General features: G+C 39.4%; 2 protein-coding genes across 11 annotated transcripts; one reads left to right on the forward strand and one right to left on the reverse strand.

The window, feature by feature from the left end:
- Nucleotides 1–32199: 32199 nt before the first annotated feature.
- On the reverse strand, nt 32200–66962 carry SAFB2 (scaffold attachment factor B2). 4 transcript variants are annotated; one of them, XM_036752669.1, is made up of 21 exons: nt 66684–66962; nt 65862–65949; nt 58876–58940; nt 58582–58788; nt 57313–57375; nt 55350–55377; nt 53917–54424; nt 53438–53487; nt 52708–52808; nt 50559–50708; nt 50361–50473; nt 48330–48445; nt 46631–46722; nt 44806–44942; nt 42704–42997; nt 41252–41389; nt 39954–39996; nt 37131–37255; nt 33137–33249; nt 32900–32966; nt 32200–32572 (listed from the first exon to the last, which is right to left on the reverse strand). In XM_036752669.1, the coding sequence occupies exons 1-21, from the start codon at nt 66867–66869 to the stop codon at nt 32440–32442; spliced, it is 2817 nt and encodes a 938-aa protein (XP_036608564.1). In that variant the 5' UTR covers nt 66870–66962; the 3' UTR covers nt 32200–32439. The 4 variants fall into 4 exon arrangements, with proteins under 4 accessions (XP_036608564.1, XP_036608571.1, XP_036608590.1 ...); XM_036752676.1 differs by lacking the exon at nt 58582–58788 and having other exon boundaries at nt 66684–66934; XM_036752695.1 differs by lacking the exons at nt 58582–58788; nt 58876–58940 and having other exon boundaries at nt 66684–66771.
- Nucleotides 66963–67246: 284 nt separating this feature from the next.
- On the forward strand, nt 67247–114108 carry LOC118834437 (scaffold attachment factor B1-like). 7 transcript variants are annotated; one of them, XM_036741888.1, is made up of 21 exons: nt 67247–67600; nt 71193–71280; nt 74025–74092; nt 74197–74403; nt 75757–75819; nt 78898–78925; nt 79888–80395; nt 80823–80872; nt 81947–82047; nt 83698–83847; nt 83970–84052; nt 85943–86070; nt 86218–86306; nt 90654–90760; nt 93679–93969; nt 95356–95493; nt 95957–95999; nt 96414–96532; nt 99902–100011; nt 108823–108889; nt 113714–114108. In XM_036741888.1, the coding sequence occupies exons 1-21, from the start codon at nt 67415–67417 to the stop codon at nt 113829–113831; spliced, it is 2742 nt and encodes a 913-aa protein (XP_036597783.1). In that variant the 5' UTR covers nt 67247–67414; the 3' UTR covers nt 113832–114108. The 7 variants fall into 7 exon arrangements, with proteins under 7 accessions (XP_036597783.1, XP_036597781.1, XP_036597784.1 ...); XM_036741886.1 differs by lacking the exon at nt 113714–114108 and adding an exon at nt 109255–109564; XM_036741887.1 differs by lacking the exon at nt 113714–114108 and adding an exon at nt 109255–109564 and having other exon boundaries at nt 67323–67600; nt 74028–74092.
- Nucleotides 114109–123444: the final 9336 nt, after the last annotated feature.

Genomic DNA, 123444 nt, shown 5'->3' on the forward strand with positions numbered 1-123444 from the left:
TCAGGAAAGAAGTGATGGGGGGCAGCTAGGTGGTGCAGTGAGTAGAGCACCAGCCCTGGAGTCTGGAGGACCTGAGTTCAAATCTGGCCTCAGATACTTGACACACTTACTAGCTGTGTGACCTTGGGCAAGTCACTTAACCCCAATTGCCCTGCCAAAAAAACCCAAAAAAATTAAAAATAAAAAGAAATTATGGGGGCCTGAGTCACTAGGTGGGTAACATTGAGAATAGAGAGACAGCGCAGGGGTGGAAGACTTCATGGAGGTAGAATGAATAGAACTTGGCTGTGGAGGGAGATAAAGGAAAGTCAGCAGTGGGACTCAATTTCTTCCTCTTTAAAATGAGACAACTGGCTATGTTCCCAAAGAGATCAAAAAAGAAAAAAAAGAACCCATGGGGAAAAAATATTGATAGCAGCTCTTTTTGTGATGACAAAGAACTAGAAAGTGACGGGGCACCTATCAGCTGGGGAACGAATGGCTGAACAACTTACCATATGGGAGTGAAATGGAATACTATCATGTTGTAAGTCACAGAGATGTCAAACTCAGGCTACAAGGGACCCACAACACCCAAGAATGAACCCAATTAAAATGTAATTGGGAAATGTTTGACAAAGTAAATAAAAAATACAACACAACATAGATAATGTTGATTTGTGGTTTTCCAAGTCAGTTTGCAGCTCTGAGGGGCCCATTTGCTTTTGAGTTTGACACTATTGCTATAAGAATTGGCAAAAGGGATGGGTTCAGAGAAACCTGAGAAAACTTGCATGAACTGATGCACACTGAAGCGAGCAGAACCAGAATAATTCATAAAATAAAAACAACATTATAAAGGAAAAAAAATAACTTTGAAATACCTGAGAACTGAGCAACACAATGACAAACCATGATTCCAGAGGACTAGTGATAAAGGATGCTACTCACTTCCTGATAGAGAGGTGATGGACTCGGAGTAGATTAGGAGACATGCATTTTTTCAGACACGGACAACAAAGGAATTTGTTTTACTTGAATGCATATTTATTACAAGGCTGTTGATTTTCTTTGTTTCTCAGTGGGGAAGAAGGAGAAAAAAATAGATTTTCACTAATTAAAAATTTAAATTAAAAGTATAAATAAATGAAGTGAAACAGCTGGATTAAACGATCTCTAAACTTCCTTCCAGCTCTAAATTCTATGATGATCCTTTGTCTCTGAGGTTTCAAGGCAGCATTAACGTATAGAGGGGTGTGATGGGAAACTACCAGCTATGAAGTCAGAATGCTAGGGTTCTCGTTCCGGCTTCACTACATATTAGCTGTGTGATATTAAACAAATTCCTTCCTCTTCCTGAGTCTCATTTTTTCCATCTTCAAAACCAGGGGATTGTACTTCTCCAGCCCTGAAAGACTGTGAGCCTACGATCGAAGAGACGGATTAAATCCCCTCTGAGATCCCAGCCCTGAGATTCTCTGACCCCTGGAATGCCCAGTCATGGGGGGAAGGTGCCTCGGCAGCCACACTGCCAGCCCACTTCTCTTTTCTAATACCTTTCTCCACTAAGCCCACCTCAGGCTGAATCTAGGCTCTCCCACCAGGGGATGTGCAGCCTTTTCCTCACTGATAAATTGAGAACTAGGCTGACAAAAAGCCTGACTTGGGTAGCATAGTCATTTGCATAATCATTTGCATAGCTCTACATGAGTTACTCATCAAACTGTTCTGTTAAGTAGACAGACTTTTTTGCTCTCTTTAGATCTATTATTCCTTGAAGTTCCTCCCTTCTCTGCCCACCTCCCCACCAAATCCCTTGTGGAATTCCCAAGCAGGAGGTGATATCATGAGGTTTACGGTGACACTATGTGGTGTGGAAGCCCAGCTTTATCAGAGACATCAGAGGGACATTATGCATTTGAGCAGGAGAGTCTCAGCACTTAAAGGAAGATGGGACCTTGAATTTCATCTTCATTTTACAGATGTGGAAACTGAGGCCAACGGAAGGTGAGCTATTTAGGTCAAGTTACACAGATAGTAGGTAGTCAAGTCGTAATTCGAACGCAGGCCTTTTGACACCCGATAGTAATAATAGCTAATATTTATATATCGCTTACTGTGTGCCAGGCACTAAACTAAGCACTTTACAATTATTATCTCTTATAATCACCGCAATAACCCTCTCGGTAGGTACTATTATTTCCCCCATTTTAAAGATGGGGAAACTGAGGCAAACAGGGGTTAAACGACTCTGCTAGGGTCACATAGCTTGTAAGTGTCCCAGGCTGAATTTGAACTCAGGATTTCCTGACTCTAGAGCAGCACTCTATTCACTGTGCCTCCTAGCTGCCACAAATCTAGTGTACCAAGGCGCTAATAATAATAATATTAGCTAGCTGGCATTTATACAGCACTTGAAGGTTTGCAAAGCAATTTGCAAATATTATCTCGTCTTATCTTCACAACAACCCTGGCAGGTACGTCCCCCCATTTTACAGATGAGGCTCAGAGAGGCCAAGTGACTTGCCCAGGGGAATACGGCTATTGAGTTTCTAAGCTGGGTTTGAACTTGGGCCTTTGTGATGACAGGCTTGATGGTTTATCCACGCTGCCACCTAGCTGCACAGGCCAAGGCAGTTGTACTGCCATAGTCCTCCTCTCCCCTCCCTTCCCCTTCTCTCCCCTTCCTCTCCATTCACTCCTCTCCTCACATCCCAGACCTTGTTTCTTCCTCACCCCCAAGGCAAGGCTTATTGTACCCATTTTCCAGGTTGGAAAACCAAAGCCCAGGGAGATGAGGTCCCACGGTGAACCAGTGGTAGAGCAGGGACTGGAACCAAGGCTTCCAACCCATGTCCTGTCCCTGTCCACAACAGAAACTGGGAAAGAAGAATGGAGAGTCGCTGAAGATTTTTGAGCAAATGAGAAGATCAACCAACAAGCGCTTATTAAGCATTTACTGTGTGCCAAGCTCTGTGCTAAGTGCTGGGAATTACCAAGAAAAAGCAAAAACAGTCTGAGGAAGTTTTAATGAACTATACGTTCACTGCGAATCAATTTAGCAATATGGCACATTCAGGCTATGTTAAGTAAATGGAGGCATAAGAGATGGTATGGTGTAGGGGCTAGAGTGTAGCTTTGGAATCAGGAAGTCCTAGGTTCAAAGCCTGTCTTTAACCCATATTGGATTAGTGACTATGGGCAAGTCATGACCTCTCAGTGACACAGGTAACTCTCTAAGATTCTTAGTCCAGGGCCTGGCATACAGTAGGTGCTCAACATGTGCTTATTGACTTGGAAGTTACAAGACAAGTTGCCAATGTACCTCAGTAGAGGGAGTGCCCCTCCTGATGAAATCACAGTCTCAGACAACAACCCCTCCCCACAACAGCTTCCCACCCTTTACCCTGGTCAGACCACATCTGAAATATTTTGCTCAATTCTGGGTTATCATGCATAAGAGAGATTAAGATTAAATTTCTCCTGCTTTGGCCCAGAGAGCAGCAGCAGATTGGAATTGCAGAGTGGCCGAGTTAGACTCAATATAAGGAAAAACCTAAGAGATGATTAGTGCTATGCAAAAATGGAACGGGTTACTTCTTAAGGTAGTGAGTTCCCCATCCCTGGAGGCCTTCAAGAGAATTCTGGATGACTACATGTAAGGAATGTTGCAGATTGCATTCCTGTTTAGGCATAAATTGGACCAGATGCCCTCAGGGGCCCTTCCAGCTCTGAGATTCTGTGAAGATTTACAGGAGCAACAGGATAGAGGTGTAGTGGGGTGGGGGGGACTGGAGCAGAAAGCTTCTATGAGAGTCAAGGTGAGAAGTGAGGAGGAGCTGAACCAACATTTGCACTGGGAATGGAGAGGAGGGGATGCAGAAGAGAGAGATTGTGCATATTGAAATAGCAGGATTTAGGAACAGATTGGATCCAGAATGGGAGTGGGGGACTGTGGGAAGAGTCAAAGATGACTTTGGCTGAGGTTTCCAGCCTGGATGACTGGGAAAATGGCAGTGCCCTTAACAGAAAAAGGGAGTCTTGGAAGAAAGGGCAGGGGCAGGCTGGGAAGGGAAGGTGAGGAATTCAGCTTTGGGCAAATGGATTTGGGGGTGTGGGGAGGGAGCAAAGAGACCTCCAGCAGGGGGGTGGAAATATTGTACAGGAGCTCTAAAGAGAGATTGGCGGGGGGGGGGGGGGGGAGAGATATCAGTTTGGGAGTCATAGGGAACAGTGTGCTTAGAGCTGATAGGAACCTTAGCAAGCACCTGGTCCAAGCCCTGTTTTTTTAGGTCTACAGATGTCAAGTGACTTCCTTAAGTTCACATAGGTAGCGAGGGAGATTTAAAACTAGACCCTCAAATTCTTAATCCAATGCTATTTCCCCAAATCATCTGCCTAGCAGTGATAATTGAAGACCAAGTGTGAGGGTCCATGGGGAGGGAGGAAGAGAATGTCTCAGACACAGAGCAATTTTGAGCCCTGGGGATGGCAGCGGAGGGATGAGGGGACAGTCTGCTACTGAATATTACCATCTAGTGGCCAGGTCAGTGTCCTGCAGACGTGTGACTCCACCTAGCACAGATTACTAGAGGATGAGGTTGGGAAGGATAATATGCAGGGGAAGGGGGGTGAAATGTCATAGGCCCTGCTGTGATGCAGGTCGGAGAGGGCAGTGGCACCTCCCCAGGCAGAGATTTCAGCTTCCTGCCTCTGGAGATTTCCAAAGACTTCTCATCAGCCCAAACTTCCTGAGGGCAGTCGGGAGAAGGGCTGTCCAAATGGGATCTGTGGTTGCTATGGGACAGTGTTGTCAGGGAGATGGAAGAGAGACAAAAAGGCAGAGATAGGCAGAGGGACAGAGATTAGTGAAGGCAGGGGGAGAGGAGAGAGAAAGAAACAGAGACAGAGAAAATGGGGAGGAGGAGAGGCAAGACAGAGCAAGACAGAGCAAGACAGGAGAGGGAGACAGAGACAGAGACAGGGGCAGAGAGGCAAGGAGAGAGACAGAGCTGGAGAGATTGGGAAGGGGGAGAGAGGGAAAGGGAAGACAGAGCAGAGAACAGAAAAGGGAGATAGACAGAGAGATAGAGAGACAGAGCTAGAAAATTTGGGGGAAGGAGAGGGGGAGAGGGGAGATGGAACAGGGAAGACAGTAGAAAGAAAAAGACAGAGAGTTTGGGAGGAGGAAGGAGAGAGGAGGAAGAAGAGGAGGAAGAGAAGGAGAGGCAGGAGGAGGAGGAGGAGGAAGAGGAGTTGGAGGACAAAAGAATGCCCAAACTCCTTTGCTTAGCATTCAAAGCCCCGTACAATCTGATGCCACCTTCCTTTTCCAGCCTTCTCATATTACTCCCCTTTATACACCCTGACAAATGGGATAACACTCATTATCCCCTTTCCCCTACAGCTCTCCAGCCCCCATGACTTTGTTCACAAGACTTTTCCCTAAACCTGGAATGCCCTCCCTCCCCCTCTCTGCCTGCTGAATTCCTACTCATTTTTTAATGCCTTTAAAGGATCCTGTGGCTTCTCTTTGAAGCCCAGTTCAGAAGCCACCTTGTCCAGGAAACCATATCTTTTTTCCTCTCCTTTTTGTGGATAATAACCTCTCCCCCTCCCCAACCACAAGTGGCACTTTGTCCATTGCAGCTGCCCTGTTCTTGTACCACTGCATAGTTTCATTTTCTGTGTTTCTGTCTTAACCCATACTGGACTGTGTGAGTTCCATGAGGGCAGGGGCTACATTTTATCTAGACTCTGTATGTCCTCCAGCACCCAGCATGGGGGTTCTCTGTACAAGAGGTGCTTAATCAATGACTGTAGACTGTATCTGAGAGACAAAGAGAGATGTAAAGGAAAAGAAGAGGAGAGAGAGAAAGAGAGAGAGAGAGAGAATGAGAGAGAGAGGAGAGAGAAAGAGGAGAGAGGAGGGGGAGAGAGAGAGAGACAGAGAGAGAGAGAAGACAGAAGAGGAGAAGAGAGGGGAGGGGAGAGGAAGGGAGGGGAAAGAAGAGGAGAAGAGAGGGGAAGAAAGGAGAGATGAGGAGAGAAGGAGGGAGGGAGGGAAGGAGAGAGGGAAAGAAAGAGACTGGGAGAGAGGTGGGAAAGGAGGGAAGGAGAAGGACAGAGGCAGACAGACACAACAGAGACAGGACAGAGATGGAGAGAGACACACAGAGAGAGGTTCTGGACCCAGTGCTGCTTGGTGCTGCCATTGCTGTCCTGGTCACCTTGCAGACAGGTCAGGCTGGGGAAAGGGCACAAAGATATCTGGTCCAGGGTCAAAAAATCCGCGAGATGACTCAGGTTGTGCCCAAGCAGGAGACCCTGCAAGAGCTGCAGCTGCCAGAAGCAGGAATTTGGGAAATGGAGCTTTGGAGAGCAGAGTGTGACTCTTTGGCGCCACCCGATGGGAGCAGGGAAGAAACGCACCTACTCCCCAAAAACGCCCCTGCTGCCGAAGCTTTGGGCCACCTTGCCCAGAGCTCAGGTCAATCTGTCCTGCCAAGGTTAATAAGTGGCCTGCTCCCACCGCTGCTACTGCCCTTCTCCATAGTGCCCAGAGCTAGGCCTCGGTGGGGGCAAGGGGGAGTGGGGGGTGCAGAGAGGCATTGGAGAGCCTCCTCCCTCTTTCATTCTTATTCATTCTCCTTTTCTCTCTCTCCTTCTACTTCTCTCTCCCTCTACTTCTCTCTGTCTCTCTCTCGGTCTCTCTGTCTCTCTCTCTCTGTCTCTCTCTCTCTGTCTCTCTCTCTGTCTCTCTCTCTCTCTCTCTCTGTCTCTCTCTCTCTCTCTCTCCCTCTTCTTTCTTCGTTTTAAGTGAAGGAAAAAGCATTGAGGACCTGGGCTCCCGGCCCTGACACTTACTGACTGTGCAATCCTGGACAAGTCACTCCAACCCTCTAGACCTCATTTTCTTCATCTGTAAAAAATGAGGGGGATGGACTCAATGAGCTTTAAGGTCTCCTTTCCTTTCTGTAGTTCTCTCTATCTCTTGCCTGTCTTTCTCTTCCCCTTGTATCTTTCCTTCCATTATTTCTTCAACACCTTTCCCTCTTATTTTCTAGTCCTTTCCATACACAGTCTCTCAATCTCTTTCTCTGTCTCTCTCTGTCTCTTTCTCTCTCTGTTTATCTCTCTGACTCTTTCTCTCTTTCCTCCCCCTCTATCTAGCCATACCTTCTCTCCCATCTCTCCCCCTCTTCTCTCTCTGTTACATGCCATCTCTTGTCTCTGTCTCTGTATCTCTCCTCTCCCCATTTGACCATACCCAGAGCTGCTCCCAACCAGCACCTCCCGGAACCTTATGGTGTTTTCCTTAATCAAAGCTAATTGGGAAGGGGGGTTGTCTCCAGTCTTTGCTGGCTGCCTCTAATCCATGGCCTGGCAGTGTTATTAAGATGGTATTTTAGTATTTCCCATCATCCTGGTGCTAAGTGACTCAGCCCCAGGGGGAGGTGTTGGAGCAGAATGATTAACCAAATTAGCATTTTGGAGACACACTTCACAGACTCCCTTTGGCAGAGATTAAATTCTTCCCCTGCCAGCACCCTGGCCCTGCTGAGAAGATGACATGGTGGTCCCCTTTTGCCTTGGTCTCCCCGGCCCTGTCCTTCCTTCCTTCAACAAATGAATCCCCTCATGTAGGCGGAATCCTGTGCTGAATGCTGGAGGGGACACAAAATTTAGCAAGACCTGAGCCCTGCCCTGATGGAGCTCAAGTAGGAGTCTAGGAGGAGGATGTGACATACAAAGAAATCATTTGAATGTGCGTTGTCCCATGACTGGTGTATCAAGAAAACACAGGCTAGCCCCAGGCTGTGGCATCAGTATAAGAGGATTTTGCACGCAGGAGGTGATGTAGAGGAGAGCATTCAGGACTTACAGAGTTGGGAAAGGAGAGATATTCCAAAAGGAAGGACGAGAGAGAGAGAGAGAGATATGTTGGACTGGTACCTGGGAAATCTAAGGACACCTAAAGGAAGGCTGCCACATCATTGGGTGGATCCTCAATGGAAAATTTATAAGCGAACAGAGAAAAGAACCAGCAAGGCACGAGATAAGAAGGGGTCCATGCATTATGATCCCATTCCATCTCATCTTCTACAATACATTGCCTCCTCTATCATCCCCATTTTCTCATTGATTTTCGGTTGTTCCCTGTCTACTGGATGCCTTCCTACTACCTACAAATATGCCTATATCTACCCCACCCTACCAAAAAAAAAAAAACAACCCACATCACCTGGCTTGATCTGTCCCTACCCTCTAGCTATCATCCTATATCTCTTCTTCCTATTGTGGCTAAACTCCTTGAAAAGACCATGTACACTCACAGTCTCCACTTCCTTTCCTCTCTCTCTTCTTCATCCTGTGAAGTCTGGTTTTCAATCTCACCAATCAACTGAAACTGCTCCCATCAAAGTTACTAATGTCTTAATTGCCAAATCTAATGTCCTTTTCTCGGTCATCATCCTTTGTAGCCTGAAAACAGTCACCTGTTCCTTGATATGCTCTTCTCTTTGGATTTTCACAACACTTCTCTCTCCTGGCTCTCTTCCTACGTGTTTGACCACTCCTCAGTCTCCTTTGTGGGATCTTCATCCAGATCACACCCACTAATGGTGGGTGTCTCCTAAGGCCCTCTTCTCTTCTCCCTCCATACTCTAGTATGTGAAAGGGAATGATTTGGAAGAAGACTCAAAAGGTGGGAAGGGACCAGGTTGCAAAGGTCTTTAAGAGCTTTACTTCTTTTTTAAACTTTTACTTTAAAAGCTAAGCAGAGAATTTTATATTTGATCCTGGAGGTAATAGAGAGCCCCTAGAGCTGATTATACCATAGACAGATCTTCACTTTATCAGTTTGACAGGTGATAAATCAATTTGAAAGGTGAGTGGATGGTGGACCGGAGTGGGGAGAGACTTAAGGCAAGGAGACCAACCAATAGCTCTATGCAATAGTTCAGGTGTGAGGTGATACGGGCCTGCAAGGTCAAAGGAGAGAAGGGAGTAGATATTAAAGATATTACAAAGATAGAAAGGAGTGAAGTTGGCAACCAATTGGATGTACAGCATGAAAGAGAGTGAGTGAGTCATGGGCTCATCTGGATTTGATGTCATATGCAATGGCTATGGATATTTATTACAAGGGTTTTGTTCTTTTTTCTTTTTTTCTTTATATTGGGAAGAGAGAAAAAAATATTCATTCATTGGAAAATGAAATGAAATAAAAACGAAAGTACTATTTTTGGTCCAATACCAAAAATGGAATAGGGAAAATCTCCCTGGAAGAGGTGGGGTTGAGCTTTAAAAAAGCTGGGCAGGAATGGGCCAACATGGTGAGCCAGAAGGAACAGTTCAAGCAAAAGCATAGAGGTGGGAGAATATGAAGCATGGGTGGGGAGGTGGGGGGAGAGGAGAAATAGGGCGTCATCCCATTTGACTGAAACATAGAATGTTTGAAGGGGAGCAGAGGAAAGTAAGGCTGGATAGGAAGAGTGCTACCAGGTACTTGAAAGGTTGTCTTGAGAAAGAGAGATTGGATGGTTTGGTTTCCACCCAAAAGGGTAGAACCAGGAACAAAGGAAGGAAGTCATGCAGAAGTAAATTCAGGTTGATTTCAAGAAAGAAACTTCCTAAGAATTAGAACTGTCCCAAAGCAGAATGGCCGGCCTCAGGTGGTAATGGATTCTCCCTCATGGGAGGTCTTCTAGCAAAGACTGGACAACATTTGCCTGGGATGGTTTGGAAGGGTTTGGATTGCATGACCCCTGGAGGTCCCTTCCAGCTATGAAATTCTGGGATTCAGATCATAGAAGGCCTTGAATTCCAGACCAAGGAATTTGAGGTAATAGAGAACCACTCAACTGATGATCAGTAAACATTTATTAAACACTCACCATGTGCAGAGTCTGGTGCTGGGCATTGCTGATGTGAGGGCAGACGAGTGTTTCTAGAAGGGTAGATGAGGGCAAAGAGAACAGGAAGTACCCTCCACGAAACCTTCCTCATCCTCCTCAAGCTAGAAACGGGCCCTTCCTCCTAGAGGTGCTTGGTTCTCCTTGGCGATTCCTTCCTATGCAGGTAAATGTTTCCCAACTTAAACGTATTGATGTACAAGCTTCCGATGCCCACTAACCTGGGGGCTGGGATTCTGTTGTTTTTCATCTCTGTGTCCCCAGGTAGGCTCTCAAAAATGATTCTCTGTGACAGACCTTGAGTCGAACACCAGCGTAGAGAACACAAGATCCTACTGCGCTTATTGCTTGGTGATTTTTTGAAAAAGCATTTGATTTGACCATACAAAAGGCAGCCTCGAAAGCCCTCCTCCAACAACGTGCATGCATATGCAAAATCATAGGAATCTATAAATGCAAACACAAAGATAGCTTTGCTCAGTGACTCAAGCAGGGCACAAAACAGGGAGGTTTTTGCTCACCAAAGATGTTTGTCCTCATCACGGAAGATGCCTTGAGAGTATGAATGGAAGAGTCAGTGCAGAGAACAAGTCTACCAAATATTCCTATTTACGGAGGACGTTGCTCTCCTTTCCTATAGACACCTCAAACTCAACATGTCCAAAACAGAACTCATTATTTTCCCCTCCAAACCCTCCCCTCTTCCTCATTTTCTTATTACTGTAGAGGGCCCCCCATCCTCCCAGTTGCCAAGGCTAACAACCTAGGTGTCATCTTCAGTTCCTCACTCTCTCGTCTCCCATATCCACTCTGTTGCCAAGACCTGTCAATTTTGCCTTCACCACATTGCTCTCCTCTGACACTGCCACCAGCCTGGAACAGGCCCTTATTATCTTACACCTGGGCTATTGTAGTAGCCTACTGGTTAACTGAGTCCTCCTGACTCAAGTCTCTCTCCATTCCAGACTATCATCCACTAACCAGTCAAACTGATCTCTCCCTGAAGTACAGGTCTGACCATGCCACTCCCCTCTTCAGTCATTTCCAGCATCTCCCTCTCACCTCCAAGATCAAGTATAGAATCCTCTATTTAGATTTTAAAACCTTTCGTAACCTGACCCCTTCCTGCTTTGCCAACCTTCTTAGACCTCAGTCCCCACCACACTGTCTACAATCCAGTGACACTGGTCTTAATGCTGTTCCTTTTGCCTTCTCACAGCTCCAGATATTTTCACTGTCTGACTCCCATGCCTGGACTGCTTTCCTTCCTCATTTCTACTGGCTTCCCTGGCTTCCTTCAAGACCCAGTTAAAATCTCACCTGCTCGAAGCCTTTCCTGATACTCCTAAACACTAATGCTTTCCTTCAGTGATTTTCCCCAATTTGTTCTATGGACATCTTGTTTGTACATAGTGGTTTGCATGTTACTTGCTCCATTAGACTGTGAGCTCCTTGAGAGCAGGGGCTGGTTTTGCTTTTCTTTGTATCCCCAGCATTTAGCACAGTGTCTGACACATAGTAGGTGCTCAACAAATGCTTATTGACTTGATTTCTTATTGCATTAAACTCAATAAAACTACTGAGCTCCTAGATGAGATTCTTGAACACTCAAAAAAAAATAGCTTAACAATCCATACCGGAAAAACCAACTGGATGAGAGATGCCTATCAACTAGACTTTGACTTGGAGTTGGATGGACAACTCATTGAATTAGCAATCAGTATATACATGCACAATGAACTGGACCTAAAACTGAATGTGAAAAAAGGTACAGGCTGGACCACATTTGAGAAATTGTACAGTGTTTTTAGTAACATTGAGCTTATTCCTGACATAAAACAAAGCTTTCTAAAACCAATATTCTTCTAATGATGCTGTCTTCCTGCAAATCTTAGGAACGCTACAATCTCCAAAGAAGTAAAATGGCAGATAACTCCAAGATAAATAGTGGGCACAAATTGTCATAGTGCCAATGAGGGCCTCTGCATAAGAAGTGGCATAAATGATACCATTAAGGAAATGTATGGCCAAGAAAGGAGGTGTGGCTTTTGTGTAAAGAGAATAAAGGATAATAGATGGAGAGCCTGAGTCTTGTACTGGTACCCACAAAAAAAAATCAGCTAGGTGGGGCAATAGAAAGAGCACCACCAGGCCTGGAGTCAGGTAGACCTAAATTCGAATCTGGCCTGAGACACCTACTAGCTGTGAGGCCCTGGGCAAGTCACTTAAGCCTGTTGGCCTCAGTTCCTCATCTGTAAAATGACCTGGAGAAGGAAATGGTAAATCACTCCAGTATCCTTGCCAAGAAAACCCCAAAAGGGAGTCACAAAGAGTTGGACATGATTGAAAAATGACAACAACAAAAAGAAAAAGGTCTCCTGAATATTGGGACACTGTGGACAAGAACTGGTTAGTTGTTGTCTTTCATTCTCAGAGAGGACCAAAATGACATCACTATGTTAGAGTCAAGTTACAGTGTGTCCAAGTGTGGCTGATTCAGACCAACACAAGCTCAGAATGCTTCACCACAGGTCAGGTACAAATAGTCCATGTGAACATTTGGGGTGGATTCTCTAAATATGCACATCTCACTTTTCTTTTGAGCTACTTCCACTCTGCTTTGCTCATAGAGCACAACACCTTCTCTGATGAGGTCACGCCATGCTGAGTGGTCCTGTGCCAGTGTCTCCCATGCCACACAATCACTTCCAAAGTTCTTTACCTTGACAGTGTCTTTGTATTGCTTCTTCTGACCACTATGTGAGTGCTTGCTCTGTGTGAGTTCTCCATAAAATAGTCTTTTGGGCAAGCATACGTTTTGCATTTGAACAGCATGGCCAGCCCATCAGAGTTGGGCTCTCTTCAGTAGAGTTTGAATACTTGGTAGTTTAGTTTGAGAAAGGACCTCAGTGTCTGGTATCATATCCTGCCGGGTGATCTTCAGAATCTTCCCAAGACAATTCAAATGGAAGCAATTCATTTTCCTGGCATGGAGCTGGTATATTATCCAGGTTTCAAAGGCATACAATGAGGTCAGCACAATGGCTTCAGTTTGGTAGTCAGTGTAATACCTCTCCTCTTCCACGCTTTCGTTCAGAGTCTCTCCAACACTGAGCTAGCTCTGGCAATGCATATGTCAACCTCATTATCAATGTGTACATTCCTAGAAAGTATACTGCCAAGGTAAGGGAACGTATACACAGTATTCAGAACTTCTCCATTTGTTGTGACTGATGGTTTCCACATATGGATGGTATGGTGCTGGCTGATGGAGCACCTGTGTTTTCTGGGTGTTAATTGTTAGGCCAAAATTAGCACAAGTAGTAGAGAATGGATCCATACTTTGTTACATCTCAGCTTCAGAGGCTGCATTGAGTGCACACAAAAAAGTCATATACCAACACTCCCTCCACTTTAGTCTTGGCTGGTAGCCTTTTAAAGTTGAAGAATTTATCATCAGTGCAGTAGCGGACCTTGATGCTGTGTTGTCCTCATTGGAGGCGTTTGACAACATAGCTGAAAACATCATGCTAAAAAGCATGGGAGGAAGCGCACAGCCTTGTTTCACTCCACTGGTGACTGGGAAAGCATGAGAGCGCTGTCCATTATCCAGAACCTGGGAAAGCTGTCATGAACTTGATGTACAATGCTGATGAACTTCTCTGGGCAACCAAATTTTGATGTAATTTTCCATAAGCTCTCACACCTGATAGTATCAAAGGCCTTGGTCAGATCAAATGTTGTGTACAGAGCTCAGTTCTGCTCCTGGCATTTCTCCTGGAATTGTTGGGCAGCAAACAGCATATCAACTATTCCTTGGCCCTTTCTGAAGTCACGCTGGCACTCAGGTAGATGAACATCATCCAGGTAAAAGATCAGCCTATTAAGGAGGATTCTGGCAAGAACCTTGCCAGCAATGACTAAGAGACAGACCCCACCCTGTGATTATCACAAGGCTGTCTATTTCCTTTACCTTTACAGAGATGGACAATGGAGGTGTCCTTGAACTGCTGGGGGATAACCTCCTCTTGCCACATAACCCAGAAAATTTCAGTCAGCTTTTGTATGAGCAATGGGCATCCCACCACCCCCCCCCCCACACACACACACACCTGGTAAATCTCATCTGGAATAGAATCAGCACGAGGTGCTTTTCCAATGGCATTCAAAACGTCTTCTTCAGTTGGAAGTTCAGCTAGGGAGGGATTGACTTCAACCTGAGGTAGTCAATGGCTTCAGCATGGATTGATGACAGTCTTGAGAACACTATGAAAGTGTTCAGCCCATCTCTTTAGGATCATGTCCTTATCACTAATCAATGTGGCTCTATCAGCACTGAGTAGTTGAGATGCACCATAGGCCTTTGGCCCACAAATAACCTTCAGGGCATCTTAAAAGTGCTTTGGATTGTTACTATAAGCATAAAACTGAATTTCATCTGCCTTCCTACTTAGCCAAGAATCCTGCATCTCTCTAAGCTGTGTTTGTACCTTACTTTTGATGGAGTTAAATACTTGCTTCTTAGAGATAGATGAACTACCCTGCCGGTAAACCCTGTGGAGTTTTTGTTTTTCATTTAGCAGCTTTTAATTTTTTCATCAAATCAGTCTTGATGCTTGCAAGTGTTCTGACCCAGATGAGCAAATGCAGTGCTGTACACCAAATCTCTGAAAGCTGCCCACTCCTTTTCTGCTCCACTGTTGCCAACCGTGTGTTGGCTTAACTCTCCCTCCAAGTTAGCAACAAACGGTCTCCCTCAGAGAAGTGTTCTAATCTGTTGACATTAATTCTTCTCATAGTCATTTTGCCTTGAGACTGCCACTTTTGTTGAATGTGAATATTTAGCTTGGAGAAGATAAGTCTATGATCGGTCCAGCACTTTGTGCCACACACCACCTTCATCACTCTCACATCCTGTCTATCTCTATTCCTTACAATGACATAGTCTATTAAATGCCAATGTTTGCTGCAAGGGTGCATCCAGGAAGTTTTAATGCATTTAAGTAAATGGGAGACACTGTTAGTGATGAGAAGGTCATGAGATGTCTTCAGTATTACATGACCATTGTTGTTGCTGTTTCCATTTCCATTCCTTCCTAGGACTCCCTGCCAAGTCTCATAGTCTGCGCCTACTCTACCATTGAAGTCTCCCAGAATTATAAGCTTGTCCTCTTTTGGCACATTGTTCTCCAGGTCTTCATAAATTTTTTCTTTGTCCTCATCAGGGGCCATCACAGTGGTAGCAAAGGCACTGATGATGGTGGCTTGGTATTTTCCTGCAAATGGCATTGTCATGACTGTTGTTCACTCTTTTTGGTAGACATGCAAGCTTGTTGACTAGATTAGTTTTGATTGCAAAACCTATGCCAGCTTCATAGTGCTTCCCTTCACTGAGGCCCCTCCAGAAAAACATGAATCCAGCTCCAACTTCAGTAAGCTGGCCTTCATTTATCAGTCTGGTTTCACTCAAGGCTACTATCTGGATGCAATACTTGCTGAGTTCTCTTGCAACAAGAACTGTTTGTCTTTCAGGTCTATTGGATTTTGTGTTGTCTATAAGTATATGCGCACTCCATATGCTGATGGTGAGTGGAATCATCTTTGCAGAAGTTTTTGTACATTTTTTTGTGTGTTTTGATGACAGGGTGGGATCCTCACCTACTGCAATAATCAGGCCAGGATTGGATAAGTAGATAATTTTCAGGGAAGCTTCTCTAGCCCCTTCCTCACACCAGGAGGTGAGCAGTGCGATCCTTAAAAGGCTGCTCAGACACCCAGGGGGCTACCGAATTCCACTGCTGCTTCCAGTGAGATGACCCTATGGCCTGGGCTGCCTGTGCGCAGGGTTGTGACCACAGTTCCCAGTGTATCCACACCTGCTTCTTCATCACTCGCCTATCACCGCAGGACTCTGAGATAGGTAAAAATGGTAAAATGGTATGGATGATGTCTTTTGATTCATGGAAAAATTGTATTTAAGTGAGGCAGAGTTGCACAAAGTCATTGGCCTCAGTCTGTCCTCCAGAGTCATCACAATCCAGTCAAGACAACTGGTGATGGTTCAAGATGCAGCAGATGACCGTGGCGTCTTCGATGTCTAACCAAGCTCCAAGTGCTCCACAGCACCTGTTTAGCTGCCTTCATGGCCATTGCAACAAATTGTCCTCATTCACCTCTTCCACCACAGGAAGTCTTCACACACACCCCCCCCAACTTACCAATGGCTTTGAGACCCCTCGGTTGCCCTCAGCTTGGTTTAGCCCATTAGCCAAAACAGTTTACTGGGGTGTGTCCGCTGCACATGCTACAGCTTCTTGGAGCCACAGGTGAATGCTAGGTGGAACAGGTGGACAGCAAAGGTGGAAAGCAGCCCTGAAAAGGGCTCAGCAGCCCTGGTAGCAGAGGTACTAGTCTTCCCTGAACACACCCTACACCCTGGACAAGAACTAAAGGGGATGGCAAGACATGGAGCAATTAAAGCTGGTCGTGTGGAAAAGATTAGCTTCCTTAAGCAATCCTAATACCCATAGCAGTCAGCATTGGATAGTTGAAAGAGCACTGGACATGGACTCAGGAGATGTGGATCCAAATCCCAAATCTGACCCATACGAGCTCTATTACATTAATTGAATCACTTCGTCTCCTTCAATTCCATTTTCCCCATCTATAAAAGGGGAGCAATAACACCTACATTAACTCTTTCCAAGGGTTGTTGCCAAACTGCTTTAAAAACCTTAAAAAGGATCAGGATAAGCACTAGACCTGTGATTTCATTGATGCAAAATGCAGGTGGGCACCTTCTCCGTAACTGGTGGCATGAGTTGCCAAGAGCCTTGAGAGATTAAATGATTTAAAGCATTGTAGAAATGGGAGTTATTTTTAGTAATGGTTATTGGTTGAATTGCAGAGGGGCGGGGGTGGGGCGGGGGGAGTCAAATGGAAGAGGACCAACCTTCCTCACGCTCCTTCAGGAGAGACAGTGAAGCAGAAGGAATCACAGACAGCTAAGCTGAGAAAGACCTTAAAGATTGCCCAGTTCAGGAGGTCTTCACCTCGTTTGTGTCCTGGACCCTTCGGGCAGTCTAGTGAAGCCCCTTTTTAGAATATTATTTCTCAATGGATAAAATAAAATTCATAGGATTGCAAAGGAAATCAATTACGTTGAAACAGTTATCAAAATATTTGTGTGTGTATATATCTATATATACACACATATATATTAATTGATATAATTCACGGACCCACTAAAATCTGTCTATGGAAATCTATTGAGGCAGCTAGGTGGTGCAGTGGATTGAGTACTGGACCTGAAATAAGGAAGACCAGAGTTCAAATGTGGCCTCAGATACTGAGTGACTGATTCAGCCTGGGCAAGTCACTTAACCTGTGCCTGTCTCAGTTATCTCATCTGCGAAATGGGCCTAATGATAATAGCATCCGCCTTCCTAGGGTTGTTGTGAGGATAAAATATCTGTAAAGCACTTTGCAAACCTTAAGGGGTTATGTAAATGCTAAAAATGCTGTTATGATTAGTTATTATTCTCCTCTATGGTTCAACATGACCTAGTTCAACCACATATGGAATATTTTGCTCGGTTTCGTTTTAGGAGAGACATTGATCCGAAGAAGAGTGACCGGAGTGGAAAGGGGATTGGGGATTATGCCATAGGATGATTCATTGATGGAGCTGGAGCAGTCGACCCTGGCAAAGAGGAGGCCTCAGAGAAGCCCAGTCACCAGTGGGATCTTGTCTTCTGAGTGTAATGGAGGTCTGACTCTTTCCACGTGGAAGACACTTGCTTCTTGGATAATCAAGCTGATGTGTAAGGAAGGTACTTTGGAGAGACTGTGGACTAGGGATGGACATTCTATAACTGATCCTGGTTGGTTTACCCAGCTCATGTGATGAAGGAGAGGCTTTTCAGCAGCAGCAACTAATTCTTCTGTTGTCTTGCTGGGTCTTGAGGGATCTCAGTGACTTTTTGCTCACAGCATCTGATGAGAAACCATGCAGTGAAGAGAAAAGATCTTGGAGCCTTCTCCCTTCCGAAGTCATGCTCTGATTTCTATGATTTCCTATGCTTCAGTATCTCTTCTAAGGCAAGTTGAGAAAGGTTGGTCCCCTTCCATTCGCCCTCTCTCTACTCTTCTCAATTCAACAAATAATCATTACCAACAATAATTCCCATTCCTAAAACAGCCCTAAGAAACAGGCCTGTGGTGCTTGACTTTTTCATATGTTCTCAGTGAAAGGAGCAAAGTCTCCAACCTTGAGAGTTTCAAATGGTTGAGCGAGTGAACCATAGAAATCTGGGAGGCCAGGGTGGGTGCTGTGGCATCAATGCTCCAGCGAGCAAGAAGTAACCTTTAAGAAGACCTCATCCCAGTGGAAGCTGAAATGAGTACTTAGCCAACAAAAAGGTTACCCCTGGAGATGAACTTGGTGGTACCAATGCTATGTAGGAATTGAATTAATTTGAGCCTACTGCTCTAGAGATTGAGGTGATGATGCCCTCGAGGTATTAGGGAAAATGTACATTTATTCTGGCTATGTCTTTGGAGTAAATATCTTTTTCATAAAAGCCACTTGATATTAAGTGGTTAAATGGAATAAGGGTGCTAATCATTGGCCTCTAACAATAGGGGAAGCACAACTATTCGGGGTACAAGCTGATGGGAAGAAAAAGAGATACCTTAAACCTTTAGCTATCCCTTGGAATTTAAGGTGGGCAGCTAGGTGACACAGTGGATAGAGAGCTGGACCTGGAGTCAGGAAGACTCAGCTTCCTGAGTTCTAATTCAGTCTCAGATATTTACTAGCTATGTGATCGTGGGCAAGTCACTTAACCATTTGCCTCAGTTTCCTCATCTGTAAAATGAGCTGGAGAAGGAAGTGGCAGACCATTCCAGTATCTTTGCCAAGAAAACCCCAAATGGGATCACAAAGAATCAGATATGACTGAAAAATGACTGAACAGCAATGACAAATCCTAAGAGGAAGATAGAGTCCACCCAGTCAGAATGCATGTGTGAAGCCTCATTTGGGATGAAATTGGACCTTGTGCATTTATGGGAACCCCTAGAGAGAACCTCTACCTGAGACTTTGGGTTTGGGATATGCTAGTTTATGAGATCCTAAAGAAACTGGCAAAATAAATAGATAAATAAATGTTTAGTCTGTAATTATGCAGTTTTCCAGCGTGCTCCCTCACCAGTTAGTACCTTTGAAATGATTTTGTAAAATGCCGTTATTTGTTGATGCATTGAATGTTTAAATCCTGATAGTTGTTGTATTACTGCATACTTATCGATATCAAGTCTGATATTAGAAGCATGGAGTTTGCACTGCTAGAGCGCTGGTGCCCCGTTGAGAAATGTTCACAATTCTCTGTGTTTAAACAGACCTAGACTTCTCACCCTATTGTTAGGTCCTCACGTCCTGCAAATCCATAGGGTAAGGTTTGCCTGTGTGTCTGGAAACTCCAAGGAATCAACTCCTCTGGCCTAATTCTTTCCTTGTGGGAGTCTTGCCTATCTTTGGGGCTTATTTGAATTTGTTTTGCTATTTTCTTTAGCTGAGGCTTCTTGTCCTATTGAATGAGTTTGGAATTCCATTTAGATTGTCCTTGCAGTGGCAGGGATCCATTGGGGGAAATTTTAGGAGCTCTTTGGAATGAAGACCCAAGAAAATATACCTGAACTTCTAAGGGGATCACCTATAGTACAAGTGTCTTTGTGAAGTAAGTGCTATTATAATCTCCACTTTAGAGTTGAGGAAACTGAGGCAGGTTTAAGTTGACTTTAGGTTAAGTGGTTAGTTATAGGTTATATAGTAATATATAGTAATAGGTTAAGTGACTTGTCCAGGGTCACACAGCTGATAAGAATGTGAGGCTGTGTTTGAACTTAGTTCCTCTTGATTCCAGGCCCAGGGCTCTAACCATTGAATGACACAGCTGCCTCTTTTGTGAAGATAAATGAAATCTGTAAATGATATCTGTAAAGAGCTTAGCATAATGCCTGGCATAGAATGGATAGATGGTCACTAAATGCTAGTTCCTCTCCCTTTCTTTTTCACCTTAAAGAAATTCTGGTGTGCCCTGTGTAGAAAGGAGCCACTTGGAAATTTTGCCCAGACCTCAGCTGGACCCAGGACTTATGTACCGGTGGAATTATGGTAGAGTTTTCACCCAGAGCAGTTGGTTTCTCACCAGAGGGCAAGGGGGTGGACTTCCAGTCAACTCCAGTTTCTTAATCCCCATGTGAAGAATTCCATGTGTTCTGGCATTGTTTAAGGAGTGAGTCTTCCTGAGTTGGGAACCTTGATTTTCTTTTTTTAGGAGTTAATTACTGAACCCATTCTGTGGGTGCAATTCCAGAGCAGAGCAAGGAGCAGGAAGAGTATGAAGTACTCTAGCCCTTGGCACCAAGACAAGTCGGTTTGGTTTCTTACATGAGAGTGAAGAGGTGACTTCCAACCTAGTTACAGAATGTCTATATAAGATCCACTTTTTCTCCAAGTCACTTCCCTTGTATGTCATCATGATTCCCCAGAACCAAGCTCCTTAATATCCTCTGCATGGAAAGGTTGCATCAACTGGGCAAATAGGATCTAAGAAGTTTCCAGAGTCCCCCATTACACAAGTTTTTAGACAGCTATCATTTGGCAGAATGATTAGCCTGAATAAGGCAGACCCAAGAAAAATGGGTAGGAAGAAAGACTTTGGCTGCATGTAAGGCAGTGATTCTTAACCTGGGGCCCATTAATATTTTTGTTTGTTTTGTTTGTTTTCACTCGATAGATGTATGTCAATATAACTGGTTTCCTTTGAAATCTCATCTATTTCATTTTAATCATTAAGAAATAATGTTCTGAGAAGGGGTTCATGTGCTTCATCAGAGTGCTAAAGGGGTCCATAATACAAAGAATTTAACAGCCCCTGATATAAAGGCGAACTTGCTAACAATTAGAGCTTCCTAAAGATGTATTTTCTTAGGAAGTAAGAGATTCTCCATCACTGGAGATCCTCAAGCAAAGGCAAGATATCCATGTGTCTGGGATGTTGAGGAGATTCCAGGTCAGAAACAGATTAGACTAGATATCCTCTGATTTCCATTCCAACTCAGAGGTTCTTTGTTGTTTTTGTTCAGTCATTTTAGTCTTGTCTGACTCTTTTTGACCCCATTTGGAGTTTTCTTGGCAAAGATACTGGAGTGGTTTGCCATTTTCTTCTCCAGATTATTTTACAGGTAAGGAACTGAGGCAAACAGGGTTAAGTGATTTGCCCAGGGTCACACAGCTAGGAAGTATCTGAGACAGGATTTGAACACAGGTCTTTGTGGTTTCCTGACTTCAGGCCATGGCTCTACTCACTGTACCACCTAGCTGCCCTAAGAGGTTCTAGGAGTCTATGATTTGGTCTGGCTGCAACAGGAGTGACAGGAATAGGGTAACAATCAATATATTTTATGAGGTTTGACACTGAGGACCTATCATAGAAGAAGTGCAGCTAAGTTCCCTTCCAAAATACCTCCAAACAGATCTAGAAAATGCACCAGATCAAGTCCTAATCAGTAAATCCAAGAGAAAAGTCATAAGCAGTCTTTTTTCAGGCCAGGTCATCATAGAGAGACAGACAGAGAGGTCTGCAGATACTGGGAATGGCTCAGGAAGAGGCTGTGAATCAAGGAAAGAAGAGGTTCCAAATCCAGCAAAAAGGAGTCCATCCTTGTGCATAGTACAGGAATAGATGCCAACTTAGGTTCTCTTGCTGACTACCATTTCTGAGTCACAGATCCAGGGCTGAATAAGGAAGGGACCTGTGTCTAGGAGTAGTATTCCAGACTGAGGTATAGTCACAGGCCCTAGACTGTGTACCAAACAAGGGGCTAATTCAAATGCTAGCAGCAGCTGTATGGTCCTGACCCTAGGAGAGTGGATCTGAGTTCTAGCCTCTAGCCCAATTTGATGCCTATAGTGAAGTAATCAGTGCAGGAACACCAGACCAAAGAGGGGCCTATAGTTCTATCCCTCTGAACCAGTAGAGCTTTCCAGCTGGTTGATAGTGGCTGACTACAGCAGTAGTCTACTGGAACTCAAACCCAGAGAAAGCCCTCAGGAATGTTGTGCAGACCCAAACCCAAGTAAGGAACTTGCAAAGCTCACACCAAGAAGGCAGTGATGAAACTTTATCTTGGATCAGACCACTTTGGGAACACTAAAGGCTTGCAGGTTCCCAGCCGTGGCTGTCCCTATGATCCTAGAACAGCACAACATTCAATATCCTCAAGAAAGCAGCAGCAGTACCAGCACAGACATTCCTTCCAGAAATGCACATAACTTGGCCTTAACATAAAGTCTGAAGTCAGGAAGTAAGTAGGCTGGAAGAATGGACAAGCCAAGGTATAAACCTAGAAGAAGAGAGTAACTCCAACACATCTACAAACAAAGCCTCAAAGAAAAACACAGCCTGGGCATGAATTCAACTAAAATTCTTGCAAAAGATAAGGCAAGTGTTTTAAGATGACTTTTTAAGGTGTTTTTATAAATGAAATGAGAGTACTAGAACATTTATCATAACTGTTAGGTTCCAAGCAGTTTTCCAATAAGTTGCACTCAAGGTATCAATCTCAAGGTTGGAGAAAACAGGAAATACTCAACCACCCAATCTGTAGCACATTAGACTAACTTTGTCCAAATTTGTTGTCTGGTTTGTTTTTATTACTAAGGCAATACCAAAGATTTTCAGGGGCTGCCCTGCTGAAGGACATCAAATTACTACTTCTGAAAGGGTCTCTCTGATGCTCTAGAGTTCTCACTAGCTCGCTATTACATAACCCATCCAAACTTAGAGCTCTTTAATTTGGCTTTCAAGGATCAAAAGACCTTAGAGCTGTTAGAGATTTTAAAGATCATCTATCCCAACCCCTTCAGCTTGCAACTGGAGAAACTGAGGTCCAGAGCTAGAAAATAACATGCCCAAAGTCACAAAGGAAAAGTTTGAACCTGAAAAGGAAAGGAAACAGGAAACTGCCTGTGTGTATGCACCAAGATACACACCATAGAGCTTAGCACAGTGTAGGAAATATAGCAGTAGGGACAGCCTATCACAGGAGACAAAATCCAAAATTGGACCCAGTAATGAAACCCACAGACTCTGATTTGTTGCTGTTGCGTCATTTTTCACTGTGTCTGACTCTCTAAGGCCTTATTTGGGGTTTTCTTGGCAGAGACACTGGAGTGGTTTGCCATTTCCTTCTCCAGCTCATTTTACGGACGGGGACCTAAGGCAAATAGAATTAAGTGACTTGCCCAGGCTATCACAGCTAGTAAGTGTCTGAGGATGTATCTGAACTCAGGTCTTCCTGACTCCAGGCCTGGTGCTCTATCCACTGTGCCACCTAGCTGCCCCTGCCTTAAGATAGATTAAGCAAAAATAACCAGAGACAAATATCTTTACAGAGGAAGACAAAAATTCTAATTTTTTTGAGAGGGGAGGGTAGAGAAACAATATTAAAGACATATGGAAGAAAATATAAACCTAACTCTCATAACTTTAAATGTGAATGAATTAAACAAGCCAATGGATATGACTGAAAAATTACTGAACAACAACTTCTTGACTCTAAGCCCAGCCCTTGAAAATGGTTCTATTTAGGGGTGGCTAGGTGGTGCAGTGGATAAAGCCCCGCCCCTCCCCCCCTTCCACCTGGAGTCAAGAAGACCTGAGTTCAAATATGGCCTGAGATACTTACTAGCTGTGTGAACCTTGGCAAGTCACCTAACCTGTCTGCCTCAGTTTCCTCAAAGGTAAAATGAGCTGGAGAAGGAAATGACAATAACCCTGTTCAATGACCATCTATTCGTAAACATAAGATGGGATGTAAAACAAGGAGATGTATGCTCATCAAAGGTGTTCACCACTGTGGGAGGATATGCAAAAAAGAGTCCAAGATGAAGAGAAATTTCTTGTGGTAATGAGGTCCTCCACATGCTTCTATTTCCAGATCACATATTGGTTGCGTGAAGCCCTGGAATATTGGAGAGCCTCCTGGAGGAGATCGATAACCACTCAAAAGAGTTAGGTTGGACCTTCCATCCAGGTCAGATCAAGTGGTTGAAGAATGTCTATTGCCCAGATTATGACAAGAGCTTATCCATCATTATGTATATTTGGGACAGATGGTGCAGTATAGCACAGAACTGGACCCGGAATTAAACAGGGGGAGGGAGGAAGGTTAGAATGCCTTTAGGAATAAGCATTGCTTCTAAGATCAAATATAAGCTCCTCTATTTTATTTTTAAAACTCTTCACAATCTGGAACCAACTTACCTTTCCAATCTTGTTATACACTACTCCTCTTCCAATGTTCTACAGTATGGCCAGAAGAATAATTTACATACCAATTTAAGCTTTGTGAAACACTTTATCTCATTTGACCCTCCTCATAAGAAGGTGAAACATTATTATCCTCATTTTATATATGTTGCAACTGAGGCTGAGAAAGGTTAAATGATTTGCCCAGGGTCACAGAGTAAACATCTGAGGCTGGGTTTGAACTTGGGTCTTTCTGTCTCCAATTCACTGTGTCCCTGATCCCCTAGCTGCTAGTGCCTTCTCCTCATACATTTACCTGGCATTTATTATCTCTATATTTTGTATATTATTTCTTTATGTACACAGAATTACAGAATCTGAAAGGTAGAAGGGACCTCAGCAGCCATCTAGTCTAACCTAAACACAAAAGGGATCCCCACCATCACATATTCTACAAGTGATTGTCCAGCCTCTGCCTGAAGACCTCACCATCTCTCAAGTCAGCCCATGCTGCCTTGGAGCTCCAATTGTCAGGAAGTTTGTTCATGGCTTCAAGCCTCAATTTGTCTTTTTTCAAATTCTATCTCTTGTTCATAGATATTTGAAGGCAGCTATCGTATCCTCCCTCAAGTCTTCTCTTTCCTAGGCTAAACGCATCCATTTCCTTCAATGGTGCCTCTAAGACGTTAGTAGGCTCAATGCCCTTCCCCATCCTGGCTGCCCTCCCCTGGACACACTCTAAATGATCAATGTCCTTCATTAACCATAGAACCTAAAACTGAACACAGTACTCTAGATGAAGTCTAGTAAGGACTGACTGCAGTGGGACTATTATCTCCTTAATCCTGGAAGCTTTGCCTCTTTTAATGCAGTCCATGTCGTCTCCCCATTTAGAATAGAAGCTGTCTGAATGCAGGAATTGTTTCATTTTAGTCTGTATCCTCAGCACCTAGCAAACCCTTCTTTCCATTCTTGCTTCCACAAGCTTGGTGTAAGCCCTCAACACCTCAGTATAATAGCCAACTGGTTGGTCTCCCTGTCTCTGGCCTCTCCCTACCCTAGTCCAACCTCCATTCAGCTGTGAAAGTGACCTTCCTAAAGCCCAAGCTTAATCATGTCACCTCCTACTCAGCAAACTCCAGCAGCTCCCTATTAATTCCAGAATCAAATATAAAATCCTCTGTTTGACTTTTAAAGCCCTGCATAATCTGGTCCCTTCCTACCTTTCCAGTCTTCTTACACTGTAATCCATATACTGTATGATCCAGCAAACACCGGTCTGCTTGCTGTTCCTTGAATAAGACACTCCATCTCCTGACTATAGGCATTTTCACTGGCTGTCTCCCATTCCTGAAATTCTCTCTCTCCTCATCTCCACCTTCTGGCTTCACTAGCTTCCTTCAAGACTCTCCTTAGATCCCACCTTCTACAAGCCTCTGGTCTCCTCCACTGGTGACTGCCTTAAACTCTGAGTTTACCTCCTATTCACCCAGTTGTTGTTTAGTTGTTTTCAGTCATGTCTGATTCTTTGTGACCCCATTTGGGGTTTTCTTGGCAGAGATACTGGAGTGGTTTGCCATTCCTTTTCCGGCTTATTTTACAGATGAGGAAACTGAGGCAAACAGGATTAAGTGACTTGCCCAGGGTCACACAGATAGTAATGTCTAAGGTCAAGATGAGTCTTCCTGACTCCAAGCCTAACACTCTATCCACTGTGCCACCTTGCTGCCCTATACATTTGCCCTATACATAGCTCATATAGATGTACACAGTCTCCCTGAAAGCAGGGAATGTATTTTAACCTCAGTATCCTCAGTGCTCAGCACAAAGTAAATATTTAATAAATGCTTGCTGTTGTTGACGATGATGACATATACCCTAACTGAGGAGATCACCAAGCTCCTTTAATGACCCACAGCTTCACCAAGAAAGAAGGCCCATCCCTTTAATACAAACATTCTAATGGTGGTATACAGCTGCCGGACATGAGACACAGCAGTCTCCAAAGAACTGAAGAGGACTCCCACAGAGAAGGCAATGGCAGGTGCGACATCTCACCTGCAACCTATCACCAGCGGAGAACGTCAAAGAATGGGAGCAGGAGACAGCGCCCAGAAAAAGCACGATAGGGAGAAATCGAGGAAGGGCATCCTTCAGCACACTGGCCTCACCCATTTTTGTGAGCTTATGGATGTGGACAAGAGTGACACAGGATGGATGGGTTCCCATCCACAATCAGGAGAATTACCAAGTAGACGAGAGCACAGCTCTATTTAAAAGCTTAAAGAGTATATACTGTGCTATAGGAAACGATGAATAGGCGGATTTCTGAAAAACCTGGAAAGACTTACATGAACTGATGCAAAGCGAAGTGAGCAGGACCAGAACATGGTACACAGTAACAGCAGTGTGATGGACTGTGAATGACTTAGCTATTCTCAGCAATACAGTGATCCAAGACAATTCCAAAGGACTCATGATGGAAAATGCTGTCCACCTCCAGAGAATGAACTGATGGTTTGATTGCAGATCAAGGTATACCCTGTTTCACTTTATTTTTCCCCCCTTTGGATCTGTCTTCTTTCATGACTAATATGGTAAGTTTTGCATGATTGAACATGTGTAGCCAATGGTAAATTGCTTACCGTCTCAGGGAGGGGGGACGTAAGGGTGGGAGAAAATTTGAAACTCAAATTTTCAAAAAAATGTTAAGAAATTGTTTTTACCTGTAATTGGGGGAAAAAATAAAATATTATTTTAAAAAACTTCGAGAGTATAGTTTACCAAGACTGAGTCATGTAGTGGGAAGAGCATTGCATCTGGAATCACAGGGCCTGTATTCGAATCCTGGTTCTGCTCCTTACTATCTTTGTGACTTCAGGCAAGTGTTTTCACTTACTTCTCTCAGCCTCAGTGGCCTCACCTGTGAAATGACAGGTGGTAAATGATCTCTAAGGTTTTTTTCTCCTCTTAGTCCCAAGATTCAGATCAGTTTTCTGACAATCATTTTGTGAGGCTGAGAAGGGTATTGTTATCCCCATTTTGAAGAGGAGTAAACTTAGGCTCCTAGCAGTAAAATCACATACCCAAGCTTACATAGGATGTGGTATAGGTGGGCCTCAAATCCAGGACTATGCTGTCTCTCATGATTCCCTCCATCCTACCTGAGGGGAGTTGAATAATTAAAGATCTGGTGATGAAAGGCGACAAGAAATCACAGTGACTTACCTGATGTTCCTTGTTCATGATATTACATTTCCCACCTCTGCACCTTTGCCCAGACTATCTCCCCATGTCTGGAATGCTGTCCTTCTTCCTTACTTCTACCACTTGGAACCCTTAGATCCTTTCAAGTCTCAACTTACTAAGTGCTACCCCTTACACTGGGCCTTCCTTGATTCCCTCAGTTGTTAGAACTCCCACCAACCTAAAAAATTTACTTAGCATTTATTTTGTATTTACTTGTTTGAGTGCTTGTGACTTCTCCCAATAGAATATAAGCTTCTTGAGGAGCCTGAGGGTGGGACTGCTTTATTTTTGTCTTCGTATCTCCACTGTGCCTAGCACAATACCCAGCACATAGTAAATGTTTAACAAATGTTTGTCAGACTGCATTGATTTGAACAATATGACAGCCTTCCAAAGGTTGGGAACAGCAGGCCAAATCCAAGTCGGTCATGTAGTCAGTGAGTGTTACTGGTCTTGCAGTTTTAGCTTTTTAGTTAACCAAAGCTCCCAGTGAGAATCCAAGTCTCCCCTTGGAGACAAGAAGGAATTATTTCCAAATACGCAGCAACCGTAGAGTGAGGGATGTTGAATTTAGTCAGCAATGCCTGCAGGCTTTCCTCCATGACATGGGGCTCAGAGCAGAGCTCTCTCCAAAAATGACTCAGAGCCCCCATTCAAGCAGGAAAGCTCAGAGAATTGCTACCCACCTCAATTCCAACCCGCAAAAGCTTTGTGGTGTATCCACCAACCTGCTTTTAATGTTTTTGATTTCACCTGCTACCTGGGGAGTGGATTTTCAGATTCACTTTTAGATGAAACATGCCAGAAGGAAGACCAGAGCACTTTGTGAGGAATGACAATTGTTCGGGGAGCTCAAGCAGGGACACTGTCAGACTTGTAGGGATAATGGAAGGGAGAGCCAGGTTTCCAGGGTACTATTTGGGACACTTTTAACTCTCAACTGCCTGGAAGCAATTTGGCCCAGGGAAAAAACTAGGAATACATCAGTTCTAAAACCCATCAAAAGTATGCATCAGCTACAGAGAAGTATGGGAGAAGGGTATGAAGCACTCAGTTCAAGACGTTATGACATCCATGGTAGATGACACCTTGGACCTAACTCTGGAAAAATCCCTATTCCTATGGGATTTTCAGGTTTAGCAAACACTTTTCCTCAAAACCCTGTGAGATAGGGAGCGCAAGTACAATGAGCTCTATTTTTCAGAGGGACAGAGATACTGACTCATCCAAGATTATAGTTAGTGTCAGCGCTGAGTTTGAACCCTGGTCTTCTGGTGGCAGGCACTGTGGTAGTGCCTTCCCTGGGTCAGTAGTTAGGGCACTGGGTCTAGTTAGAGACCCTGGTTTCAAATCCTGCCTTTAAGACTTAGTACCTACCCGTGTAACCTTGGGACAAGACGCTGCTGAGCCTCAGTTTCCTCATCTGCAAAATGAGGTTGGCCTGGATGCTTCTGAGGTAATATCCAGATCAATGATCTCTGAATCCCAATTTTAGCACTCCTTCCCATGACACCACAGAGATGAATGGTTAGGGATGGCCAATAAGAAAAGTTTCCAGTAGTTTAAATCAAGCCATGAATAAACTGACACAGTGATAGATCCATGTGCTAATCAATGTAGTTACTCTCTCTGATGGTGCAATGTAACTCATCCATAACTTTCCATAAATCTTCCACAGGTGATCCTCCCATTGGTGCCAAGAGCTTTCCTCTAGTCTATATCTAGTTTATTCTATTAAATAATCATTTACTAAGCATCTACTATATTCCAGCCTGGTTTAGTGGACAGCAGACTTGGAGTTCACATCTTGTCTCTGGCAGACTAGCTGTGTGACCCTGGACAAGCCATTTAACTTCCCAGTGGCTTGGGAAACCCTCTGAGACTGTCCTACAGTAGTTGCCAATCGGCACTGGCAGAGTTATTTTTGTTGGGAGTTCTCAACAATGAAATCATAGGTACATACCAAAAAAACAAAACAAAAATCCGTGCGCTGGGTGCTAGGGACACAAATGTAAAAAACCGACAGGATCTTTGATCTCAAGGGCTTTCCATTCTGCCGGGGGAAGACAACCTCTGCATAAATACATGCAAATTAAATACAAATGAACGTCACGGGGTAGGAGAGCGCCGCTAACTTAAAGGATTAGGAACAGTCTTTCTTAAGAGGCAGCCCTTCGCATTTTGTGGGTAGTGATGGATCACGAGGCCATGGCTGTGCTTTGGTGATACCTTGAGGTTGCCCACCCCTCTTCCTAGTCATACATTGGCTAATATATTTCATGGTATTCGGCCCAATGTTTCCTTGATAAACAGCTTGCAGCCCACTCATACTAAGGATGCATCTCTCCCTTGTCTTTCGAATGACCTGAAACTTTCAAGATTTCTATGTTTTGTAGCCATCAAGTTAACAAGCATTTATTAGGTACCTACTACACGCCAGGAACCAAGTGGGGATACAAAGCAGCTCTGCAGAATTAGTAATTTAAAAAAGATGAACTTCTGTTCTGGGAGAAACTTGGAGTTATTAAAAGCACTGCACTATTTCCCAAACGGAATCCAGCCTACTCTCCTATTACATTTCGGGTCCAGTTCGTTGTTCACTGGCAGTCTCTATTCCAGATATCTGTCCTGATGGCCAAAGCTATAGGCTGCCCCATCCAACCGTATATTATGATCTCTAGGTAGTAAGCTTAGTTGTTGTTGTGTAGCCCTTGGGTGCCTCATGACGACTTTCTAAGATTAGAAATTACTGATTTGCAGTGATAGGTATTTTGTCACTGAAGAACAGACCCATCCTTCCACCTTCCCCCTCAAAATGATTTTTCTAGGCATTTGGTATTAGCCCCTCTCTTCACATACTATGGACAAAAAGTATTACTCCAATTCACAGGTGTGAATGCCAGCTGTCCAGATTCTAGCTGTGTGACTTGTGGCAAGCAACCTGAACTCTCTAGACTCTTTCTTTACCCTTAAAATCGGAAGATTGCACCAAGTGAATTTAATACTGTGAGCCTATGAAGAAGGCAGAAAGTTATCAAAAGTCCTAGGTTTGCAAGCAAGGGACTGGAGTTTGATCTTGGAACTTGCCATACAAACCACAACTTCCCTTGCCTTGTTTTCTTGTGTAATGACAAGAGCTGTCCTGGGTCTAAGGTACCTAATTTGAAACTCAACAACTTAGACTTACGCGCTGTTTCCACCTCACCATAACACCACTTTAGACCTCAGTACAGTCCTTCAAGCGAAAGCTGGATGACCACCAATCTGTTATTGGGGATTTCTGTTCAGGTAAACGGGTTGCCCTGCATGGCCTCTCAAGCCCCTTCCAACACTGAGATTCCAGGGCAAGCCTTTGTCCAGGGTAAGGCTACGTCAGTGAAACACACGACACCAAACTGGAAAGGCTTCACTTAAGGACTTGGGAATGGATTGTCATCTGAGAAATGGTCTGAGGAATCATGGGATGGGAAGGTTGAGGCCAAGGGTTATTCTTTGATCTTAGTAATGAAAAAGATGTAAGAGATGCAGACATTTGTAGCTATTTCATAAGAGGACGTATCGATGCCAATAAAATCCCAACCATCTCTGAAATACTGAAACACAAATAGTTGTCTCAGTAAATGACCTTTAACTATCCTATGGTTTTCATCACTTGAAACTGTTCGCTACATAGTCCCTGGGGTGTCTAACCACATACTTAAAATTGTGCTCATTTACTTCTTATCCCAAAGCTAATTTTTAAAGTTTTAGATTTCTAATGGGGAGAGCTGAATAAATACAAAACCTCATCATGCTTACCAGAATTCTGTTGTAGGAGCAGCTGTTTAACAAAGACACAAAAGAAGCCAAAGTACCAGGCCCTGGAGACATTGCAAACCTTTTAAAGATTACATGATTTCTAAGACACTTTTCGGCTCTAATTTCTGTGATCCCAAGATCCAATCACCAAGCAGTGATTAGGCACCTACTATGTGACAGGCACTGTGCAAAGTGATGAGGATGCATGGATAAAAATCAAGCAGCTCTAGTCAAATAGCTTGTACTACTGGGGAAGACATAGACTACTTAGGAACATACAGAATAAATTCGGGGGAGGTTAGTGAAAATGGGTGAACACTAACCACTGGGGTGGAAGGGTGGGCTAGGGAAAGGCTGCATGCACAAAGTAGTGTTTGAGCTGTTTTGGAGATTCTATGAGGCACAGGTATGTGAGTTGGGGAAAATACACCATCTGATGTATGAGGACAGCCAGCTGAAAGAGACAGGAAGCAAAGCATTACTGAAATCAAGGTAAAACTAGATAGAGTGCAGGGAAAAGGAGTAATATATTAATGAGGCTGGAACAGTAGACTGGAGCCAGATCACAAGAAACTTTAATAGTCAGACATAGCTATATTACCACACATCTTCCTAACAAGAGCTTTTGAAGTTTCAGAATATACAGGGAAAGGGGAATTGCCTGGGTTTCAGAAGATCTGGACTCCAGGGCCACCCACTACCACTGACTTGCTTCGTGATGTCACTGGCAACCTTTCCCCTATGGGTCTTGGTTTCCCCATTCATAAGGTTAAACTGAGCGCTCAGCAGTGAAGAGTAGGAGCAAAAGGAGAAGATCGTGTAAAACATTCAAGACAACATGTAGTTTCAGCTCCTAACAAGTAAATGATAGGGCAAGACAGCATTTTTGGACATCAATTGTGTAATAAAGCTTTGTCAAACTCTAGAGAAACAAAGAGCAGCAGTAACTGTAAACTTTTATTAATGGAAAATGGAATGCTTCATTAACAGAAACTCTTTAAAGAAATGGTATGAACAAAAACACATTTATTACAAAAAAACCCAAATGAGTTCACATCGTATTGAGCTTCAATATGGTGGCAGAGTTCAAAAAAAAAAAAGACCCACAAGTCCAAGGGAACCCTGGCTAAAACAACTCAATACTGCCGCCACCTAACAACAAAACAAGAAGTTACTACTTAGTATCGGCGGGTGAAGTGAGGGTGACTGCCTCGGTTGGCTCTGTCCTGTGCTCCAAATCCTCTGCCTTGTACTGCACCACCCTGCATCATGTGGCCCTGGGAGTTTCCACCTTGCGCAAAGCCGCCACGCCTAGGAACAAATTCAAACTGTTTTCCTTGAAGTGTTTTTTTAAAAGTTTTCATTGCAACATTGTTCAGTACGATTCTGTAGCATTTACATCTCTCTTGATTTTTTTCCCCTGTTGATCAGATGCACCAGATGAGAAAAGCACTACAAACACACACTGAATTCCAGGAAATTGAAGGTTATTTGCATAAGTTGGAAATATCTGATTTGTTTTCAAAACATTCAACCAAGCAAGTTGAACTAACATGCAAAAGAGAGATTGTGTGTTTAAAAGGGAGAACAAGTGAAGAAGCAGGAACAAATCTACTATCGTCGGACAAAACTTCTTACCCCGACATTCCTCCCCGATTCACCATATGGCCTGGTCCTGAATGACCAGACATGCCTCTCTCACCACCTAGAAAACAAGAAAAAAGTTTTCAAATACTTCAATGTGACTTAAAAGATAATTTTATTTTGAGACTCCCAAGAGTTATATGGTGTACATGAGAGAGAAAGAAAAAAGGGACCTGGATCACATTAGGGAATCTCCAAACTGACGAGTTTTATAGTGAATTGGCCCCATACCTTGCCACCTCTCATGATCTCGGCCCATCATTCCTCCATCCACGCTGCCCTGCCAAGAACGATCCTGATGATCCTCTATCCTTTGGGTATGTTCTCCCCACTCACGGCCACCCCTTCACCAATAAATAAATAAATAAATGAATAGATGATAAAGTAAAATTACTTAGATGATATTTTTAGCCATTATGTAACTAACTACTCCTTATGGTATTTAATAACAGACAATTCCTCTAACTGAAACTGAGCTAGGGCTGTAAAAAGTTTGATGGCCAAAGTTTCAGATGCTCTGTCACTCAGACATTTCATCTCTCAGGGCCTCAGTTTCTTTCCTTTATTAGAGGAGGACTAGATAAAGAGAATACTGTTCTCTTTTCTACTTCTCAGCTAATAAAGACCAACAGTTGCTCTGAGGCTACTTTCCAAACTGTAATGTCAAAATTAGATAGGCAAACTGTGTATCCTAAAACTAAAATCCTAAACTGGCACTCAGTTTACAGAGCCCATGCTGATCTCACTGGCCTTAGGGCAAACACACCAACATGTGAAAGATAACTTAATTTTTTATAACTATGCATGTATAATATCAGCATAGCCACACGCGACAGCTTAATTGGCTACATTTTTTCAGCTAGACTATGATGACGCCACAGAGAATCGTGCAACTACATGTAATTATATCAGAAATGCTCAGCCTACAGTCATAATAAAATATCAATATTTTTTAATATTCTTGTGGGCAAATCCTCATCTTTAAGTTTTCTGATGATTTTTCAGGCAAAACTGATTAAATCAGAATGGACAGGAGAATTTATACCAACTTATCTCCAATAACAGACTGATGTTCAGCTCCCATAGACTCTGACACTTAATAATTAAAACCTACACACAAAAACTGTTATCGGGACCCAAATTCCAAAAATGAATAAAAGTATTTCAAGCCAGAAGGGACTTCAGAGATAGTTCAGTCCAATGCCATCATTTTATAGATATGGAATGTAAGGATTTAATTACTTCTCTTTTCGGGGTCAAGCCAAAGCAAGTCAAGAAGCATTTATTTATTAGTCTACTATGTGCCAGGAACTCTGTTAAAGGCTAAAAATACAAAGAAAAGTGGAAAACAGTCCCTGCTCTCATGGAGCTCAAAGTCCAATGGGGGGTGGGGGGAGGGAAGGGAACACAACACACAAATACCTGTACAAACTATACATACATATATACATACATACATAGGATAGACATAATAGAGAAAAGGTACTAAAATTAAGGACTAGGAAATGAGAAGGGAGAGTTCCAGGTATGTGGGACAACCACTGAAAATGCTCAGTCAGGCAATGACTATGCAGATGGGGTGTCTTGTGCAAGGGCAGCAAGGTGGTCATATGGACTGAAGTGTAAGAAGACTGGGAAGCTAAGACAGGCGATGAAGGGTTGGTGAGCTTAGGTGACTAGGATGGTGGTACCCTTGACAGTAATAGTAAAGTTAGGGAGCGGGAGGAGGCAGAAGAGAAGATGAGTTCATTTTACGATGTCTAGGAGACATCCAATTTGAGATGTTTAAGAAGCAGTTGGAGATGTAGGACTGGTGGTCAGCGGAGAAAGGTTAGGGATGAATGGCTGAATAATCTGAGAATCATTTGCATAAAGATAATTGAATCCATGGGAGCTGAGTAAAATCAATGGAGGGAGAAGGCAGCCCAAGACAGAGCCTTGAGGGAGACCCACCATATGCAGGTAAGAACTAGATGAAGATATAGAAAGGGACACTGAGAAGGAGAGATCAGACAGGTAGTAGAAGATCCACGAGAGAATAGTGTCATAAAAATATAGGGGAGAATGGATGTCAAAGAGGATGACAGTGTCAAAAACTGCAAAGAAGTCAAGAACATTGAAAACTGAGGAAAGGCCATTAGTTTTGGAGATTAAGAACTCATTGATAACTTTGGAGAGAATAGTTTCAGCTGAATGATGAGGTTGGAAGCCAGACTGCAGAGAGTTAAGAAGAGAGAGAGAGAGAGGAATGGTAGACACAGATTGTAGACCACCTTTTTTCAAAGGGATAGTGTCAGGGGCAAAAGGGAGGAGAGATATAAAACTCTTTCTGTCTTCATCTAATATGTATATATCTCATAGTTATTTTCACATTTGCCTCTCCCATTAGACTGTGAGCTCCTTGAGGGCTTGGACTATTTTTTGCCTTTCTTTGAATCCTCAGCACTTAATATAGTGCCTGATACACAGTAGGCAATTACAGACAGTTCTTGCTTTGTGTAAATTCACACCATGCAAAATTAAGACTTTGTATGAAGAATTCTACTGAGGAAAAGGTGCAGGGAGGAGTCACATAAGGGTGGGAGGGAAGGGAACCACCTCCAGGGCTTCCACTTCCCAAGAGGAATTAAAGAGAAAGTTGATTGGCGGGGAACGTAACAGAAACATGTATGAAGGGAGTTGAGAAAAAAGCGTGCCCTCAGTTCATATCCAATTTTCATGGATTTGACAAAGATAAAATATTCAAGGAATTCAACAACAAAATAGTAAAATTAACACAAGAATTGAAACCAGAAGTGAATGAGAATGATATGGATGAGTTGAGTCTCATGTGGAATGAGAATCTGACTGAGCTGCTATCCACAAAGACTACCGAAGAAAGGGAAGCATTGGAACCCTGAGTTGAACCAAAAAAGTTCACAACAGGTGGCAGAAGCACTTCATCAAGCCACTGTCCAAACACCTCTTGATAACTTCACAAAAAAAGTTCCACAGCCAACCACCAGCAATAAAGGCTAGAAGCACTGGGTGAGGAAGGAGCAACATACTGTACACCTATGTTAACTTTACTGTATAGTACTGCGCATAATTATAAATTTTACCCTTCATTTCATAATTCTGTTTATCATGATACAGTATTTAATATGTCTGCATTCTAGTACATTTTATGACCTGTATAAAGGTATTATTTTGTGTATATCTTTGTTATATAGGCTAAGTGAGGTGGGCATTAGGTAAAAATTGCATTATATAGAGGTCTATAGAATAGTCCACTTATATAAAGGGAGAACTCTCTGTACTTAATAAAACAAATGCTTAATTGACTTGCCCAAGATCACATAATTACTAAACTGAAGCAGGATCTGAGTCCAGATTCCAAATATGAAGTTCTTTCTATTATAATGGGGTTAAAAAATGGGGTGAGGGGAAGAAAACTTTCTCTGTTGCCAGTCGAAAGATCTTACAGTTAAGATTATACTAATGAAGTGTGACAAACAAGCCTGATGCCTAGGAGTGTTGGAAAGGGAACTAAATTATGGAATCAAAAGACCTGGGTTCAAATCTCAGCTGCCATGACCCTGGCAAATTGCTTAACATCTGTAAGACTCAATTTCCTCATCTGCAAAATAGATACAATATTTACACTGCCTGCTTCACAGGTTTGTTGTGAAGTAAACATTTTGTAAAGCGTAAAGTGCAAAAGAAATGCGAAATATAATTTTCATCACCATCAAGAAATGGTTAAAAATACAGTTTGTACATTCTATTTAAGAAACTTGGGAGATACACACACACACACACACACACACACACACACACACTCTCTCACTCTCTCTCTCTCTCTCTCTCTCTCTCTCTCTCTCTCTTCCATCAAAAAGCAGTTAAAATAAACTTAAAAGATATTCAGGAAGATTCTCGTTTGGAATGCCAAAATGCATGACGCTAGGTACCTTTGTCTTTCCTTTGAAAATGGGAGTTGCTCTGTAGTAAATGGCCCTGAATACATCTAGCAGTTAAAAAAAAAAGGCCAGAATTCAGTAAAACTCCCAGATTTCCAAGCCAAAACCAAGTAGGCCTGGCTGCTCCTTGCTGAGTAACAGTTTTCTAGGCAAAATTGTGACACTGAACTGAATTGTTAAGAGAACTAGGATGGCTACTATCCCGCTAATAGTATGAAGTCTAAAAAAATCTGAGGCATGTAACTTTTCTCCTTAACATTACTAACCTGGGTGGTGGAGGAGGCAGCCCCCTTCCTTCACTCATTCTCTTGTCAGAACCATAGCTGCCCCACCCATCTCGTGAGTCCCGTCCATGACGCTCTGGTCCTCCATGGCGATCATCTGCATAGTGCTGAAAGGTAGAGAAGTAACACAATAATGCTCTCTTGTTCATTAGATTGCTAAGTAACACTGATGCAGAACAAAACACCAATCCTTCTAATTCACATTTATGCCATGCTTTTAACTTTGCAAAGCTATCTTTCCTCATGACAATCCTATGTACAAGATGATGAGACTGCTAGTCAAAATGGTGAACAAACTTGCCCAAGGTCATACCACCCAGTAAGTATTGGAGCTAGGATCTGAAGCTTAATCTAAGTTCAGGCCTTTTCCAGAAGAAAAACACTGCCTTGCCACCTTTTTGTGGTAGTGTTAGTTACTTCAAAGTTACGCTTCACTCAACAGACCTGTTACTGACATTTAAAATGTAAGATTTAGCTTGAAAACTCATTTCATTACTATTCCACTTCAGACATCAGCTTGAACACATTTTTTTTTTACACAGCTAGATCCCAAAGAGCGTGAATGAATCCTGTCAAGTGGTCATGTGTATTCAAATTTGTACTATTCAAAATTAAAATTATGTAAAATATGGCAATTGGTTCCAATCTTGTGGAAATATGCCATGTTCAAATAACAAAACCACTTCACTGGATTTGCTATTCATACTAATGAGGACCCAGCTTTAGCATCTTACTATGTCACAGGTCTCCCAACTTCTTTTCTTTCACAAATGACACCTGTATTTAACTGAGAGAAAATTAAGATGTTCCTTAGCACTGCCTCCAACCCCCACCTCTTGCTTGAAAACTCCAGCCCATAGGCACAAGGATGTCACCCTATTCCTAAAACATACCTTCTGACCTTTCAGCTAAGTGATGTAGTGATCCTGGGGCTGGATTCAAATCTGACCTCAAATACTTAACTAGCTTGGTGACTCTGGGCAAACCACTTAATATCTCAACCTCAATTTCCTCATCTGTAAAATGGAGATAATACTAGCATGAATCTCCCAGGACTGTCATTAGGGTCAAACGAGATATCATTTGTAAAGTACTCAGCGTGGTGCCTAATACATAGTAGGCACTTAAAAAAATACTTGTTTCCTTCCTTCTCAACTAACCAGTAAAACTTTGTATTTCTGTTCCGCTGAATAAAGCTATTTAATAATTATGGCTTTAGAGAACCAAAAACTATGACCTATAATAAAACGATATTCATGTATAAAAAACATAATACTCAAACTGATGAGGTAGCACTGTTCCACCTTTCAATGGAAAAATATTAACAAATCAAAAGGGACAAAACATATATTTGGACCTTGACACACCTTGTGATCAATATAAAGTATTTTGGTTAGAACAGCCATTGCTATTAGACTACCACCAATTCCTTGAAAGAAAAACATTCTGGTAACAAAGATAGTTGTGGAAATGAAAACTATTAATATCATGATTATGACTCATGGCTCTGGAAAATATTCAAGGCAAACCAAAGAAATGAACCAAATCTCATATGCTTCCGAAATCTTTTAATTTGATATTGACTAACTTATTAAAGGAATCAAACATGGCCTAATCTATCAAGCCAGCCCACTCTGGCCATCTTCTTGCACTCCATACTCTACTGCTACACATGCTACATCACTTGGATCTCCAGGGACCATGCTCTGGGGGACTTACTCCACTCACCCACCTCTCACCCTGCACTGTTCAGACTGTTTGGTACGTGAGGGAACTCACAGGGACCACTTGCTGAGAGTCAGTGCAGTAGAACAGAGGTGTCAAACACGCAGCCCACAGGCCTGCAGCACTCTCAACCGCAGCCTGAACCAGATTAAAATGCAACTAGGAAATATTTAACAAAACGAATAAAATTACAGTAAGACACAGATAGCTCACACTACATTTTTAAACTTAGTCAACACACAGCCCCCAGGGATCCTTATCTACAGATTAGTGGTTCTCATTTCTATTTTGGTTTGACACCACTGCAATAGAGCACTGGGCTTGGGAATCAATAAAATCTGGGTTCAAATCCCACCTGACACTTACTAGCTGTTGTGACCCTGGGTATATTACTTAAGCTCTCTGGGGCTCAGTTCTTTCGTTTATAAAACAAGGGGCTGGACTCATTGACTGCTAAAACCCACTTTCAGTTCAAAATCTATGATCCTATAAAACCTTCTAATAAAATATTCACCTGGTCCTTAATATACTATATTACTGTTAACTTTCTCACAAATACACCCTTTCTTCAAAATATTGAACACCTTCAAGACAGATATTGTGCCATACTTTTTTTAGTACCTGCTCCCTAACCCCATATCTAGAATGTCTAAGTGGCAGGCATTTGTACACAAGAACTTAGTGGTTGTTTTTTTTTTTTTAAATCAGATTCTCATCAGTTATTTTGGTTCTCTATAGTTAAGAAAAAAAGAAAAATAACTTGCACTTTTTATAATTTACCAAGTATTCTTTCCCATCCTGTCCCCCTCCCCCACCCTACCCCATTCAATGAGGTATATGGTACAGGTTTTATTCCTATTCCATATTTAATTGCCAAAAGAATGAAGAAGCCTAGACAAGGTCACAGAGCTACTGAATGCCAGTCTGGCTTTGAACCCAAATCTTGTGATTTCAAGTCAAGGGCTCTGCTGCCATACCCACCCTGTCACTCATTCTGCCAGGAGGAGCTCAAGTCTAAAAGTTACTTAAACTACCAAGAAGAGTGAATGTGTTAGAAGGAGATCTCAAGATTTAACTCACCTGCCCATCTCTTTCTCCCATCACTGACCTTGAACCTTCCCTCCTGGGAAACAAAAACAATTATTAAAATACCAATGGGTAGTTCTTTCTATCATTCTCATGAAGTCTAAATCAAATTTCTCAAGTGAAATCTAATGCTATTTCCAGAAGGCACAGATTTCATTTCTAACCAATTTTCCAGGGAGAAAAATGAAGTGACTATAATGCTCAGATACCTTTGCAAAAATCTTCCACAAGCACCTCTCACCTACTCAAATCTCTGACAAGAAACTTCACACCGAGACAGAATTTTGATCATTTATGAGGTTGGTCAGAGAGAACAAAAATAGCTCAGATGAATGCAAAATCCACAGAAGCGCCAAAACTTCTGAATGTTAACTAACAAGTCCAACTCTGATACCAAATATTTTCCCAGAGCTAAAAATAATAATGAAATTAACTAACTTGTAATTCACCTTTCATCTCTTTTCCTTTCTCTCCTCTGGTGGAAGAGCTAAAGAGCACTGAAATGGCCAAAAGAAAGGCAGCTCAAAGTACAGCCATAGGATTCACAACATGAAAAATTTGGAACTAATTCTACAAAGCAGGCACACTCCCTATTTAAAACAAGGACTGACTCATATGGCCAGTCTTCCAAAATCTAGATCCTAATGGGAAATGAAATCTATTCTGCCCCTTGTACTTTATTCTCTTTGCTAGAGCTGTGAACGAACTCTGGGTGTATCAGTGGAAGAGAAATACTCGATTTAAATTAAAATGTGGAAGTCTAAAAACCATGGAGTAGTTATGGAAGAATGAAATGGTGTGGGTAAATGTGGGTGACTCAAACATAAATTTTAGTACACCTAATATTTTCTAAAAATTGAGACTAATTTATTTATTTTTTAATGGACTAATGGACCTAAAAGGAAACACCAAAATGTCAGGCCAACAACTTGGTTTGTATAAAGAGTGCTGGACTATGAATCAAGAGACCTAGATTCTGGTAGTAATTAACTGCCTGTGCTCAAGGAAAGAACAACCTTTTGCAAAATGAGAGGGGTTCTTCCTTCTAGCTTTGAAATTATGGTTTTGTGAGTTTTCTCAGAAACTTCTACATGCCATCCAAATTTGTTCACTGTATCTAAGGAGGGATCATAGATTCAGCAGGTCAAAAGTTCTTGGTTAAACATGTTCCAAAAGTAAAGCACAATTACAAAGAACGATATCACAGCTGCATTTATGTCCTATTCAGAAAAGGAAATACCTAAATGCATGAGCCTACATATCTGAATACGAAGAGAACAAGAAGAGCTAACCTGTCCACTGAATGGTCCTGGTATCGGCTTCGGTCCCTGTGGTCAAAATCATGAAAACGATCTTGTCGGCTAAACTCAGATCGGTATCTGTCATCAAGAGCAGCTCGTTTTCCTTCTGGCCAATATGAATCATCTCGTCTGTGTTCCCCCCCAAAAAAGTATTTAATTTGTAAAAAAGAATAAAAGAAAACAGAAGAAAAAGCATTCTCTCTAGACCAAGTTTCATTTAAAATGTCCTGCAGGGCTAATCTGTGCACATTCAATCATTATCATTTTGATCTGATAAATTAAAATCCCTCAAACTGCCAAGAGGCATACTGGCATTCTAATTTGACAATCTCAAGAAAAAGACTGCTGTGAGCTAATTGTATAAAGACAGTTAATACCCTGATCCCTGCATGTGTTCAAACAAGAGTGAAATGAAATATTTGATTCTCCTGGAATGATAAAGTATGACTTTTTACCTTGACTGTCTACCTACCCTAAACTGAGCCTCCTCCCAAGTTTTCTATAAAAGCCAAGGGAATTAAAGCAGGAAATACACATTAGGATACTATCCAATTATCTTTTGCTAAATTTTACAGGAAAATTAGACTTGCAGCTAATAGGGTGATAATTACCAATTTAGTGGCAATGATACATTGAAGAACAATAAACTTACTTTTAAATCCATGGACAAGTTTCTTTAATACCTTTTACTCATCCCTTCTTCAGCTGTACAAAGGATGTACTGGACTGAGGCTACCAAAGCAATTTAGGCATAATTGATATTTAGGGGTTTTTTCAAGACAAACACCTTAACAAGTAATGGAACTGGAGAAGCTTCCTAATATAAGCAATGGAATTATTCTTCAAGTAGGGACTGAGGTCTCCTAAGGTACTTCTCAATTCTAAGAGTGTTTAAAAGGATCAGTCAAGACCCTTCAGAAAGTATCCAGAAAGTATCAACCACCAAGAACACTTAGAGGGAGCTCAATCCAAAAGGAATAATCACTCAATTTTCGTGGCATAAAAAAATTATAAATTTCTATGGGTTACTGATGTATTCCAAACAATGTCTCAAGATGACAACCAATAGAGTTCTATTACTATATATCTTCAACCGACTTTCAATTATACATGCTAAAAGAGAAATAAAAACAATTAACAACTTCTCCCACCTTTCAAATGGACTCTTACAGTATGCTGAGGTACCCAATCTCCTTCAAGGTCCAACTGAAATGTTACAGGCTCCATGAAGCCCAGCCTGACAGCCAACGTGAGGTCAAAATTGGCTGGCCTCATCCCACCCCCCCATCAGTTATTTGTGTTTATGTTTTTCTTCCGAATTGTAAACTCCTTGAGAGCAGGGCCTATGTCATAGTCATCTTTGTATCCTTAGCACCTGAATGATGCACAAGCAAGAATATGGGGCATGATTAATTATCCTTTCACAAAAGCAGCTGCCTTTACCTTGAATCTACATCATAAGGTCTTCTCAGAGCAGGCCTTCGCTCCTGTTCATAACGTAATTGCTCCTGCTGGCGCCGAAGCTCCTCTCTCTCCCTATGGATTCGTTCCTGTTCTTTTCTCCTCTCTTGCTCTACACGAATTCTCTCCCTTTCTAGTCTCTCCCTCTCCATTCGCTCTCGTTCAAGACGCTGCCTCTGACACTCAAGTCGCACACGTTCCCGCTGCAGCCTGGCTTTCTCTTTTCGTTCTCGGAAGGCATCAATACGCTGCTCTCGCTCCCGCTGCTCTCGTTCTCTGGTTAAACACAGACATTCCTGAGTGGGAAGTCTCCTCATTAAGCTCACAATTTTAGAAAGAACAATTCTTTCAATAAGGGATAACCTCACTACTCAACTGCTAATTAACATGCAAAGTAAACACTTTCTTTAAAATCTAAAGATGTAAAAATGTTTTTTTTAACACTGACTGCTTGTCCTATGCAACCAGTCAGAAGGCAGCAATATCGTCATACTCATTTGCCCAATGGCGATCCATACATAATTTTGGTCGAAAAAAATTTAACAGAAAAAAAGTTGCAGAATGAACTAAAGAGAGAATTAAGGGAAAAAAATATTCACTAAAGCACCAAAAAATTAATTTCTAAGTCAAAATAGATGATGTTTTTGGAAGAGGAAAAAGAAGATTGTGGTGGTAGAATACACAATGGATTTAGTCAGAAAAGGTCCCATGTGTCACATAAGCCTCATTTTCCTAGGCTGTTAAGAAAGTCAGTATAATCACGAGACTGTATAAAGCGTTTTATAAGACATAAATGTAATGAAATCATTATACTGATAGGCAAAATCAGTACACAGAGTGGAAATGTTCACTTCGAAATACATGAATTTTTCTATGAGGGGTCATCTTTTACAGAGTCCTTTAAGTCTAATGAATATCACCAAAAATGACAATAATCATATAGCATGCATAGTATTACACAATCTCTTCCTCATACAAATTCTGTGACAATTATTATGTCACACAATGTATAATTAAGTATCATGCCCACTTTACCCATGAGGAAACCAAGGCTGAGAAGGTAAAATTACTTGCTCATGGTTATACACCTGTAATTAGAGCTGGGATATGAACCTAGGTCTCCCCCTCCAAGTTTTTCTACCATGTAATGCCAAGGGGAATAGGCCAAGGTGAATAGAAAAAAGTAACTTCTATACAGTTACTAAAAAAACTTTCAAGATGTGTTTTTTAAAAAGACAACCTGTTATCAGCTTAAAGTATGCCTAAATGTTAGGTATGCTGAAGTCCTTTGTTACACTAAATGATGATTTAAAAATATAACCTGACATAAGGTAGGAAAGCCTAGACCCTAAGGTGGTGTGACAATCAAAAGCTATAAGAACTTTTGCCCCACTCCTAGCTCTAATGAAGCTTGGAAATTTTTTAATATTAAAGACTTGTTACAGCATGACAGACATTGATCTGTCTCCTTCCTGTAGTACAATGAAACTATGACTATTCAAATTGCCAATTTTTCCTTGAGAATAACTTCAGGATCAGTGATTAGATACTGTCAAAATTAGGAATGTTAAACAGTAAGTTCAAAGACAGGGACTGTATTTGCCTTTTTTTGCATTCCTAGAGCTTAGCACAGTGTCTGGCACATAATCAGCAGTTAATAAATGCTTGTTGAGGGACAATTTTATCACTTGAAGTTACACAGACCAAGTTTCAACTTCTTCATGGAGCTTCTCTGTCACAATTTACTTATCCTACTCTCCTTTCTTCTGTCAGATGAAAATTTGAAGAGTAAAAAGCTGATATTAAGCAGAATAGGTTGCCCTGAGAGATAGTAAACTCCCCCTTACTAGATTCCCCCTTGTTTGCTATGTTGTAGGAGGGACTGTTGTTTGGGTACTGGCTGGAACAAAGAGCCTTTAAAAGTTGGTGATCTGGTCTGCTGGTATGAAAAACATGATGAATGTATTTAAGGGTCGAACCTGAAATGAAACTAAAGTCTCTCTCCAAATAATAGAGAGGAAAAAAACAATAACTTACTCCGCACGAGGGGGAGTCAAATCAATTTATTTTGGCTTTATACTCACCTACGCCTTTCAGTTTCTCTGATTTCTCGCTCTCGCTGCCTTTGTCGTTCCCGTTCACGCTGTTCTTTGATTTTATCAAACGATAAAATGTCTCTCTTTTCTTTGCTTTCTGACTTTCGATCCTGACTTTTAGAGCTCTGTTTACCAAAGTTTTTTTCAAGAATTAATCTCAAAAGTGCAATTATAGCAAATATTAGTGAAAATATCCATATTTGAATCCTACTAAGATCATGTGTCCCATTTAACTTATATGAAGTATCATAATTCCTGAATAAGAGGTTTAAAGGTGAGAGGATAAATAAAATATAAATCTAAAGGAATTTAACTGAGTACATGCAGCTGCCTACAGGCAATCCAGTCCACTAATCAGGTAAATAAGTTTCAGGTAATGCCTTTTATTCATCTACGTAAAGAAAATCAGGCTTTCAAAATTCAAAAAGAAAAAACAAAAACAGTAACAAATTCAGAAATGTCAGGAAACTCATGTGCAATCAATCTCTTCCTCCAGTAACATTTCTAGGACAAAGTACTTCTGTAATTCAACAGAAAATTAGTTTCTAAGACAGCAGTCACCTAGTTACACAGGATATGTCTAGGTAAAATAATTACTATGATTCAATATGAGAGGTGCAGTTAAATTTAATTACTAGTCAAATGAAATTTTCACTTTTCTACCAGTCATTGTGACTGGACAAAAAAAGTCTTAAGAAGGAGAAACCTAACACTGCTTTATGCAAATGGCCTTTCTAATGAGGCAAGATCAACTTCCACAAATCCTGTTACTCCTGACATTCTCTGAAAATTTGAAGCTCTTCAATTTATATGAGAATTAGCTAAGAAAAAGTACAGCTACCCTGGGTAATTTAATAACCATTCTAGATACAATGTGTAAAGTTGTTTTGTTTTTAAAAAAAGGTCATAGCTGCCTTCATGGAAAAAAAAAAATCAAACAGCACACTACTATATTAAACACCTATGAACACAAGATCACAGGAAATGCAGCACACCATCTGATAGTATGGAAGACAACTTTGAAAGGAGTTCTAGTTTACTTTCTGGTTAATTTAATAGGGCTTTATTAAATTAACCAAAAAAAATTTAAACTGCTATTAAATTAACCAATGAGTAAAACTTACCTTTTAACTTGGCAAGTCTGTGCCTTTCCCCTGCAATGGTGAGCTGTATTTCCTGTGTCAATTTACTTCACAGAAGGAGGTGTGGTCTGATGAAGTATCAGCAAAATGGGGGCAGATATTTTGAAAACACGTTTTAGATCTTAATTTTGTGTACGTACATATAATTTCAGTTAAAGAAAAGGATGTACTGGGATGATCTATCTTGCTGGATGATTCATAAAATGGATTGTTAAGTGGAGCTGGAATACTGCATCAAGAATATGAAAATCTATAGTTGAGAAGGAATCCTCATGATGTTGTAGCACTTCAGGACAACCGCTGGTTTAAATTTTTCTAACCAAGGACTATTCTAAGACAATTGTGCTACCTCATCACCTTCCCCCCGGCCTTCACTGAAAGCCTTTCTCATCTCTATTTTCTCCCCTTTCCCTCTGAAAGATTTGGATTTTTTTAAAGATGTATATAGTGAAAGATCTGTTTCACCTATCAACCCACCATTGCTGCAGCATTTAAACACATTATACACAAAACCAACAAACACAAGCTTACTCGCTTACCTCTCCAAAATATAAAATGTAAAGGTGCCTTAGGGCACTCTTAAATCATAAGATTAATAATTTTCATAATGTAAACCCAAAGTGTTTTTACATGCCCCTCACAGAGAAACTGGACCCAGACATGATACTTACCCGCTCTTTAGACCTGGTTGTGGTTTTTACACTAATGACAGGTTCTCCCTTTGACTTGTCCATTACAACTGTCCGTTCTGTCCCTCTGCTTCCTTTAGATAACAACAGATACCAATATCACATTAGTTATGTTCTCTTTCAACTTTCTATGATTTAGTATTCAATCCTCAAAATGTTGTTTAAAATTCTCAACTTCATGATTAAAATTAATTTTTATCGTTTGAAATTGTTCTCATACAATATTTACTATTTCTTATAACCACAGTAGAAATGTTAAGATTGGCACACTTCCAATTTTGAGATATGTTCTGAATCTCAAAAATAGCCAATTACAGATCAGTTATTTTTAAGTGGATTTAAAAAAAGCCCCTGCAACCACATTTAAAAATGTACGTTTCTCTAGTAAGATAATCTGTCCCTTTGTATAGAAGTACGTACATATACCCTGTGGATTTCTACTACTCCTCACAATGTCATAGATTCTAAGATAACAAAGCTATTGATTTTTATTCCTCCCACACATTTTAAGAATGCTGCAGAATCTTAGCCTATGTTCTCTCAATCAATGCACTGCTGTTCCCCTGTACAGACTGACAAAGTAAAATAGATATGTTCACTTCCCCTACATTTATCTTGGGATATTAAATGCTTCAAAATCTATTTTCTTTCCCTAAAGCAAAACAATCCAACTCTACCTTCCACAAATTACCTGCAATACTTGCCAGCCATCTTTAAAACAACTTGTTTGACATCAGATTGAATCTCAGATAAATTATCACAAATGTTTAGAATCCAGCATGCAACATTGTGCAAAATATTCCAATTCTTCTAAAGTAGGATGGGGTCAAATGTAGTATAGAATTATGCACACACACACACAGACTCATACACAGACACACACAATGAAGGTCACAACGTATTAGGAGGAACCTTTAATTACCACTGGCCTGATTCTGGTCCTCACCACCCCCTACCTCCCCTTATCTTATGCTTTCGTGGAAAAGTGAGGCACATGTCATGGAAAAAAGGCTCAGCACATATTTTAGTTAATAATGGGTAATTTAAATACTTGCAATTATATAAAATTAGTAAAAGCCAAGTTTATCAGCCAAGTTTATTATCATTGTTGTTAAGATAACTACATAATTCTCTACTGACCTAAAAGCTATTAAAAAAGAGAACAAGAATTCAGGAGTCAAAGTTTACCTACAAACATGAGTAATTCTTAATGTTAATGCTTTCAGATTTCTGGCAATTTGTTAAAAAAAAAAAAAAGGCAACATCAGGCTGTATGAGAGGACCTATATGAAGACACAGAGATTAGCAGTTACAAAACTATAGACATACTTTTTTAAAAGTCAGCAGTTTTAGACTGATTTAGAGGGGAAACAAGCAAATGCATTTTATGCTTATTTATAACGTGTTAATTCATTTGGTGCTCCTCTGTTAAATGGAAAGGGTTTAATGAAAAAATTATATATGTATATTTTTGTTGAGGATCATAAACTTTTAAATTTTTTCTTGAAGTCAATTTCATCCTTGAAGGAAAACTGCTTTCCTGAATTTTCATCTGGAACTTCTTTTCTGAATTTTCTATAAATAGCAAAACTTAGCAATCAACTGCTGAGATATATTCTCAGGACATATCTAATACCATTGAGTAGTTTAGTTCCTTTTAATTAACTCCAAGACAACTCACCTGATTTGGTGGCTCTAGAACGCTCTGCTGACCCAGGTTTCAGTTCATCATGGTCTTTTTCATCCTTCCTGTCTTCAGACCTTTTATCATCTTTTTTCTCACTCTTAATCACAGTTCTGTTAAAAAAAAAAAAACAAAAAGCAGAGCTATAAGACTCAAGTACCTAAAAAATAAGCTCTGCATTTTTCAGGATGAAATTCTCATTAAAATGGATCTAAACATATCACACTCTTACCTCCTCCTAAACTCCAATGCCTCCCTGTCATACCTGAGATCAAATATAAAATCCCCTGTCATTTAAGGTCATTCCTAACCTGCCTACTCCTCCTCACACCTTTTCAGTCTTCGATCACCCCACCTGTCAATTTTTCAATCCAAAGACAAAGGCCTCCTGGCCGTTCCTCTCAACTCCAGTTATTTTCCCTGGCTTCTCCCATACCTAGAATATTCTCCTTCCCCATCTCTGACTCCTGGCTTCTTTTAAGTCTCAGCTAAAATTGCACATTCTACAGGAAGCCTTTCCCAATCCCTCTCAATTCTAGTGTCTTCCTCAATTAATTATTTTCTATTTATATAGAAACTTATCTTTTGTGTGCACACATTTGTTTGCACTGTGTCCCTCATTAGAATGAGTTCCTTGAGAGCAGGGACTGCCTGCCTTTTTCCCTTTCTCATACCCTAGTGCTCAGCACAGTGCCTGGCATATAGTAGGCACTACATAAATACGTTAGCTATTATTATTATTGCTCTTCTTATACCTTCCTCTCTACTGTTCCTTCACAATTCAGTTCAAATTACACCTCTTCCAGCCACTATGTTTTCCTTCTTGACCACCAGCATGTCTTCACTGTACCAAGCATTTTGGCGTCATATTTGGTATTATTTTTTAGCAGTTTAACAGATGCTTTCTCACATCAACAAGATAGATTATAAGCTCTTTGAGAATACTCTGGTATCCTCCATAGCGTCACCAGGCACACTAGGAGCTTCAAAATCTATCTCCAATGATTCAAACACCTCACGTGGCCAGGTTCCCATGTTCTGTCACCTTACATTCTAGCCAATACCCTCTACAAAGTTAGATCTGAAAAAATGCTTATGAAATTATAAGCTTCATTCCCAAGTATAAAAAGCTAATTCGGCTGACACTTATAATTCGTTGTTCTACAAGCAGCAGTTTGGTCAAGATGATGAAAACTTGCAGTTTCACATTTAATGTCTAAGGTCTACCAGTAAACACGGCACAAGCAGACTACTGTACTCTAAAAGATTTCTTGTAAGAGCAACAAAAAGAAAACAAAGCAACTATGAATGTTTCATGAGCCTGACAAGTATTTTTCAAGAGGTTCAGTTTCAGACTTTGAGTAAAGCTAGGTAATGGCAACAAATCATGTGGCCAGAATGTGGAGAAACAGGAAGCATTTGCTGGGCTTATCTCAGAAAGACACTGTGAAGTGTGGGGATACAAGCACTTCTTTAAAATCATACTTCATCAATAAAATGAAAAGAAAAATGTACAATTTTAATGATTTTAGTTATTTAACGATCTAAATGCTAAGAGAACTTAATTTCACAATTTAAAAAAAAATCCTGTCTTTTCAACACCATCTTGGTGAAAGAGTATAGATGCAGGTCACAACAGATACTAATTATACCAAATACATGAAAGGGAAATGTGCTCCTGAGAACCAGCAACAGTACTGTGGAAAGAGAACTCACCTGGGAACCAGAACCTCAATCGCTTACTGTGTGACCCTGGGTTAAGTCACCTCTCTGGGCTCTCAGCTGCCTCCTTTGTAATGAGGAGATTAGACTACATGGTCTTTAGCCACGAATCTATGATCCCATGATCTTTAAGTACAAATCTCATGACAAATCATACTTTCCAGTAATTCCCTCCACTGGTGTTGCTACTGCTGATGTAGTTTCCATACCACTATAACACATCTGTAAAGAGTTCTTTTCCAAGTGGTCCTCCCTGCCCCACAACCCATGACGTACCAAAGAACAACATTTTAAAAACTCCTTTACCTTTCAGGCCGGGAGTCAGTGGAATGATGTCTTTCCCCGCTGCCTGATTTTTCCTTTTTTATTTCACAGTCTTTGCGGTCAGAAGGTTTCTTCCCAGCAGGCTCATTTTTGGCCTAAAATTAATTTGGCCAGAAATGTTGAACAGGGAAGGTCTTTCATTTATATGATACACAGCAGTACATAACTGCCATCACTTACTTTTTCTACTGAGATCATTCTTCCATGTAATTCTGTTCGGTGAAGGTGGTTAATACACTTTGTGGCTTCATCAGATGTAGACATTGTAACAAAACCATAACACCGTGCACCTGGACTACGAGCATTAGTTACCACTTTGGCTCCAACAACCTTTAGGAAAACAATTTTTTTAAAGTTTTTAAATTTTGCACAAAAGTAAATTGACAAATTGTTCAAAGTGATAACAAGCCAATAATATCCAAAAGTTATCATTATTATACTTGTCAATGCTATAGGAACTATTCCTTAAAACTTTCAAAGTTCCTTACGATCAATTCATCAAAATGATAGGTGAAGATTAAGGGTCCTTGTCCTTCATATGAGAAAAATCAAACTTCAAATTCAAATAATTAATGTTATGTACAGTCTCACTAAAGACATTTTGCTGACTCAGAATCCCTCCCATTCTGTCCATTTTCTTCTGCTATTTCAGTGTTCATCCCTGTTTCTTACTCCCCAACCTGTTTGTTACTTATACCACAAGCCAAGCTAAAAAAGCCCTCACACACATGTAAGGATCTCTAAGAGATTGTACTAAAGATAATGCAAAAAATGCCCAACACTAGAACATGGCAGCAGATCACCAAGTTTCTAGTTCCAATCCAGGGAGGTGGCTCTGCCAACAATTTTAAGTATTCCATTGATACTTCTCTTGGCAACACCTTCCTCATCTGCAAAATGCAAAGTCTGGCCCACATGATCTCAACTCCCTCCTAGTTTTAATATTTTAGGATTGAGACTACTGCTATATCCCCTGCCAGTCCTTCAAACTATATAAAGGATGCTTTACAACTCGCAGGACAGGAAGTAGGATGAGTTAGACTTCAGGGTGCCATGCTGCCGGTATCAGTAAGCTTACTGCTTGAAGGTTTGAAAAAACTGCTTTGTATGTTATTATTTCTATTATTATTATACTATATAGTGACCTATTGTAATTCCCATTTTATAGATGAGGAAACTGAGGCTTGGGTTAAATAACTCATCAATGATAAATGTTTGAGGTAGAATTTGAACTCAGATCTTATAACTCTAAATCCAGCACCTGGTAACTTTTATGGCTAAAAGCTCAAGTGCCACCTCCTACATAAGGCCTTTTCTGACCTTTTCTAGTGCCCTCCTTCTTACCCCCAAATTACTTAACAAATATTTTGTGTTTATCTTTGTCTATATTAGTTTCCCCTAACAGAATTCTTAAGCTTCTTCAGGCTAAAGTGTCTTATTTTGTCACTGTGTTCTTAGTGCCTGGCACACAAGTAGTCACTTGACTTTGCTCTAGGACTCCATTTTTTTATCTGTTAAATCAGGGAAGGTAAAGAGATGTCATCTAAGGTCCCTTCCAGCCCTAATATTAAAACTATAAAATCCCTACCACTGAGACACTGGTGACACTGGTACCTCAAAACAAATCACCCTTAAATGGTGGAAAACGTAAAGCATATTTCGACAATTCATCTACTTATACCTTGTACACACACACATAAAATGAACAAGATTCATCAGCAAAACTATTTCTATTCTTGGAATCAGGAATTCAGCAATTCAACGGTTAGTTAGGTCCCACATGCCAAGACTTGTTAACATCAAGTCCACTGGCATCTCAGTAGTTTGTGACTGAACCCTTCTGAGAAGGATTAAGTGCACTGTCCATGAGATAATAATTGGAATCTATTATCAAGTGTCTTGTCTTGCCTATATGTAGTTTTCACCAAGAAATAAAAGGTTACTAGTTAACTCAGTGACTTGGAAAAGCTGACTGAAGAGAACCAATGTGAAAATAAATTCAATGAAAATTCTTCACAACTCTGATCAATGTAGATTAATAAAGATGTTACAGAGCTGATAGAGAAGTTGGAGGGGTGGTCAGCTACAGGTTCAGAAAGAGGCATACTGTTTTCAGACAGGCTACTGGTTGTTTTGCTTGACTATCTGTTTTAAGCAACTATTCAGAGATAAGAAGAGAGGCATTCATTCAGAATGGATAGTAACATAAAGCAAACAGAAGCAATTAAAATTTGTTCAAAGTGCTCTAGGAAGTATCTCTCCCACCATAGATTAAAATTATTCCCTTAAATCTAACTACAATTAGGGACCAGGTGGTACAGGACCTTACCTTTCCATATTTGCTGAAAAGGTTCTTCAAGTCTGTGGCTCTGGTAGTTGAAGAGAGTCCACTAACCCACAAATTCCTACCAGAACTGCTACTAGCACGACCTAATTCAAAAAGAAAGTATTATAGCTTTACCAGAAACTGTTATTTAAAAACAAAAAAGCACAATTAAGCACAATTTCAACTCTCTAAGTTCAAGTTCGCTAGTAATTTCCAAATCTTTTCAAGATACCAAATAAAAAATCTTTGTGATAGCAGTTATTTTTGTACATGCACCCCATGATTAAAAACAGCAAACTCCAGTAACAAGATGCAAGTGAAATGGTGTCTATTTGTCAGGCAACCCTCTAAAATTGGTAATTTAACTTTAACAAGCAAAATTTTTGCTGCTGAGTTAGCCGGTCAGGAAAAAAAATGACCATAATGCTATTATAATATGACCTTTCATCATTTCACTGGGAGATGACAGCCACCTTCAAAAACCAAATGCTAATTCTCAAATATTCAAAAGCTAGGTCTTATTCATAATAAAATTAGATAGTGCCCTTCAGTCCTACCAAAAGCATCAGTAGAAAATTGATGTTCACAACTAAGTTTCAAAATAGTGTGCCTCTTTGACTCATATCCTTAAAAAGGTGTTGACGGGAACGATACAAATTTAAGGAATAACCCTCTGCCTTCAAAGTAGGGAAAATATATAATCAATTTATCCATCCCATAAGTAAAACCATACCTTTGTCATCCTTTAAGGCTGGCTTTATATCTGTGTCGTCCTCAACAGAGCTAGAGACAAAAGTTAATGTTACTCAAGCCAGAAAAAGCATTAGGAAAACTAACTCAAAAAAAAGTATGATGTGTACTACAACTTAATACCTACCAGAAAATTAGGTCTGAAATAAAAATTTAAAAGACAGCTTTGCAAACTTGTATCGGAAATCTGACAAAAAGTATTAAGTCAGATTCCTAAAGTCAATTCTCTTTAGCTGAAGATGACAATTAGGAACAATTTAAAAACACAACCTTGTTAGGTTGAGAAAAGGAAAGAAATCAAATCACCCATTAAAAATACACAAAGGGAAATAAAACAATCTTTAGAAGTAAACTACAATTTCATCAGTCTGGCTGGCCAATTGAAGAAAACAGCTTATGTGTGTCATTAAATGACCAATGAAAAAAAGATAGCATCTGGTCTAGAACTGAGAAAAAACAAACCTCATTTTCTGATCACCGTCCTCATTGGTAGAGGACTCTTTAGTAGCAGATGAATCTTCATTATTAGCTTCATCTTCATTTTTCTTAACGTCTTCTTTGCTATCTTTGGTTTCAGGGCTTGAGGCTTTCTCTGGCATTTCCTGGGCTTCCTCGCTAGAAGCTTCTGCATTTTCTGATGCTCTGCTACTCTGATCATTTAGGTTCTCTACCACTACAGTATCAGAGTCCATTTTCTCTTCATCTACTTTCTGCTCGCTTTTCTCCCTTTTCACTATATCTAAGTGCTTTTCTGCCTTCCTGGCAATTGCTTGTGTTGACTCGTTGTCCAAATCTAATGCATCCTCCTCTGGATGAGCGGTGACAAAACTGTCCTCTTCCTCTGCAAGCTTTTTGTTTGGCTCCACGCTACTTGCATCCTGTGAAAATGGCTGCTCCAGGTCAGAACCTTCTTCTTTTAGTGGGTCAGACTTACAAGTTTCCCCCAAAATGTCGAGTATTTTCTCATTTTCTATGGATTTAACAGGAATAGAATGGCACAAGGTTTAATTACCAGGGAAATAAAGCAATCACAAATGCGGAACTGGCACGGCTGCCACACTAACATGAAGAGAACTGCTAGCTACACAGAGATTGGAAAACCCTGATGTACACAAACTTATACTGTAAACTAACTGCATTCCAACAGTCTAGTATATTAAGCCTCAAAAACTACAGGGAAGATAAAAGGACCCCAAAGATTTAACCCCCAAACCCCTTCTGGCTGTTCCTTGGTATTCTTCTTTACGTTGTTGTTCACGTCCCACTCTTCACACTTAGCTTCCAAAGTCCAAGGTCTTTAACCGAAAGTATCACCATTCACTGACAGCTCAATTTCCAAATTTCTTTTGAATTTCTTTTAATAGAACAGTCCAACATGAAAACCAGAAACTCTTCCAACGGTGCAGGAGTATTATTTGCAGTCCAGAAAGGGAACAGTATGTTTGGAATTCTCATGTAGAAACTGTCTTTCCTCTTCTGGAATCCAGTTACTTCTTACGTTTTTAACTTCCCCTACAACAACTTTAAACTGCCTGAACTGCTTTAATCAAAATTGCCAAATAAATATACTGCACAATATCACAAGATCTGTTTCATGTGTAGAAACAAAAAGAATGACTCGGGTAAATTATTTCAAGATCAGTTAAAAGAATGTGGTTAAAAAGATGTAAATAACCATTTCATCTCAACAAATATTTTACCTCAACTAAACAGAACACAATTTCCACAGATCTGGTGATATGACTGGGTTTCCAATCTCTGATCCTTGTATGATCCGGATTGTCCACCATTAAAATAACACACAACAGTCACACTTCTTAAAAAAAATAAGCTTAAAAAAAAGATTAGTGGGAAAATTGCCAAGCCATAACTATCATGTTTCTGTTTAACAGTACCTGGTTCCAAGGGTGGTTCTTCATTCTCCTGTGAAGAAAAACAAAGCAAAGCACCATAACCAATCATTTTTCACAGTAGTAAGAACAACATGTTACCTAACAATTTACAGGACAATGAGAAAACAAATCATTTCACTTAAAAAATAATTTCAAGTTAGCTTTAGATATTTTCAATTTGTCAATTCCATTTTCCTTGACACAAATTCTTCATCTAATTCACAAGAACCAATTGCTACAGAACTGTGGTCTCCCATGTTTTCTGAATGCATACCTCAATTGGTAAAACATTTTTGAGCAGACACCCCCAATGTGTGTATCCATAAATGATACAATACCATAACTGAACAAAACTGAAACTGGGAGTGGGGGTAGGGGAGGAAAGATGAAACTTCCCAAGGGGCAACCTGGAGGGCATGCAGTAGGAAAGGGGGGGTATTTCCCTAATAGTACCTGTGTAAGTATTGCTATGGGTTCCTTGGCATCCTTAGGTTTTTAACACTAACCTGAAAGGTTCATGGCAAGGGATAGGAGAGGAGATGGGAGCTTAAAAAGTAGGAAGGGATTGGAATGTTAGGGAATAATGATTTTTAGGTATGAGTTGTGTGGAAGTCCTATGATTGGTTATTGCGAGGGCGATATTTGAACTAATCTCCCACCCTCTGATGGGCTGTGTATTTGGGGTCATGTCTCAATCCTCATTTTTGAGACTAGAAAAAGATTATTAAAGCTTCTCTTTCTGGACTCACTCAATTTTGTCTCTATGCAGATCTGCTTTTGCCCCAGTTCAAGCAGAAAACTATTAGCCTGTAAAGCTGCCAAAAACAATCATTTAGAACAATGGATATAACTCAAATTATTCATTTAAAAATTACATTAAACTGTACAGAATATCAGAAACACACAAGTTTCTACCAATGCAAAACCATAACCTTGGACTAGAGAAGGCTATGCCAAATGGTGTTCAAACTCAGGCAGATCCTATCAGGCTGGAAAATCTTCAGGTATAGGCCTGATGGTAGACTTTATATACTTTATCTGAGGACTACCCTAGCTAAATTACAACAGGCTCATCATCAGAAAGCTAACCACTAAGTGATGACTGCTTTTAGTCACACCAATCCATGAAGATTACCCACTAAGGCACGGAGAGAAGCCAGAATCTGCATCCATGGGGGATGTACCCAACACCAATGAAACATATCTTCCAAAAATCTTGCATGTTTCTGTTGTTATTATTTCTACGATTTTCAGCATCAGATAACCTTTCACACATTTTCACATATGAGTATTCACAAATTTTTCCCTTGACCTAGTTTAACAACTTGTACACTAGAATTCAACTTCCTAATACTATCAATACCCAATAAATCAGTTCTCAATTGGGAATTGAGCCCTATGATCTGCCTGTTAGTATTTGAGTGACCTTAGGCAAAAAGTCATTTAACCTTTCTGGGCTTTAGTATCTTTATACCTAAAATAAAGGAACTAGATTTTCTAAGACTCCTCTAACTCCAAACCTTTTGATTCACATTTTGGTCCTGAATTTACCCCACCTCAAACATTCATTATGGTTGTTCCTATAATAGTATACTGATGTGATCTTCTGAGATCATTCTCCTTTTCCTATAACTGGCCTATCTAAACTTATCATGAGGTAATAAGGTCTTGCAGCAAGGTGGCAGCAATGAAAAAGAAGGGGACAGGTACAAGAAACATTTTGGAGGATAAGTAGACAGGCCTGAAAGGCAGCAATATATAGAATACTAGAAAAAATACTGGAACAAGAGGACCTGAGGCCTGAAACCCAGTTTCTGCTACTTATACAACATGTGTGATCTTAGTTTACAATTTTTCTAGACTTCAGTTCCCTCATCTATAAAACAAAGGGGATAGACTAGATAATCTGAGGTCCTTTCCAGTTCTAAATCTAGATACTAAGATCCTAAGAACTAAGATAATTTACCTGTATTATAGTGAAGTCTGAGGATGAAGCATCCAAACTGTTTCCAACTTCTTCTCTAGTAACCTGAAAGAGTAAATGAAAGATTATTTCACAGAAACAAAAAGAACCATACCTTTGCCATCAGATGTCTGAATAAGACATTAAAATTCTAAGAGGAAAAAAACACTACTCATCTGGTTATTCTCCAGACATCATATTTGACCCATGCAGGCCACACTCCAGTAGATTTGAATCAAAGCACCAAAGAAAAATTACATTACTTTCTATTTCTATTTTTTCTGCTTTAAGATTGCAAATTAAAATGTAACTTAGTAATTAAACACTTTTAAAATTCACGACAATGCATTAAATAAAACTTCTGCAGTTTCTTTTACCTCTAAATCTAGGGACAACTGTTAAGAAAAATTCCAAACATCTTCAGTTTGTGGTGGGGGAGGAGAGGGAAAGAAAAGAAGAACAAGAAGGGACCTGAGGTATTATTTTATCAGCATGAAGGCTCTACAGTACTGAAAGGCTAAGTGATCTTCCCATGGTGGCACAACTAATCTGTGTTATATAATAGTCCCCTTTTCTATTTTCTAAGCTTGAAATATTTACTGAAGTTACAAGGAAAGAAAATAGATGCTGTAAATACAGAAATGGTCATACAAGTCTGCAAAGAAGAAACAACACAGCCCTATTACACAATTCCAATTGTGCTCACTTATTCTCAGCTGAAAGAATGCTAAGAATTACACTTTTTCCCCCAACTCTGAAGAGTTTAAACTCAGTCCTGCAATTCAAATTCACTACAGTTTATAGCTGATTATGGATCTTACAAAAAATGTTAATTTCAGTACAAAATGTCCACACCAAGATGACCAGATGGTCCTAAAGCTGCCAAAAAAAAAAAAGATTCTTGTTGAAGTAATATCTGATCAGCTCTCTGACAACTTTTACTATGATGCAGATAATGTAGTAAGTACTTTGAAGGATTAAACCCGTCTCCCTGCCAAAAAATGTAACATGGTAACAGGTCAAATACTGGTAACAAAAACTAAATTCAAGCTACCCTTCACAGTTGATAAGCTCTACATAAGTGTTAAATGGACATTAGTCTCACATCCCATGTAGACCCCAAATTAAGTCTTTATTGACAATGATAACAGTATCTATTTGATTTAAAATACTTTGATTCCACATGTGTAGGAGATGCTACAGCAATGCTTGTATTTCTTTGAATTTTAAAAATGTTTTGGTACATTTCTGAGATGTTTCCAAGTTACCTACAGTATGTTCTGTAAGCTGATCTGGAAGTTGTTTCAATTCTGCATCAGCATTTTCTTTACTATCAGACAAGGAGTCAAGAATATTATCAGCACTGTAGTCTTCACCACAGTCAGCAGCACTGCCATTATCTATTTCAGTCTCATCTAACACACTAATATCCATCATGTCTATATCCTGCAAGTTATCCAAACTTGTTTCATTGTCCTCCTGCAAAAACAAAAAAAGTATATATAATAGCTACTTGGACTGAAATGGAGAACCAGTATACTGCACCACCAAAATGATCCCACTTACCTGTCCATCTCCAGAGTCTTCCTCTAGTCCATTATCTTCAGCACCCTCTTCCTCTGGCTTACGCCCTAACAACAGTATAATTGTGAAATATCATACATCCTTATAGAAATTCTCTTCTCATACCTAATTCATCTTTGAAAAAACTGCAAGAGACTTAACAGTTCAACTTCTTTTAGTATAATTCAATCTAAGTTACAATGAATTTCATGAAGGATCCAAATCCTTTTTGCTGTGCAGTAGTACTTTAACATTAGTTATCACTAGAATACCAGCTAAGAGGCTGCAATCTCAAGTTGTGTGAGGGTTTTAAAAAACAAATAACTCAGCGCTACCCTTTAATCTGGTCATAAAATACTTGCTGACACCTGTTCTATCACAAAGTAAAGATCCTGAAATGATCTCAAACTCACAGTGACACCTTAGGCATCAAATTCACTACATCTATGTAAAGTACCACTAATATTTAAACACTCAATCTAAAAAGCAATTTAGCAGTTTCACTCATTCATTCACAACAGGGTAGGCTCCAGGAATGAGGGAGAACAACCCTCGGGGGGGGGGGGGCGCATAGGAGGGAAGAAAAAAGGGCAGGATGAGACACACAACTAAATGTACCAACAAAAACGTGACCAAAATCAATAATTATATAAACATAAACAATTTTCCTCCAAAATTACCACCAAGGTACTGTACAGCTGCCTTTGTTATTCAAAGGAAAAGTAGAACACTTACAGAGCAGGAAAGGGGGAGGAAGGGAGTATGCAAGGCAAAAAGATAAAAAAAAGGAGTGAGGCATTTCTTCCTGCTCTCCCAGATATGAAAGCAAGAAACTGAGTTCAACTGCAATACTTTATCTTTAAAAAAATTAGTTCATTCAGTTGTTGGAATGAGTCTAACTGTGGCTCATGGCTTCCAGAAGACAATACAATTTCTTAACAGAATAATTAAGGCATAATTTAAAGACATCATTTTAAATTTTAATAGAACTGGTCCCAATCAGAGGTCTATCCAGAGCCATATACCGTAATGCTTTTAAAAATAATTTTTATATTTCTAAGTTAGAATATTAATATGAACCTTTTAAGAATTTAAACTAAGCAGTTTTGAGTCATTCAAAATTTTAGTCTTGAGTTACTTCTAGGCAGATATTTGAAAAACTTAGCTAAGTTTTGTTGTATTCCAAATTCTTACTTTAAGTGCTCATAACTTTGGCTTGAATCTTGAATTTTACATTCAAATGCATGGGAAATTACAAATCATACTGAAAAGGCTCAAAGTTCTTTCATATCTAATTTCAGAGCTGCACAATAATAAAATTTCTGATGAAGTAGATATACCTCTGACCATAAGCATTATTTATATTTCCCCAAGGCAGATGAAATTAGCATTCTGAAATCATTCTATATTCTCTTCTTCATTATAAATGAAAATAAAGATATGGATTGTAATAGTGTCAATGAATCACAACAACCATTTGTTAAGAGCCTACTATGTGTAAGATATCGTGCTGGGTCCTAAGCGTAAAATGGTCCCTACTCTTAAGGAGACACAAGACGTAAGCATATACAAAATACAATGTCATGTTTCAGGTAAAATCAGAAGACTTCATGTAAAAGGTGGTGATTAAGCTAAATTCTGAAGAAAACTATGGATTCTAAGAAGGAACGCACATCAGAAATGAGGGATAGTTATTCCAAAGATGAGTCTTGTGTGAGAAACAGTAAGACAAAGACCCTAGTTTGTGAAAGCAGAATGATATGTAAGGTTGGAAAGATAGGTTGGAATTAGATCATAGAGGGCTTTAAATACCAAATGGGACCTTATATTTCTTCTAAATTTACCCAGTAGTGGGGAGACATGGTCAGAAATATGCTTTAGGAAAATCACTTTGGCAAACTAATAGCATGGATTGGAGAGGAACCAACCAGGCCACTAAACTAGAGTAGTACTTGTGTGAAAAGGGGAGGGAAGAGAAGAGGAGGAGAGTGGAGTGGAAAGAAAGAAAAAGCATTTATTAGCACATGCTATGTGCCAGGCACTGTGTTTTAAGTGCTTTACAAATATTATCTCTTTTGATCTTTACAACCACCCAAGGGGGTAGGTGCTATTGTTATCCCCATTTTACAGATGAGGAAACTAGGCAGACAGAAGTTATGTAACTTGTCCAGGGTCACACAGCTAGGAAGTTCCCAAGGCTAAATATGAACTCAGGTCTTCCTGACTCCAAACCCAGTGATCCATCCACTGAGGACATATAGGAGAGATATGAAGCTATATATTGAAAACTATTGGTTACGTAGGGTAAGAGAATGAGGAGACACAAGGCTGTAAACCAGGGGGAATAGAGGGATCATGATGCCCACAAGTAAAATAGGAACGTCAGGAAGGGTGGTCTTGAGGAAAAAATGAGTTGCTTTGGACATGTTTGGTTTGAGATGCCTATGAAGATGTTTAAATTTATTATGACTAAAAACTTTAAAAAAAAAATCACAACTAATTTTAGACCTTATAATCTGTCAAAATTTTAGCTTTGTTAGAAAACATCCAAATATACAAGGACTTTAATTCACTATGAGAGTTTAACTTCCAAAGACAGCTGTAGAGTTGTAAAAATAAATAATAAAACTAATCTAGGTTAAAATTTTGGACAGTACCAGCATAATTTTCTATTCTGACTTTCTAAGCAATGTCCTCCACTGCTTGTAGTAGAGTCATGTTTTATTAACAATAGCTGCTTTTAAAATTTCTTTCCAAGGAAATGAACAACTCAGTGCTTCTACTGTCTTGCACACAGAATCTAAGTGCTTCAGTCTTTCTAAATTTTATCAAATTGATAGTTTAAAAAGCACATACTAAGGTCCTGTCTTATTTATAAATTCCTTAGTACAATACATGTACACAAACAAAAGGAATCTTTTATTTTCATAACGATGTCATCATAATTTTTTATACCATAATTTAGGTGAATGGGCTAATAGTGTTCAGTTGACTGCCCTGGATATGACCTCTCAACAGCAGCGCCACCTCAACTGCAAGCAGTGACTCAAAGGAAAACATGGATTTTCCACAAAGACTACATGAATACCTAGAAGAAATGAAGCAAGAGATAAAAAATAATAATAAAAGGAAATAAAAGCTCAGGAGCAAAGAATAAAGAGAATAAATAATTCAGAAGATAGTGGTAAATCTTACCCAAGAAACAGAATCCCTGAAAACTAGAACAGACCAAACAGAAATCAATGACTCTGTGAGACAGCAAGAAATATTAGAACAAAATCTAAAGATTGGGGGGGTGGGGAAGTAAACTATCTGACATCATAAACAACTGACCTGCAAAATAGGTCAAGGAGGTATTAATTTAAGAATCATCAGACTCCCTAAATACCATTTTTTTAAAAAAAAGCCTCAACACTACATTTCAAGAAATCATAAACGGAAACAGCTATTAGAACCAGAAACCAAAACAAAGAAACAATCCAAAAACGAAGTCCCAGGAATGTCACAGACAAAATTATGAATCCCCACATCAAATAAAAAAAATACTGCAACGATCCTGAAAGAAGCAATTCAAGTACCAAGAAATCAGTCAGGATTACACAAGACCTGATAGCCTCTACTATGCAAGAGAGATCTTGAAAAATTCCAAAAGGCAAATGATAGACTTACAAACAAAAATAACTTACCCTGCAAAGCTGAATATAATCTATAAGGGGGAAAAATGAACTACAAGGGTTTCAAGCTTTTCTGATAGACCAGAGGTAAAAAAAATTACTCTGAAATGCAAACACAAGAAAAAATACTAATACTACCGAAATTAATTTACTTATTCAATGCCAAACCAAACTATCAAAGGATCATTTTGTAAAACTAGAAAAAATAACAACAAAATTCATCTGGAGGAACAATAGGTCAAGAATCTCACGGGAAATTTTTTAAAAAGTGAAAAGGGGGCCCAGTAGTACCAGATTCTCAAACTTATAAAAAAAAATCAGTAATCACCAAAACAATTTTATACTAATTTTAAAATAGAGAGGTTGACCGGTGAAACACATTAAGGTACACAATATGCCAAAGTAATCTACCTTAACAGCCTAGTGTTGGATAAACCCAAAGACCCCAGGTACTAGAGCAAGGTCTATTTGACAAAAAATGCTGAGAAAACTGGATAGCAGTCTAACAGAAATTAGGTTTAGATCAACATCTTAAAGCATATATCACAATAAGCTCCAAATGGACACACAACTTAGCTATAAAAGATGACATTACAAACAAATTAGAAGAAGGAAAAAAATTACCTTTCAGATCTATGACCAAAGGATAGACAATTGCTTAAGATAAAATGGACAATTTTGATTACATAAAATTAAAACTTTGCACAAACAAATCCAAGGCAACTGAAATTAGAAAGAAAACAATTAATTGGGGGGAAGAAACCCTTGCAACAAATTTTCTCTGATAAAGACCTCATTTATAAGATATATAAGGAACTGATTCAAATCTATAAAAATAAGACCTATCTGCCAATTGATAATAGTCAAAGGATATTAATATGCAATTCTCAAGTTATCTATAGCCATGAGAAAATGCTACATATTACTAATAATCAGAGAAATGCAAATTGAAGCAACTCTGAGGCCCCAGTTCACAGCCATCAGATTAACAAAGTAAACAAAAAAGTTAACTGACAAATGTTGGAGGGAAAACAGGAATACTAATATACTATTGGTGGAGCTGTGAAATGGTCTAGCTACTAATGAAAGCAATCTGAAATTATGCCAAAAAGTTATTAAATTGCGAATATCCCCTCTGACCCAGTTTTACTAGTATTAGGTCTATACCCCAAAGAGTCCAAAGAGCAAAAGGACTCATTTGTACAAAAATATTTATAGCAGCTTTTTATGTTGTAGGAAAGAACTGATGCAGAGTGAAGTAACATTTATCAGAAGAATAACTTATATAATAACTGTAACACTGTAAAGACAACAACTTTGAAAGACTTAAGAACTCTTATCAATGAGTATCCACAATTCTAGAAGACTGATGATGAAAAATGTTGCCCACCTCTTAACAAAGACGTGAAGGATTTCAGAGTGCGGAATGAGACATATTTCTTGGACTCAGCCAATAAAATAATATTTCCCCTAACTATTCTTATTTGTCATAAGGGTTGTTTTTCTTATTTTTTTTGCAGTGGAAGCGGGGAGATGAGCAGAGAAAAAACAATGCTTGATAACTGAAATACAAAATTTACTTTAGGAAATACTTATTTTGTTCTGAGAGTTTTCAGATAGAAAAGAGAAGGTATAATATACCAATGGAGAGAGAAGGGGTGAGATTTGCTATTTTCATAGTCGCTGTGCATGTGAAGAGTATAAAAACATGGAAAAAAGAGTAGAGGGACCAGGCATCTGATGAAGCTCACTCATATGAAATGGATAAAATAGGGTTGAACATACAGACGCCATTTGGTGTAGAAATACATCAAACTCAACAGAGAAACAAGCAGGGATGGGGGTAGAAATAGAGGGTTAAGAGGGAAGATAATACCAAGAGGTTAAGATGCACAAGGAAACAAACTTGACAGTGAAGTGTAGAGGGAGGGAAGGGGTGGATTAATGTAATGGAACAATATTTCATCATAGGAAATGACAAAAAAGACAAATGCAGAAAATCCTGGGGTAGTATATACTGATGTAAAATGAGCAGAACCAGAATAATTCATACAAGGACAACAATACTGTAAAAGAAAACAACTTTGGTCACTGGATTGACTAGAGTTCTTGTCTTTCAATCAGTTTTCCAGTACACATATATATCAAGTAGTATGTTATCTACCTCCTGAGGTAAATGACTCAAGGTATAGGAGACATATCATTTAGGGGCATAGCTACTATGCTGATCATTTGCTTGACTAAGCTTATTTGTTACAAGGGTCTCCCCCCCACTTCGTTTTTAATTGGGGAGAAAGGAATTGGAAAAATAGGTTAGAAACAATGTCCAAAAACACCCCGCAAAAGAATATGGCAACTGAAACAATTTTTAAAATTCACAGAAACAGAAAAATGTTTAGAAGGAAGCACAAAGAGAACAGTTTTGAAAATAACAAGGTATTTTGGGTTTTTTGAACCAGTATGGAGATTGTTTCATATAGAATCCTCTTATGTTCTTCCATCTATATATTAACATTATTTTTTTAATATTTAAGTTCAGAATAAAAAAATACTAAGAAGTATATATCAAAGGAAGAAAAAACAGTACCACCTGTGTTAAAAATGTTACCATGTAAAGCCAAGATAGTAGGATATAGTTACATAATACCTCTCTGATAAGAAAACTTAAGATTGTACACAATGGAACATAAGTACCCATATGAAAATAACAATATGCTAGCCTGCTCTCCTCATCAGCCCTAAAATGGATCAAAATTTGGGAAAGAAAAGGAACGTGAACAGTATTTTTTGGTGATCAAAAGTATTTGGTTAAGTGTTCTTATAGATATGCTATTTTCAAAGCACCGTTTATTCACACTGACATGCTAGTGGCTGACTAAAATGTGTCTTTTCCTAGAACAGAAGACTGACCTCTGAGTTTCCTCATTTGAAAATTAGGCAATATAAATTCCACTTTCCCCAACTATCTTAAAGATATGGTGAAGATCAAACGAGATAATATAAGTCAAAGTACTTAATTTTTTTATTTAAAAGCCACATGAAAATGAAAACCGTTATTACCATTATCAAGAGTGTAATTATTAAAGAAAACTGGAATTAAGTACACTAGTAATGCTATAAGCCTGTGGGCATTTGAAAGCACCTGCTTGGCTCTCTGCCTAATTCAACAAAATGCTAATCTAGGCTCTCTTTTTAAAAACATAAAATCAAAACTACATTTATCTGAGAAAAAAATACAGGCAAAATGAAAACAGAAAAGGTGTTCTCTGCCTTCTCCAACCCGCCAAAACCTCTATCCTGCATTCGCACACATACCTTTGATACACTTCTTTGGAATTTTCTTGCTAGTAGCTTCTGATGCAATGTCAAGTTCATCAGGATCGCCCCCTTCTTCCTCAATAGCCTATCAAGACATTAGTTTCACGAGAGCTGATTAGGTGCATGACACTATGTACTTTATTAGCGATAAACTTTCGCTGTAATAAACATTCAGTTCCCTCGCTCTTGTGCTGCTGGTATGGCAGGGCAAGAAGCCCGGAGTCAGGTAAACTTCACTATCACTTCCCGAAATGGCTTATATTCATTCATTCGAAGCGTTGCTGGACCAGAACTTGGGCCATTCGCTCAAATGTACTGCATCTATTTACCAATTTTTAAAAAGTTTACCGGAAACCAACAGGTTGTTTGAACTTTGTACCGAGTGAGAGAAGGGCACTGATCGGGGCAAACGGTCGTGACTCGGTACAGAATAACAGCGCTCCGAGGCGGCCGGAGAATGGACAGCTGCCAGAGCCCTAGGACACGAAGTACTTTCTCTCTAGTTCTCTCCCTACCACCCGGACACCAACTTCCCTGCACATCGGATCCCCAGTAACCCAGGCCCGTTCCAGCGCGTTCCTTCCCAAGGTTTTTTTTTTTTCCCTGGCGGGGTGGGGTGAGCAAGTTGACCAGGGCTGCCGGGTGGGGGGCGCGCGCCGCGAAGCAGGACAGTACCAAGACCCGAGCAATGGGCGCGCACCCGCCTTACCCCAGCCTCAAATACGCCTGCGCGGCGACAAGCTCACGCACCGGCCTCTCGTCTCCACCTGCCCCCTCCAAGCCGAGCGCCGGGGCCCCGGATGTGCCCCGGTCCCTCACCTTCTTGAGTCGGTCCATCAGGACACTCTTGTTGCCGCCGGTGTCCAGGTTCCGCTTCCTAAGCTCGGCCCGGAGGTCGATCACTCGCAGATCGCTTAGCCGCCGGGTCCCGGTTTCCGAAGAGGCGGAGCCGAGACCCGCCGAGCCAGATCCCGAATCGCCCGCCCCTGACAGAGCTTCTGCCATGCTGGGTGCCCTGTCTTCGCTGCCCACCTCACACACAGCAGACGCTGCGGCAGTTCCGAACACAAAATGGCGCCGTTTGCGAGGAAAACGCACTAGCCTGCCTCCTTTCCGGTTACGCATGCGCGCCAACCGACTTGGCTTTTTTTTTTTTTTTTAAGCCCCCACTGGGAGGGAGTTTGCACATGCGTGCGGTAGGACCGCACGCAATCACCCACGTGATACACATTTGTATCCAGGGCCTCTCCCACCCCAACTTGTGCTACGCATGTGCTCTACTAGTTGAGGGCGGGAGTTTGCTTGGGTTTTGAGCGCCTGCGCATCTGAACAGTGAAGCTCCTTCCTGGTTAAAGAGGGGCCTGGCGCATGCGCCTGGAGGAGGAGGGGGGGAGCCTCCCGAAAAGAACCACCTTCTCGGCGCGCGCGCAGTGACGCCACGGGTGGGGGAGGCTGGTGCCGCTCCCTCGCAGGCGGCGCCATTTTGTGTTCCTAGCTGTGGCAGTCGCCCGAATCGTGCGAGTTGGGCAGCGGAGGTAGGGCCCTTCGGGATGGCGGAGATTTTGTCAGGCGCAGGCGATTCCAGTTCTGTCACTGCAGGGCTCAGCTCTGCCTCCTCAGAGACCGGGACCCGGCGGTTAAGCGACCTGCGGGTGATTGACCTCCGGGCCGAGCTGAAGAAGCGGAACCTGGATAGCGGCGGCAACAAGAGCGTCTTGATGGACCGACTCAAGAAGGTGGAGCCTCCTAGGGCCTAGTCGTGTGTGAGGGTCGGGAGAATGGATGGGGGAGGGGGGGGGTTGAGAAAGTGGACGGGTCGCTATAGCCGCGGGCCTCGCCGCGCACGCGCGCTGGGGGCTGGGCGGGCCCTCCAGCTCCCCCGCCATAGCGCCCTCCTCGTTGTCCCCACCCCCGGCCGCTGAGCTCCGCGCGCCCCGCCCCTCCCCCGCCTCGTATGTCCCGAGACTTGCCAGGGGGCGCCGCAGTAAGAGCTGGGCCCCGTGGGCGGATTTCAGGGGTTCAGTGGAACTTGGAGGTGGCGGGGGGTGGGGAGGAGAAGGAATCACCTCGATATGGACAGCCTAATTCCTTCGGTAATTTTGTGTGCTTGATTCGTTTAAAAGAAATCTGGGGAGGAGTCCATAGGCTTCGCCAGACAAAAAATGGTCAAGAACTTTGATGCTAGGCCTTGGGGGAGAAAGGAAATAGGTGCCGAGACGACCCGCGGCGTCTTGGAGTTTTTATAATCGATTTGGGGCGGGGGGCTTGGAGGCAGCTCTAGCGGGCAATGCTTGGGTCAGTTAGCTTACAGCTAAACAAAATCCTGTGGGAAGATGGGGGGCGGGGAGAGACATCAAAGTCGGGTTCCTGGAGGGGGTGGAGCACATGAGTTGGGTTTTAAGAAGAGAGGGACGTCCTAGGACTTGAGGACAGTGTGAGTAAAGATCATTGATAGAGTGGAATCTAGACAGCTGAGTGTCGAGGGCGAGGGGCTGTTCTGATTTGGTCTTTGCATTCCTCGATCCTAGCAATGCTAGTACTTGGTAGATACACTTAATAAAATGTTGAACTGAATCTCATTTTACAGGTGAGGAAATTGAGACCCAGAGAGGTAAAGTAGCTTCCTAAGTTCACACAGCTAGTAAGTAGACGTACGACATAAACCCTAGTCTTACCTTAGTGCTGCCTTGTCTCCAGAGGTTTGAGAGCCCAGTTTTTGTGTACTGTGGACAAAGTAATCCAGTATGTCTGGAGCAGAGAGCTCATAGGAAGGAGTAACTACCTGAGATAAGATCCGAGCCAGATTGTAGAGGGACTTGAGTGCCAGGAAGAGGAATTTGAACTTTGCTGGGACAATAAGAAGCCACTGCAGATATTTTAGCAGAGAAGCGTGGTGAAATCTACCTGTAAATCTGTACTCCCGCCATCACGATTACGGTAATAACACCTTTTATGGTTTCTGTGAGCTTTTGTATAGTGTCTCCTATCCTTCAGCCATTTAATGAAAAACCATTTTTGAGCCCTTGCCATTCAATTGATTCCCATAAGCATTAGATGCCACCTAGGTGCCAGACACAGCTAGGCATTGGCAATTCAAAAACAAAAGTCCTTGCCTTCTAGAAGGTAAAATTCTGTTGGGGGCAGTGGGATACAACATATACATGGATAACATACAAAGTACTTTGTGGACAGCATCATCATCAGTAGGGCTGGCTGGACTTTGAGATTAGGACATAATTTCCTCATCTCTACTTAAGTGCCTTCTGTAGGTAACAGTTTATGGTGGGACAAGTAGTGGGGTTGAACCGTCCCAGGAAGGTGAGACAGTGTTGTCCTCACTTGAAAAATAAAGAAGCAGAAACTAGAGTCATCCAATTTACTCTAGGTTGAAGGGGGCAACTAAGGTGGAAGATGCGTAGATACAAAGATAAAAATTATGTGACAACTCATTTCAGAAGTTCAAGAAATGCTGTGCTCTTTACACAAATTAGACCACATCTTCCAAACAAAACATCTAGTTGATTTTTTGTAACTTCCTTTTTCCCTTCAAGGTATATACTTTACGTAACCTTATTTCACATGGAAAAAAAAAAAGAGGGTGCAGGGGTACTACCGCTTTTGAGGTGGAGTTGAATGTTCCGCATCTTGCCTCAGGCAATAGCTAGAGTCGGTCCATCATTCAATTCTTAGGGGTGCTGATTTATGTTTTGTTTTTTAAAGTTGGGCCTATTGGTCTGATTCACTTGGTTGCTTCCCAGGAGGAGATATGGATGCTTTTGACAGTGTTTCCAGGGTAAACCTAGCACTGAGAAAAGTTGATTTTTTTTTTCAATTCATATCAGTATACAATGCATTAAGCATGAGCTAGGCACTGGAGACCCAAAGGCAAATAATAATAGCTGACATCCATGTAGCACTTTAAAATTTGTAAATGCCTTCAGTATGTCCTCTCATTTGAGCCTCAAAATAACCGTATGAGGAAAATAGTATTGCCATTATTATTTTCATTTTACTGATTAAAAAAAAACTTGGAGAAATTAAGTCATACTATTGGTAAATGTCAGAGATGGGATTTAAACCCAGATGATTCCTGACTCTTGATTTCACTCCTGTTCCCACTGTAACAAACTTCATCTTCAAAACAAAAGTCTTTGCCCTCAAGGTTATGCAATTAATTTTCACTTAGTTTCTAAATTATGACACACTCGACAAACCCTACTTCCAAATCCAGTACCACGGGCAGTAAACTAGTATATCCTTCTGTTAAGCTTTGAATGACCTGAAACTAGCCAATTACAGATTACTGTAGTTCCATGGTAAATAATGTAGTTCTCTGCATTTTTACCCATAAAAAAAGAAAATAATGAAATGGGGTTTCACTGTCATCAGTAAAATTTAGGTGACAAAATCAGGTCTCAGCCATAGATTGAACATTTACCTTACTTTCCAGTTACACAATGTGAGAGTTGAAACAGCCCTCAGCAACCATCTTTCTCAACCCTTAAGTAAAAGGATTGTGTATTATGATGTGCCTTACAACATGGTTTACCTGTCTCTGGTAAAAGACTCCAGAAAGAGACAGTGGCTTTGGTTTGTCTCTGTCAACAAGCGGGAACTGACCTGGCCTCAGAGTCAGACCCAAATTTGAATCCAGCCTCTTGACATTTCCTGACCCTGTCATTCAACTGCACAGTGCCTTAGGCGGCAACTCTCCCTTGAAAAGAAGGTGCTGACTGAAACTGGTAGGGGAAATTTGCTCACCCAGGAGTTCCCTATACCGCTGATTATAGGTCTTATCTATCCATATTCTTTTGTGCCATTTTTATTGGAAAAATGTGGATTGATGTTCATTTCCTCTCGCTCCTTGTAGGTTCAACTGTCCAGAAAAAGCTTTTTATGCCAAAAGATTACTGTCTAGGAAACAGGACAACCCCCCCCCCCCCAAAAAAAAAGAAGCTTGGAAGTGTAAAGGACCATTCAGCTCCTCTTGACGTTGTTAAGTAGATCACTTCCTTTCCAGTATAAAATAGTGACCAGATGCAATTTGAGTACATAATAAATTGAATTTTAATAGTACTTCATTGCATTTCTCATAGATTTAGCGCTACAGGAATTTTAGGTGACTCGTAGTCTAGTTCTCCTATTTTACAAGTAAAAAGATCCAAAAAATCAAGTGTTTTGAAATGATTTCATATGGAAATGTTGAGTAAAAGCTAATGAAATTATTTTGATTAGATACTATTCCCTTTTAAGATAAGTAATCAGGAACTGTATTTAAAATTTACATGCTATCATTTTTGGTCAATGTGTTCTCTGTATTTTTAATAGGCAATTGAAGATGAAGGGGGTAATCCTGATGAAATTGAAATTACATCTGAAGGAAGCAAGAAAACAACTCCAAAGAGACCCAGCAAAGGTATTAAATAAGTCATAAAATAAACTTAATCTGACCTTAAGAACCAAATTCAAAATGTGCTTTGCTTCTCCCTTTTTGTTTCTTCCAGTGTGTTTTACTTTTGAGTAAGAATCTTGCTTTTCTAACCAGAAGACTGATATAGTGCTGAAGTGAGGCATTTTAGTTTTGCCACCTTCCCTGAAATGCATTTGGTTCCCATGGTATCAAAGGTACTCAAAGGAGTATTAAAAAACAAACATGTTAAGAATGATTCCCTGTTGCATTCATTTTCTTCACTAGGACTGCCAGTGAGCCCCAGTGCCCTTTGGAATTTATATATCCTCTTATATAACTCTTAGGTTTAATTGGCTTCTTCCTATTGCTTTAGCTTAACAAAAAATTATTTCCCTGGTAGTATAAGTAAGATGTTCAATAGCAGTGAATTGGCTCTACGTAAGGACATAGACCTGTTTGAACTACAGTTATTTCAAGAATGAGCCAACTAAATTCATTCATTTAACAAACATTTATTGAGTACCAGTTACTGCCAAGGCCCTGTCCTGGGGTTGAGGGTGTTAGAAAGAAGACATGATCCCTCCCTTGCCAGTACCTATAATCTCTTCAAGAAGGTAAGTTAAATAATCAATTGAATCTTTTTCTCAGATTTTCCTAAAGTACTCTGGATCTACTTTATCCCCATCACTGTATTGTTAGTTATGTACATGTTGCTTCCCCCTTAGCAAAACGGGACTAATTTTTTAATCTTATTATCCAGCCCACCTAGAAAACTACTCAATGTGTAGTGTCTATTCTTGATTTATATGAGGGTACTTCTAGTGAATGACTAGACTTAATTTAATTAAACTTAATTTTTCTATCTAAATCAAGAGTATAAACCACTATAATAAAATTCTGACCATTGGGTAAAGAAGCCAGTCTAAAATAGCCAAATATTGATTTGAATTCATGGGGAACCTGTTCTAATGAATAAATTGGAATGATTTCTAATTAGCAAACCATTGTTTTTGTGTGCAAAGTTGTGTTTAGGGTGCTGCTGATTTAAATTAATTTGTATAGCAAATCTTTGTAAAATGGGCCGTTGTACCATTCCATTTTAGTGTTTTGGAGTAATCATGAATTTCATGTTAATAAAACAAAATTTAGTGAAGTTTTGCTGTCATTTAAAAAGTTTAGCAGTTTACATTAAATCAGTGTCTTGTATTGGATATGTTTAATATAATGAAATGTGAGCCAGAGGTAACATTTTTTTTTATGGAATACTTAGTCATCAACATTGAGAAGCTTATCCACTTTATGTAAAACAGGTAGGCACTGGAGAAGTAGAGAAGGGAAAAGTATTTCAGATGAGGAATTAATAACCAGATTGTGTGGAGCGCGGACAGCACTGTAATATGAAAGGCCTTGAAAAGCAAACTTACACTTACCTAAGGCTACAGTGCAGTTATTCATATTCACTTTCTATTCATATTTATTTTTTATAACTTTGTATAAAACCACATCTTAAATTATGTTTCTAACTCCTGAAAATAAGATGTACACATATGAATAAAACCTACAAAACAATTTTTGAGAGTCATATTGTTCCCACACCATTTTGGATAGTAACAGGAGTTAACTGGGCATCTATTCTGAAAAATAAACTCAGTTGAAGTCACAAATGCCAATATCATTTTAGTCACTTTTTATTAAAAGGGATCTGTGTTCAGATTTCACTGCTTGATGAATATTGGCCTGGTTACCATGGGGCAAGTCACTTAACCTCTCAGTACTTTAGGCATCTCTTTAATTCTGTTAAGTTTCAGCTAACGTGCCCACTTGTATATATAAAGGAAGTTTCCTTACCTCGGAGGTCCCTATACTAATGAAATCACAGATCCATTCCCTCTTTTATCTAATTAAGGGAATTCTCTCCCTTTCAAATGAATTAAAGGAAGACTTTAAGGTGCCTTGTTATTTGTAAATGTTGCTGAGACAGTGACATAAAGCCAAGGAGATTATAAATATCAGCTAGACTATAGACTCAAGTGAAATAATTATGTGTTTGCTGGCTTTTCTATTGTGAAGTCTTAGGAAGAGTTGGTATTTATTTGTATTAAAGTGATAAAACTTTGTCAGATATAGCCCTTCATAAACATATTGAAAGTTCTCACTTCTGTGTGAATTTCATTATATTATACTGCATGCGCTTACATGTGCTCTGGAATCCCATTTGTAAAGCTTCAAATTAGAATACCCCTTCTCCTTAGAAGCAGTATAATAGATGTTGGTTAGATTTTTAGTCTAGCCTATATTATGTAACCCATAATGTAACTGGACTCTAGTACTCAGTACTAATATGTCAGTAGTTCTATTTCAAGTATGTTAAGGGTTTAAATAGACTTGTGGGCTAGCCTGATGACCTACACTCAATTTTATAACCTTTGTAATAATAGAAAAGTATTTTTTGTGGATTCTTGGGGGGAATCATTGGCATTGGGAAAACCTCTCTCCCCCTTAATTCTTACAGTTTCCCTCCAAGAAAGAAAAATTTTGTTTTCATTTAACACATCTCAACATTGCCACCACCCTATCCTATGTGATAAGTACCAGTTGTTTTAATTCAGGGAGTTCTGTGATTGTTTTATTTGAATGTTAAAGCTTTAAAAGCAATATTTTGCTTTTGATTAGCTGGTGTATGTAAGAATGAGGATTATTTGTTCTGGTAAGTTTTTATTATACTTTTTCACATTACAAACTTATTTCAGCAGGACGAAAAACAGAAGAAGAGGGTGCTGAAGATAATGGACTGGAGGAAAACTCTGGAGATGAACAGGTATATAGATTCTGGTTGAAGGTGCAAATTAGTAGTTAAGCATTTTAATCCAAATACCTATCACATGCTTTTCCCCCCCCTTCCCCCCATTCTTCTTCTTACAGGAAGATGTTGAAACAAGTTTGGATAATTTTCGAGATATTGACATGATGGATATCAGTGTCTTAGATGAAGCCGAAATAGATAATGGGAGTGCTGTAGATTGCGGAGAGGACTACAGTGCTGATAATATTCTTGACTCCCTATCTGATAGTAAAGAAAATGCTGATGCAGAAATGAAGGAATTTCCAGATCAGCTTACAGAACATGCTGTAGGTAACTTGGAAACATCTCAAAAATGTACCAAAATGGTTCTGTGGCTGCGTTATTTTGGTAATCCTAAAAACTACCATCATTGGTGGAATGCATCTTTTTAAATGTGTGGAATCCAATTGTTTTTGATGACCAATGAAATAGAACGCTGGTACAATAAGTGCAAAACACCCCCAAAGGTGGTCTTGTTCAAAAGTAACATCTTTTAGCTGAATGCCTCTCTGGTTGTGTGCTATTCTTTTGTATACAACATTGGATTTTAAAATAACACCATTTTTGCATGTTGGGCCAAACAAATGCCTGCATGTCACCATAAGGCTCAAATAAAAGAAGAGTTCAGGATTGTGTTTTTCTTGTATAGCCCTATGGCAAGGGGCCATAATTCTAGATGTTTTAAGCTTTACTCAGTCAAAGCTTGTTTTATTTTGGAAACAGATAAAATGGGGGGTTAAATAATGTTGGTAAAATGTATCTTGTCTCTTGGCTATTATGTTAGCATGTGAGTCTGATAGTACTTGAGGTAGAATTACAAAATTTTAAAGATGGAAAGGACCTTGAGATGTTATCTGGTCCATCCTGATCATTTTACAACTGAGGAGACTGATGCCCAGAGAATTTGAATGGTTTGCTCAGTCTCATAAGGCCGTGACAGAATAGGAACGAGGACCTGGGATTTTCTTCACTACACCACTGCCACGTAAAAGTGAGGCACACTGTTTTCACATAGAATGGAAGGCTGTCAAAAAAAGAGCAATGTGGCATTTCCTATGGAAGTCAAACATCTTTATATGTTAGTGTATAAAGGTGTGAATTTGAAAACAAGTTATACATTACAGTGAGTGTTATAGCTTTTAGAATTTGCTTTTTGGGGTTTCTTTCAATGGTGCTGCCACTACCCAAATGGAATTCTTCTTCCGGAAATGCCTTCAGACCCTGTCCTATGCTTTGGAGTAGCCTTCACTTTGTCCAGTCTCTTTGTACTTGGGTGTTGGATTTGATTTTAGGAAAAGATCCAAAGTTATTCAACCTGGTGAATAAGGTAAGTGGTCAAGATGAATTTGTGTTCTTTTGGGGTCCAAAAAGTATGAACATTAAATAATAACACTGATTTTCTTACATGGCTCATAAAATGGTTCAAAATAAGTGTTTTGAGGAATATTAGGATTGTCAGAATAATAGTATTGCCTTCTGAACTGTCTTCTTTGGCAAAAGTAGCACTTATTTGAATGTAGATGTTCAATGTCATATGAGATATATTTTATATATTTTAGATGAATTTTAAGTGGTTCTTTGAACACAAAGTTTTATTATTCCTTTGATGAATGATAAAGCATTCTTTGCTTATCTTGCAGATGGCAGACAAGGAGAGTGTAAACAATTTAGATACTTCGTCATCTGACTTCACTGTGGTGCAGGTAAAATCGTAATATGTCCACTTTTACAGTTACTATGCAGTGAGTTCAATTTGTGTTGTGCAAAATATTTTTGCATGCAACATTTATTAAGCACCTGCCGTGTAACCTTAGGCAGACAACAAACATCCCTACCTTCAGGAGATGAAATTCTTGTGAAGACAACATATACTCAAATGGTTCTGTGGCTGCTTTTTGTTGGGGGGGGGGGGGGGGCGCAGGGATCCTAAAAACTACCAAGAACCTAAAATTGTACTTGGGGAATCAAATAATTATCAGGAAAAGTCTTAGGTGGGCAGTGGCACCTGATCTAAGCCTTGAAGAAAATTAAACTGTATAAAAGAAGCTTTAGGTGTGGAACATGGAAGTTTCAGGCATGTGAGACCTAGGACAAGGGGACATCCTTGAAAGAAAGGGAGGCCAATAATGGACACTGCCAGCCCAAGTAGGTTAATTTAGCTGGAATAGCAATTGTGTCAAATGGAATAAGAATATGAAATAGAGGTATCCTGGGTTAAAAATGTCACGCTTTACATCTAAATAAAACAAATCTTAAACTGCTTGAAGTCAGGACATTGAGATGTTTTATGACACCAACTATGCAACAAGCATTCTTTGTTGCTTCTCCACATCAATACTGCTATCTTCCCCTCATACAATGGTTAGAAAAGGGTTATTCTCTAACTCATTGCTATTTAGCTGAAGGCTATATTGACCTACCTGTAACTGATAGAAAAAAATGTTTCCTCTGAGACATAGTTTATTTCTTGGTATATTTTGATTGGGGGGGGGGGGGCTGAGTGGGTATTTTTAACTGGCCAGGAGGAATTTTTACTTTTCCTTTAAATAGGATCATCTTTGTCAGGATGAGATTAAGGTGGTAGACTGAGACCTGGAGGTGGGGGCTATGAAAATCATAAAATTGTAATCTAGGCCAAGTGTTGAAAGAGCTGCAAAAGAGGAACTCTTAGTAGCACTAGTGTGCCTTTTTAAAAGGCACAGATGCATCCTGTACAAAGATGAATGAATGAAAAAGCATTTATTAAATATTTGCCATGTGTGAGCATGGTGCTAGAAATAAAAATAGAAAAATAAAGACAGTCCCTGTACTCAGGGAGCTCACATTCTAATAGCACATAAGTCTCAGGGTTCACCAAAAAGACAGATGGTGGTATGTTTTACCTCTCAATGCTGGTGTTGTCAGTGGTTATCATCACAGATGGCAGGTCTATTCTCCAAAGTGGTTGTTTCCATGGATGATGGAGGCCTGTGCTACATAAAGAGAATCAGTGGTCTGATGAGAGGTGCTTCTATTATTGTACGAAGATGTACAAGAAACTGTTATGCTCACCAATTTGTCTGGGTTGTGTGAAAAATGAAAAGAAATGGTACCAGATGTTTCCACTTTGCACACATAGCCTCATTTTCTTCTGTGGATTGTTTTGAATGTATATCTTGAATTTTATTTATGGCTAGTAGCCTATATAAATTTAAACTATGAGAGTAAATTTATCTTAGGTTAAGCCTTGCTTTTTGGCTATTGGATGAGTCCAATTCAACAAGCATTTATTAAACACTTATCTGCAAAACACTTTTCAGTGAGCCATTTTTATAGAAACACTTAAAGTATAGTCAGCTCTTGCAGATCTTGTTTTATATTTTTATTCCCAAATTGAACCAAAGTATCTGCCCCCAAAGAAGCAATGAACTGGCTCCTGCTTCCTTGTTTTATTTAAATTTGGTTTTGTGTCCTAGAAGATGCACTCTGTTCTTAGTTTGAAGTTTGGGGGGCAAGGGAGAAGCTGAGCAGGGAGTTTCAACTGACTTTTACAGGGTATTTTCATCATTTTAAATTATGTAGATTTTATGATCAGTGTAATAGCTAACCAAATGTGATTTTAAAACATCTTCCAGAACCCCAAATAAGATTCATTGGTTGGTTTGCAGCTTGATTAGATGGCTTCGGAGGTTCTTTCTAACTCTTAAGGCCTTATGATGTCAGTTTTTTAATTATAATGTAAAACAGACAAATGTAACGTTAGGTCGCTTATTTGTGCTCATGCCTGCATTACAGCTTATCTATGCACATCTTATTTCAAGTGTACTAACAGCATCTACTACATAATTGCTGTTTATGGACCTGAGGGACTTCTTTTACCCTGATGTTGCATGGTACTTGTGTCTGTTTCAAAAGGATAACACTTTGAAATTCAAAGATGTACCCACTTTTTGCCCCTTCTTGAGGCTGTTTAAGTTGCACCTTAACTTAGGCTGGCACTTTGTGAAAGAGGAGCTTCACAGGAATCATAAGATTCATTTAGAAATGGAAAGGGATTTAGACATCAGCTAGTCTAGCTGTCTCATTTTCTAGATGAGGAAAATGAGGTCCAAAGAATCAAAATGAATTGCCCCACAATTCTGCAGATAGAAACAAGAACTAGAATTCAAACCCAGATCTTCTGATTTCAAATTCAGTCATCTTTCTACAACATTGTAAAGCAGGAAAGCCTAAGAGATTCCTAGCTCACCTTTGGGTCTTCATAGTAGGACTTTGTTATTTTGTTGGATATGAATTCCCAGATCACCAGACATGCCAGTTCTCAAATGTAAGTACAAAATCACATTCTTACGGCATGTAGAAATGATTTTCAAATACTCTTCATATTGAATTGTCTGCATTTCTGATCCACCTCCATCTGAGTTATCAAAAGTTGACCATGGTTTCAGAAATATATTATTGGTGCCTGAAAACCAATGACTAAAGAAAAGACTATCTTAAATGTGCAGATTCTACTCTTTAAGTCTATTAATAATGAACTGTTGTTGAAGGCCCACATCTCCTACTTATTAATAGTATTCCAAAATTTGGGAGAATAAGGTGCAGAAGGGAGATTGCTTGCTTTAGAGGTTTCTGTCCCCAGGTAAATAGTTTACCTGGACCAATATCTTTTAAAACATTTTTACTTAATAATTTGCATTTTCCAAGATTATAGTTTTTCCACTCTTGTTTAGTATTTTTAAAATACTGCAGTAGGTTTCATTCGTTCGGCAATGTCTTTTCTTCTCTTTTTTGTGTTACAGGAGATTGAAGATCCATCCTTGGAGCCAGGTACTGTTAAATCAGAAACCAGAAGCGAGGGTTTGAAACCGTTTCAATTTTCCACCTACTCACATTTTAAATCCTTAATTATTATTTTCAATATTATTATTTCCTAGTAATTACCTTACTATGGTATTCATTGTTCTGATGGTGGACAATCCCAATCATACCAGGATCATAGAGATTGGAAACCCAGTCATATCACCAGATCTGTGAAAGTGGAGTATTTCTCATTCTATGTTACAATGTCTGGGAGATGGATCATCCCATTCACTTTAATAAATACTAATTAGATGAATACAAAGAGTTTGCCTTACTCTTAAAAGGTTTTGCACACCAAAACAGATCTTGTGATATTGTGCAATATCTTTATTTGATAGTTTTGATTAAAGCAGTTCAGGCAATTTAAAGCTGTTGTGGGGAACTAAATTTAAAATACTAAGAAGTAACTGGATTCCAGAAGAGGAAAGATTTTCTTCATGAAATGTCAAAACAAATACTGTTCACTTTCTGGACTGCAAATAATACTCCTGCACCGTTGGAAGAGTTTCTGGTTTTCATATTGGACTGTTCTATTAAAAGAAATTCAAAAGAAATTTCGAAATTGAGCTGTCAGTGAATGATGGTACATTCAGTTATACACGTTGGACTTGGAAGCTAAATTTTGAAGAGCCGTATGTAAACAGCAACATAATGAAGACTGTCAAGAATCAGCCAGAAGGTTTTTAGGGGTTAAATCTCTGGGATCCTTTTCACTTCCATCTAGGTTGACACTTTCTTAATATACTAGACTGTTGGAATGCAGTTAGTTTTAAACAGTATAAGTTTGTGTACATCAGGGTTTTCCAATCTCTGTGTAGCTAGCAGTTCTCTTCATGTTAGTGTGGCAGCCGTGCCAGTTCCGCATTTGTGATTGCTTTATTTCCCTGGTAATTAAACCTTGTGCCATTCTATTCCTGTTAAATCCGTAGAAAATGAGAAAATACTCGACATTTTGGGGGAAACTTGTAAGTCTGACCCACTAAAAGAAGAAGGTTCCGACCTGGAGCAGCCATTTTCACAGGATGCAAGTAGCGTGGGGCCAAACAAAAAGCTTGCAGAGGAAGAGGACAATTTTGTCACCGCTCATCCAGAGGAGGATGCATTAGATTTGGACAACGAGTCAACACAAGCAATTGCCAGGAAGGCAGAAAAGCACTTAGATATAGTGAAAAGGGAGAAAAGCGAGCAGAAAGTAGATGAAGAGAAAATGGACTCTGACACTGTAGTGGTAGAGAACCTAAATGATCAGAGTAGCAGAGCATCAGAAAATGCAGAAGCTTCTAGCGAGGAAGCCCAGGAAATGCCAGAGAAAGCCTCAAGCCCTGAAACCAAAGATAGCAAAGAAGACGTTAAGAAAAATGAAGATGAAGCTAATAATGAAGATTCATCTGCTACTAAAGAGTCCTCTACCAATGAGGACGGTGATCAGAAAATGAGGTTTGTTTTTTCTCAGTTCTAGACCAGATGCTATCTTTTTTTCATTGGTCATTTAATGACACACATAAGCTGTTTTCTTCAATTGGCCAGCCAGACTGATGAAATTGTAACTTATTTATAGAAAATCTGATTGGTTTCTTTGTGTGTTTTAAAACATTTTATAATTTTTTTTTCCTTTCTCAACCTACTATGGTTGTTTTCTATAATCTTTCCTAGTTAGCTTTAGTCCAACAATTAATTAACTCCTAAGAGTCTGACATCTTAGTTCTTGGGTCAGATTTCCAATGCAAGTTTGCCAGGTATCTTTCTTTTATTTCGAAACTAAATTTCTGGTAGGTATGCAACTTTAGCACATATGATATCCTTTTTTAGTTAGTTTTCTGTATGTTTTTTTCCATGCTTATATAACATTAACTTTTGTCTCTAGCTGTATTGAAGAGGACTCAGATACCAAAAGAGTCTCCAAAGATGAAAAAGGTACAGTGTCAGATTGTGAGATGTAACAATCACTTAATGTTCTCTTTAATTTCAGTAGTGGTTATAGAATTTACTTGTACCCCATAATAAATCAATTCATTGTTATATGAATTTGTAATGTTCTCATTGGGAAAGAAATTTTCCTATTTGATGTCATTTATTTCATAGAATACCACAGGTGAGAAAATTCCAAGTGACCTAGAAGGGGCCATACAAAAAAAAATCTAGGCCTAAGAGATTTGAGGGGTGATGTGGCTTAATTCCTTCCTTTGATAGATTAGGAAATTAAAGCACCACGAAGTCAAATATTTGCCCAAGGAAATAGGTACAACCAGGATTTGCACCCAAGTCGGTATTGTTTTAGAATCTCAGAGGTCTTTTAGTCTTAACTTGGTATCTGAACAAGAATCTCCTCTCATACCCTACAAGTGATTATCTTGCCATTGCTTAAGACCTCCAGTGCTGAGCAGCCCACCTCCCACAGGGACAACCCATTCATCTAGAAAATTAGAAATGTTTCTCTATATCAAGCCAAAATTTGCCAATTTGGAACTTTTACTTAAGTCCTGTGGGGTAAAGGCATACTTTACTTCAGGGTTAAAATAACGTAGCTCTTAGTTGGCAGGAGGCTGTTAAGCCATGCTTCATTTTTTTATACATTTTCAGGCCCCTCCTCAACTTGAATAGCAGTGATGTGCATGTATGTGAAGGAATTGTGATAGGCTTTGAAGAGCCAACTATGCTACACATTGAAAAATATTCTAGCATCAAATAATTCTGAATTATCTACACCTATTCTACATTAGTGTCACTGATTGAAAAATAATTTTATTGGCTCTAATAGCTGGTTAATAGGTTCATTTGAGTGAAATAGCTTCAAGATAAAGGAGAGAATATTATTTTGTTAATGTTGTGTCTTTTCATCACGTACAGCTCCCATAAAATTTTCTAGAAATTCTCTCTATGTCTTTGTGTGTACATGTGCTTTTGTGTGCTTTTAGTCTTTCAGAGTTTTCTAAGGGACTTACAGTCTTGCAAACACTAATTATTGGCTGAAACTTTCTTTCAAACCAGGTCATGCCACTAGCAGTTGTGGTAGAAACTTTTGGGTTAGTGGACTTTCTTCTACTACCAGAGCTATAGATTTGAAAAATCTTTTCAGCAAATATGGAAAGGTAAGAATTAAAAGGCTTTACCGGGTTGTATGGAGTATGATAAGAAGTTGGGCCAATTTTTGTTAAACATCCCAAAATTTATACATCAAAATGAGTGTTAGTCTTTTCAAAATAGAGGGTGAGGGTCTGTGGTGTATATGTTGTTATAATATCAGTGGTGGCAAATTTTCATCTTTAGAGCACTTGTATATTTTATTTTTTTAAAACAGCTAAAAGTCTTTTGGAGCTAAATCCAATTGGGTGTGTAATCAAGCTGGGTAATAACATTTTTTGACCACAGTAAGGTTTGCCTAGAGTAATGAGATAGTTTTCTTTGTAGGTGATATATTCTCACTGTCAGCAGTTCTAATTTTGAGTGATGAGACTGTTATTGGAACTTGCATATAGAAAACCTCCCCAAGATTTTTAAAAGGCAGTCCTTGTTGAGTATATAAGTTTGGCTATGTTAATCACTTCTTTCATATTTATATGTTTATTGGATTGTTCTGTTTTAATTTAGTAAAAGAAAGTAAAACTTTGGAAAATTGAAAACTTAAGCAAAGTGTCCTAAAACATTTTGAACTTCTCTAATTTATACTAATGACTAAATAGTAGATTCTATCAGGGAAAATTCGCCATTACCAGTAGCCCAAAAATGGGGGGCGGGGCGCGAGACTTAAAATATTGACTTGAGTGTGTAAATATTTTTGTGAATTTTACTCCTATTTTGTAGTACAATGAAAATTCATGTTATTTCATTGCAGCGGTAAACTGCATGTATATTCAGAATCACACATTGATGCTTATATATGATTGTCTACTCTTTGTGTAACATAGTAATTGGCTTACAATTGCGAAAAAGAATTTGTGGCAGCATTCACTTGGACTCCCAATACAGTATTCTTTTCTATCTTACCACACCAACTCTAATTTTGGAAGAGATTAATCCTGTTCCTCAATAATAGGCATTTATGATTAGTGGTAAAGCCTCCACTAAAATGCCACTCTTGACACCTCATCGTGGTCTGGAGATGGGTTCTCAAAGGTGACATCCATAGAACACATGTTTTGTGGGTCCTGCCAAGCTTTAAAGGTTTCATATTACAGACCCAAATACACTTAATCACCTCGTGTCTAATGGCCAGACTAGTATCAAAGTTCATTGCTTGGAAATTTGTCCACTCAATGATTGGGTTTTTTATTTGTTTTAGCAACCATTGAGACTGTCTAATAGGGTCAAGAGGGGTTTTAGTCCTGCTTTAGTAGAAGGAACCTATTTTAATGAAATTAAGAATATTTAGGAATGTTGCAGTAGAATAGAAAAAGTAAGTGACTTCTGTACAGATAACAAAAGCAATAAAGTATATGTTGTCTGTGCCCTCACCTGCTGTGGTACCCATCCTCTTTCATTTAATAGCAATTTTAGTCTAGTCTTTTTTCCATCTTCCGCCAGTAGTAACACAATAAAAGTTGGTAAGCAATTACCCTATTTGAAGAAAGGGTGGAAGATCATAGGGTTGGTGGTATATCTAGCTGTTGACATGAGTGCTGGATCATCCAGTCTGTAATATTTTCTTCTTGCTGGTATTAACGCTTCCTTTCCTCGTAAGTGATAGTTTGCAGCTGACATGATATATATAGTGATACCAAGTGTGTATTCCTTTCCTAAAGGTTGTTGGTGCCAAGGTGGTCACTAATGCTCGAAGTCCTGGGGCTCGATGTTATGGTTTTGTCACAATGTCCACATCTGAGGAAGCAACAAAATGTATTAACCATCTTCACAAGACAGAGCTTCATGGGAAAATGATCTCAGTAGAAAAAGTAAGTTCTAAATCTCCCTTTGTGGTGGTATGACCAATTACTTATAAGAAATTAGTTCATGTAACCCTGTTTTGCTTCTGTAGTTTGAGTTTTTTTGTTTTTTTTTTTTAATATCATTTCAGACAAAAAATGAACCTGCTGGGAAGAAAACTTCAGACAAAAGAGAAAGTGATGGAAAGAGAGAGAAATCAACTAATAGTGACAGGTATTTGTCTTTTTAAAACTGAATATATAATTGATTTACTAAATCCTTTTGATGAATCTTGGTCCCTAACTTCTGCTGCTCTAATACAATAATCCAAAACAATTCACACACATACAAGAGAGGTAAAAAATACAGCTATCTGAGATGTAATAGGGAAGTCATAGTGAGGAAGTTGCATTTGAATTAGGTCTTAAGGGTTAGGTAAATAACAATAATTACTGATATTTTATAGATTACCTTAAATTTATAAAGCACTTTACCTACTTTTTATTTTTTTTGGATCCATATTTTACAAATGAGGAAACTGAATTAGAGAGGCAAAATAGTCTGCCTTAGCTCAGGAAAGCCTTCTTGTAGAAGATGGCACTTGAGCTGAGCTTTGAAAGAAAAAAAATGGAGATTTCTCTTAAGCAGAATGGAATAGGGAGTGCATTCCATGCATTAGGGACAGTCAGGAAAAGCTGGGAGATGGAATTTAGAATATCATATGTGAGAAACAATAAAAAGATGAGTTTGAACTCCAGTGTCTGCAAAGGGGAATAATAAAACTAAATTGAAGCCAGGTTGAAGGGCTTTAAATCCATAAAAAGGGAAGTCTTGAAAGGGTTGAGTTCTGGACTAATTATCTGTAGAGATGATGAATATCTGATCTAAGGTGGTGCCTGTGTGACTGGAGAGAAGGGAACAAATGTGGAGATGGAGAGGTAGAGTGGATCAGACTTGGCAACTAGGTAAGCTATATGGGTGAGGGAGAGAAAGGATTTAAGGATGACTCCAAGGTTGTAAACCTGGGGAACTCAGTAGAAATAGGGAAATCTAGAAGAGAAGAGTAGCTTTGGAGGAGAAGATAGTGGTATTGCTGGGTTTAAGGTGCCTAAAGGACATCCTTTTAAAATGTCCACTAGTAGGAGATACAGATTTAGAGCTCAGCACAGAGACTCAGGCTGGATACGTAGATCTGGGAATCAGCCGTGTAGAGATGATTAAATCCACAGGCATTGATGAAGTCAGACAGCCTTAGAGTACATCCATAGTCAAAGGCTATGCTGTAGATTATCTAGCAAAATTAGATTTCAAGTCACTCCTGATTCCAAGTCCAAAGTACTCTCCATTACAGCACACCACCTCTCAAGAAGATGAATGTGAAGGCTGCTTGGTGTACAGAGCATTATGAGCACAGCAGAGAGAAAGTGCTGGAAAAATTCATTCAGCAGACGTGGCCAGTTGGGCTGGGAGTATAGAGAGTGCAGAGTAGTGATACAGGATCGCCCTGAAAAAGTGGGAGGTGATATCAGATAGGTGAGGCACTTAAGTGCCTAAGATTTTGTTTTATTCATTAGACAGTGAGAAGCCATTAAAGACTTTTGAGCAGTGACTTGTCTACACAGATGCATAAGGAAGATTAGTCTGGAAATGACATCCTGGCTTCCTTGGAAGGGGAGGGAGTGGAACCATGAAGACCTTTTAAGAATGTATTAGAATTTGCTCTGATTTATGTTAAGAGTGCTACACTAAGATTGTTTTGGGAATAGAGAATGATGGGGTAGATGGGAGAGGTGTTGCAGAAGTAACATAAACTGGATTTGGTAACTGATTAGAAAGGAGAGATGCAGTAGAAGGAAGAGCAAAGTTTCAACCATGGGAGATTGGGTGCCTGGCAAATTGTTAGTAAGTGCTTCTTGATTAATTGGGGGAAAGCAAATAATAAGCTTAATTTTGGACAAAGTGAATTTGAGGTGCCCCTGGGACATCTCCCAAGTTACTTAAAATGGCATGTTGCTAGTTAAGTGAGGAAAAAAGAAAAAATTACATAGTAATTATCAGTCTTAAGATGAAGTAATATCTAATAAATATTCTTTGTGTGTTGGGGGGTTGTGCTACTATTCCTAGATCTACCAACATAAAAAGAGACGATAAAATGGACAAAAAAGATGATACTAGAAAAGATGATGGAAGTGACGAGAAGGATAAAGATGAACAGAAACCTGGATCTGATCGAGCTAGAGCTACGAAGTCAGGTACATTAATAATGGAATAACTTGGTATTATTCTCTTCATATCAGATTGGTTGTCTTTGGTCAGTTGCTTACATACAAATGTTGAGATATACTTTACTGCTTCAGGGTGTGCTGCTTATCTTAAATTTCTAATTGTACTTCATATAGGAAGTCGAGGTACAGAGAGGACTGTAGTAATGGACAAATCCAAAGGAGAACCTGTTATCAGTGTAAAAACAAGTGGAGGAAAAGAGGGAGTAAGTATATTTTAATCAACGTCATCTTGTACCTGTTACGTGCATTTGGGTAAACTCAAAATATGAAAATATCTTCTAGGTTTTTATAAGAATTAAACATACTGAGATTTTATCCCATTGAGCTTTTTTTTAAAAAAAATTTATTTAATATATTTAGTTTTCAGCATTGATTTTCACAAGAGTTTGAATTACAAATTTTCTCCCCATTTCTACCCTCCCCCCCCACTCCAAGATGGCGTATATTCTGGTTGCCCCGTTCCCCAGTCAGCCCTCCCTTCTGTCACCCCACTCCCCTCCCAACCCCTTTTCCCTTCCTTTTTTGTAGGGCAAGATAAATTTCTATGCCGCATTGCCTGTGTTATCTTATTTCCTAGTTGTATGCAAAAACTTTTTTTTGTTTGTTTTTGAACATCTGTTTTTAAAACTTTGAGTTCCAAATTCTCTCCCCTCTTCCCTCCCCACCCACCTTCCCTAAGAAGGTAAGCAATTCAGCATAGGCCACGTGTGTATCATTATGTAAAACCCTTCCACAATACTTATGTTGTGAAAGACTAACTATATTTTGCTCCTTCCTAACCTATCCCCTTTTATTGAATTTTCTCCTTTTACCCTGTCCCTTTTCAAAAGTGTTTGTTTTTGATTACCTCCTCCCCCTATCTGTCTCTGTTGTCCCCCCTTTTTTTATCTTCTTCCTCCTTCTTTCCTGTGGGGTAAGATACCCAATTGAATGTGTATGGTATTCCCTCCTCAGGTCAAATCTGATGAGAGCAAGATTCACTCATTCCACCTCACCTGCCCCCTCTTCCCTTCCTACAGAACTGCTTTTTCTTGCCACTTTTACGTGAGATAATTTACCCCATTCTATATCTCCCTTTCTCAATATATTCCTCTCTCATATCTTAATTTGATTTTATTTTTTTGGATATCATCCCTTCATATTCAACTCACCCTGTGCTCTCTGTCTATATATATATATACACACACATACACATATACATACACACACACACATAATACACAGACACACGTGTGTGTGTGTGTGTGTGTGTGTGTGTGTGTGTGTGTGTGTGTGTGTGCATATTACCTTCAGCTACCCTAATACTAAGGTCTCATGAATCATACATATCATCTTTCCATATAGGAAGATAAATAAAACAGTTCAACTTTAGTAAGTCCCTTGCAATTTCTGTTTCTTGTTTACCTTCTCATGCTTCTCTTGATTCTTGTGTTTGAAAGTCAAATTTTCTATTCAGCTCTGGTCTTTTCACTGAGAAAGCTTGAAAGTCCTCTATTTCATTGAAAATCCATATTTTGCCTTGGAACATGATACTCAGTTTTTCTGGGTAGGTGATTCTTGGTTTTCATCCTAGCTCCACTGACCTCTGGAATATGGTATTCCAAGCCCTTCAATCCCTTAATGTAGAAGCTGCTAGATCTTGTGTTATTCTGATTGTGTTTCCACAATACTCAAATTGTTTCTCTCTGGCTGCTTACTGTATTTTCTCCTTGATCTGGGAGCTCTGGAATTTGGTGACAATATTCCTAGGAGTTTTCTTTTTGGGATCTTTTTGAGAAGGCGATCTGTGGATTCTTTCAATTTCTGTTTTACCCTCTGGCTCTAGAATATCAGGGCAGTTCTCCTTGATAATTTCTTGAAAGATGATATCTAGGCTCTTTTTTTGATCATGGCTTTCAGGTAGTCCAATAATTTTTAAATGATCTCTCCTGGATCTATTTTCCAGGTCAGTGGTTTTTCCAATGAGATATTTGACATTGTCTTCCACTTTTTCATTCCTTTGGTTCTGTTTTATAATATCTTGATTTCTCATCAAGTCACTAGCTTCCACTTGCTCCAATCTAATTTTTAAGCTAGTATTTTCTTCAGTGGCCTTTTGGACCTCCTTTTCCATTTGGGTAATTCTGCCTTTCAAGGCTTTCTTCTCCTCATTGGCTTTTTGGAGCTCTTTTGCCATTTGAGTTAGTCTATTTTTTAAGGTGTTGTTTTCTTCAGTATTTTTTTCAGTGTTTTTTTGGGTCTCCTTTAGCAAGTCATTGACTTGTTTTTCATGGTTTTCTCGCATCATTCTCATTTCTCTTCCCAATTTTTCCTCAACTTCTTTAACTTGCTTTTCCAAATCCTTTTTGAGCTCTTCCATGGCCTGAGACCATGTTTTTCTTGGAGGCTTTTGATGTAGGCTTCTTGACTTTGTTGACTTCTTCGGGCTGTATGTTTTGGTCTCCTTTGTCAACAAAGAAAGATTCCAAAGTCTGAGCCTGAATCTGAGTCTGTTTTCGCTGCATGGCCATGTTCCCAGCCAACTTACTTGACCCTTGAGCTTTTCATCAGGGTGTGACTACTTGTAGAGTAAAGAGTACTTTGTTCCAAGCTTGAGGGGATGCGCTGTTGTTTTCAGAGCTATTTCTATACAGCCAGCTCTGCCACACCAGCACTCCTCCCCCAAGAACCACCAACCTGGACCTGACTCAGATCTTAAGTAGGCTCTGCATTCCCACTCTGATCTGCCATTTAATTCCTCCCACCAGGCAGGCCTGGGGCAGGAAACAACTGCAGCTGTAGTTCTGTAGCTCCACCACCCCTGCTGCCTCCAGGGGCAGCCAAACTGAGAACTCTTTTCATTCTGTCCCCTGCAGCTTTTCCCACTAACCTTCTCTATTGTCTTTGGTGTTTGTGGGTTGAGAAGTTTGGTAATTGCCACAGCTCACTGATTCAGGTCACTAGGGCCTGTTCCACCTGGCTCCTGGTCTGGTTGGCCTTGCTACCGCCCACACTGGGTTCCCCTCCCAGCTCCGTGTGCAATAGACCTCACCCAGCGACCATCCAGGCTGTCCTGGGCTAGAGCCTTGCTTCCCTCTGCCATTTTGTGGGTTCTGCAGTTCTAGAATTTGTTCAGAGCCATTTTTATAGGTTTTTGGAGGGACCTGGCGGGGAGCTCACACAAGTCCCTGCTTTCCAGCCGCCATCTTGGCTCTGCACCACCCCCCCCTTTTTTCTTTTTCTTTCTTTTTTTTTTTTAAGAAAAGAGAAAATGTAACTCCATTTTCCCTGATTAATTGTGGATCTGTCATTACACTTTCTAAAAATTCAGATGACACCATATTTAGATTTCATGGTACTATACTTCATTACTTGGCATTTGTTTTTATCTTAAGTGTATCATTTGAAAAGCTAAGTAAAATTAAAATTTTATCTATTGAACTCTAATGGAATTTTATGTTAAGCTTAAAAGTTGAAATTTCATATTCTTGCTGCTTTACACGCAAAACTCCTTGAAGGTGAGAACTACACCTTAAGTTTTCTACTCTTCCATAGTGCGGACCACATAATAAATATTTAGTTTGTTGGTTCATAGAATCGTAAGTAGGTGTACGGTTAATTGGGACTTCAGGTGTCACCTAACGGCTAGATATGGAGTCACGACCCACACTTTAAGAAGCACTAAAGGGGTTGCAGGTAGAAAAGGTTTTAAGAAGCCCTAATCTAGCCCAGCTTGTACCCATATTATGAACCACCTAAGTCTCTGAAAGTGACCATTCACACTTTGCTTTGATTGCTGAGGAATGTGAAAACTGACCCAAGGAGGCAGCCCATTTTTTTGATATTGAATAAAAATCAATATAAATTAGTATGTCTCTGCTCAAACGTGGTACCCATAACTGAGCACAATAATTCAGATGTGCCAACTAGAGCATAGTACATACATGAAGACCATCACCTCCTTGAATGTGAACATTTTACTGTTATTACTAATGCAGTCTAAAGTGACGAGATATTTTTTTTAATTGCTTTATCACACTAGCAACTTGTATCTCCGGGCTTTTTTTATTTTTTAATGTAAAACTTCCATCTAGCCATATTTCTCCTCTTTGTTCATGAAATTTATTTTTTTTTAATCCAGCTGAAATACTTTACATTTATCCAAATTAAATTTCATTTTGATAGCTTCTGTGAACATCTCCAGTCTCTAGATCTTTTTAGATCCCATTTCCATCATCCATAGAAGTGTTGTCTGTCCCAGTTTTGTCATCTACACATTTGATATGTTGACCATCTGTATTGGCATTCAAGTCATTGATAAATGTTGAACAGAAATCCAATTACTTGAATAAATTCATGATTGCAGTCAGTGCAAATGTTAAGCCTTCTATCCTTTCCACCTTGTGATAACTTTTTCTTTATTAAGCATCTACCTGACACACTGGAGAATTTCTGTTTCTTTTAGTATTTAAGTGCTAGTGTGGGGCTAAAAGTTCTACATCTGCCCTTCAGTTTACTTTCTCCATTTCTTTTCCACTTAAAAGTTTATAATTCACTTTTTAAAAACTCAGGTCTCAAAGAGCCAAGATCGCAAATCTGCCAGCAGAGAAAAACGGTCTGTTGTGTCATTTGATAAGTCCAGAGACCAGCGGAAGATGAGAGATTCAGAGTCCCGAAGGTAAGTTAACAGTCAGAGATATTGGTTGCCTTTTCTGATTTGCTGTTATATATCTCCTAGGATTATACATCAGTTTTTGAACAGTTTGGCAGTTCTAAATATAGAATCAGGCAGGATTAACAGCATAAAATAACATAAATTGTCTAGCACTTCACCATTTTAATATACGTGTGCAGGAACTGGGGCCCAGAAAAGTCGTAATTTGCGGGAGTCACAAAGGTATTAGAAGCCCAGATTTTTTAAATGTTTTTTTAATGCCTTTTGTTTTGATAACAGTCATTTCCAGATAAAACACAAAACCACTTCTGCTTCTCCATTGAATCCTCCCTTATAAGAAATACAACTAGGCAAAACCAACCAATACCATAACTAGGATTTAGAGTGAATACAATAAAGTACACCTTTGGTCTTCTACCTCACAAAAGGAGGAAAGTATGTTTCATTATCTATTGGTCATTAGAATTACTCTTAGCTTAGCCTCATTTTAGTGGATTTTTTTTTATTTCACTTATTATAGACCTTATAAATATTCTCTTGGATCTATATACGCCATTCAGCATCAGCTCATACAAGCCTTTCTATAGTTCTCTGAATTCCTCATATTTTCTTCCTTAAGACACAATAACATTACATTGAATTCCTGTGCCATGGTTTGTTCACCCATTTCCCCAACTCATGCCTACTAATTTGTTTCTAATTTGGGGGAGCCCAGATTTTCCAGGGATTTTCTGTCTTCAAAGATTTTGTACTATGCATTGTCCTTAGAACTTTATGAATAATAGAGCAGGTTAAAGATTATATAATAAATCTCAACACTAAGATGAATGCCTCCCCCTGGTGCAGTAATTTGTATTTTCCATATTTTTACAAAACCTCATAATTTAGAAAAATTATTTAAAATACATTCCAGTTCTTTAAGAGGTGATTTTCCAGTAGAGCATTGACTCCAGGATCTCCCCCTGGTCTGGCTCTTACTGCATAATCACATAGATTTGTATTGAATCTCCAAATTTGAGAGTTAGGAGGGACCTTTGTGACAAGCTAGGTTACACCATACACTAAAGAAACCCCCACTATATTGTCATCAATGAATGGTTTGTCCATCCTCTGCTCAAAAACTTCTAAAGAAAAGGAATTTATCAAGCCTAAATTGGCATCTTTGCAATTTCTACCTGCTGTCCCTGGTTTTGTTCTCTGGATGTAGATCATATCCAGAAGAGAATTCCTCTTTGTTGGTTCTTTTTTTTGAATGATGACATCATTAAGTCAAGAAATTGTTAGCTGCTATGAAGTCACTATGCTGCGGTGTGTGATAGACTTCACAAACCTCTTTGTCTCCTTTGTGTTTTGTCTTTCTTAGACTTTAACCCAAATATTCTCTGTCATGCTTCCATACTCTCATTCCTGGATTTCCTTACATGAATATATATATTCTTAATATACAATGCTTTCTCCTCACCCCTTTTTACCTATACTTTTTCTTTGGAATAAAGATACCTATCCAAAGCCATAGTTCAGTCATAGATTCATTCCACCAAGTCCCAGTTATATCCCTGAAACAAAATTTCTCCCCTTCCATTAAGACCTCTGGTTCCTCCTTGTTGCCTAAGCTTTAGGTATTTGTGTATAGACACTTGAAGGCATAGGTTTTTCTACCAACTCCTTTCTTGGAATTTTGTCTTCTGTGAATTTCAGAGTTTCATCTGCTATTATTCCTAATTTGTGATTACATAATATCTAAATGTGAAGATACAGTTTTCTGCTCTCATCAGTTTTAGTTTAAAGCTCACACTTGGCAAGTACATTTATATTAGCCTTTGTTAGATGTATTCCATCCCTGACCAGTTATTTGTCAACCCTGTATTGGAAGCCGTGATCCAGAATTCTTAGTTCTCTCAAATACCACCTTCTTATCCACTGTACAGTTGTCCACTTTACAAATTAATTTTTCTCTTCTATATCCCTTGCCTTCAGTGGACAGTAGTTAGGAAAACACAGCCTGTTCACCTAAAGTCTTCAGTTTCTTACTTAAGACTTCATAGTCATTAGGAAAGTGTTTTAAGTTCCTCCTGGTAGTGTAAACTACTATGCCTGTGTGAACTACCAAGAGTAGGTAATTGTCATCTGTTTTGATAATTCATAGGAGTTCTGTTATTTTGAGGAAGACAACAGGAGTCGTTATCAGGTCCAAAAACTGTCTCAGTGGAGGAAAGCACTAACTACCACTGCTGCCGTTTCAATGCTCCTTCCTGAGTGATCTGTTGCCTGATAGCTTCTATAACTACTGTCTCATTCTTGGGAAGACAAGTAGCTTCTTCCTCTCATTTGTTTTTACATTCTAATTGTATAGTGCTTTTCCTTCCCCTTGTCTTCATCACTCTGACAAAGAGTCACTTGTCCCCTACTCCACCTCATATTCATTCCTTTTTTTCCATTGAAGTAATATATTTCTTACAGGAGCAACCTCAATTATCTATTCCAGCCCCTTCATTTTACAGCTTAGAAAATACAAGCTCAAAAAGAAAATATAATCTCAGAAATGTAAACTGACTTGAAGCATATAGTCCTCAGGAGAATAATGCCAGAGCCAAAAGCTTCGGACTTTAACTTCAGTGCTTTTTGCACTACTGTTACTTTATCCATCTTCATCTCTTCAACTGGTTCTTATGTTAGTAAATGCCAAATTTGGATTGTGATGTGCACACTTCTTTTTTAATGAATTCTGAAATGATTTTACTTTTGTGCCTTACTTTTTTCATCTAACAAATGTAAAGGGATCACACTTGGATCTTTTAGCTTGCTTCCAGTTCTGATCTATAACAGTTTATCTAAATGACCCACATAATCATGTAAGCCTGATTATATTATAGTGTCTCATTAGAGTCGAAGAGATTTGATTATCTCTTATTTTAACTCAGAGCATGTGAGTGGAGTGAGAGAGAGGAACGAATCCAAGCCTTACAGGAGCGAGAAGAAAGAGAACGCCTGGAAATAGCTCGTGAGAAACTTGCTGTTCAAAGACAGCGTCTAGAAAGAGAAAGGATGGAAAGAGAGCGGCTGGAGAGGGAGAGGATGCATATAGAGTATGAGAGGCGCAAAGAACAAGAGCGAATTCTTAGGGAGAGGGAAGAACTCCGCCGACAGCTGGCACTCCGTTATGAACAAGGAAGACGACCTCCAATCAGACGCCCTTATGATGTGGATGGCAGGCAAGTAAAATTTTATTTTTGAGAAATATTGAGTGAATTTTAAAAAATGAATTCCTTATCCATTCAGCTGGCATACTGTTATGTTATTATGTGTTTAATGTTAGAAAACCTTTAGGAAAATTGCATATTGCTTTGGAAAGATAGTGGAGGTCATGTAACATCCATTAGTTGTAATGATGATAGCAAACATTTAAATAGTGCTTCAAAATCTTGTCCTTTCAGAATTCAAACCATAGGTTTTTATATGCTTAATAATATGACCGTGTAGAGAAAATCAGAGGAATCAGTACCAAAGATTTGGGAATTTGTATTTGGTTTGGGAATGTGGAGGTTGGATTTTAAGTGATGATGCATTAATTATACCCCCACCTTTCAGTCAATGCCAGAAATTTTGGGTTAGGAGTAGGCACCATACCTATAATATCATTGCTATAGAGAGCTTCTAGCTGCAGAACTCCCTTTACTTATAGAGGTTAGCACCTCTCTTTGCAACTTCTTAGAGTTGCCTAGAGTATTGAAAGGTCAAGCAGCCATTATGTGACATAGGCAGGACTTGGACCTAGCTCTTCCTGCCCTCTCTCTCTCTCTACTGTGTTATACTATATATATAGCAATTTATAAAAATTATTAAAGACACAGTTTTATTTTTTTTTGAGGGGGGGAAAGCAGGACAATTGGGGTTAAGTGACTTGTCCAAGGTCACACAGCTAGTACATGTGTCAAGTGTCTGGGGTCGGATTTGAACTCAGGTCCTCCTGACTCCAGGGTCGTTCCTCTACTCACTGCGCCACCTACTTGGCCCTTGCGCCACCTAGCTGCCCCAACACAATCTTATTTTATTAAATGGGTCATCCATATTAGTGTGGTCCTACCTTTTGTCAATAGTAGTCTAAATGTTACATTTTTTTAATGAACCTTTCATTGTTAAAGTGTAAAAAGTACTTAGTATTGTTGCCGAGCCTCTGTCTGCTGATTAAAAGTCCAAACTTCTTACATCTTTCCTACTCTGGCATATTGAAATAAAACTTCTCTCATTCCTACATCAAACAAGACTTAATATTCTATAGATAAAATGTTCTTATTTAAACTTTTTAATTTAGGTAAAAGAATTGAGTTAAATCATTAAATTCAAATTTGGGCAAATGTTCTTTCTGCCAAAATTATCTTTAAACACATGCAGAAAAGTGTATGCTGCCTTAGTAAAATTAACGTATATTGTTGAGTCCATCACTGAATCCATTTAACGGTAACAACAAGTGGTAGTTTGGAGACTTAGTCTCCTCAGCATAACTTAATAGACATTATCAGTGAGATTTAGATTGAAAGAAAAGTAGGTTTGTTCTTTTTCTTTCACTAAACTTATAGAAATCTATGCTTTTCCTTTAGGCGGGATGATTCCTATTGGCCAGAAGGAAAGAGGGCAGCACTGGATGACCGATACCATTCTGAATTTAGCCGCCAAGATCGCTTCCATGACTTTGACCATAGAGATCGTGGCCGGTACCAGGATCGTTCAGTGGACAGGTTGGTACATTGCAAATTCTGGACTGGGGCAAAAATTAGAAAATTTGCTCTGTCTGGCACGTATTTAAGGAAAGTATACACTTTTCTTGTTAAAGTTGCAGGTATGAATGGATTTACTGGGAAAATTTAGAAATGATGGAGACCCTTTTTCTTTTTTATTTTTTAGAGGATGTGTAGGAATTGGTTCATAAATAAAAATAAAATCAACTTGTGCATATTTGTGGGCTTATAAACAACCATAAATGTAATTTTGGTGTAGATTGTGTTTTACAACCTTCCTTTCATTTCAGATGACAGCATTCATGAATGAGTTTGTCTTGGTTTTTCCAAGACAATAAATTATGATGACATCTATATATGAGAATAATCATTCTTTTTGTATAGGTCCCAAGTGTATAATTTTATTAACAAGAATCAAACATTGATTAAATGATATGACAAGTATTACTGCTTTTTCCCTCAGGAGAGAAAGTTCCAGGTCAATGATGGGAGACAGAGATGGACAGGTGAGTTGAATGAAACTTAATGGAATTCAGATCTTTTTCTTTTCTGCCTCCATTTGGTACCTGGGGAAAAAATTAGTAAAGGAGGTTTTCAGCAAGAAGGAATACTGTTATTTATACTTGCCTATCTTAAGAATTTTTTAAAAATCAGTTTCCCATTTATTCCATTGGTGAATTGTTTCCAGTATCTGCAGTTAAGTAGGAATTTAATCTGAAGAACCTATAAAATTTTGGTTCACAGAAGGACAATAGCCCCACTCAGCGAATTTAAAGACAATAAAATATTTTATTTTTTAAGTGAGCCAGTAACATTTAAGGTCATTTTCACTAGTAATACTCTTTGCTGCATTGCCTAGAAGGCTGACTGATGTGTAAATTGGTATTAAAACATCCTTCGTTGGCTGTTTAATTTTTAAGCACTATGCAGAACGCCGTGGAGGACCAGATCGCCGTGGACGGGAATCTCGAGATGAGTGGAGCAGTTATGGATCTGAGAAGAGAATGAGCAAAGGAAGAGGGCTGCCTCCTCCACCCAGGTTAGCATAGAATACCTATTTATTCTATTAATGAGTTAATGAGGGTCTGTGGGAAATTTTAAAAAAAAAAGACTTAGTCCCACCTGCCCTCCTATTGGAGCTTTCAGTGTAATAGCACTGGCCAGTGAAATGAAGAGAAAGGATAGTTGTTTCAGGAAGTTAGGTGGATTGAGCAAAAGTATATCATTGAATGATTAGATGGATAGATGAATGAAAGAAACAAAGAAAAAGCATATATCAAACACTTGCTGTGTACCAAACAAATGGGAGTAGAGATACAAAAGCAAAAACAGCTCTTGCCTTCAAGAAGCTTACATTCAGAGTGGGGGGCCAGGGCAAATAAAAGGGGTATTGGTGGCCAGAAAAGGGTATTTTGGTTTAGAAAGTTTAAGAGTGGTGTATGAAGACATAGGTGAGTAGACCAACACTTTCCAGAAGTAATTACAGTTTGGATTAGATTATGGATCCTTAACTTGAAGGTGAGTAGAGAGTCTTCATGGCAGCTGGGGAGAAAATGGCCAGGCATAAAATGAAGCATGGCTGGAATGAGGCCTACATGTAGGGCAGTGAGGCAGGCCTCAGGCTAGGAGTTTTGAAAGGTGAAAGAGCTAGTTCCTCTTGGGTATGGTTTCTGTTAACAGAGAAAGGGAAGAGGCATGTGTATCTGAAATGAGAGACGGGCAAAGGGGCGCATGAGGGACCCTGAAAAGGTGACTGGAGAATGAAGTGCATGAATGAAGTGAAGCACATATATGAAATAAAGCATGCCCTGAGTGTTCTACTATCACAGTTGTCCTCAGACTTTAGTGTACACAGTCGTAGCTATCCACGTTAAAGGAAATACAGTGAAGAGGCAGTGTGGCATATAACTAGGAGAATATCATTTTCAAGAGATTTTACTTGTCACGTGTGTTCTAATTAAGTAATAATGTTAGGTCATAGTTGCAAACATATAAATTGGTGGGGTCAGGTCAGGAGTGTGCTGGAACCACCTTAAAGGGGCCCCTGAAAGCCAGTTATATTTTCGATGTGACTATTTACACCTTGGAAGTCTACAAACTACAAATCTGGGCTTGATTTTGTGATTGTTGATTGTCTAGACTTAAAATGATGGAGAAAATGTTAGTGACAGAGATTTAAAATATTTAGAGAGTGTTTTGAGAACTGAAACATTTACCAACCCACCTCAGCATCAGGAATAAGGAGGTGGCCAGTAAATAAACTGGTTTATAGAGAACAGCCAACCTAGGAATTGTAATCTGTTCCATATCACCTCCACAGATAAATCAGCATTGACTATGGATCAGAAATGGATATGAATATATTAATCCAAACACTAGATATGTCCTTAAAATAAAGTCTTTTTTTTATTTATTTTTATCTATTTACAACTTTTTTTTCCAATTACATGTAAAAAAATTTTTATCGTGGTTTTTTTGAAATTTTGAATTCCAAATTCTCTTCCTCCTTCCCCCTTATTGAGAAGATAAGCAGTTTGCTATAAGTTGTACGTGTGAAATCATGTAAAACATTTCTGTTATTAGTCATGTTGTGAAAGGAAAAACAGATTGCATTTATACTCCATCAGTTTTTTCTCCGGAAGTAGATAGCATTTTTCATCATGAGTCCTTTGAAACTGTTTTGAATCGTTGTATTGTTGAGAGTGGCTAAGTCATTCACAGCAGTATTGCTGTTGCTGTGTATGATGTTCTCTTATTCTGCTCATTTCACTTTGCATCAATTCATGTAAGTCTTTTCATGTTTTTTTGAAAGCATCCTGCTCAACATTTCTTATAGTACAGTAGTATTCCATCACAATCATATACAACAAATTATTCAACCATTTCCCAATTAATTGGCATTCCTTCAGTTTCCAATTCTGTGCCACCACAAAAAGAGCTGCTATAAATATTTTTGTACCAATAGACCTGAATTTTCCCTTTTTAAAAAATCTCTTTAGGATTCAGACCTAGTATTGGTATTGCTGGGTCAAAGGGTATGCATAGCTTTAGGCAAAGTTCCAAATTGCTCTCCAGAATGGTTGGATTAGTTCACAATTCAACCAACAGTGCATTAGTGTCCCAATTTTCTCACAACCCCTCCAGCATTTGTCATTTTCCTTTTCTGTCATGTTAGCCAATCCAGTAAGTGTGAGGTGGTACCTCAGAGTTGTTTTAATTTGCATTTCTGTAATTACTAGTGTTTTACAGCTTATAAATTTGACTCACATCTCTATACATTTGGGAAATAAAATCTTTTTAAGAGAAACTTTCTGTAAAAACAACATTTTGTTTCCCTTCTAATGTTGGCTACGTTGGTTTTGTTTGGGCAAAAATTTCTTAATTTAATATAATCAAAATTATCCATTTTCTTCTCTTAATGCTCTCTCTTGTTTGGTTACAAATTCTTCCTTGATCCATAGATCTGACAGGTAAACTATTACACGCTCCCCTAATTTGCTTATGATATCACCCTTTATGTCTAAATTATGTATCCATTTTGACCTTATTGTGGTATATGGCATGAAATGTTGGTCTATACCTACCTAGTTGCTGCCAAATTGCTTTTCAGTTTTCCCAGCAGTTTTTGTCACAGTGAGTTCTTGTCCCAAAAGCTTAAATCTTTACATTTATCAACCCACTAGAATTATGGTCATTTACTACTATGTATTGTGTACCTACTCTGTTCCACTGATCCACCACTCTGTTTCTTAGCCAATACCAGATTGTTTTGACAATTACCTCTTTGTGATGCAGTTTGAGATCTGGGTATGGTTAGGCCACCTTTTTTCATTTTTTTTTTTGGTTGATTCCCTTGATATCCTTGATCTTTTGGTTTTTGTTATTTTTTTTTCTAGCTCTTTAAAATAATTTTTTGGTGTTTTGATTTGTATAGCACCAGATAAGTAAATTAATTTAGGTAGAATTGTCATTTATTTGCTTGGTCTACCCATGAGCAATCAATATTTTTCCATTTATTTTGATCTGACTTTATTTGTGTAAAAAGTGTTGTTTTTTTTAAGTTGTGTTCAGTTCTGGGTTTGTCTTAGCATGTAAGCTCCCAAGTATTTTATGTTGTCTACAGTTATTTTAAATGGAATTTGTCTTTCTCTTGCTGCAAGGCTTTGTTAGTAATACAAAGGAATGTTGATGATTTTTATATGGGTTTCTTTTATATCCTGTGACTTCGCTGAAGTTAATTTTTTTCAACTAGTTTTTCAGTTGATTCTCTAAGTATACTTATACCATCATACGGGGAAAAAAATACATAAGTATCCTTTGGAAAAATAACATACTCTGCTTTTATATGAACCAGATTAAGGGAAAGGTTCAACCCCAATTCAGATTTATGTGCCTATTTATTTTTCAGGGGACGAGACTGGGGAGACCATGGTCGAAGGCTAGATGACCACCAAGATCGCTCATGGCAAGGAAATGTAGATGGAGGAATGATGGGTCGAGATCATGAGAGATGGCAAGGTAAAAGACTGGCTAGTAGAGACTGTCCCTTTTTATGATTTAGTTTTGTTGCTATTAAGAAGCAGTAATCTACAAGAAAGAGTGGGACATTCATTGGAAAGAGCAAAGAACTGAGAGTCAGGATTTTTGTATCCTAATCTTAGCTCTTCAGCTGACTTGCAGTGTGACCTTGGGCAGGTCATTTTGCTCTGGGTCTTAGTTTCACCACCCATAAAATGAGATTTTCTTATTGATCTAGGATGGCAGAGCCAATTCATGTGAAAAATGATTTGGAACTTTTAATACTGTGCAAGCTCTTTGATGGATTTCTGGTAAAAAGAGTGATTGATAATATGTGATCCCAGCTCCCCTTCATCGCCTCAAAACAGCCAGAAATATGCCCAGTGAAGCAAAAGAACAAACCTGTCTCCTTTAAAACAAAAATGAGAAAGCTACAAGTTTTTTAGAAGCTCCATTAAAAAAAAACCCGGAAGAAGAACCAAGGAAGAAAATAAGTGCTCTCAACAAATTCAAGGACATGAGAATTGACTGTTTGGCATAACAAGATGGCAAATTTGGATAAGCACTTGAGGTCTCTTCATACTAAGTGAATGTACCTTGTACAGCTTCATCAGATAATTAGAGAATTACTGTTGTCCCATGAAAACACAACGAAACAAAGAGTTTGTAGGATTTCAGAAAAGAGAATTGTCTAGAATTATTGGAAACCAAGGTCAAAATACAGATTCTTAGAATTGGAGGAGACACTCTCTACTATCCCCCCTCTTCCCCCAGACTTTACTCACCAAGAAAGTAACCAAGTTTGGAGCTTCAGCATTAAAGAATTTTATGGGCATCCAGGAGAAAACCCTTCAGATAGCAAGAAATCATACAGAACAATTCCTCAAAGACAAGAAGCAAAAGACAATGCTGGAATGTGAGAGACGTGGAATCTAAGCATCTCAGTTTACATCCCAAAAGAGTATCACAAAATTGAACGTGATCTTCTGTTTTTTCTTTCCTATGGAGAATGTTCAGTAAGATGAAGGAATTTGCATAATTCTTACTAAGGAAAACTGATGAGCAGGCATTTGATATACTAATTAATCAAACAAAAAAAATTCATGTAACAAGAAAGACCAAGTGGTAATTTAATGTTCACATGGAAAGAGGCACTTTTCCTCTAAAAGTCTTGCCTTTTTATTAAGAGAACAATTACGGACAAAGCCTATGAAATGGGGTGGGGGAGGGGGGGAGTTGTGTGCATAGACAAGGGGTAAGGGGGACAGATCCAGAGAAGCGGAAAGGGAAGTTTTTAATTTAAAGATAGTTAGAGATTAACAAAGTAAAATAAAGGAGTGCTGATTTGAACAGAGGGTAAGGGAACATCTGACCCCAGGGAATGAGACTAGAATGTTTCAAGCAAAAAAATAAATAAATAAATAAAGGTACTTTAATGGTCCTGCCTTTTTTTTTTCCTTTTTCTTTCTTTCCTTTTTTTTTTTTTAAGGATATAAACAGGAATCTGAGGGTAGTGAGTCCAAGATTAGATTGTTCAAAGTAAAGCAATCTGCAGTTACCCAGTGCTGATTTTTAAATTTTATTTGTATTTTTAAGATAATTTGATGATGGGGAAACAAAACTTGAAAATGATAACTTTTTATGTTGATGGGCCAGAGTCATCCTTAAAACAAAAAAGTTGCAGAGTTAACTAGAAAACAGAACCCAGCAATTCATTATACACAAGGAAAACATTTAAAACAAAGTCACAGTTAAGATAAGGGACAAAATGCTTGTGATTACAGAAAAGAAAGAGTCGCAATCATGGTTGCAGATAAATCGATAGTAAAAATAATTTCTAGAAACAAATTGGAAAACTGCATTTTATGTATAACCCTAAAAGGAGCAGATGTGTAAGGTGACACATTTTACTAAATTTTACTTTGAAATAAACATATTCATCCTATCTCTATTTTCTTTGCCTTGTGGATTAAAAAACGCTATCGATTGATGTAGGTTGGTCTTAAAGGTATTCTTAAATTCCTGCCCTTCTAGTGTTAGTGAAACAATCTGTATTACCTATATATAAACTGACTGGCACAACTTATAATTACATAAAGGAAAAGCCAAGTGTGAAAAGATTGAATAAAATAGTCATTTTAGATGACTTTAACATTTGCTTTTCATAACTTGTTATGCCTAATATAAAGATAAACAAGAAAAATATTCTCAATGTGAACATAATTGTGGAAGTTATGACAATTTTTGAATGATAATTTTTCAGCATCACATGGTACCTTTACAGAAATTGATAGTGTGCTAAGGCATAAAGAACTTAAAAATGAATGGATAAAGGGAGAAAAATAGTAAACTTCTATTTTACGGACCATAATACAATAAAAATTATAATCTCTATGGGAACAATATTTAGTTGAGCACAATTAACAGTCCTAAATATTGAGCATGTCAAAAAACAAGCAATAATTATGGTGTGGCACTGTGCCTTAATTTATGGGATGAAACTAAATAAAGCTCTTTTTAAAGGGAAACCTATGTCTGAAGACATTATTAAAAGCAAGAGTTAACAAATTGACCATATGATTATGTCGATAATCCTAAAAAGAAGAAATGTTGAACATTAAAACTAATAAAGCTGGTTTTTAAAGACTGATAAGGTGAGGACAATATTGCCAAAAATAAAAATAGATTTCATAACAGGTAAAGAGGGCAGAAAGAAAATTGTCAAAAACTTACATATACAACCATATTCCCACAAAATTGGAACTGAAGTAGAATGAATATTTACAAAATATAAAAAACCAAATTATTTTTTCTACTAATTAGTAGTATTTTATTTTTCCCCATTATACATAAAGGCAGTTTTTGATACTCATTTTTTAAACAAAAAACGTTTCAAATTTTCTCTCCCCCCTCCTAAGATGGTAAGCAATTTGATAGAGGTTATATATGTGCAATCATGTAAAACCTCATTCCATATTAGTTACATTGTGAAAGAAATGGTTTGTGTAAAAAAAAAAAAAAAGAAAGAAAAAATAGTTTGCAAAAGGAAAAAAATAAAATGAAAATAGTGTGCTTCAATCTGCCCAGCTGTTTTTAATGGTGATTCTGTATGATTCAGTCTTAGGAGAAAAAAATTTATCAAGCCATAACTGAACTCCCAAAGGAAACAAATGACCAAACCAGCGTTCTATACAAGTGATTTATTTCTGTCACAAATCCTGTGTAGAGATCATTTAATCTCTGTGCTGCCGAAACTCTTAAATAGGGAAAGAAAGCACTCTACCAAAGCCCTTCTATCGAACAGATATCAGAAAGAAATAAAATCACCAATGATTTTGCACCAATGGTGCAGAAATTACAAAAACTTGATGGATATATAAATAAATGAGGGAAATGCCTTCCATATGCTAGGGTTAGGCCTTTAATTTTTAGGCATTGTGGTACAGTAGAAAGAGTGCTGGATTTGGAGCCAAAGAACCCAAGCTCAAACCTTGACTGTTGACTTGTACTGTATGATCTTGGGCCAGTCATTTAACCTCTTAGGGCTCACTTTCCTTATGTAAAATGAGGTTGAACTCAGTGGCTCTTGAATTTTTATTTTCTGCTGTCAGTACATGCCTCTTTGAGCCTAAGATACACTCCTGTTTAAAACACAGTATGTATGTAGGTAGGTTTAGAAAGACCAATCCTTATTTTTTTTGCACTTTAAAAAAAATACTTTTATTGATCTTTTGTTTTTATGTCACCTTCATTTCCAAAATAACATTTTTGCTCTGCCCCTACCCAAAGAGCCATCCTTGTAACAAAGAGTGGAAAAGGAAGAAAAGGCGTTTTAGTTAAAGCCTATACATCAGCTGACCCTGACCATAAACAATTTCCCATGTTTAGAGAGGCTCCTTCCTTTGCAAAAGTCTGGTGGTAGTATTTTTTGGGGGGAGAGCTACCCTTGCTCAATATAGTTACACAGTTTTCTGTTACTATCTTGTTCGAAAGGATTGATCCTTATCAAAGATATGTGTCCAAAAGCAAGAACTAGCCTTGCTCACAATGAAAAAATGCTGGAACCATTCCTGTAAGATCAAAGCTAAAGCAAAAAGACCTACTACCTTGCCTATTTCATATAGCACTAAAAATTTACTTGTGGCAGTGAGCCAAGAGAAAAAAATAGACTAGATAGGTTCTGGCAAAATGGAAGTAGAATTACTTTAGTTGTAAATTTGTTCTACTTAGAAAATTCTAGAGGATCAATGAAGGAACTGATCAAGACAATGGCTTCAGAAAAGCAGCAGGATACAAAATCATCAGTATTTTTATGTTACTAGCCAAAATCAAGAGGAAAAGATAAAGAAGAATTCTATTTGCAAGAAGTATAAAAGTCTGGGATCTAACCTACCAAGAAGCATACAAGACTTAGATGATTACAACTACCTATAGGTGAGGGCTTCACTGTTCTCATTTCATTGATGTAGGTTCTCCCTTCACAAGCCCAAATCAAAACCCATATATTTAACTTATGAACTGAATTTTGAGAAAGTTGTTTGATGTTAAGAGAGATTAAGTGACCCATATGGTCTCATTGCAAGGAAGGGTACAGTCAGGACTTTCAACCAGAGCTGCTTTAGTCAAGGTACAGTATTCTATCCACTGTGCACATTTCTCTTTAGCCAGGGGACACTTTATAGAAATAGGCAAAACAAAAACAAAGTTTATCCAGAAAATTGGATAGTAAGAATGTCAAGGAAAATTTTTTTTTCAGGGGAATAATTTAGGGTCTTGCACTGTTAGAACTCAAGTTATATTCCATAGCAGCAAATTCATCAGCTTATTGAAATAAATTAGCCAAGCAAAATCTAAGAGTAAATTTGGATAGCTGTTCAGTGTTTTTAAAAAAAGTGAAAATAGACAACAACTGGAGAAGAGAGGTGTGGTTCAATAAGAACTTTTCAGAAAGCCATTTGGTAGGAAATAGGTTTGTACTATTGTTTTATGCCACAATAAATTCCACATGGATAAATATTTTAAAAACCAGGACATGAAAGGTTTAACTTGAGCAACTTGAAAATCATAACTAAACTCAGGATAGAAATTACAGAGGACAAAATGGACTGTTTTTATTATAAAAATTAGAAGATGTTTGTATGTAGCTACATATGAGCAGGAAGTTAGGTATTAGGGAAAAAAAATTAGACATCACTGATAAACATCCATCATCCAAAATCTGTCATCAGTTGATAGGAATCTACGTAATTCTAAGCTATACCCCGAAAGGTAAGTGGTCAAAGGATGGCAACAGGTCTCAAAAGGAAAACGTAGATTATGAACAACTCCAAAAAATAGTTCAACTCAGTAATAATTAGGGTAACAAATTAAAACAGCTCTTGACATGTCACCTAATATCCTTCAAGATGAAAAAGATGCAAACAAAAAAGAAATTCATTTTTGAAGAAGCTTTGGGAAACATCAATTCTCTCCTGCTAGAGCTATGTTAAGTAGTTTGGAAATGTGTGAGGAAACTTGCCATGGTATTTATAAATTAGAAGTCCTAATTGAAGCAAATATGAAGAGCTATGACCTAAATTTACTAGGATGAGGCCCAGGACTGGAATATACGAGGTCTTGAAGGGTATACCTTGTTCAAAAGAAACAGGCTAGGTAAACCAGGAGCTGAGAAAGAGCACTATAATTTAAGACCCTGTCATGGTCAGATAGCCAACAATAATATCAAGAGAAATGCCACATAGAGCATTTGAGTAAGGTCAGTGGAGGCAGCAACAGAATTGACACTGCCATCAAGACTAGATTACAGAATAAATGGACAGAAAGAAAATAGAGAACTCAAGTAACAAACATCAGGCAGGGAGGCATGATATAGTAGTAATGAGAGACTTCAGTTACACATCTGCTAGAGCACACTCTACCTAAAGCAGTAGTGATTTCTTGACTTTATGACCGCTTCAAAAGATTGAAGAGCCAAGAACAATTCCATTCTACAACTGATTATTATCACCAAGGAGGATCTGAGTACTGGGGTGGAAATGATGGGAACCTGGAGGAAGTGACCACTGCACACAGGAGAAGAAAGCTGGGCACACTCTTACATGCGCTCCCACTACTATTAAAGGAGATGGTTAGTGTTCATATGGAAGTGATGTAGTAATCATAAAGAGCCAGCATGACTTTATCAAGAATGGGATGTGCCAGGAAAAAAAACCTCTTTCTTTTTTGCCAGGGCATAACCCAATAAATGAGGGGAATGCTTGAAAGTAAATCTAGATTGGCAAAATCTTTGATGTTATTCTTAAGGGGAAAGATGGAGAAATACGGTGTTGGGCAATAATTCAGTCTGGTGAGTTCTGTATCATTTAAATGACCAGACCCAAATAGGAACAAGTCTTTGTAGTAAAATATCTGAGATACCTGCTTGATTTTATGCTGTTAATTTTTTTCTGCAATTTCGATAAGGATTCAGATCACATGCTTTTCACATTTGCAGATTACTCAAAGCTAATGATAGCTAATGCATTGAATGGCAGGATTCTAAAAGACCTAGGAAAAAGGAATTGAAAAAATTGAAGTTTAGAAAGGAAAAATTTTAAATCCCTTACATTTGGCTTTACAAGGACAGATGGTGTAGGCAGCAGTTCATCTAAGTGATCTTGGGGTTTTAGTGGAATGCAAGTTAATTATGGGTCAACAGTGTGATCTGACAGCCAAAAGAGGCAATGCAAATATCAGGCTACATTAAGAGAAGCCTGATGTCTAAAATTAGGGCGGTCCCCCTCACTCTGCCTTGGTCAGACCATATTTGGACATTTGTGGTCAGTTCTGGGCCCTTAAGAAGCACTTGATAAACTCTCCTGGAGAGTGTCCAGAGGAGAGCAACAAGAATGGTGAAAGGACTTGAGTTTGTGCCACGTGAAGATCAGTTAAGAAACTGGGGATATATGTTTAGCTTGGAGGAATAACTGATTAGATGATGGACGTGATAGCAGTCTTCAGGTATTTGAAGAACTCATGGAAGAAGGGTCAGACTTGTTCTGCATGGCCCTAGAGGACAAAGCCTAGAGCTAGAGTGGAAGTTGCAAAAGGGGAAATGGGCTTGATGTAAAGAAAAACTCCCTGACAGAGCTATCCAGAAGTAAAATGTGCTGCCTTAGGAAGTAGTTTTTCCTTCACTTCCCCTTCGTGAGGTAAAGACTGGATGATCGCTTCTCAGTTACAGTATGGAAAAGATTATTCAGAATGGTTTGGACAAGATAGCCTTTAAAATCCCTGCTAATGGATGTCAGTGACAGAAATAAATGACCCTTATTCTCCAAAATATTCATAGTATTATTTGTAACAAAAAGCTGGAAACAAACTATGCACCTGATTATTGGAGAATAGCTGAACAAGCTGTGGTGTGTGAATGTAATGGGATATTATGGCACCATAAGGAATGGCAAATATGAAGAACTCAAGAGAACCTTGAGTCTTGAATGCTGGGTGAAGAAGGCATTCATAAAAACAACAGACACAAAGACTACAACAATATGTGATTGTAGATACAGATCAGAACAGGATTCAGTGGTCAGCTGATCAATTCCTTCATTTTACAGATGAGATGGAGAGAAGTTATTATTGCCCGATGTCACATAGTAAGTGGCAGAACTGGAATTTGAATCTTGGCCTTCAGGCTCCAAATCTAGCCTTCTTTCCACTCTAACATGCATAAAAAAACAAAAGACATCAAAATTCCTTGCATGATAGGGAAAGTTGGTTCCAAATGATTGAAGGTAAAAGTACACATCCTTTTTATTAGCAGTTGGTAAGCTACCCCCACACACACAAAAAAAATGAAGGGTAATGTATTCCTAGTTACTTTCACATAGACACTTGTATATGTCTTTCCATGGGGGGGGGTGAAAGTTATTTATTAGGAAATATCTGATATCAATAAAAATAAAAGCTTAGTGTCCACAGTGAAGGGAAGCAGTAGCAGCCATGTCTTCTTCCACGTGGTTCTTGGGGGGCAACACTTGAAGAATGACATTTTTGGCAAATTGGAATTCTTTCAGAGGAAAGCAACCAGATTGTGGAGGAACCTAGAAACCATGCTGTTACACAAATTGTTTGAAGGAGCTGAGAATGATGCACTCTAAGAGAGGACCTATAGGGAAGGTGAAGGAATAACATCACTGTATTCAAGTATTTAAATGTCTGTCATGGCAAAGAGCAGTTAGATTTGTTCTGCATGGTCCCAGAGGATCTAAGAGCAGTGGGTGAGAATTGTAGAGAGATAGATTTCAGGTCAATAATATAAGGAAAAGCAAAGAGCAGACCTCTTGAAGCAGAGGTTGGATGACCACTTGTTTGGGGGGTGGGGGAGTGTTGTAGAGAAGATTCTTGTTCAAATACAGATGCCCTGTGAGGTCATTTTCAATTCTGAGATCCTGAAACTACATAATATTGTGTCCTTTACACTTCTGAAGTTGTTGTAGACATTAAAGGCTCTCTACAGGCCTGGATCTGTACATAGTAAGTATAGACACCAAAAAGGATCTGCCTTTTGAGAGATGAAAGTTACAAGTGAGAGAAAGCAAGAGGCAGTGCGCCTACTTCAGTCACTACCAGTGGGCCAAAGTGGGCAATATCTTAGGCAGTCATTGTTATGTGTGTTAACAATAGTGCAGGAAGCATCTAGCTAGGCCCCACTCACTAATCTCTCTAGATTTTCATTTAGTGGGAATTAAGATGAGAAAGGGCAATACCAAAGCACTGTAGTTTCTGGAGAATTTTCTCCAGGTGTTTGAAAACTGTCTTGTCTTTTAGGTGGTGAGAGAAGAATGTCTGGTCACTCTGGACCAGGCCATGTGATGAATCGAGGAGGGATGTCGGGGTAAGAAGTTTCGTCGAGGATAGTTGATTTTCTTTTTCTTCACGCTTCCCTTCCTCTTACTTTTATAACAGCCTCTTTTTTGCATGTTTGTTTAACTTGCTGATTTGAAGGTTTCAAAACAAAATGAAATCTTTTCCAAGTAATAACCTTTGTTACCTAAAGCCATGTGTGACCAGTCATATGTTGTTCCCTATAAAGCAATCTCATGGTTCTATCATCTGATGCATCTGATCAAGAGAGGGAAGGCAATAGATAAGAGTTGATGGCTCTAAATCATACTGAATAGCCCTCCTTGAAAATGTACAGTAGCGGCCTACAGGGGTGGGGGAGAATCTTGGGGACAAAAAGTTTGAATTTGTTCCTAGGCGTGGCAGCTTTGCAGGTAGAAATTCCCGGGGCCATGTGATGCAGCGTGGTGGAATGCAAGGTGGAGAGTTTGGAGAACAGGACAGAGGGAACAGACCTAATGACACCCGCTTTACTCGCCGCTACTGATTATTTTAAAACCTATGTTAATGTCATATAGCAACAGTGATGCATTCTCTTTGCCAGGGCTACCTTGAACTGTGTAATATTTTTTTATCTGCTCCCATATTGTAGCTCGATACAATGTGAATTTATTTGTTTTGAGGTTTTTTTTTCTTTTGTAATAAACGTGTTCCTGTTCACACACCATTTAAAATGTTCTTTCTTTCTGCCTCAACAGGGAAAACAGTAACAATTATAGAAACAATGCCAGAGTTATTAACTCTAAATTAAGACAATAAAGCCAGTCAATTAAAACTTTATCAGAAGTATTCTCCAGAAGTTTTATGGATGAAGTTTACACCTCCAACCTACCTGTTTGAACCTGCCCTAGATCTCAAAGCTAAATCTTTACAGTATTTCTTCTTTCTTTTGGGGTATATTTTATGTTATGGCTGCATTGACTGCCAGCAGTCTCTACTTGTCTGTCTTGATGCTTATATTAAAGAGTGGTGTACTTCTGCAAAACGTGAGAAGCTAAGTTGGAAGCCCTTGCACCTCTCTTTTCTCATATTGTGCTCTCCACATGAAATCCCCTTTTCCTTCTCTCTTCTTTTCCCCATTTCTGCCTGCTTGCTGTCTTAATTTCTGCCTAACTTCAAGGCCTAGTTCAAATGCCATCTCCATAAATACAGTCCATTTCAAAAATACTTCCACTGCAGCCTAGTTTGTACATCTAATCACTATATTCTGATTATTTGTATGATCGTATCCCAACTGACATCTAAGACATCAAGGATACCTATCTGCAGAAAGGGATGTGAAATAGTTTTTTAGCAGTATGACACAAGGAAAGAGTTTTAACTCAGGAGTCAGGACCTGTGTGCAAATTCTGCCTCTGATATTGACTATCTTTAAGTCATTTAATCTCCTTGGGCCTGTTTCCTCATCAGGAAAATGAGGGGGTTGAATCATATAGCCACTGAGGAAAAACCATAGGCAGGCCTCCCGGTCGTTGAATGGAAGTTTTATAGATTGGTATCACAGAATAAGAAGGCACCAAGGGATGAACATTTGCATTGGAAAAGGAAATTGTCCATGCTGACACAGTGGACATATTGAAATACCTTAGAAGCTTGAGAGTTGGAGGGAGCCTCCTACGTTACCTGTGGGAACACGAGTCTCTGCCATACGCCCCACAGGTGGCCAGTCAGGCTTTACCTGTAGAGCTATAGTAAGGAAAAGCCTGATGCCTCAAGTTACCTGTTCCACTTTTGCATAGCTCTGAAATTGTTAGAAAGTTCTTTGTTATATTAAACTGAAATTTGCCTCCTTGCAATATCCGATTATTAATTTAAAACTTAGGAGAGACTTTGGAGGTTCTCCAGCCAAACAGGATCCTCAAACTACAGAGCTGGTGGTCTTTCCACTGTGCCAGGTTGCCATGGTTCCTATTTCAACCCTTTGAATCCAAAGCACAGAAAGTCTGATTCTCCCATTGAGCATAACAACCCTTCAAATACCATAAAACAACCATTAACTGCATCTTGCTAGTTACCAAATATTCCATTTCTTAAGCTAATTCTCATGACATGAGAACTTCTTGGAGGAGTGATGCTACACTTGTAGTCAGGAAGATCTGAGTTCAAATCCTACCTCTGATAAGTACTATCCTTTTAAACACAAGCAAGCAGTTTAACTTGAGCCTCTAGCTTCTTCATCCATAAAATGGGGATAATTCATTTTTAAAAAGCATTAAATGCCTACTAGGTCAGGCATTGTGCTAGAGATGCAGATGCAAAAATGAAACATCCTCAATGATAAGTAAATACAGCACATACCAGTACAAAATCATTTCTGTTGGAAGGGGGGGAGTACTAACAGCTGAGAGAACTAGGAAAATCCCCTTGGAGGTGGCACTTCAACTGAGCCTTGAGGGAGCCAAGGGTCCTAAGAAGTGAATGCCAGGAGTAGGAGCATTCCAGACATGTGAAACATCCCATCTGTATGTGGAGCAATAGGCAGGGCAGTTTGACCGTAGTGATGTGGTGAAGAGAGGAATAGTGTGTCATTGGCTCTCAAGTGTCAGATAGGGTTTATATCTTATCCTAAGAGTAATGGGAAGACACTGAAGCTTATAAAAGAGAGGAATGACATTGTCAGAGCTGCCCTTAAGGATTATTAGTTGGCACCTACATGGAAGAGAGATTGGCAAGGAGAAACTGGGTGCCAGAAAAACAAGAGCCCAGTGTAGTATGGTCCAGGTGGTGAGACCCTGAACTAAGATAGATGTGGTCAAAATAGAAAGAAGGAGATGGTGGTTGAAGAGGTGGAATAGAAAAGATTTAGCAAATTTGGATTGGGCATGAGGGTGGGAGAAAGGGATTGATGTGGTGAAGAGTTGAGGATAATTCCCAAGTTGCATAGTTTTGTGACTGCAAGATTGGTGGCGTCCGCAACAGGAGAGATGGGTTTAGATTATGAATGCTCTTCCTAAAATATGGTACTCAGAAGTATCACAAAGTACTCCATATGGGGTCTAACCAGGGAAGACTATAGCAAGAAATATCACCTCGCCAAACCTAGATTTTTTAAAAATAAGTTTATTTATTTTTAGTTTTCAACATTCACTTCCATAAGTTTTAAATTTTCTGCCCCTCCTCCTCCCCCTCGCCAAGACAGCATGCAATCTGATATAGGCTCTACACATACATTCCTGTTAAAACATTTTCACATTAGTCATGTTGTATAGAAGAATTAGAACAAATGGAAGTAACCATGAGAAAGAAAAACAACAAAACAAAGCAAAAAAAGAAAATTGCTTCAATCTGCATTCAGACTCCATATTTCTTTTTCTGGGTGTGGATGGCATTTTCCATCATGCATCTTTTGAAATTGTTTTAAATCCTTGCATTGCTGAGAAGAGCTAAATCTATCAAAGTCAGTCATCACACACTGTAGCTGTTACTGTGTACAATATTCTGGCTCTGATCATTTCACTGAGCATCAGTTCATATACGTCTTTCCAGGTTTTTCTGAAGTCCACATATTCATCCTTTCTTATAGCACAATAGTATTCCATTACGTTGAAATACCACAACCTATTCGGCTATTCCCCAGTTAATGGGCATCCCCTCAATTTCCAGTTCTTTGGCCACCACAAAAAGGGCTGCTATAAATATTTTTGTACATGTGCTCCTTTTCCCACCCCAAACTTAGATATTATGCCTCTTGCCATAACCTGTGATGGTGCGTGGACCTGGTATTAATTATTAAAGTAAAGGCCTGTCCTTTGCTCTAAATGTGGGTGAGTTAGTCAAAAAGTCTCCAAATGATTTCTTTCACAGTAGATTGGTACATGGATCTCCACCCAGGAGGAGCCAAGATGCTCCTACCAGCCGTTTCTCATGACCTGACTGCCTCTAACACTCCCTGTCCAAGTTGTTTTGGAGCCACCTTCTGCAATCAACTTTATGCTGATATTCCCATCTATTAGCATGGGTTATTATTTGAGAGTTATCCATATATCTCAACAGACAGGGGAGGCAGGGGGGAAATATTCTGGGAAGGAAGAAAAGATTTGAAGAAACCTTTTGGAAAAAAAATTAGAAGTCTAAAATGTCTTTTATTTGAGGATTCTTTATTCATTTTGCTATGAATGTTATGAAGCCTAGCTTCTGATTTCTTCTCACATCAAGTTTTAATACCAAAAAAAGTTTGTCAAATATCCCTTTGTAGGAAATCTGAACTATTTTAATAATTGGGCAGTTACTTCACAAAAAATGTATTGCTTAAAATCTGTCAATAAAGTTATAAAATTATTTAGAAAGGCATTAGAAGGACTTACGTTTATATAGAAATACATTAGGAGGGCTTACTATATAAAGAAATAGTGTAAAATAAAAGAATAATTTTGGAAAGTAAGCATCATTGTGCAGTGGAAAAAAAGCTATATTTGGATTCAGAAAACCTGGTTTTTGAATCCAAGCAATGCCACTTAACTACCTTTGTAACCCTAGGTAAGTTACTTCACCCTTCTAGGCCTCAGTTCACCTGTTGAGTGGGAAAGTTGAACTATATGATCCTTAAGACCCTTCCAACTATATATCTATGGTCCATTAGCTATGTGTATACACACACACACACACACACACACACACATATTTTTGTTGTTGTTAACATCACACTGTTGATTCCTATTAGTTTTACAATCTACTAAAACCCTCACATCTCATACAAATGGTTATCTAGCCATACTTGCCCATTTTGCATTTGCAAAGTTATTTTTTTTTTAACCCAAGTATATCCAGGTCGTCTTTTTGAGGGTAGGGACCATTCATCTTTGTTTTTTTTCTCTAGAGACCTTCACTGTATGTTTGCTGAATCATCAGAGTCTGGAGACAAATTGCTGGAACTTGAACTAGAAACCTACAAGAATGGGAATAAAAGGGAACTCCTGATGGAGAAAGACTCATGACTATCTCAGCAGCCCTACAATTTGATTTATCCAATATAACATCCTTTTAGAATAATTAGCTCATTTTAAACCTAGTGACAAAATAATGTTGCCTGAGATCCACATGGTCTCACTTCCCCCGACACCCCCTTTCTACTTTACCAAATTTACTTTAGACTAAAGGTCCTTAACCTTTATTTATGTCAGAGACCCCTTTCTTAGTCTGATGAAGCCTGTGGGTACCTTCTCAGAATAATGTTTTTAAATGTATAAAATAAAATACATAGGATTACGGAGGAAGCAAGTAATATTGAAATTCATTTGTCTGTGTGCGCGCGCGTGTGTGTGTGTGTGTGTGTGTGTGTGTGTGTGTAGTTGTTTGTCCTTCATTCTCAAAAAGGACTGTGACATTAGCAAGATATTGCCATGACTTGCAAGTGAATTGGATTTAAGTGAGGTAGGGCTGTGCAAAGTCACCAGCCTCAGTCTCTCCTCCGGAGCCATCTGGGTGTAGTGGCAAGACTTTGTAAGCTAAGGTCTTTAACCGGCAACACCCATTCAGTGATTAAGGCTAGGTAAGAAATGAGGCAAAGAATGGCCTCTTTTACCTAAGTCAAAAAAAAAAAAACTGGGAGGGGGAAGACCCTTAGAGTTTCTGGCCAAACAGAAACAATTGCTATTTACGTTTACTCAGCCAATCAGGGCCCAAACAATGACCAAGTGGAGCTTGGGCTGAGACCTATTGTTAGCCAATCTATGCCAGCTAGTGTGAATTGGGTTTAGGGCATGGTCTTTAAGAAAGAAATCTAGCCCATAAACCCCAAGATAGCTTGCTAGGTTCCAGACATCAAAAATCACATTCCTTTGGGTAGGGCACCATCAGATGGGGGTAAGATGTCCACATAGGGTTGGACGGAGGGAGGGAAAGGAAGAAGGGAGAGGAGGAAGAAAGGAAGGAAAAGAGGGAGCTGTGTTGCCCAACTGGAAACGCCCACTTGGGTCCCCAGTGGGGCAGCTCAGACTATTCACAGGTTGTTGTTTGTCCTTCATTCTCAAAGAGGACCATGACATCAGGAAGGTAATGCCATGACTTGCAAGTGAATTGGATTTAAGTGAGGGAGGGCTGTGTAAAGTTACAGTCACTTTCTCCTCTAGAGCAGGGCTTCTTGAACTTTCTCCACTTATGACCCTTTCAGTGTTTCTTCAACTGTGGATTGCAACCCCATATGGGGCTACTCTAGAGCCATCTGGGTCCAGTGGCAAGATAGAGATCAAGACAACTGAAGATAGCCCCCTACACACATACATATATGTTGTGTATATATACATATATATATGTGTATACATAACACATATACATATATACACATATATTTAAAAACAAATTTACAGACCTCAGGTTAAGAACCTTTGTTTTCAACAAAAAATTATGAGTTCAATCGCAATGACTACAAGCCCCCAGTTAGTAAAATACCTAACATCTGAGCAGAGGTAGAGCTCTCCACCTAAATTTACATTTATATGTACCTCTAGTTAACCCCTGGCCACTTTGGGGTTGAAGCAAAATTCAGTTCACTGGAACATTTGTGTAACAACAACAACAAAAAAAAAGGGTTATATTCTACTGTCTATTGGTAGACAGGCACCAAAAATGGAAGTTGGAGAAAGAACAGCCCTTTTCTCAGGACGTCCCTCAGCTCAGGTCTTCCTCTCTGAGATGCCTATAGAACCCATGACGCTCCTCATAATCTCCCTTCTCTGGGACAGCTCAATCTTACCTTGCTCCTTAGGGGTGTGCTGGAAAGTTCTTTCCTTCTCCTCACTGCTGGAATATCCCAACTCTAGTTAACTTGATGTTTATACAGGATTCAGTGGATATGATGAAATTCCCAGCCAAATGGAACAGCCTTCTTATCTGGCATCATTTCACTTCATCAAACAGCTTTCAGAGACTTCCCGCTTAAATCAGTCACCCTATCTTTACACAGAGAAAACCATCCTAACAATTAGAGCTCTCCAAAAATACAATGGAATGCATCAGTTGGTAGTGAGTTTGCCATAACTAGAATTCTCTAGCTAGAAACTAGATTACCATTTGTCAGGGATATTACGGTAGAGATTGATGTTGAGGTACCGGTTTCTCTAGGCCTCTTCTGGGGAGAAGTTATTCCCCCGAACTAAGTGAAGTACCAAGTTATTGGGCTACTTTTCCCAATTTTGTATGGTAGCATCACTGGTTGCTTCCATACCTGGCCATTCTCTCTGAGGCATAGTAGTAAAAGAATGTACCTCTCTACCCCCCTAACTGATGACCTTCAACCTTCTGGGAGAAGCCTTGCTCCAGAGCTTCTCCCATTTCCATGTTCTGACCCTTTTTGAAGCCCTGTAAGCAGTGCCATGTGGTGATAAGGTATCCATCTCAGAGTCACGTGTCCTGAACTCTTGGCCAAAAACATGAGGATAGCAAATTTCTAGTGATTAAAATCTCACCTTTCTGAATTTGAATGTTAACATTTGTATATGTACATTTTAACATGTGAAATGGTTTCATTTAGTTGTGTTGTTGTGTTTGTCCTTCCTTCTCAAAGAGGACCATGACATCAGAGAAATGATGACATGACTTGCAATTGACTTTGATTTGAGTGAGGGCTGTGCAAGGTCACCAGCCTCACTTTCTCCTCCAGAGCCATCTGGGTCCAGTGGCCAGATACTCAGCAGGATGACTAAAGATGGCCCAGGATGCATTGGGAGACCCTGGCCCTTTTAGGCTAAGGTGTGGGATCTGGGGGGAATCACAGAGTGAAGGAAAAGTCATAATATTGTGATATTTTAAAAAGTTTAAGAGACAGTTTCTGGGGAATTTAATCATTTTATTAATAAGGCCAGCAGGTTATTAATAAAAGGATGGTTATTTGGATGTCTCTCTTAGACCAAAGACAACCAAGGCAATGGGGCTCATAGTTTATATATCCTTAGATGTTCAATAAGGGGCTGAAAATGACCCTAGGACAGAGAAATTATCTCTACTCAACCCACCTGTAGCCTTGGGCTATTTAGACAAAAGAATGTCTCCACCCAAGTTTGAGTAGAACAAGTTGGGCTTTCCCACTCTAGCTTAAATTCCAAGCAAGGTTGGGTGGGGTCTGACCAAGATGAGGAGTTATTGCAAATCTCATTATTAGTAATGTCCGTCAAGAAAATGGAACTTTTAAAATGAATTTTAAAAAGGGGGAGACCTCAGAATCTCCCCAAGATATTGGTTATTAATAATCATTTCTTTCAATATTTATGTCTTCAAGTATTTGGAAAGTATTCATAGGGAAAAGGAATTAGTTTTTATCCACTTAGACCTCAGAACTAGGAATAATAAGAAGTTACCAAAAGGCAAATTGAAGTTTAATGAAAGGGAAAGCCTCCTAATGATCAGAACCATCCAAAAGTGAAGTGGACTGCCTTGGAAGGTAATGAAGACTTCACTCTTCCCCCATCTTGCTTTATTTACCCAGCATTGACTCCATGGTTTGAAATGTGGCTTAGAGGAAAGAACACCAAACTTTGAGTTAGGAAAGATACAAGTATTAACCCCTTCCTTGAGATTTAGTAGCTACTTGACCACAAGCAAATCACTTAAGGTCTCTGAGACACAACTTCATTTGTGAAGTGGGCAAAACAGTTACAAGTAAACATACTTCACAGGGTTGTTCACAGTAGGACCTGATGAGACGTATTAACAATTTTCAAAACTTTAAAAGTTTTCTATAAATGTCAACTAATAATGTTTGACATTTGAACGTCTTACCCTAGACCAGGGGTGGGGAACCTGCGACCTTGAGGCCACGTGTGGTTCCCTACCCCTTCACTAGACTACCTTGCCAGTCTGACCCTCCACCATTCCTGAAGTATAAAACCTTGTCCTTGGGTCACCCTCTACCATCTAATTTCTTTGCTCCTGATCCACAAACTACTGACTATCACTAAGAGAAAAATCACAAAATGATATTTCTTCCAATATAAATATATGGAATCCTGTAAATAGAAGGACTCTCAGCTGACTTCTTCCTGCTGTTTAACAATCCTCCTCTACCTGTATCATACACATTACCTCGTTCCCCATTTAGGGGGCATAAGCATTTATTAAGCACCTACTAAGTGCCAGACAATGTTCTAAATGCTTTACAACTGTGAGAAATGGTGGGAGGGGTTTTGTTTCCACAGGATAGTAATAGAAGATTGTAAGTCAGGTAACAGGTTCTAATCAGAGGAGACCAGGCTTCTGATCAGGTGAAAGGTTAGAGGCTTGTGTGCATGCTTATCGAGCTGTTTGATGCAGGCAGCCAGGGGGTTGCATCTGGCCAATGAAGAGCTAGGAGGTAGATTTGAATTGGGAGTCAATAAAAGGATTGGCTTTTATCCGAGTCCTTGTACTCTCCTGAACTCTGTTCAAGGGATGTACCCATTTATTCAGACTGAATAAATGCAAAATATAATTAAAACCTTCTTGGCTTTCCAATAAGTATTGTTTATTCCTACGCAGTGTAGTATGTTTATAACAAACAAACAAACTATTACCTCATTTGATCTTGGTAGCCTGCTGAGACCCATTGGGATTCTATCATTCTGTGAAAGGGTGGGACTGGGGGACCTAGAGGGCCACAGGTGGCCTCGAGGCTGCAGGTTCCCCACCCCTGACCTAGACTCCTCCACTGAGAAGATTGAGACAATTCAACAAGCTTCCTCAAGCCTCCTCTTCCACTTCTCAAACTTCAGCATTGTCTTCTTTCTCCTTTTTTGTCTTCTCTATCACCGAATACTTACACTGCTCACTAATACTAACCCCTACTCACCTGCACAGTAATTCTTATTCACTCCAGGGCCTTGCTCCACACTCATCCCCTCCACCATCTTCAAGCTCTGCCTTGCCTTCTAGCTCCTTTCCATATGTCTGCAACCATGCTTAGATTTCGACAGGCCTATAAATGCCTTCTTTGTCTCTCATCTCTCTTCTTGTCTACACTGCTAAATTTCTTGAATAGAATTGCGACATCTAATGTCTCTATTTTCTCTCCTCAATCCCTTCCAATCAGCCTTCTTCCCCAACCACTGCCTTCTCTAAAGTGCTCAATGACCCCCTCCCCCACTTACAAAATCCAATAACCTTTTTTTTTTTCAGTCCTCATCCTCTTTGACCTTGGCAGTTTGGGGGCACTTTTGAGAAGTAGTATTTTAAAGTGGAAGGACTGGGTTGCACAACCCAGTTCAAGTCAAGTCAACAGGTATTTATTAAATACTATGTGCCAGGCACCAGACTAAATTCTGAAGGTAAAAGAAAAGCAAAAATAGTCCGTGCCCTCATATTCTAATGGGGGAGGCAGCATGCACTGACTACTATGGGACCATGGGCAAATAAAAAACTTGTTCTGGCCTTAATTCCTTTTTTTTTTTGGAGGCAATCAGGGTTAAGTGACTTGCCCAGGGTCACACAGCTAGTAAGTGTCTAAGGTCAAATTTGAACTCAGGTCTTCCTGACTCCAGGGCCTCTGCTCTATCCACTGTGCCACCTAGTGGCCTCCAGGCCTTACTTTTCTCATCTATAAAATGGGCACATGAAACAAGATTAGGATTCCTTCCAGATTTAAACCTGTGATCCTCTGATCGGACAATGAGTATGCCGTTACCAAGTGTAAATTTTTAAAATTTATTTTAATTCTGTTTTGCTAAGATGCTAGATTTAGTATTCCTTCTCCCAGTTCCTAACCCTTGTAAACTTCACCAACCACCCACATCCCAGAGAAACTTGCCTAAAGGTCAAACTTTTGTCTTGTAATTAACTCCACCTTTGTAGCCCCACCTATCATTTACTTTCCAGGGAAACTTTTTACCTACCTCCCTTGTGCTGACCTCATTGTTGTTGTATGCCTGTGAAACCTGAACAGTCTACCAGCACTATGCCAGGAAACTGAATGGCTTCCATTTGAATTGTCTTAGGAAGATTCTGAAGATCAGCTGGCAAGACAAGGTACAGGACACTGAGGTCCTCTCCAGCTGAACTGCCAAGCGTTCAAACTGTACTTCAGAGCTCGAAGCTCCAATGGGCTGGCCACCTCAAAGACTTTTTACAGAAAACTAGCACAAGGCAAACACTCACACAGAGGTCAAAAGAAGTGATACAAGGACACGCTCAAGGTCTCTGAAGAACTTTAGTGTAGGTTGTGAGACGTGGGAGATGTTGGCACGGGGCCATCCAGCATGGCATGCCCACATCAGAGAAGGCACTGTTTTATAAGCAAAACAGAATCATAGTAGCACAAAGAAAATGTGAGATGCACAAATCTAGAAACATCTCCTTTCCAAATGTTCAGATGGACTATTTGTGCCCAAACTATAGTCAAGCCTTCCAAGCTCATATTGGACTGATCAGCCACAGCTGAACGCACTGTACCTTGACCCCAACATCGGAAATCATTGGCCCTCAGTGAGTTTGAAGGATGAACCGCAATCACTCCCATCACTTGAGAACCTTTGTGTTATGATTCGAATCACATGTCTTGGCTAAGATTAAGGGGGCTTCAGAAGGGGAGGTCCAAGTGATGTAATCTTAATTCTGACTATGTCATTTGTGAGAGATAGGTAAAAGGGAAAGTTAGGTTTCCACAGAAGAGTTAATCGAGTTCCACAGAATAATTAAGTGTCAGATTGAACAAAGAACCAGTAAAGATTAACCAGGATGAGAATCCTCAGCCAATGGGAATAGAGTTTGTGGTTTTGCAGAAACCAGTTTCAGGATATAGACAAAACCCATCTAAACTGGCCAGATAATGGTCAGGGTTGAAGAGAGAATTGGGTCAAATGGCTGTATGTTGAGGAGGGGGAAGCATGCCAAGGAGTTGCATGTTGGGGGCGTATAGGGAAGACTGTGACCTAGAAGGGAGCGGACCAATCTGCTCTCTGAAGGGAGGTTCTGAGCTGATGACGCATCAGTCTTATGTCAGTCTAACAGAATAAAGTTGGTCTCACTCCTGTACTCTCCACTCCCCCTTCCTAAAGAAGGGTGGAGTCTGCTCCTGGCCAGGAACATTTACCAATTCCTTTGAATTCCTCAATAATAATAAATTGTCCTTGATACCGGAATTTCAGTGTCAAGTGTATTTTTAACACATTGACAGCCCATCAGAAGAAGATACATGTATATTGCTAGAGATTTTGTTCTGTCATCTCGCTGTTATATATAAGACCCTGTCAGCCCTCACTCAATGTCTTTGGTCATTGAGAGGGGCCATCAACCCAATTTATTGGTTACTGCTAGCCTAACTAATAAATTGATCATGCTCGGAACTTTGTCTCTCAGTTTACCTTAATTTTCAAATGTAACACAAGTGAGCTCAGTCTGCTCAGAGGAACCTGACACCAGTTATTTATTGACCCAGATCACTAGATAGTGACCTCCTGCCTGCAAACAGTCAATGACCAAGCATTTATTAAGTGCTTACTATATGCTAAGCACTTTGCTAAGCACTAGGGTCACAAAGGAAGGCAAAAAACAATCCCTTCTCTCTACAGAGCTCATAGTCTTATGAGGACAACGTGCAAACAACTATGTATAAACAAGATCTAGAAGGGATAAATTAGAGATAATCAATAGAGGGGAAGGCACTAGCATTCGGGGGATTCAGGGAGGCTTTTTGTAGAAAATAGGATCTTCGCTGGGACTCAAAGGAAGTCAGAGAAGCTGGGAGGTGGAGATGAAGAGGGAGGGCATTCCAGGCATGGTGTACAGCCTGTGCAAAGGCATAGTGTCAAGGAATGACCATATAATGTACGGCTGGAAAGAACTTTAGAGAGTGAAATTGCCACATTTTAGAGATGAAGAATCTGAAACCTAGAGAGGCTAATGACTTGTCCAAGGCGAAAAGGCAGCAGAGTCAGGATCTGAATCTATGCCCTTTAACTCTTAAGCCAGGTCTTTTTCTGATATATCTCATTGCCCTAAAACCTGGTTATTGATTTAAGCCTTGTCATTTGTTTTATTTGCTTTATCATTGAAGTGAACATGCAACGAAGGCAATGTAGCCCAGGTCGACTTGGCTTTCAATTTCCTGGTCAGTGTAGATCTGTTGCTGCTTGTGATTCCTGTTTGTTCCAAGGCTATAAAGCAGGAACTTCTTAGGATAAAGCAGCATAATGAGGTTTTAAATGCAACTAGTAACAAAGCTAAAACAGTGTCCTAAATAGCAGAATACTATAGAAAATATGCTCCAAGGAAAATGAACCTACAGCAAGGCATAGTGAATAAATATCAAGGAGGAAAATGGCATCCTTGAAACAATGCAAAATACAATCTTCGTCCAAGGCCATCTCCAGTCATCCAGAACTCTGTCTTGCCACTGGGCCCAGATGGTTCTGGAGAAGACAATGAGGCTGGTAACTTTGCCCAGCCCTGCCTCACTTAAATCCAATTCACTTTTCTAGTCAAGACATCACCTTCCTGATATCATTGCTTCTCTTGGGGAAGGGGGGCTGGTAGTTCTGGAACCTTACTGTCATTGGAATGGGCTAAAGAGGGAACTATATATATATATATATATATATATATATATATATATATATATATATATATATATATATGTGTGTGTGTGTGTGTGTGTGTGTGTGTGTGTGTGTGTGTGTGTGTGTGGAGGGGGGGGGAGAAAGAGAGAGAGAGAGAGGGAGAGAGTGAGGGAAAGAAGGAGGGAGAGAGGGAGAGAGAGAGAAGGGTATAAAAGTCTTCTCAAGTCAGAAAGAAATAAAAGGCTAATGGGATTAATGGGATGGGGGGGAGAGAATAAGGGGAAGGATTTTTAGAGGAGAGGGTGAGGGAATAGGATAATAGGATAGTGGGCTATAGAAGGGTGTTTAGATTGGTGGGAATGGGAAGACAAGGGAGGGATTCTTGGGAGGAGGGGAGAAGGTTAAGTAATAGGAGGGCAAAATAGTGGGAAGAAATAAAGTAGAGGAGCCAGGAGGGATGGGAAATAAGAGATATGCACAAACATAAAATAAAGATCAAGGGTGGTAATCATGATCTCCGACGAAGTTAAGGCTAAAATAGATTTAATCAAAAGAGAAAAATAGGGAAAGTATACTAGGTGTGAGGCATATTCATCAATGTTGTTTTGGACTGTCTAAAGTAAGTAGACAGTGTACAGTTGGAATATTGCTGTGGCGTAGGAAATGATGAGTTGGCGGATTGGAAAAATATGGAAAGACTCGGACTTATGAAGGAAGTGGTTATCCACCCTCAGAAACAGAGGACAGATAACTACAGTGTAGTCTTACATAAATGCATGTGAATATATATGTCTATATATGAGTATGAGTATAGATATCTAAGTATATGTAAGTATATGTGCGTGTTTATATAGACACACATAACATATATGTATATATATATATGTGTGTGTATATGTGTATTATGATCCTCATTTTACAGATGACAAAACTGAGGCATACAGAGTTTAAGTGACTGAGGCTGGATTTGAACTTGGGTCTTCCTGACTCCAGGCTGACTCCAGGGACAATATTTGTAAAGCACCTGGCACATAATAGGTGTTTGTTTCTGTGGAAGTAATTCTGATTTTTATAATAATCAATATGATAT

Source organism: Trichosurus vulpecula, chromosome 1 (assembly GCF_011100635.1).
Source record: "Trichosurus vulpecula isolate mTriVul1 chromosome 1, mTriVul1.pri, whole genome shotgun sequence".
In the NCBI taxonomy this organism is placed as follows: domain Eukaryota; kingdom Metazoa; phylum Chordata; class Mammalia; order Diprotodontia; family Phalangeridae; genus Trichosurus; species Trichosurus vulpecula.

Bases quoted from the DNA above. Each gene is read 5' to 3' on its own strand.
- LOC118834437 (XM_036741886.1), top strand. From the start codon at position 67,415: ATGGCGGAGATTTTGTCAGGCGCAGGCGATTCCAGTTCTGTCACTGCA. The intron at 95,494-95,956 runs GTTGGTACATTG...TTTTTCCCTCAG, and splicing joins CAGGATCGTTCAGTGGACAG to GAGAGAAAGTTCCAGGTCAA. The intron at 108,890-109,254 runs GTAAGAAGTTTC...ATTTGTTCCTAG, and splicing joins AATCGAGGAGGGATGTCGGG to GCGTGGCAGCTTTGCAGGTA.
- SAFB2 (XM_036752669.1), bottom strand. From the start codon at position 66,869: ATGGCAGAAGCTCTGTCAGGGGCGGGCGATTCGGGATCTGGCTCGGCG. The intron at 58,789-58,875 runs GTAAGTGGGATC...TTGTTTTTGCAG, and splicing joins AAGACTCTGGAGATGGACAG to GAGGACAATGAAACAAGTTT. The intron at 44,943-46,630 runs GTAAGTATCATG...TTTGGTAAACAG, and splicing joins CAACCAGGTCTAAAGAGCGG to AGCTCTAAAAGTCAGGATCG.